The sequence below is a fragment of the Staurois parvus genome, unplaced genomic scaffold (genome assembly GCF_062004578.1).
Source record: "Staurois parvus isolate SC_StPar_1 unplaced genomic scaffold, SC_StPar_1.0 ptg000985l, whole genome shotgun sequence".
NCBI classification, from domain to species: Eukaryota; Metazoa; Chordata; class Amphibia; order Anura; family Ranidae; genus Staurois; species Staurois parvus.
Genome location: NW_028318781.1, coordinates 1,850,299 through 1,992,261, shown reverse-complemented (window position 1 = coordinate 1,992,261; position 141,963 = coordinate 1,850,299). Strand labels below are relative to the sequence as shown.

The 141,963-nt window shown below is 42.2% G+C and overlaps 1 protein-coding gene across 2 annotated transcripts; it reads left to right on the top strand.

The window, feature by feature from the left end:
• Nucleotides 1-27,059: 27,059 nt before the first annotated feature.
• Nucleotides 27,060-130,853, top strand: PUM2 (pumilio RNA binding family member 2). 2 transcript variants are annotated; one of them, XM_089657347.1, is made up of 22 exons: nt 27,060-27,205; nt 69,757-70,084; nt 75,987-76,055; nt 83,225-83,330; nt 89,811-89,998; nt 90,308-90,480; nt 91,374-91,644; nt 95,845-95,950; nt 97,127-97,252; nt 101,910-102,061; nt 104,390-104,519; nt 104,599-104,742; nt 107,918-108,202; nt 111,145-111,381; nt 113,884-114,151; nt 117,773-117,902; nt 118,371-118,499; nt 119,274-119,411; nt 121,496-121,621; nt 123,507-123,628; nt 123,974-124,166; nt 125,467-130,853. In XM_089657347.1, the coding sequence occupies exons 2-22, from the start codon at nt 69,770-69,772 to the stop codon at nt 125,596-125,598; spliced, it is 3,540 nt and encodes a 1,179-aa protein (XP_089513473.1). In that variant the 5' UTR covers nt 27,060-27,205; nt 69,757-69,769; the 3' UTR covers nt 125,599-130,853. The 2 variants fall into 2 exon arrangements, with proteins under 2 accessions (XP_089513473.1, XP_089513475.1); XM_089657349.1 differs by lacking the exon at nt 111,145-111,381.
• Nucleotides 130,854-141,963: the final 11,110 nt, after the last annotated feature.

The following is a 141,963-nucleotide window of genomic DNA, read 5'->3' as shown; positions in this document are numbered from 1 at the left end:
GCAGGACCTAAACTAAACTACACTACGCTAACCTACTGGATGCTAGTCATCGTATTTTATGTGTTAGATGCCTGTTTGTGCTAAGCCTCATCCTAGAACCTGCCTTCTTCCTTTCCAGACTTGTTTACCAAGATCTACATAAGAACAACCCTTTTCATTCACAAAACAGAGAACAGATTAAAAATGGCTGTTGTTCTTATTATATGGCGGGTGATGCAGTGGTCAGCAATGGTCACCTGTAATGTCCCTACACATTTCCCCTTCTTTGATCAATGCTGAGCTCTCTTCCACAAACATCCATCCACATTAGCCTGGAATAAGGCAGGTGAAGCGTACAAGATGGGAGGCTCCCCAATATGTGTCTATTACCCGATTATTATTATTATACAGTATTTATATAGCGCCAGAAGGTTTGCTCAGCACTGTACATTATAGTGGGGGACAGAACATGAGACAATACAGTAACAAAACAATACAATACACGAGGGGTTCAATTAGACCTGGAAAGACACTAGGAGTATTGTCCCCAATCTCCCACACATATTCTTATCTCTAGCATACTGAAATAGAATAAAACAAAGTGTCCACTCTTTCCTTCAATTCTTTTCCTCATGTTGTAATGTACACACTATTGTGTAATGAACCACACTTCACTCTCTGACCAAGTACCGAAAGCAGTTTCATTGTAGTGAAGTTTGTTCACAGAGAACTGCCTTTGTCGCCCTCCTCATCCTACCAGTCCTCAGTTTTACGGACATAGAAAAATGCTCACAATAGTGTATTACAATAAATAATTGTATGCTAAATTAAAGGAGAAAAAATTGTTTTTTATAATTAAAATTCCAAAACATCTGAATGGAGCCCATGGCAGCAACAGGGGGAATGACAACCCTCAGGGTACTGTGGTTACCCCCTGAAATAGGACACCCCACCCACATTCCACCTATCAGGCCATGCACAACACCCCAGTTATCCCACCAGACCACACCCAACTGGGAGGAGGTGCAATCAATACTGAACTTCGTGAATCCTACAGGAAGGCCGAGGCTTCCTGAGAGCTATGCGCCACCAACATTTTTGTCCTGGTACAGTTTCAGAACTCCCCCGAGAGGGAACATCACTCCAGGTGCAGAGAGTTTACTCTCCGCCTACAAAAACCTATACCAATACACTATTACGGAGCATTATTTCTATGTTGGCATAGAGGAGAAGAATTAGCAAGGCAATCCTATGAAAGCAGACCAAACAGCATGAGGTCTTAAAGAGAAAGGCACCACCCTACCTGCAGAGCTGATCAACAGCTGTGGGTCAGCAGAGAAATCTCCAGAGTCGTGTCATGGCCAGAGAGTTTCCCCCTGTAAACATTAGATCAGAGAAATGTTGCCGGCATGCAATAGAAGAAATAAACGTGTAACATTAAAAATGCTGACAACATACAAAGCTACTTTAAAATATTTTGTAGAGATTACGGTGTGTATCTTTTTTTTAATAAATATAGACATATAACTATTTTTTTTGTGGTCTGCCTATATGAAATCTAGGAGTCTTTTAGTTGAATCCAATGGTCAAAAATGAAACTGCCCAGAGACCATAGATTCTTTCTCCAGTTTTGACATTTTTAACCAAAAGATGACAAGCCTGCCCATCATGACAAGGTAGACTCTTTTAGGACAGGACCTACACTAAACTACACTACGCTAGCCTACTGGATGCTAGTCATCGTATTTTTTGTGTTAGATGCCTGTTTGTGATAAGTCTCATCCTAGAACCTGCCATCTTCCTTTCCAGACTTCTTTACCAAGATCTGCATAAGAGCAATGCTTTTCTAAAACAAAATGGAGAAGAGATTTCAAAGGCTGGATACTGTTACAAAATGGCAGGTGACGTGGTGGTCAGCAATGATCATCTGTAATTTCCCTACACACGTTCCTCTTCTTTGATCTTTGTTGAGCACCCTTCCATATACATCCATCCACATTCACCTGGAATAATGCAGGTGAAGTGTACAAGATGGGAGAGCCCCCAAGATGTGTCTATCACTTGATTAGATTTGAAGGGACACTAGGGGTATTGCCACCGATCTTCCACACATATTTTTACCTACTGATCCTCTAATGTACAGTCAGGTCCATAAATATTGGGACATCAACACAATTCTAACATTTTTGGCTCTATACACCACCACAATAAATTTGAAATGAAACAAACAAGATGTGTTTTAACTGCAGACTGTCAGCTTTAATTTGAGGGTATTTACATCCAAATCAGGTGAACGGTGTAGGAATTACAACAGTTTGCATATGTGCCTCCCACTTGTTAAGGGATCAAAAGTAATGGGACAGAATAATAATCATAAATCAAACTTTCACTTTTTAATACTTGGTTGCAAATCCTTTGCAGTCAATTACAGCCTGAAGTCTGGAATGCATAGACATCACCAGACGCTGGGTTTCATCCCTGGTGATGCTCTGCCAGGCCTCTACTGCAACTGTCTTCAGTTCCTGCTTGTTCTTGGGGCATTTTCCCTTCAGTTTTGTCTTCAGCAAGTGAAATGCATGCTCAATCGGATTCAGGTCAGGTGATTGACTTGGCCATTGCATAACATTTCACTTCCTTCTCTTAAAAAACTCTTTGGTTGCTTTTGCAGTATGCTTTGGGTCATTGTCCATCTGCACTGTGAAGAGGCGTCCAATGAGTTCTGAAGCATTTGGCTGAATATGAGCAGATAATATTGCCCGAAACACTTCAGAATTCATCCTGCTGCTTTTGTCAGCAGTCACATCATCAATAAATACAAGAGAACCAGTTCCATTGGCAGCCATACATGCCCACGCCATGACACTACCACCACCATTCACTGATGAGGTGGTATGCTTAGGATCATGAGCAGTTCCTTTCCTTCTCCATACTCTTCTCTTCCCATCACTCTGGTACAAGTTGATCTTGGTCTCATCTGTCCATAGGATGTTGTTCCAGAACCGTGAAGGCTTTTTAGATGTCGTTTGGCAAACTCTAATCTGGTCTTCCTGTTTTTGAGGCTCACCAATGGTTTACATCTTGTGGTGAACCCTCTGTATTCACTCCGGTGAAGTCTTCTCTTGATTGTTGACTTTGACACACATACACCTACCTCCTGGAGAGTGTTCCTGATCTGGCCAACTGTTGTGAAGGGTGTTTTCTTCACCAGGGAAAGAATTCTTCGGTCATCCACCACAGTTGTTTTCCGTGGTCTTCTGGGTCTTTTGGTGTTGCTGAGCTCACCCGTGCGTTCCTTCTTTTTAAGAATGTTTCAAAGAGTTGTTTTGGCCACGCCTAATGTTTTTGCTATCTCTCTGATAGGTTTGTTTTGTTTTTTCAGCCTAATGATGGCTTGCTTCACTGATAGTGACAGCTCTTTGGATCTCATCTTGAGAGTTGACAGCAACAGATTCCAAATGCATATAGCACACTTGAAATGAACTCTGGACCTTTTATCTGCTCATTGTACTTGGGATAATGAGGGAATAACATACACCTGGCCATGGAACAGCTGAGAAGCCAATTGTCCCATTACTTTTGGTCCCTTAACAAGTGGGAGGCACATATGCAAACTGGTGTAATTCCTACACTGTTCACCTGATTTGGATGTAAATACCCTCAAATTAAAGCTGACAGTCTGCAGTTAAAGCACATCTTGTTCCTTTCATTTCAAATCCATTGCGGTGATGTATAGAGCCAAAAATGTTAGAATTGTGTCGATGTCCCAATATTCATGGACCTGACTGTAAATGGAAACACATACAGTTTTTCTCTTACTAGCCCACCTACTAAAAAGGCACTGTCCTTTCCTGTCCTATTTTTTGCTTGTTATTACAGGTACTTATATAGCGCCATCAATTTAGGCAGTGCTTCTACACACACACACATTGTATATTCACATCAGTCCCTAACCCTTAAGGAGTGTACAATCTAAATCCCAAACCTATAGACAGATACGTTTACATAGAGATCGGAGACAGGTCCCCAAGCAGCAATTGAAAGGATTAGGACAAAGCCTATACAACAATAACTTACAAAAAACCCACAAGAAAGAAAGGATACAGCACCTCAATGGCTAATGAACAGGATATATTTATTGGACATAAAAAATGACAAATGCACATCCCATACATTCTCTTCCCCCACCGCCCACTCAAAAACCAGCCCCCACCCCCAAGGAAAACCCCTCCAGAAGGCACAGCTCCACCCCAGCAATAACCCCCTCCTCCACCCCCCAATACATTAATAGTCCAGCTTTACAAAAGCTCACACTCCAGCTAAATATGAAAGAAGATGAATTCAGCGCTTCTCATTCTGGTCCAGCTGGTGGTGTCCAGCTCTGGGCGGGTTCCAGGTGCTAACCAACATCCAGCTGCAAACTCCAGGTTTCTTTCACTATCCTGGTACTGAGATTTGAGCGGGTTAAGTTCACATTCCTCCTGAAGGTCCCTCTTTCAAGTAGCGGGAGGCCAATCCCCAACCCCCTCCAGCCGGAACAGCATGAGGACCCAAAAGATGAAGACGGTATCCTACCCGGAGACCTCGTCAACAGCTGTGGGTCAGCAGAGAAATCTTGAGACTCGTGGCCTGGCCAATCAAGTTGCCCCATTCACACAGTGGATAACATCATTCCAACATCACCCTGGACATCAGTCAGCCTTCTACCCTTCCAGATTTATTTACCAAGCTTTACAAAATATTACAATATTAAGAATGTTATGTATTTCTAAAGCAACGACAGTTTGTGCAGCACTTTAAAAGGAGACAGCACATTTACAATACAATTCAAAATCCCTCAATACAATTCACTGAACCTCCAGTGCAGATGGATGCAGATACATTGGCTACTGCTACTGCAGCCCTGCTCTCTGTCAGTGATTGCCGCTAATCGGCGGGACACAACCAGCCTCACGCGCGCCCCCTACTGTTTTGCAAACACACGTTTTAAAATGTGGTTTTGCCCAGCCGTGCCGCCCTGCCAACGTATTTCTACAGTGGCTAGGCGGCATGTGGTTAACAACTATGAGTCATATACTGTTAGTGGGATTCCCCGCTGTCAGCCGAATGTAAACAAACCAAGTGTCGGTTAAATTAAAAAAAAAATAAAACAGCGTGTGGGTCTTTCCCCCAATCCATAGCAGTATAGATTTTGAGAGGAACCTCACACCAAAATTAAAAGTTGCCCCCCCCCCCCCAAATCCATGCCAGACCCTTGTCCAAGCATGTGGGGGGGACCAGACTGCGGTGCCCCCCCCCCCCCCGAATCATACTAGGACACATTCCCTCATACACATTCCCCCTTTGGAGTAGTGGGGCTTCCCTTCCCCCAAAGCACCCTGTCACCATGTTGATGTCCCTAATTTACAAAAAAAAAAAGCGCAAAGTAAAAAAAGAAAACGCCACAAAGTCCTTTATTAAAAAATAAATAAATATGTATATAAATGTCTCTCGAAGTAGATCAAACATCAATCATGATGAACACCGACCCACGTGGAAAAAAAAAAAATTGAGCACGACATGTCCAGTCCAGGTACACATGCCAAACGACAGGTAAACCTAAAGGCGGGATCATGTGGCCTGGTATGGTTTGGGGAACGGGGTGCTTGCGTGTTTCTCCCTCCTTTCCTGGCCTGCCAGGCTGCATGCTTGGATAAAAGTCTGATATGAATTTTTTGCGGGAACCCACGCCCTTTTTCTTTTCCAGTTATGGAGTGGGGTTCCCCTCAAAATCCATACCAGATCCAAAGGGCCTAGTACGGATCGAGGTGAACCCCCATGTTATTTTTTTTAAATGTTTTTAACCACTTGCCTAGAGGGCACTTTTACCCTCTTCGTGCCCAGGCCACTTTTCAGCTTTCAGTGTTGTATGACAATTGTGTGGTCATGCAACTTTGTACCCATATGACATTTTTTATAATTTTCTTCACACAAATAGAGCATTCTTTTGGTGGAATTTAATCGCAACTGGGTATTTCATTTTTTGCACTATAAACCAAAAAATAGAAAAAAAATGGAAAAAAAATGTTTTTCTTTGTTTCTATTATAACATTTTGCAAACCAGTAGTTTTTTTCCACTGATGTGTGTTGATGAGGCTACACTGATAGGCAGCACTGATGGGCACTGATGAGGTGAAATGGATAGGTAGCACTGATGGGCACTGATAGGCTGCACTGATGAGGTAGCACTGATGAGGCGGCACTAGTGGGCATTGATGAGGAGGCACTGATGATGCTGCACTGATATGCAGCAATGATGGGCACTGATAGGTGGCACTGACTGACGCCACTGACTGGCAGCATTGCTGGGCACTGATGGGTGGCATTGCTGGGCAGCACTGATGGATGCCACTGCTGGGCAGCACTGATGGGTGGCACTGCTAGCCAGTGATGGATGACACTGCTCGACACTGATGGGAGGCACTGCTGGGTGGCACTGATCATCAGTGCAGATGTCCTCTGTGTCATTTGCTGGATTAAAAGAGAAGTGCAGGAATTAAAAAACAAACACACATACTTACATTTTAATTCTAGTTTGATTTTAAAAAAATGCCAGCTGCAGGAATATGGGGGTACCACTGAGGACATGCATGTGCACTAAACGCGTTGGATGGAGCCTTACATGCTGACGCCACACCACCGCGTCCACAACTTGGAGAGATGGCCATTTTGGTATTATGTGTTTTTACACGTTTGTATGCCTTTCCACGTGGATTGTTTTATACTTCTTTTTAATAAATACTACACTATACATCAAATCCCGGGCTCCTGTGGTGAGCTTTTTCCCTTAGGAGAATTCCCCTTTGTGATCTCAGCTTACCAGTATTCATTGGGGAAGTCTGTACATATGGATCCCTGAGTATTCACCTATGAGATCAGCATTAATGCTACTTTACCAGTAGCTTTCTGGTGAGTGCATAGCCATTAGCGGTGGTGGATTTCCTCACTGGATTAAGAGCACTGTTTTGGATATTCAGCGTTGGTATTGCTGTGCCTTGTAGTACCACGGGCACTTTTTTTTTTTCACTTTTTCATCACTACATTTTATTATTGGATGTACATATATGTATCATACCACATAATCACATCAGAATTGTTTATATACTTTACTGTTAATTTTTCACTTAATGTTGACATTTAATGTTTAGCGCTGCACTTTATTTTACATGTTCTGTGGGATTTATTATTCTTTGTGCTAGCGGCTTTTTTATATCAGCGCTCGCCATATATCTGAATTTACAGCTGCAGGAAATGTTTACATCAGTGAGAACAGCGAATGACTGGTCAGTTTTCATGCCGGTCAAAAGGGGTCTATTACAGCTTGATGAGAAAGCATGTGTCGCTGGTAATACTACCTGAAACATATTTTTTTTCAAAAACTGAAAAGATCAGATAGGGATGCTTCTGTATATTAGCCAAGCTTGCAAAAGAAAAATGTAATTCCACAGCCATATATGTGCTGACAGAAAACTCGTCACTGAGACTATCAACCTCTAAGGCATCCCCTATTAAAGAGTCAGCTGACACCTGAATCGTACAGAGATGTGGTCCACATTCCTGTGTGGTTCCTGTGCGATTCAATGAGGTATGTATTTCAGCCCATTCAAATGAATGGGCTGAAATCGCACTGGATTGCACAAAAAGTAGTGCATGCACTGCTTTTCAAAAACGCACTGCAGCAAATCAATGGCATTGTGGTACCATGTGATTTGGAGAAGGCAAATGCACTGAGACTGCGATCTGCATTTCGGTTGTCGTTAAGAATATATTGAAAGCCCCAGCAGATTGCACACCCAGTGTGCTTTGAATGCCGTACAGGAAACATGAAAAGAACGCGCCTCTGCACTGCATTTTGCTGTGAACCAGTCCTAAAAGATTTGTGTATTTTTAATATTGAAAAGATCTTCTCCTTACTGTATGATATTTATTTGCATTGTTATTTTTCTCTTATGGCACGGCCAAGCTCCCAGTGCCTATTTTTATAAAATACAATTCCTTGTTAGCCCTGCATATTGCCAGAATTTACTCACAGGACTGACCCTTCATAAACATCATATGGATTTGTCATTATATTCAGGTTATTAAATTCCCTGTGACCACGGTACAAAGGTGTTATATTATAAAGTGATACTTTAGCATTCCTTTATTCTAATCTGCTGTACTCTGTATTTTCTCATAACTGCCTTTTATTAATAAACTGTCTTTTTTTTCTATCCCCATAGTTCCTAAGCTTTCAGTGAGAACATTGTGCAATGGCGCCACCTTCTGCCGAAAATATCAGCTTAACTGAGACTGTAATGTTATTCGAAGGGAAATTCGATGAACATTTCTAAAAAAAAATCAAGTTATTTAAAATTCAAAGAATTTTGCACCTGAAGCCTCTCTACAAACAGCCTGCTGTGAAGGCAGAAACATCACAGTACTGGCAGATAATTAAAGTGGGACCTCAGAAAGTCAGAAAAAAATTATTAGCAACAAGGCAAAGGGGAACAAAGAAACATAAAGATTACTTTTTTAATCTTCTTGCTTCGGAGGTCCTCCTTAAGTACTATATAACTACAAAGGCTGATGTTGCTGGTTACCTTTAAATACGCAGCTCACTTGTCAGGGCCGCCCTTTAGAAATCATGGTTCCCCATAAGGTCTATCTAACAGGGCTCCATCCCCTGCTCAGAGTTACTGTCAGTTAGTTCTATGATGTGCAATGTGTGGCTGCAGCATGTAGTGTCAGAGTAGTACATGTGAGCAATGTGTGGTAGCAAAGAAGTCCCGTACCATGCACAGTACCTAGTGGCAGTCAAGAGCAGGGCATGAGCTGTATGTATTGACAGTGGAAAGGCAATAAATGAATAGTACGCAGTGGCAGGACAGTAGGTGAACAGTATGCGGTGGCAGGGCAATGAGCAGTATGGAATCGATGTGCTGTTCAGGGAGCAGTATGTAATGGCAATGCAGTGAGCTGTATGTATCGGCAGTACAGGGCAGTGAGCTGTATGTAGTGGTAATGCAGGGCAGTGAGCTGTATGTAGTGGCAGGGCAGTGAGCTGTATGTAGTGGCAGGGCAGGGCAGTGAGCTGTATGTAGGGGCAGGGCAGTGAGCTGTATGTAGGGGCAGGGCAGGGCAGTTAGCTGTATGTAGTGGCAGTGCAGGGCAGTGAGCTGTATGTAGTGGCAGTGCAGGGTAGTGAGCTGTATGTAGTGGCAGTGCAGGGCAGTGAGCTGTATGTAGTGGCAGTGGAGGGCAGTGAGCTGTATGTAGTGGCAGTGGAGGGCAGTGAGCTGTATGTAGTGGCAGGGCAGGGCAGGGCAGTGAGCTGTATGTAGTGGCAGGGCAGGGCAGTGAGCTGTATGTAGTGGCAGTGCAGGGCAGTGAGCTGTATGTAGTGGCAGTGCAGGGCAGTGAGCTGTATGTAGTGGCAGGGCAGGGCAGTGAGCTGTATGTAGTGGCAGGGCAGGGCAGTGAGCTGTATGTAGTGGCAGGGCAGGGCAGTGAGCTGTATGTAGTGGCAGTGCAGGGCAGTGAGCTGTATGTAGTGGCAGTGCAGGGCAGTGAACTGTATGTAGTGGCAGTGCAGGGCAGTGAACTGTATGTAGTGGCAGTGCAGGGCAGTGAACTGTATGTAGTGGCAGTGCAGTGAATTTTTTAAGTGTCAGTGAAGGAAGCTATATGAAATGTCAGTGCCTGGCGGTAGTGACAGTGAGCAGTATGTAGGTGGCAAGTCAGTGCGTGCTGTATAAAGGCAGGGCAGTATGTAGTGGCTCTAATAAAATATAAAAGAAAAAGGGGGTGATACAGAGGAAACCACTGTAATGCCACACAGGGGAATTAAATATTATTGTGTTAACTCACTAAAAATCAAGGTGCGGATCACAGTACTCAAAAGACATTAGATAAAAAGGTATATGGAGGAGAGCCCCCATAGAAAATCAGGTACTCTCACGTGACCCAGGTAGTTTTAACGATACAAAAAACCTCTATTGATTCACATATAACACATATGCCAAAGCATGTACAAAAATTAAAAATAGTCTCCACCCATCACCGTTAAAATAGGACAACGTTGTCACTTAAAACTAGGAAAGCCCTGGTAAGATGTCAAATTGTAAGATGTCAATCCCCAAAATGGTATATCACAAGGCTCACATTCACCACCACAAAGTCATCCAATATGACCTGGTAAAGGAGATGTGTGGGGGCAGAGCACAGACATAGCAAATAGGGGAATAACTAATCCTAAAGAGATGAAGTCATGCATGTAAATCAATATTAGTATCAATCGAGATTCTCTAATTCTCAGTCATGTATAGTATATAATTGCAGAAATTCACCACTTTAGTAAGGCTACGTTCACACTAGCGTTGTGTGCAGGCGGCAGAGAGGTGTTTGGGAAGCGTTTTTACTGCTTCCCAAACGCCTCTGACAATTCTGCACATTGCAGCACATGGTGCTGTTCTAACGGGAGCGTTAGCATCACGTCGCGGCAAAACGGACGCCTCTGGTCAAGTCAGGAGGCATTGAAGCCTCCTATTCTAGTCTATGATGCCGCTCCGCAAACGCCTGGCCTGCGTTTGCGATGCTGTTGAGGGGCGTTTGCGGAGCAGTAACACCATTCAAACTTCATTATAGGCGTTTGTGGGGCGTTTTTAACGCTCGGCAAATGCCTAGCAACCGCCGCTAAAGCGCTCATGCGGCATTTGCAGAGCGTTAAAAAACGCTCCGTAAACGCCGGACCAACGCTTGCCAAACGCTATCGGGGCGTTTGGCAAACATTGGTAAAACAGTCAAGTGTGAACAAGCCCTTAGGAACTCAAAAACCTAAAAGTCCTACCACCAAAAGTTGTGCTGTAAGTGATTTCAGAAGGACAAGATCCTGACTTGGAATCAATAGACTAATAGATGTTCCAGGCAAACCAATCAGTAAGGAAAACGCCCTCTGGCAGATAGCTGTAGTCAGTCATGAACTTATTTTGCAGGAGGTCTGTGTGAAAAACATAGATTTTAAAGCTGAACAGACTCAGCATGGATGTTCACTCAGATTGTCATTAATCAACTTGTCTCCAATTGACACCATCAATCCAGCACATAAGCGGATAGTTAGGCTGTATAGTGGGAAAGCAATCCATTCTCAGTGGCTCATCCAGCAGAGACTATCAGAGGGCTGTCACCCTCATAAAGTTGTTCTATAAGTAATTTCAGATGGACAAAGTCCTGATTTGGATTCAATAGACTGATAAGTGCTCCAGGAACCCAATCAATAGGGAAAATGCCCTCTGGCGGATAACTGTAGTCATTCATTAATTATTTTACAGAAGGAGGTCTGTGTGAGGAACATGGATTGTAAAGTTGAACAGACCAGCATGGATGTTCATTCAAGTTTGATCAAACAACTTGTCTCCAATTGACACCATCAATCCACCGCATCAGCGGATAGTTAGGCTGTATAGTGGGAGAGTAATCCACTCTCAGTGGCTCATCCAGTGGGGGATCATTACAGGGATCAGTTAGGTATAGAGTTCAAAGTAAATCCCACTTAAATTGCTGCTGTCACAACAGTCCCAGCATAGTATGCACTAGGTCTCCACACTTCAGCCAAGGGAGGATCAACACTTATCCCATATCAAGTGGCAGACATCCACTGGAGACCGGTGATCCCACATGGACAGTCCAACACTCCAAGTGCAAATGACCCTGGAGCACTCCTTCTGGGTCAAGGCAATATCACACCTCCATACAGACCTCTATGCATGCAGACTGACCGAATCCCATAGAGCAGTGGTTCTCAACCTTCCTAATGCCGCGGCCCTTTAATACAGTTCCTCATGTTGTGGTGACCCCCAACCATAAAATAATTTTTGTTGCTACTTCATAACTGTAATTTTGCAGTAAGAGGAGTAGTGCCACATCATTGGTGTCAGTGAGAGGAGTAGTGCCACATCACTGATGTCAGTGGAAGGAATAGTGTCCCATCGTTGGTATCAGTGGGAGGAATAGTGCCACATTGTTGGTGTCAGTGGGAGGAATAGTGCCCCATCATTGGTGTCAGTGTGGGAGGAATAGTGCCCCATCATTGGTGTCAGTGGGAGGAATAGTGTCCCATCGTTGGTATCAGTGGGAGGAATAGTGTCCCATCATTGGTATCAGTGGGAGGAATAGTGCCACATTGTTGGTGTCAGCGGGAGGAATAGTGCCCCATCATTGGTGTCAGTGTGGGAGGAATAGTACCCCATCATTGGTGTCAGTGGGAGGAATAGTGCCACATTGTTGGTGTCAGTGGGAGGAATAGTGCCCCATCATTGGTGTCAGTGTGGGAGGAATAGTACCCCTCCATTGGTGTCAGTGGGGGGGGGAATAGTGGCCCATCATTGATACTAGTGTGGGGGGGAATTGTGGGGAATTGTGCCCCATCATTGGTGTCAGTGGGGGGAGGAATAGTGCCCCATCGTTGGTGTCAGTGTGGAGGAATAGTGCCCCATCGTTGGTGTCAGTGTGAGGAGGAACAGTTCCCCATCATTGGTGTCAGTGAGGGGGGGAGAAAATAGTGCCCCATCATTGGTGTCAGTGGGAGGAATAGTGCCCCATCATTGGTATTAGTGACACCAATGATGGGGTACTATTCCTCCTACTGACACCAATGATACTTACCTTGCTGACTCCTGCTCCAGCCTGGGTTCGCTCCCTCCCTCTCCCATCTACAGCCAGCATACCTGGCTGCAGCAGCACCATCTGCACGCTACAGACACTTACCTGTCAGCTGTCTTCCTTCTCCGGCAGCTCCCTCGCTCGATCTTCTTTGATCTTCGCGCTGCTGCTCGGCTCCTCCTCCTCGCCGGTGATTGGCCACCTGTGTGCCTCTCCTGAGCTACAGTTCCGGCGGCCAATCACTGGCGAGGAGGCGGAGCTGTTGAGTGATCCCGGGGATGTGGCCAGGTGACAGGGGTGGCATGTCATCCCGCGCACACATCGCGGTCCAGGGAAATGTGGACGTATCTGCATGTGGGTGGACCCGCCTGGAGACTGATAGAGGAGCAGTGTCTCGGTTCCTATGACCATTGGAAATATGTGTTTTCCGATGGTCTAAGGAGACCCCTGTGAAAGGGTTTCCATTAACATGTTGGTTAAATGAAAGCTTGAGAAAAGCAACTCCTTTACTTCCTTGTTTAAGCCAGTGTCTAAGAAAGTATTGAAGCAACTGGATCAGCATGACAGTAGTAGAAGCCAGCAACGTCATTTCCTGTATTAAGCAGATATACACAGATGTAGAATGGGAGGACCACATTGTTGCACAAATCCTGCCCTGTACCCTGCATTTATCCTGACAGCAATGAAGGTCAAGTAAGATCATGAGTGGGGCTGAGAGAAATATGTATTAAAGCAATGAATGAGGTGTCTATGGTAGGGTCCGTGAAATATCCGTGCACATGACTCCGTGATAAGGGATTGCTGTATGAATGCACTCACCAGAAGCGCATTCGAATTGCGCATAGAACCATATCCAAGATCTCCGCAGTGAACGTGTGGACACACGAAAGGAACTCCACTGGCTTAATAACAGCACGCAGGAAAGAAAATAAAAACAGAAAAAAGGAATTCAAAAAGCACTCAAAATTAATGATACATTGTGTAAATCAATGTATGACAAACGAAAAGGGCCTAAAAACTTTGTTGAAAATTCTGTTAAAATGAGCCCTAAGCCTCACTAGGTGGGAAAATTTAATTTATAAAATCTGAATAACAAGCCAAAAGGGGGCAAAGAATATACAGTATATATGTTTGACAGTAGTATGTGAACCACAACAGAAAAAACGCATATAAACGCATATAAAAATCCTGTACAATCAGCTGTTTACACCACGTATCATTAATTTTGAGTATTTTTTGAATTCCGTCTCCGTTTTTATTATTACTTTTACTCGTTTTAGGTTTATGAGAATATTCGGTCAATGATATACATTTTATTAATAATACAATAGTTTCATATGGTTCCATACAACTGTTTTATAAATAGGTTTTAGTTAATTTTATATCTATAATTATATTTATTCCTCAATGGTTTATATTTATATAATCATATTGTACCTTTACTTGTATTGTTGGAATATTATGATCATTATTTAGTAATATACATGACCGTTGATCACTCAATGCTGCTGAGACCTTAATATTGTTTTAAATTATCAAAAAAATTTTTTAATACAGACTATTTTTATGATCATTCAATTTGCATATATACTAATACATATTTAGAGGTATTTTTCTTCTACTGTAGTAAAGTTTTGGGCTTCACTGGCACCTGTTGTTCCCCAGGACTATAAATGGGGACCGTGGTGTTTTCAGCCTTTTTATGTCCACATCCCAGTCATAAATAACCCCTTAATGGCTTTTTAGTCTTTTTATAATGTGACATATACTCTGATTTTATATTTAATTATAAATAGAATATAGTTTCCAATAAGAGTTGATCAATCTGGTCCTTGTAGATCCTTGTGTGATCTTCTGGTCTTCTTCAAAATGGCGTCCGACTGTGCACGCGCTTGGGGCTATATAAGGCCATGGTGTCGGCAGCAGGCAGATCCCTTTGACAACGTGCATGTCCACAAAACACGTCAGGAGGAGCCTTGCTGTACTGACGTCACGCCGCCGAGTCGGCATGGAGGGCTGGTGGCCATTTTTGTGAGTGTACAGCTGCCAATTTCTCATCTCTATCCACGTGGATGTTCTATTTCATTAATAAAATACTACACTATCAATACTCCCGTTGTGGCTTGTATATGCGAGCCATTTCCTTTAAGGTGGAATACATCCATTTTGACATCATTTATCCATGGTGGAGAGGTACCAGTGGAGCTATCCCTGTATGCTTTGAGGGGCCAGTGATTAATGCCTGGGGTCTTTCCTGCATGCTGTTATTAAGCCAGTGGAACTCCTTTCCTGTGTCCACACGTTCACTGGGGAGATCTTGGATATGGTCCTATGTGCAATTGTAATGCGCTTCTGGTGAGTGCATTCATACAGCAATCCCTTATCACGGAGTCACGTGTACGGATATTTCACGGAATATTTTGGACTTTGTTCATCAATATTTACAATGTATATCACCATATTTTTGTTGGACTATTCACTATTGTCACTATCTAATATTTCAAGTCGCAACCATCCTCGCTACTATTTGGCGAGACACCTTTTACTCAGTGGTCACCTTACCGCAAAATCATTTCGCGCTTCACCTTTGCATACAGTCACTTTTGTCATTTTCATTGATTTTGATCTCATCTTATAGTGCTGCATTATTTATTTGAGTCACATTTGAGGATACCGGGGTTCATCCTTTTATGCCAGCTGCTTTATTTGTATCATGCGCTCGCCTGCTACCTATTTGTATTACCCAGTTCTCATAAATGAAGTGACAGTGACCTCTGTTCTCGTGAGTGAAGATACATTGACCTCCAGCATTTCAGAAAAGTGGAGGATCTCCAGAAGTTCCCCTAAGTGAAGAGACAGTGACCTCCAACAGTTCTTATGAGTGAAAACAGTGAACTCCAACAATTCTCATAAGTTAAGTGAGTCAGTGACCTCCAAAATTTCTGATAAGTGAAGGAGCTCCCCTCTAGTAGTTCCATTAAGTGAAGAGACATAAACCATTCTTATGAGTTAAGGCACAGTGACCTCAAACAGTTCTTATGAATGAAGAGACAGTGACCTCAAACAATCCTTATGAGTGAAGAGACAGTGACCTCAAACAATCCTTATGAGTGAAGAGATTGACCTCAAACAATCCTTATGAGTGAAGAGACAGTGACCTCAAACAATCCTTATGAGTGAAGAGACAGTGACCTCCAACAGCTCTTATTAATCAAAAGACAGTGACCTCCAACCTCTCATGTGTTAAGAGACAGTGACCTCCAACAGTTTTGGTATGCAAAGGACCTTCAACAGTTCCTTTCTGTGAAGAGACAGTGACCTCCAACATTTCTGATAAGTGAAGAACCTCCAGTAGGTCCCTTAAGTGAAGAGACCATGACCTCCAACAGTTCTTATGAATGAAGAGACAGTGACCTCCAGCATTTCTGATAAGTGAAGAACCTCCAGTAGTTCCCTTAAGTGAAGAGACCGTGACCTCCAACAGTTCTTATGAGTGAAGAGACAGTGACCTCCAACAGTTCTCATGAGTGAAGAGACAGTGACCTCCAACAGTTCTCATGAGTGAAGAGACAGTGACCTCCAACCAGGGACGGACTGACCATTCCAGCACTCGGTCACTGCCCGAGGGCCCGGGGTCGGTAGGGGTCCCCATGAGATGCTCCTGGTATCTTTCATTGGCTTTTTCATAGGCTTTTTTGGGTGTGGGTGAGGACACAGGGGCCCCATGTTCCCCTATTGCCCGGGGGCCCAATGAGTTGTCAGTCTGCCCCTGCCTCCAACAGTTCTTATGAGTGAAGAGACAATGACCTGCAACAGTTCTCATGAGTGAAGAGACAGTGACCATGAACAGAGCTCATGAGTGAGGAGACAATGACTTCCAAAAGTTCTCTGAGTGAAGATAGAGTAGTTTCCAATAGCTTTTATTACTGAAAAGACAGTGACCTCCAACTGTTCTCATGAATGAGAAGATGATGACGTCCAACAGTTCTCTGAGTGAAGAAAGAGTACTTTACAATAGCTTTTAATAAGAAAAGACAGAGACTTACAACAGTACAAAAGTCTGTTATTTTTCAGCTTTAATGGACCAGGTTGCCCAGACAAAGTAGTAGTTAGTGGGTTGAGAAAAAACATATAACACTGACAAGGGTGCTTACAATGGTCAGCCTTTATTCATTTACTGTAGATAAAACCTTTATCCCAAAAGAAAACAAATGGTTTGCTGTAACTGCTTATAACGTTATCTGGAGTTCAGCTTCAATTTGTTGGTCAAGTCCACCTAAATCTGCTAGTCTAACATTACCCTCCTCCCAGACTGACAATGCTGCTGTCCAAATGTGTCTGCTTTACTACTTCATCCAGAATACAGACATCCTAAAGCAGCACATAGACTAAACAATATTTTTATTTTATTCAACCAGTGGGTTGAACGTAAAAAATGACTCGATTCCCCCATTCAAACATTCAAAGTGGATAGGGGAATCCTTCCACTGATCCTTTGATATTCTGACAGCTGGAAGACTTCCCTGCCACCAGAATACACTGATCGGTGCTGTAGCCTGCAGTGCTGATTGTGCAAAGAAAAACCAACAGGGTGGTTGTATAGACATTGATCGATAGATCAACTTCTGTACAACCAAAGTGCCCATACATGGATTGAAATTTATCCAGTCCCTGCTGAACCAGCCAAACTTTGATCCATGTACAGTATGGCTGACTTGAGATAGGAAGCGTGTTACCGGCCAGATCACCAGGTGAAATAAATGGAAAAAAGCCTAAAAAAAAGGAAACTAATGCAGCCATCACATCTAAGATTGGTGAACTGAAATATATTAAATTTGTTTTTGGGTTTAACCCTGTTTTAACCGATTACTTGACTGTAATGTATTCAGAACATGAAAACAGTTCCAGAAAACTATTTTGCTTAGCAAAATTGATTTAGCTGTGCAAAACAGCAACACCAGTACAAAACCCAATACTGGAAGAACTGGTTTGTCCAACCTTTTAAAGGCCTGAAACAATGTTATTCATTGCAATTAAAAGAAATGAGGTTTCACTTGCAATAATGGAATTGCTACCACATGCAGCTTTCGATCTTTTTAAAAGAGTACACCCAAAATGAGTTTCCTTAAAACTCCTCTTACACCCATCAAGAGCCAACTAAAGCACTTCCCTTATTAGTTGTAACCAATATCTTTGAAATGTAACGGAATTCAAAGGGAAACTTAAACATTTTATAACACAAGATAACATCCAGTATGCAACCCTATGAAAATAGCAGAATGCAAAGTTCAGCGGTAATAAAGTTAGTGAAAAAAAAAATCCCCTTACAAGGTAATGTTATAATGTACTAGTATGCATCACTTACTAGCACATTATGAAAGACTTACCTGAAAACAAAGCCCAGAATGGCTCCAATCATCTCTATGGTCTAAGAAACCAGAAGCTACGGGCATTTCATCATTTCCATTTTGCCGGATATAAACAGCACCAATTTACAACTGGGAAAGCATCTGATCACACCGATCTTGGTGTGATCAGATGCTTTAACCATTAGCCGCCCGTGCCTATAGCCGTTTGGCGGCCGCAAAAATGTTTCAGCTTTCCGGGTGCACGCCATTTGGCGTGCTCCCGCACATGCGCAGTTCGCGCGGTTGCAGAGCCACGCAGCGGCGCGATCTGTCACCGGCCGTGTACCTCTGGCACGGCCGATGACAGATCTGAGTACCGGTCCCCATTGCTGGTACCATGTGACCTGCTGTGACCAATCACAGCAGGTCACATGACAGTTGTATACAATGGATGGCTTCATTCATGCCATCCATTGTATACTAGTGCCTAGCTGTGAATGGTCACAGCAGGTCACATGCACATGTCATGTGATTAGCTGTGGCCAAATCACAGCTAAGCACAAAAAAAAAAAAAAAAAACCTGAATGAATCGATTTCATTCAGGTAAATGCTTGCTTATAGCAAAGTAATTCTTTGCTACAAGCAAGTTGTGTAAAAAAAAAAAAAAATACTGATCGCTACCCCCAAGTAGTACAATGTTACTATGGTAACATTGTACTACTTTGGTCATAGTAAAATATGAAAAAAAATCTTAAAAAAAATTTAAAAAATGTAATAAAAAAATATATATATATATTTTTTTTTTTCATATTGTCACCAGTCAGTGTCCCTGTTCACCGCCATGGAAGTTATATGATGATGCTGTACTGCACTGGTGACAGTATGTAAAAAAAATAGTGAAAATAATTTTTTTAATTTTTTCATTTTCTGAAAAATTATGACAAAAAAAATACAACTTCAAAAAACTCGCCATGCCTCTTATGAAGTACGTCCGACTGTCTACTCTGCAAAAAGGGGTAATTTGGGGATATCTGAACTATTCTGACATTCTTGGACCTCAAGAAATTAGATTGGCTGTCAGTACTTCAGGATTGATCAATTTTCAGATCTATACCATAGTTTGTGAACTCTATTACTTTCCTACAAACTAAATAATACATCCTAATTTGGGTTATTTTCACCAAAGACATGTAGCAGAATACATCTTGGCCTAAATTTATGAAGAACAATTATTTATTTGTAAACTTTTATAACAGAAACAAAGAAAAACGTGGGTTTTTTTTCACAATTTTTGGACTTTTTTGTTAATTTAGCAAAAAATAAACACCCCAGCGGTGATTAAATACCACCAAAAGAAAGCTCTAGTTGTGTGAAGAAAATGATAAAATTTTAGTTTGGGTACAATGTTGTATGACCGCGCAATTGTCAAAGTGTGAGAGCGCTGAAACGTGAAAAATGGCCTGGGCAGGAAGGTGTAAAATTGCCCGGTATGGAAATGGTTAAGGGCAGAGGAGAGGTCTATAGTATAATAGACCCCAGATTTCTCAGGAAAGTGTACCTGTCACTGCCTATTGCTATCACAGGGGATATTTACCATATTTTTCGCTCCATAAGACGCACCTGACCATAAGACGCACCTAGGTTTTAGAGGCAGAAAACAGGAAAAAAAAAATTCTGAACTAATGGAGTGCAGACACAGTACAGGAGATGACCAGAGACTGCGGACAGCACAGGGATGACCAGAGACTGCGGACAGCACAGGGATGACCAGAGACTGCGGACAGCACAGGGATGACCAGAGACTGCGGACAGCACAGGGATGACCAGAGACTGCGGACAGCACAGGGATGACCAGAGACTGCGGACAGCACAGGGATGACCAGAGACTGCGGACAGCACAGGGATCACCAGAGACTGCGGACAGCACAGGGATGACCAGAGACTGCGGACAGCACAGGGATGACCAGAGACTGCGGACAGTACAGATGACTGCTGACCTTTGGGGAGGTGGGGAGCGGGTACCTGAATTTGACAGGTACCCGCTTTTACTTCCGCAGAGTTTTTGTTTGATCTTACCTGTTCCTCGATCCAGCCGCGCGCTGTCTTCCCGGCTTCTGTAATGGCGCTCGGCATGACAGCCGGGTGCCCAGTGCGCATGAGCGAGAAGCACTTGCGCTTTGTGATTGGTCCGGCGGCTTCTGGGATCTGTCATGTGTCCCAGGTACCGCCTTACCATTCACAAAAAGCACCGCTTCTTGCGCATGTGCACTTGGCACCCAGCTGTCATGCCCAGTGCCCACACTACAGAAGCCGGAAGACAGCACGCCCCTGGATAGAGGAACAGGTAAGATAAAAGAACAAAGAAGTAAGAGCGGGTACCTGTCAAATTCAGGTACCCGCTCCCCACCTCCCCAAAGGTCAGCAGTCATCTCCATAAGGTCTCGCTGCAGAGCTGAGCGGCCGGCCGGTATTCTGACACGGCCGCGGTGGAAATACCGGACCGGCCGCTCCATATTCGCTCCATAAGACGCACTGACATTTTCCCCCCTTTTTTTGGGGGAAAAAAGTGCGTCTTATGGAGCGAAAAATACGGTACATTCCCTGTGATAACAATAAAAGTGATCCAAAAAGAAAGGAACAGTGTAAAAAGAAAAAAATCAAAATTAAAAAATTAAAAAAAGAAAAACACCCCAACCCCTCCCTTCCCGTGCTGTGATAGGTAGTGAGGAAGTGATATGAGGAAATGTCCTTTGAAAACCTGAAGGTGGTCATTGAATTTTGTGGGCCTGTATGTGGCTAGGCTGCCAAAAAGTGGATTCAGCATGCCTCTCAGCAAATTCCTTGGGGTGTCTACTTTCCAAAAAAGGGGTCATGTGGGGGGGTTTTTTCGTGCTGCCCTGGCATTTTAGCATCTCAAGAAATGTGATAGGCAGTCAGAAAGTAAAAGCTGCGTAAATTCCAATATACAGGCCTACCTCGGTTTAAGAATGCCTCGGTTTACGTAATTTTCGGTTTACGAATGAAAATCCATTGCAATAATGGCTTGGTTTACAAATGTTTTATTTTTTACAAATACGAACGGATTAATTGGTTTTTAATGCATTTACAAATTAATTTTTAAGCATGTCCCTGTACAGTACTATGCCTTTAAAGTGCACTTTATAAAGAGTTTTGAACAGATAAGACTTTTTTTTTACTTTTTTCTGACCTCCGGAACAGATTAATTGGTTTTCAATGCATTTACAATTTTTTTTCGCAATACAAATGAATTAATTGGTTTTCAATGCATTTACGAATTAATTTTTAATCATGTCCCTGTACAGTATTTATGCCTTTAAAGTGCGCTTTATAGAGAGTTTTGAACAGATAAAAGACATTTTTTTTACGTTTTTCTGATCTCCGGAACGGATTAATTGGTTTTCAATGCATTTACGATTTTTTTTTCGCAATACGAACGGATTAATTGGTTTTCAATGCATTTACGAATTAATTTTTAATCATGTCCCTGTACAGTATTTATGCCTTTAAAGTGTACTTTATAAAGAGTTTTGAACAGATAAAAGACTTTTCTTTTACTTTTTTCTGACCTTCGGATTAATTGGTTTTCAGTGCACTCCTATGGGAAACCGCATTTCGGTTTACGAATTTTTCGCAATACAAAAAGTCCTGCAGAACGCATTCAATTCGTAAACGGAGGTACGCCTGTATATACCATAGTTTGTAGACACAATAACTTTCACATAATCCTAATAATATACATGTATTGGGTTTTTTTTTTTACCAAAGACATGTAGCAGAACACATTTTGGCCTAAATTTATGACTAACTTTGAGTTTATTGGATATTTTTTTTTATAGCCAAAAGCGCTGCATGACCGCTCAATTACCAGTTGCAATAGTGAAGAGCTGAATAGCAAAAATTGGCCTGGTCATGAAGGTGGTTTATCTTCCGGAGCTGAAGTGGTTATTATAAGTTTACCTGTAGGTAAAAATGTCAGACACAAGTTTACTACCATTTTAAAGGAATGACCAAGGCTGTGGGACAATGCTAACACATTTTAACTGATATTTAATGCAGTAGTTATTATTATTATTATACAGGATTTATATGGCACCAACAGTTTGCTCAGCACTGTACATTATAATGGGAGACAGTACACGAGACAGTACAGTAACAATACGATTCCATACACGAGGGGTTCGAGGGCCCTGCTCCTTGGAGTTTACAATCTAGGAGGGAGGGGATAGTGGTACAGGAGGAAATAGCTGTGGCAGATGGAGTGGTAGGAAGAGTGGAGGAGTTCAGTAATTATCTGAGGGTGGGTTAGGCTTCCCTGAAGAGGTAGGTTTTCAGAGTGCGCCAAAAGGTGAGGAGAGTAGGTGATAGTCTGATGGATTGGGGTAGGGAGTTCCAGAGGGTGGGGGTAGCCCTGGAGAAGTCCTGGAGATGGGCATGGGAGGAGGAGACCAGGGAACTAGAGAGTAGGAGGTCTTGTGTGGAGCGGAGAATAGGTTTTGGGTGGTATTTGGATACCAGATTGGTGATGTCATTTGGGGCAGTATTATGAACAGCTTTATACATCAATGGTGGCGGGCTGGTAGTTAAGTAAAAAAGTTGACTTTATACTACAGGTAAGACCATAAAAGGTTTTACCTGTAGGTGCCTTTGAAATGGTTCGAGCTTGTGCCGTTTAGTGAATAGCCGCATCAGCTTAAGCCGACGATGTAATTTGTGCGCAGTACTCTCTGCATGTACGGACACTGAGTGTGCTGCGGATCCAGGGAGCTCCATGCCGCTATTGCGACTCCCATACACAGAAGGAAGACGGATCCGCCTACAACAGTGACAGCGCATTGCTGGAAGCGTCCCGTTTATAAGACAGGTCCATCATATTGTTCTAGTATGTGGTGCATAGTAGCACATTATGGCATTGTCCCTCAGGGTGACATTTATTATTTTTTTACATTTAAAGTGGAACAATACTCACCTAAGTTGCAGTGATGTGGCATCCTCAAGCTCCCCGTCTGGCTGCTGACATCTTCAGGTGGCCGGCTTCCAGCTCTCGTTCGCTGGCCGCTGTCATTGGCTGGGCGCGGATAATGTCACACCTGCGCATGCACGTGAGTGCACAGATAGATTAGGCATTTCCAAATTTGTACAGTGAGCTCACTGTACAAGGGCAGACAGGAGGGTAAGTAGTTTTACCCTAGGTTCACATCTAAGTGTTTTCCACAGCATTTTGCAGAAACGCACTACAGTCCATTTAACATGATTTCCTATGGGACACGTTCACATCTCATTTTTACCAGGTGCTTTTTTTTGGAAAGGATCAGGGATTTTTTTAAATGCAAAAAGTTGCATTTTTGGTTCTTTAGACTTCAATGGAAATGCTATAGAAAAGCATGTAGTGCGTTTTTGCTGTGTTTTTGATGCATTTTTATCTGCCTAGCAACAAGAAGTAAAAAATGCAAAATGCAGTAAAAACGCGGCAAAAAGGTGTCAAAACGCATGTGCAAAAACGCAAAACACACTGCAGAAACGGCTCAGACTGCAAACTGCATAGGTGTCAACCTAGCCTTAGCCTCCCTGGCGGTATGATTATTTCAGATTTTTGGTGCTGAAAGCAGTACCATTATTTTGCATGGAAATATGTAGTTTTTTTATTGTAGGCTGTAATTTTTAGGAATAACTCACTGAAATCTGTCCGAACAAGAGTCTAGTAAACATCCCGGGTATGATAAAATTTGAAACACAAAATCATAAATTATAATTTAATAAATAATCATACAAAATAATAATATAATAATAATACATTTAATTCAATAATATAATCAAACCAAAAACACTGAAATTTGAAATATAGCGCCAAGTTCGCACATCACTGAGCAAAGTCGCAAAACTGTTTTCAGTGTCTGATGACGAATTTCCCCACGAATCATTATCACTCAATTCTGCAAGTGGTTCTAATTTACTATCGCTGTTCTCTAGCCAGTCTAAAACCGATTTTGACCTAAAGGGACGCTTTTTGGACGCCATGGACTTTTCTAAGTTTCCAGGCAGAAAGAACAGTCAAAATGCAGGCAGGGCACAGGACAAAGCACTCGGGACAAAATGTATGTGAAATGCTTTGATACAGGAATGTATTACTATGTAAAATTCGTTTTGAAAAAAATGACTTTTTTTAAAATTTTCAAATTTCCCACCGCCGGTGGTGCCCGTACGTCCCGACGTCACAGGGACCAGAACACAGAAACCGGATGCCGGCATCAGCCGGAGGAGATGGCTGGGGACGCTGCAGGGGACACATCGCGGGAGCGAAGGACAAGGTAAGCCCTGCAGGGACTCCCTATGCAGCGCCGCATGGTAAACCCGAGTGTAGCTTGGGGATACCGCTTTTGGTACAGAAACTTTACCCCGAGCTACACTCGGGAATACCGCCAGGGAGGTTAATGTAGAAGAGACCAAGCATGTGACTTTTGCATTATAAATCCTGCCTGTCTGTTCAATTTAATGACTTAGCCTAAAGTTCCACTTTAAGTTTACTCCTGCTTTAATATTTTCCTTGTTGTGTAACTCCTTTTTTTTTTTTTTTTTTATATAAACACAAATGTTACATTGTAGCTTCAGACAAATTTACATTTCTTTCACATCAATGTAACCTGTTGATTCCCACAGATCTGTAATATCTACACTTCCTTTGAGTAACAATATTGTAACACAGCTGCTGATTTGCAGTGAGGTTTCAGGTTTGCAACTACCATTGATTCGAGATTGGCAATCCTGTAGAATTTTTGTCCAGATTTGCCCAGACCAATTTTTTTTAAAACCATAATGCGTTGCGTGACTTGGAACTATAACAAACAGGATTAGAGGGGCTAATAAGGGGGCTTTTAGATAAGCCCTCCCTCGCTTATAAAAGAGATGGCAGAGAGCAGATGTCAGTTTAATGGAAGCTGCTGTAGGGAAAGGAAAGCTGACAAAATGCAGAGGTAGAGATTAGGGTCAGTTAAGTAACTGTACTTTAATTCCGATTGCTAGCTCTTTGGACAATCAACCCCTGTGCTACTTTATTATTCTTAGTACTGGGGGCTTTTTTGTCTTCAATTTTATTTTGTGGTTGATTTTTGGTTGGTGGCCATTTTTAGCTTCTGTCCTGTCCACAGCCCTTACATTCATAGAAGCTGTAGTATATCCCGTATAAGGCTTGGTTCACATATGTACGGGTGTTGCCGCTGCGGATCCACACAAAAATCCGTGCAGCTGCACCACCCACACAGAAGAATGCAGACCCGCGGGCCACTCAGCAGTTTGTATGGCCTCCACTTGCTTGTATGCATGCTTGACAATGTCGGGGCATGCTCCTAATGAGATGATGGATGGTGTCCTGGGGTATTCCCTCCCAGATCTGAACCAGGGCATCACTGAGCTCCTGGATAGTCTGAGGTGCAACCTGGTGGCATTGAATGGGCCGAAACATGATATCCCAGAGGTGTTCTATTGGATTTAGGTCAGGCAAGTGTGGAGGCCATTCAACGGAATCAATTTCTTCATCCTCCAGGAACTGCCTGCATACTCCGGCCAGATGAGACCAGGCATTGTCGTGCTTCTGGAGGAACCCAGGACCCACTGCACCAGCGTAGGGTCTGAAAATGGGTCCAAGGATTTCATCCCGATACCTAATGGCAGTCAGGGTGCCATTGTCTAGCCTGTAGAGATCTGTGCGTCCCTCCATGGATATTCCTCCCCAGACCATCACTGACCCACCACCAAAACAGTCATGCTGAACGATGTTACAGACAGCATAATGTTCTCCATGGCTTCTCCACTTCTCCAGACCCTTTCACGTCTGTCACATGTGCTCAGGGTGAACCTGCTCCCATCTGTGAAAAGAACAGGATGCCAGTGGAGGACCTGCCAATTCTGGCGTTTAATGGCAAATGCCAATCGAGCTCTATGGTGCCAGGCAGTGAGCACAGGGCCCACTAGAGGATGTCGAGCCCTCAGGCCACCCTCATGAAGTCTGTTTCTGATTGTTTGGTCAGAGACATTCACACCAGTGGCCTGCTGGAGGTTATTTTGTAGGGCTCTGGCAGTGCTCATCCTGTTCCTCCTTGCACAAAGGAGCAGATACCGGTCCTGCTGATGGGTTATGGACCTTCTATGGCCCTGTCCAACTCCCCTAGAGTAACTGCCTGTCTCCTGGAATCTCCTCCATGCTCTTGAGACTGTGGTGGGAGACACAGCAAACCTTCTAGCAATGGCACGTATTGATGTGCCATCCTGGAGGAGTTGGACTGCCTGTGCAAGCTCTGTAGGGTCCAGGTATCGCCTCATGCTACCAGTAGTGACACTGACCCTAGCCAAATGCAAAACTAGCGAGAAACAGTCAGAAATGATGTGTAGAGAAAAAAATGTCAGTGGCCTCCACCTGTAAAACCATTCCTGTTTTGGGGGTTGTCTCATTGTTGCCCATCTAGTGCACCTGTTGTTAATTTCATTAACACCAAAGCAGCTGAAACTGATTAACATCCCCCTCTGCTACTTAACTGACCAGATCAATATCCCAGGAGTTTAATTGACTTGATGCTATACTCTCATTAAAAAGTGTTCCTTTCATTTTGAGCCGTGTAATAATAATAAGCCCCATCAGGACTGGTGAGAGCGAAACATTAATAACAAAATAATCATCATTATCATCAAGTGTGACATCAGCACTGGTGATAGTGAAGCATTATGAAGTGAGAGTGGCTCGTATTGCACATGAGGCAGCAGTGACACCGGCAGTGGCAGTTATGAGCGGGCTCGGTGCTTGTTGATCTATGACACACACACACGGTATATTTGATAATAATAGAGTCACGTGCGCCAGCGCGCTAGTGAAGAGGGACAGAGGATGGGGGCGGGCCGGTCAGGAGTAACAGTGAGCAGAGCAGAGGAAGTGCCAGACCGGAAGTGCCCTTGCTGGTTCACGGCGTCGTAGTAAGGGGAAAGGGGAGGCGTGTGGTGTCAGGTGGGGGCTGGCTCCACCTTCTCTCTTTCTCCCATGCTGCACTGCGCTCCAGGGGGAGGAGGTAGAGCGGTGGTAGTAGTGGTGCTTGTTGGGCCGCCGGTCCTCGCCATGTTGCAGTAAGTCGGGGCCTACAGCCTCCAGTCACCGTCTATGAGGCCCGAGCCTGACTCTGGAGCGGTCACCGATCCCGGCGGTGAGTAAGGACGGTTAGGCAATGTAGGCCCGAGGTTGGGAAGGGGGGTCAGTACAGGCCGCAGTGGGCCGGGGAAGGGGGCACACCGGCTATGGGGTGTATGTAGAGGGGTGATGTTTACATTGGTGTGTCTGTGTGTAGCACATGGAACAATGTGTATAGTGTTGGGGGATGGATGGGATCAGTGTGTATATATAGAGCCCTGGTACCCAACCTGTGCCCCGAGGGCCACATGCGGCCCTTTGATATATGATGTGCGGCCCGAGGATCTCAGCAGTTTGCAGTGTGAACATTGATTATGGTAATAGCAGGAATCTCCACTATCCTCATGTAACATGTTCCCAGTTTCATATTGTCTTCTGCAGGATATCCCCAGCCAAACATGTATCCTGTCCACACTCTCTGACCCTCATTTCCTCTATTATTTATTTCAGGTACTTATATAGCACTGCCAATGTACACAGCACTTTACATATATATATAGTATATTTACATCAGTCCCTAACCGTCAAGGGGTGTACAATCTAAGGTCCCTAACTTACATTCACATACCAGGGACAATTTAGACAGGAGCCAATTAACCTACCAGCATGTCTTTGGAGTGTGGGAGGTACCCGGAGGAAACCCACGCAGGCACAGGGAGAACATGCAAACTCCAGGCAGGTGGTGCTGTGGCTGGGATTTGAACCAACGACCCTAGTACTGCCAGGCGGAAGTGCTAACCATTTAGCCACTGTGCTGCCCCATTAGGTCTGCAGTCTTTGTCCTCTCCAGCATTACATGTATTGACCATTGTGTGCGGCCCTTCGGTGATGTCAGGGGCTGCGTTTGAGGCACCTGTAGCTCATAAGTTGACAACCACTGGTGTAGTGCGGAGAGGGATCCGGATGTGATAGGATAGCACGGAGAGGGATCTGTGTGCGGGCGCGTGTATGTAGTGGGGAGAGGGATCCGTATGTGATAGTATAGCGTGGAGAGGGATCTGTGTGCGGGAGCGTGTATGTAGTGAGGAGAGGGATCTGTGTGTAGCAAGGAGAGGGAGCGGCACACGTGTATGTAGCGAGGGCAGGAATCGGGATGTGATAGGATAGCGAGGAGAGAGGTTTATGTGTGTAGCAGTGAGAGGGATCACTGTGTGTATGTGTAGCGGGGAGGGGGATCGGCGTGCGCGTGTAGCAGGGAGGGGGATCGGCGTGCGCGTGTAGCGGGGAGGGGGATCGGCGTGTAGCGGGGAGGGGGATCGGCGTGCGCGTGTAGCGGGGGAGAGGGATTGGGGTGCATGTGGAGTGAGGAGAGGGATTGGTGTGTGCTTGAGGAGGGGGATCGGCTTGTGTGTGCGTGTAGCGAGACGAGGGATCGACGTGTGTATGTGTAGCGACAGGGATGTTTAACTTCTATCACCTGACTCCTGGGACATGTAGTTCTGGGCACCGGGCAAGAGGTTTCTTTTCCACATTTAGCCCTGCTGCGGGCAAGCAGTAGTCTAAAGCCGGTGGATGTCCCCCCTCCTGCCGCCGTCTGCATGCTGTCCCATCTAGGGACTGTGGCTCTAGGCTCCATCTGCTCGGCTGGGGGCCGGTGGAAGAACAGGACTAATGTTTGTCAGAGACAGCGGTCTAATCCTTCTGCAGCAGTCCTGATATTCACTTCTATAGCAATCCGCCGGGGTATGGAATTGCTGGGAACCGCAGCTCAAGGATTACTCCGCCGGGACTATTTTATGATTATCAGGTGCCGGCTGATTAATCCTTGTGCTGTAGTTGGTTCCCGACAATTCCATACCCTGGCAGAGTGGTATAGCAATGAACGGACGGTCAGGACTCTAATTAAATTGTCTGAATTGCTGCATAATGGTTAGTGGAGGTCAGGAACCGCTGCATAAACATGGAATATTGCAGATAAATACAAGCGGTAAGCACTTGAGCCCAGGGGTTATATAGTCCTGTTCCTTCCCCTGGCACCCAGCTGAGCAGAAGTTTTTTTGTAATTACAGCAGACAACAGGTTACTCAGCAGAAGTTCTGTTCCTGTCCCCAGTTCCTTGCTGATTGCACAGAAAATACTGGAATAGCTGAACAGCCTTAGGGCACATTTACACATAGTACCCTCTGAAGAGCAATCCACATTGATTGCTCTTCACAGGGCACTTGACAGGAAGTGAGGTGTTGTCACCTCATCACCTGTTTAATCCCCGCAGCAGCGCCCACAACTACATCTATTGCACATAAATGCAGGAAACCCCCATTCAATTGAGTGGGCTGCTTTAATGGTGCCGGCCACTGCCATACTGGCACCCCCTCCTTGGAGCATCCAAAAGCTGTCCCAGCTCTTTTACATCCCTAAAGTGTATACAAAAAAAATTGCCCTGTGCCACTAAAGTGTTTGAGTTTGGCTTGAAGAAAAGCTGACAACCCTAGTCCTGATTGACCAGTTGGCACTTTTGTGGTCTGATTGTAGAGGCAGACAAAGACCAGAACCGCTCTGTCCAACTCTAATATTGGAAACAGGAAATGATGGGCATACATCCCTTCCGGTTGCCCCGGATGTAAATGGCGGCATTTTTAAAAACAAAAAGCATTTGATCACACCAATTTTTTTGGGATCCAATGCTTTAAGGGCAGAGAAGGGATCTGGGGTCTTGCTGACCCCAGATCTTTCCATAAAGAGTACCTGTCACTGCCTATTTCTGTCACAAGGGATATTTACTTTCTGTGTGACAGCAATAAAAGTGAAAAAAATTAAAGCCACAGTAGAAAAATATTAAAAAAAAAACAAAAAGCATACGTCAGATCATGGGTAGTAATTCTAGTATCAGACCCCTTGTGTAAATCCAAAGTGGTTAACCTGTAAAGGCTTTTAAAGCTTTGCCTATGGATAGTAGAATTTACGTTGTTTGTTGCTGATGCACGGGCTTGTGCCATTTTAAAGCGTAACATGTTTGGTATCTATTTACATGGCGTAACATCTTCCGTATGTTACCAAAAAAAATTGGGTTGTGTATTTTTTTTGCATTAACCACTTTGCCAGAAAAACTGCTACAGGGCGGCAGGGGTGTGCAAAATCACGTATATTGCATTTCCATGTAGGGGGCGCGCGCGCGAGCGCCACCATTCGCGGCCTCGTCTGTCGATCACCAGGTCCCGGCTGGTGATTACTTGCCGACACCCGGTGATCGCTGAGTATCTCCAACAGGGGAGAGAACTGTATGTAAACAATACAGTTCTCTACCCTCTGTCAGCTCCTGCACACTGCTTTGTATGGCTCTGCACTGCACAGTTAACCCTTTGATCGCCCCAGATGTTAACCCCTTCCTGCCCACTGCCATTAGTACAGTGTCAGTGCTTTTTATTAGCACTGATCACTGGGTATGTCAGTGACACAGTCAGTTCCCCCCAGTGTCAGAATGCCCACCGCAGTCCTGCTATAAGTCGCTGATCGCCGCTATTACTAGTAAAATAAAAAAAATTAAAAATCCAGTGTATATATACCACCATTTTGTAAACGCTATAATTTTCTTGTAAACCACTTAATTTACATGTATTGGGATTTTTTTTAGCAAAGACTTGTAGCAGAATACATTTTGCCCTAAATTTATGATTAAATTAGATTTAAAAAAAAAAAAAAAAAAATTTTATTGGACATGTTTAATGGCAAAAAGTCAAATCTTATTTTTTCTCAAAATTGTCGGTCTTTTTTTGTTTATAGTGCAAAAAATAAAAAACGCAGAAGCGATCAAATAACACCGAAAAGGAAGTTCTATTTGTGGGAAAGAAAGGACTTAAATTTTATTTGGGTACAGTGTTGCATGACTGCGCAATTGTCAAAGTAACGCAGGGCTGTAAAGCAAAAAATGGCCTTAAAAAAAATTGCTTTGAAAAACTGCTGCGCAAATACCTAGTGAAATAAAAATTGCAACACTCACTAATGTATTCTCTAGGGCCTTCACTTTAAAAAAAAAAAAAAAAAAAAAAAAGTTTGTGGGTTCTAAGAAATTTTCCAGTAAAAGATATTAAAAGTTTAAGTTGCCATAAAACCCCAGACATCCCTAAAAGCACCTTTGCCTAATAAAAAAAAATCAACCCTTCATGTTTTCCATCCTGGCAATTTAAACATTTTTTTTTTTTATCAAGACAAGTAGATTGACATGAGGGACAAGTAGACTGGGATCCTTATTTAGTCCCTTGGACAAGTAGTTTTCTAGAAAAAATTTCCACACCCCTGAGCGAGAAGAGGGATCGTTGTGTGTGCGTGTAGGAGAGGGTTTAGCATGTTTTATGTGTGGCGAGGAGAGGGATCGGCGTGTGTGTAGCGAGGAGAGGGATCGGCGTGTGTGTAGCGAGGAGAGGGATCGGCGTGTGTGTAGCGAGGAGAGGGATCGGCGTGTGTGTAGCGAGGAGAGGGATCGGCGTGTGTGTAGCGAGGAGAGGGATCGGCGTGTGTGTAGCGAGGAGAGGCATCGGTGTGCTTGTGTGTGTAGCGAGGAGAGGGATCGGCGTGCTTGTGTGTATGTAGCGAGGAGAGGGATTGGCGTGCTTGCGTGCGTAGCGAGGAGAGGGATTGGCGTGTGTGTGGCGAGGGGAGGGATTGGCGTGTGTGTAGCGAGGAGAGGGATTGGCGTGTGTGTAGCGAGGGGAGGGATTGGCGTGTGTGTAGCGAGGGGAGGGATTGGCGTGTGTGTGGCGAGGGGAGGGATTGGCGTGTGTGTGTAGCGAGGGGAGGGATTGGCGTGTGTGTGTAGCGAGGGGAGGGATTGGCGTGTGTGTAGCGAGGGGAGGGATTGGCGTGCTTGTGTGTAGCGAGGAGAGGCATCGGCGTGCTTGTGTGTGTAGCGAGGAGAGGCATCGGCGTGCTTGTGTGTGTAGCGAGGAGAGGCATCGGCGTGCTTGTGTGTGTAGCGAGGAGAGGCATCGGCGTGCTTCTGTGTGTGTGTGTGTGTGTGTGTGTGTGTGTGTGTGTGGGGCGAGGAGAGGCATCGGTGTGCTTGTGTGTGTAGCGAGGAGAGGGATCGGCGTGCTTGTGTGTGTGTATGTAGCGAGGAGAGGGATTGGCGTGCTTGCGTGCGTAGCGAGGAGAGGGATTGGCGTGTGTGTGGCGAGGGGAGGGATTGGCGTGTGTGTGGCGAGGGGAGGGATTGGCGTGTGTGTGGCGAGGGGAGGGATTGGCGTGTGTGTGGCGAGGGGAGGGATTGGCGTGTGTGTGTAGCGAGGGGAGGGATTGGCGTGTGTGTGTAGCGAGGGGAGGGATTGGCGTGTGTGTGTAGCGAGGGGAGGGATTGGCGTGTGTGTAGCGAGGGGAGGGATCGGCGTGCTTGTGTGTGTAGCGAGGGGAGGCATCGGCGTGCTTGTGTGTGTAGCGAGGAGAGGCATCGGCGTGCTTGTGTGTGTGTAGCGAGGAGAGGCATCGGCGTGCTTCTGTGTGTGTGTGTGTGTGTGTAGCGAGGAGAGGCATCGGCGTATGTGCAGCGAGGCTGGACATATATTTTGTAGGGGTGTGGAAATTTTTAAAAATACTACTTTTTATAAGGGACTTAATGGAGGTCCCAATCTACTTGTCCTGATAAAAAAAAATCAACCCATTGCATTTTCCATTCTGAGAATTTTTTTTTTTTTTTTAAGAGTGCTTTTAGGAATGTTTAGGGCTTTTAAGTCCTCATGCACACTGGACGTTTTTACAGCTGCTGGTTTTGTCTTTTGAAGTTTTCTTCTACTGCTAGCATGTTATCCGATGTGTCCATGCACTAATAGACTGTAATCAACATTTTTTCGGTAGGGACGTTTTTGGCTGGAAAAAAACCCCAGGACTAGTGGGTTTCTAGAGGATTTTTTTTAGCTATAAAAATGCTCTAACGCTGAAAAACTTAATGCCTCAAACCGGTGTTCTTAGACTTTTTTTAACCAAAAAAAAAATTATTTTTCTAAAAACGCAAATGTTCTCAAAACACCCCATGTTGATGGAGTCTGAAAATGAAAGGAGCTGTATGGAGACTTAAACTTGTTTTTTATTTTTTCCTAGAAAATTTCTTAAAACTCCCAAACATTTTTATTTTTTTTTTTTCCTTAAAGCAGAGCCCCTAAAGATTTAATTGGTGGGTTTTGCAATTTTTTTGTCACATGGCATTTGCACAACAGTTTTTCAAACACAATTTAAAAAAAAAATACATTTTTGGAATTTTAATGAAAAAACAAACAATACATGACTAATTTTTTTTGGTAAAATATCAAAGATGTTACGCCAAGCAAACAGTTGCCAAACATGTTATGCTTTATAATTGCATAGCCCATGTAACGGCAACAAACAGCGTAAATGTTACTATTCATGGGTGATGCTTTAACCACCTCCCGCCTGCCATATTGTCCAATGATGGGCGCAAGGTGGTTCTCTCATTCTGGGAGGATGTCATATGACGTCCTCCCATTCTCACTGTGCATGTGCGGCTCAGGGAATGCGCAGCGCGACGATCAGCGGTGCGCTGTCCCTCGGACACAGCAGATTGCCAATCACAGAGCCGACGATGTCGGCTCGGTCATGAGATCAGCTGTGTCCAATCACATGTAAACAGGGAAATGCCGGTTATCGGCATTTCTCTCCTCTAGAGCTGTCACGCTGACAGCTCGAGAGGAGAGCCGGTAATCGGCTTACCGCGGAGGGGACATGTACACTGATGATCAGTGTGCCATGATGGTCAGGGTAGCCCCAGCAGTGCCAACTGTCAGTCCATCAGTGCCACATGTCAGTGCCACATCAATTCCACATCAGTGCCCATCTGAGCTGCCTTTCAGAGTCATCCATCAGTGCTAGTCAGTGCCGCCTATCAGTGCCGCCTGTCAAAGCCCATCAATGCCACCTACCAGTGCCTCCTCATCCGTGCCCATCAGTGCAGCCTATCAGTGCCCATCACTGCAGCCTCATTAGCGCACATCAGTGAAGGAGAAAAATCACTTATTTACAAAATTTTATAACAAAAACTTAGAAAAAATGTTTTTGTTTTTCAAAAGTTTCAGTGGTTTTTGGTTTAAGAAAAAAATAAAAAATCCCGAGGTGATTAAATTCCACCAAAAGAAAGCTCTATCTGTCACAAAAAAAGATATAAATTTCATATGGGTACAGTGTTGCATGACAGCGCAATTGTCATTCAAAGTGCGTCAGCACTAAAAGCTGGAAATTGGCCTGGGCAGGAAGGGGGTATAAGTGCCCTGTAGGCTAGTGGTTAAAAGCTTTTACAGGTTCCCACATTATACTTGCACAGGAGGTCTGGAGCTAGAATTACCGCCCTCAACCTGACGTGCACGTTGATACCTCACGTGTGTTTGCATGCATGCGGGACTGATGCATTCCTTAGTTTTTGTGCGTGAGCACGGGGGGGGTGACAGGGGTGCTTTAACATTTTTTTTTTTGACACTGTCGCTTTTAATTTATTTAAATTGCTTTTATTGCTGTCATGAGGAATGCCAACATCCCCTGTGACAAGACGCAGTGATGGGTACTCTTTATGGAGAGATCTGGGGTCAATGAGACCCCATATCCCTCCTCTGCCCTCAAAAGCATTTGATCACACCAAGATTGGTGTGATCAAATGCTTTCCATTTTTAAAAATGGCACAATTTCCATCCGGGAAAGTTTATGTATGCTTATCACTTCCTGTTTCCTATATCATAGATTTAAAATATATAATTTATTCTGCACAGAACTGTAATCAGATGACTATTACAATAAATGAAAATATAAATATTAAATATATATGTCCTGCTTCCCACTGGACCAGTCCCGCCCCCTGCTGCCTATTGGCGGAGAGCTCCACCGGTCAGAGCCAGGTGTTCTCTGTATGGCTGCCCAGCCCTGATTCCGTTCTTATGGAGAGCTGCTGGTCACGGAGAACACCTGGCTCTGATTGGTGGAACTCTGCGCCAATGGGTGGTGGGGGGCGGGTCTGAAATGGACTGTGCCTCTGCCAAGTGGGAGAGGGGTTCCACAGACGTCCAAACAGACTGCAGAAGGCAACGGAAGGGGACGCCCCCCACCTCTCTGGAGCTGCTTGGACCGGTTTTACGAAAGCCGACCGTGTATCAGAGATGAGGGGCCATTTCACGCAATGTTTAGGGGTCAGCACATGTATATATTTGTGTACCAAAATAAGGGGTTGGCACATGCAGGTGTTTGTGTAGAAAGGATAGTAGGTTCCAAGCATGCACATGTTTGTTTAGTAAACTGTGTGTGTGGGCACAGGGAGGATATGGGGTGCGTGTCTGTGTAGGGAGAATGAATTGTATGGCGTTGGAGACTCTGCCATTCACCTTTTGTGGTACCCAGAATACTGCGTGTTGTGGCAAACAATGGATGTTAGATAATAGAAAAATCCCAAAGGGGGTGCAGTGCTACGTCACCAACAATTTTAGACTGCAAACCAAACGATATATAAAATCAATTCACAATAGATAATAGTACATAAAAGTCTAATACAGTAATGTGCTCAGTGTTTGTATTCTCAAAATCTGTGACCTGTTCAAATTCATCTAGTTGCACCCCTACGTTTTCCCACACTTGCCAGACACTATTGATTCCTTGTTTTGTCTAGTGAGTCAAATCAAGCATTACGAACGCCCAGGGGTCTGCTTTTGCTTTGTCATGTATCGCGCATGAGGTAATGGGAAGTGTGGGTGGGAACTTCCTGTGATGTCATATCTGCTCTCTGAAGCACACACTTCCTGATGAAGTCTATATGTATATTGATACAAGTACATTGTTGGTTTTTTTTTTCAATAAACATGACTTCACTATAGCAAGCTCTCTTTCTTCTCTCCTTGACATTGATCATTTTACCTCATATACAGTACATATGAAACAACTCCTAAGCTGGATTCCTGGGTGTTTGAATGGCTGAGCCGCGGTGACGTCACTCCCGCGCATGCACACAAGGGTCACGGCTGTGGCACAGAGCTCTTCATTGACTGCACATTCACTGTGCCCTCAATTCGTAGCACAGTAATTTGATACACATTGAGAATGCTAATATCTCTGAACTCCAATGGGGAGAGTTCCATTTCATAGTAATTTAAAAGTCAGTTGACAGCGTAACATGATGGATTTTCTGTAATGGAGAATTCACACATTAATGGGGAGCCCAGGTGCCATAGAGACACCTTCATTATTGCTTTGATGTGGGCACAGTGACGCCAACTCATTTAGGTAGATCTCATCTTCTGGATTCTCAGTTAGAAGCTGGAGAAAGATTCTGTCTGCTTGTACCTACCCAAAATTAGAATCCGTTTTTAGTGGTGCACCGAAATGAAAATTCTGGAGCAAAATCGAAAATTCAGGATGTACTTGGCCTAAAACAGAAATGGACAGTTTTTGAAAATATATATATTTTTATATATAATTGTATCAACTTTTTGAATTAATTTAAATGCAATCCAGTAACAAACACGAAAATTGGACAGAAAATAAAAGGACATGTATAAATCAAATGAAAAAAATTAGAGGTGCTTTTGCATTGAAGTCCGTGGGAGGCGCTTTTGAATTGAAGTCAATGGGTATACAGTATATGGGTGCATCACTTATCAGTTTTGGCCAGAACTGACCTTTAGAATGACAAACATGCATTTCCATTTGCTCAGTGGTTGCCCTCATGCATTGATTGGGCACAACATACAAGTCACCTCATCTTGCATATTGAAAACCTCCAAGTAATGGTATAGTATGGGTCAAGTGGTTAATTCTGTTTTACTGCAACCCGCTATTTTTGTTAATATTGTTTCATTGATTCTCTCCTCTCCTGCAGGAACTGGAACTTTAAAGGCTAAATTCATCTTTGAGAAAAGAATATAAGCAGATTTTTTTTTGCAGGTAAAAAAGTGCACTTGTATTTTCCTAGAGAAAGGCAAAGCATTGCACCTGCGATAAGCTGATCACTGATCATCAGGCTTCTGCACACTCTACCGCTGGCTTTCTGCCCGTACCTCCATATGGGCTCTCAGAATGCTGATGGAAGAGTGAATAGACTACAAGCACACTGCTCAACGCGCTTGTAGTCCATTGAGAATTACTTAGGGGTCCGTCTGCCGTGGTGGTGGATGGAACTTGTAGTTTCTTCATTCTCAAATCATAATGAATGACACTGCTGTGTGGACCGAGCCTTGCGCAGCCGTGCCCATTTTAAATGTGACAGGGGCTGCGGGGGAAAGATCCCCCCCACTATCGCAGGAGAATTGTATTGGGGGCAGGAACTGGAACATGTTACACCCTAAATACGGGCATAACATGTTACTGAAGGTGAACTTCTCCTTTAACCTGGGTAAATTGAGTGGGTTTGTTGGATAGAATCATTATACATATAACAAAGTTGAAAAGTTTATACCATCCAAGTTATAAACCTGTTGGCACCTGTGTAAAATGCAGATTTTCATAAGATACCTTACATCTAACCACAGTCCTAAAGGAAACATACTGTGCTGGCCATGTGACTGACATCCTAGTTTTATGGAATCCCCCCTTGAAGGGTAGGATCAGGTTCTGCTGGTTCCTGTCTGCACGTCGGCACCTGCATTGGTATACCTTTTTGTCTGATGACTTTGTTATCACAACACAAGCTATACTTTGAAGCCGCATGCATATGGAGTGCTACTAATTACTGATCTATTACATTAAATACACAGATCTTGAGAGAAATATAGGGACAGCCATTGCTGGCCCTCCTTTAAATATTCTTTGGCTTCAGTAGTTCTCAGCCAGACCAGGAATAATCATACAGCAGATAAAAGTCAGAATTCCTTTTATATTTGTCCTGTGTCAATGAAAAACTAAAGCCAGACCATCAGCATGATGGCTAGGCAACCTTTTTCAGGAGAATTCAGCAGTGTCAGCTTACTTTTTTTTTTTTTTTTTTTTTCTTTAGATTCACTTCTACTTTAATATATTTTGGTGCTCTGAGATATATTTACATTGGTGTTGCCTTTGTAAATCTAGTTGCCTGGCTGTCTTAAATGATTTCTGGTTTCAATACATCAAGTATTTTCTGAAATCGTTTTGGGTAAGTGACTTAAAACGGAACTTTACTTAAAAGTGAAAGTTCTGCTCTTCCTCCTACTATTATTAGTCTTGTTTTCAAGGGCAGATATGGTTTTCTGACAGGTACCTGCTTCCACTTCTGCATTTCTATTTATTGAACCCTTTGGATTAGTACTCATGCAGGCTCCTGGCATTTTTAGGAGTGTTCACTAGTGGCAGCCTCCATGATTCCTATAATCAACACCTGGATCTTTGACTGCATTTACATTGTGCGAATGTGCACTTTTTCAGGCTTGTTTTGTGCATTTTCATGCCATATGCGTAGGGCAACCCATTCATTTTTGTGTGTTTTGCCGTGTGTGAAAACATGCATCTGCTGGCTGCATTTGAAGTTTTATTAAAGCTGATCTGAAGTTCTTCTGTAACAGACAGCAAGCAGGCAGGCTTTTATTGCAGAAGAGACATGCAATGTCTCTGTTGCAATAATTTGCCCTGACTTGCCTGCTGTCAATTTTGGTGCCGTAAACTGATCTGTGTAGCTCAGCTAGCACAGCTGGGTCAGTCTGACTGGCTCCTGCTCATGAACAATAGTGATGTCTTAATGCATCGGCCAATGAAGATGGCCAAAAAACTTTCACACAGGAAAAGATGTCAGCACTGGCAAGGAAGCATTGGAAATGTAAGCTTTAAACCCTTAAGTTCCTCTTTGATAATGATTAGCACTGCAAGCACAATGCACAATGCATAGGTGTGAATGGAGCCAAACAAAACGTAAGGAAGGCATTTAGTTGCAAAAGGGACATTTGTCAAAGCTGTAATAAATCGCCCAAAAAAACCCTGCAGGTTTAGGTCATAATGTACCAGTTAGGGGCAGACTGACAACTCATGGGGCCCCCGGGCAATAGGGGATCATGGGGCCCCTGTGTCCTTGCCCAAACTCAAAAAAGCCTATGAAAAAGGGGCATCTCATGGGGCCCCCTACTGACCCTGGGCCCTTGGGCAGTGCCCGAGATTCCAAATGGTCAGTCCGCCCCTGGTACCAATACCCACCACATACTAGTACATTGACACTTACCCATACACACAGCCCTCCAGCACCGCGCTGTCACTGCTTCCCGGCACTGCCATCTTAACCCAGTGTTCCGGGTTTGTGGGCTGCAGCAGAATGAATGGCTGAAGCCACGGTGACATCACTCCCACGTTTGTGTTCAGGAGCCCTCAGCTGCGGCACGGAGCCCTGAAAGTCTGACACGTTGTGCCATACCTTCAGTGCGCATGCGCCGGTGGCATACCTTGTGAATATCTCCTAAACAGTGCAAGTTTTAGAGATATCTACTGTACCTACAAGTAAGCTTTATTATAGGCCTACCTGTAGGTACAACTTACAAAGTGGACTATACACCCCGTTCCAAATTATGCAAATGTTTTTCTCATTTACCTAAATAATTGATGTAAATAACAGCATAATTCTCATGTTATCAACTATTAAGAGTACAATTCAAATTTTATTGTACAAACCTAATAACAGTATTTTTTTTTTTAAACTTACAATGTGCTGTTCCAAATTATTACGCACAGGAAGTTTCAAAACACTTTATAGGTTGTAAAGAACTGAAAATTGTCATTTGTTGTGTTTGCAGCATATTTACTGAAATCAAAAGCTATTTCAATCAAACTTTTAACAACATTTTAACTCTTTAAACATTTTAACGGGTCACGTTACATTTTAACATAGGACCCCTTATTTGATAGCAGCTTCACGAGTCTTGCATCCATTGAACTTGTGAGTTTTTGGACAGTTTCTGCTTGAATTTGTTTGCAAGATGTCGACCAGCTCTGTTCCCATGATTCCGGCCCAAAACATGACTCCACCACCGCCTTGCTGATGTCGCAGACTTGTTGGAACAGGGTGGCCGTCCACCAACCATCCACTACTCCATCCATCTGGACCATCCAGGGTTGCACGGCACTCATCAGTGAACAGGACTGTTTGAAAATTAGTCTTCATGTATTTTTCTGCCCAATGCAGCCGTTTCTGCTTGTGAGCATTGGTTAGTGGTGGCCGAATAGAAGGTTTATGCACAGTTGCAAGACTCTGGAGGACTCTACACCTTGATGTCTGTGGGACTCCAGAGGCACCAGCAGCTTCAAATATCTGTTTGCTGCTATGTAATGGTATTTTAGCAGCTGCTCTTTTGATCCGATACATGAATCTGGCAGAAATCTTCCTCAATGTGCCTTTATCTGCACGAACCCGTCTGTGCTCTGAATAAGCCACAAATCTCTTAATAGTGCGATGATCACGCTTACGTTTTTGTGAAATATCTAATGTTTTCATACCTCGTCCAAGGCATTGAACTATTTCACTCTTTTCGGCAGCAGAGAGATCCTTTTTCTTCCCCATACTGCTTGAAAATGGTGCTCTGCTTAATAATGTGGAACACCCTCCTTTTAGTAGTTTTTCCTTAAATTGGGCTCACCGGCCAATCTAATTATCACAGGTGTCCGAGATTGTTTTCAGTGATCAAAAGAGCCCTGACACACAATGCCATCCATGAGTTAAACTAAAAAACAAAATATTTCATCTTTGTGACACTTAAAAAGAATTTGCATAATAATTTGGAACAGGGTGTACTTCCACTTCAAGCAAATTAGGGCAAATGTAGATAGAAATCAGCAGAGTTGATGTAACATTTTTTTTTCTGTGTATTTGTGATTCTTGTGACTGGATAAGCGTTGCTCAGCCTGACTCCATTTCTGTTCTAACTGGGGGTGTATAGTACTGTGATGGTGGTATTCCCATCACTTATCTGCCAGCTTTGCCCCTCTGTGTGTCAGCTCTATCCCAACTGTTGGGTTGTATTACAGTGGCAGTGGTTCCTCCGGTCTCTTACTATCCTCCGCACATCCATACCAAGCCTAGGTATGCTGTGTAGAATTGTATAGATTATACCCAGCCTAGGTATGCTGTGTAGAATTGTATAGGTTATACCAAGCCTAGGTATGCTGTGTAGAATTGTATAGATTATACCCAGCCTAGGTATGCTGTGTAGAATTGTGTAGATTATACCCAGCCTAGGTATGCTGTGTAGAATTGTGTAGATTATACCCAGCCTAGGTATGCTGTGTAGAATTGTGTAGATTATACCCAGCCTAGGTATGCTGTGTAGAATTGTATAGATTATACCCAGCCTAGGTATGCTGTGTAGAATTGTGTAGATTATACCCAGCCTAGGTATGCTGTGTAGAATTGTATAGATTATACCCAGCCTAGGTATGCTGTGTAGAATTGTACAGATTATACCCAGCCTAGGTATGCTGTGTAGAATTGTGTAGATTATACCCAGCCTAGGTATGCTGTGTAGAATTGTACAGATTATACCCAGCCTAGGTATGCTGTGTAGAATTGTACAGATTATACCCAGCCTAGGTATGCTGTGTAGAATTGTGTAGATTATACCCAGCCTGGGTATGCTGTGTAGAATTGTACAGATTATACCCAGCCTAGGTATGCTGTGTAGAATTGTATAGATTATACCCAGCCTAGGTATGCTGTGTAGAATTGTACAGATTATACCCAGCCTAGGTATGCTGTGTAGAATTGTATAGATTATACCCAGCCTAGGTATGCTGTGTAGAATTGTACAGATTATACCCAGCCTAGGTATGCTGTGTAGAATTGTGTAGATTATACCCAGCCTAGGTATGCTGTGTAGAATTGTACAGATTATACCCAGCCTAGGTATGCTGTGTAGAATTGTACAGATTATACCCAGCCTAGGTATGCTGTGTAGAATTGTGTAGATTATACCCAGCCTGGGTATGCTGTGTAGAATTGTACAGATTATACCCAGCCTAGGTATGCTGTGTAGAATTGTATAGATTATACCCAGCCTAGGTATGCTGTGTAGAATTGTGTAGATTATACCCAGCCTAGGTATGCTGTGTAGAATTGTACAGATTATACCCAGCCTAGGTATGCTGTGTAGAATTGTACAGATTATACCCAGCCTAGGTATGCTGTGTAGAATTGTATAGATTATACCCAGCCTAGGTATGCTGTGTAGAATTGTATAGATTATACCCAGCCTAGGTATGCTGTGTAGAATTGTTTAGGCAGAAAAGAAAAGCCTGCAAGTGAAACTGGATTATGGATATGTGTTTAACTACTACAGAAAATGCAGGCAAATGTCGCATGCAGGTTTGTGGCAGAATAGTGCTTAGAACTCTATCATGGTCGCCTGGTTTTCCAGGAGTCTGTTATGCTAATTTCCTGGGTGAGAATCCCTTTAATGAAAGCAGGTATTGTGTGAAGGTGGCCATGCATGGATCGAAATTCGGCCAGTTCAGTAGACAATGGCTGAATTTTGATCCATGTATGGGCTAGCTGGTTGTAGGCAAGTTGATCTATTGTACAACCAGCTTGTCTGCGTTTTCCCAAACGATCAGTGCTGCTAGCTGTCGGAGGAATTGGTTCTTTGGTTTAGGAAAAAAAAAAAAAAATCATGCAAGGCCTGCCTGACACCCAGACTAGGGCAGTGAAGAACCTGTTCATCACTGCTGTAAACTAGCTGCCCTGATACTAATCTTTATCCCACCAATTGGACTGTATGGCAGCTTCCATCAAAGGCTTCTTGAACAAATATTTGTCTTTATTGTAGAGCCACTTTATCACTTTTTGGCCAGATCTGTGCAACTGTGACAATTTGCCACCACTGCCAAAGCTTTTGGAGGGCTAATGAAAACTCGTCCTGCAATCGCACATATGATTAGATATTTCTATTCTACCAGAATGATGTGGGAGCCGATGACAATGAACATTTCTTTGCAAGTTGTGTACTCACAGGCACTTTACACCAGGACTTGTAATTGTTAGTATGTAATTTGTTCTAGTGTGCTGTTGTCTGCCATTGCTGGGTGGGGGCCTGGTGGCTAATGCTGTATGTGATTTGGTGCATGGAGGGTGTTTGCTCTGTGGTTTTGTCTATTTACCATGTGTTAAGGGTAGAAGCTTTATGCTTTGCCAGTTTTTTTTGGTTGCATATTTGAATCTGCTGTAAACTTTTCAGTGTAAGTCACTTGCTTTAAAAGCCCTTATATGTTTCTTAGTTTGTCTAATGAAAGATATACACGATTACTTATTTTTTCCCAATATTTGCAAATTTTGCAACAAATGCATAGTCATGTTTAACGTAACATTAGAATTCACACTAAGTGTAGCTAAACCCAAGATCAAAAATGTTCTGCTTGCCAGACCTTGAGGCTCCATGCACACTAGTGGTTTTTAAGCTCCTTGAAGCTGTTAGCATTTTTTCTGCACCTGGAAAGCTAAATGGTGTTCTGTGTGTCCATGCAGACTACTTTTGGCTGTTAGCATTTTTTGACCTTCATAGTCTACAAACAGAACAAAATTGTACTTGTAGAGTTTTTTGGAGCATTTTTTCAGCAAACACTTCTAAACTACTAAAATACTCCTAACCTTTTTTTTTTTTTTTAATTTTTTTTAACTTTATTTTTTTTGCTCTTCATGTACTGTAAAAACGCTAATAAAAAAAAAAACTAACGCTTCTGAATGCTACTAAACCGCTATTACCAGCGATTGTCCCCCCCCCCCCCAGCGTTTGCATTTAAAAAAAAAAAAACTAGTCTGCATGGAGCCTCAGTATGTTGAGTTCATTTATTTATTTCTACCTAATGATCGACCAGTCAGAGTAAAGCAAGTCTTAGATGATTTGATTCTTTCCACCATAAGTGAAAGGAAAAATGTCTCAATTCCCCCATCAACACAGTCAGTGTTGATGGAAAGATCTCTCCCACACACTGTTGTGTTCTGCTGGCAGAGAACCTTCCTGGCCGGTAGAATACAATTATGCTAGCGGCTATAGTTGCTGGCAGTAGTCCTATCCTATGAAAAAAAATCTGGCAGTCTGGTTGTACCCAAGTCAATAGATGGATCGAATCTCGGCTGGTCCCTGCTGAACCAGCCAAGATTTGCTCCATTTATGGCCAGCTGTTGTTCAAGATGTTGAACTGGGGAGGGAATTACCAGCTCACTAGATTTCTGTCAGGATCAACGGGTATGTTTTTTGCACTTATGCAATATATATAGCTGTTCTTGGGGGTCCTATATATCAAGAACCACAGCATTAAGGGGAAGTGTAGGCATAATCCTAAATCATCTGAAATTAGTTGAGTGTTCTTGTTTATGCAAGATATGCCCCCTCAGCATAGCCAGAAGAAAGGGCCAAAAGGGGACGTTCTGCTTTCAGTACTGGTCCCCCGCTCCCTGTGAGGAATTGGTACCTTTTGGGGAGGGGGTAGTGGGTACCCGGTTTTCACAGGAACCTGCTCCCACTTCCACTGTGATTGGAAGCGGAAGTTGTCCTTCCTCCCCATAGTCATCTGGGACACATGACAGGTCCCAGAAGACTACAGGGCCATTCAGAAGGCACATCACTACCTGCACAGTGGGCACCTGGCTGTGTAGCCACAAGCTGTCACAGCCAGGTACCCACACTTAGGATGCTGGCGCTGGGAAGTGATGACAGCCGGTGAAAGGGACTGTGGTGAAAACACCGCTGGATAAAGGGACAGGTAAGTGGCTGTTTTTTTGTTTTTAAAGTCAGCAGCCACAGTTTTTGTAGCTGCTGACTTTTTTTTTTTTTTTTTTGCAGGTTTAACTGGAGCTCCGCTTAACTTTTCTGGCGGTCCATATCTTGAAACACTGCTGCTTCCCAGCCAGAGGGGGTCAAATACCTGTTTCACCCCTCCTACACCCCCCCCCCCCCAGTACTTGGTGGATCCTCCCTTTTGCTCATACTGTTGTAATGCACAGATCCAGAAATGTGAAATACTTGAAATGGCCTAAAGAAGTGTCGTTTCCAGACACAGGCCACCATAAAGGTTCGCTTTATCCCCTCTTTTAGCAGGTATGTTTTTAGAATTCATAAGAACTTGTGGAGAAGAACAAGGTGTTCTGTGGTCTAAAAACATGTCCTGTCGTAGGATGAAAATGTTGATCCTCCATCTATGCAGTGGAGGAGTGAATGTTGTCAACCCAGGACAGGAGAGGTGGCGGGATCACCAGGTGAAAATAGCGGTGCACGTTTAGTAGATCTTCCTTGTACCTACAAGTGAGCTTTGTTATAATCTTACCTGTAGGTATAAGTGTCCAAGCAGTGTTTCAGCGTATTACACATTGTAAGGCTGGCCATACATTATACAATTATCTTCCAATTTTCTGCCCAATTTCCTTTAGATTTACCTTCAACTGTGTAGTGCAAGGGCCCGCCTGATTGGATACAACTGAAAGTGTTGTTTAGGTTTGTCCTCCTAATTATATGGTTTTTGGTAAATCTAAACCAAAAATCTCCAGATAATTGTATAATGTATGGCCAGCCTTAGTTGGCCTTCTCTTCCACTTGAACTGTATTGGTCTTTTTCAGTACCTCAGTGTTGCATTTTAGCCAGTTGAGTAGCTAATGTCTGGATTTATTGGTGGTGGATGTCAATCTAGTGTCTTGTATCTTCCCATTCAGAGTAATTAGCTGTTAATAGAATTCCTGATACTGCAAGTGTTGTAAAGCTTTTGTCCTGAGCAGTTTCATTCACATTCGCTAAGTTCAAAATAACTGACAAAGGGATCTTGGGTGGGGGATTTTTAGTTTTTCCCAAAGACCAACAGGCTGATTTAATGTGGTCCTTTTCTATAAACCAAGTTGTACTCCCTTTTGCTTTCCAAAAGCTTATTTATTGTGGGTCATAGGGCAGACAAATGGCTTGCATTTTTTCGGTTGTACGCTTTTATTGAAACAGAATAAACCAACCTCAAGCCAGCACTGAAATATTCTTAGTGGTTGAAAAGACTTTTTTCCCCCATAAAATTAAAGTTTATACGTAGCTTCTCTGTGCGGTGGTATTACACATAACTGCCACTTACCTCCTCTTCCATGATACCTTGCCAGCACTGTCCGCTCCTCCCCTTCTGCCGCTTGCTATGGTTGAAGCGTGTGGGCGCGCTCCTGAGCTGGGCTTTGTGCATCCATAGACACGTTGCATGGTTCACCCCCCCCCCCCCCCCGGCACTTGCTGCTCTGTCCTGTGAGAAGAGGAAGAGACACCAGCACCACTGCAGAGATTGGCACGGCACTGGATGAGAGAGGGCTCATGTAAGTGGAAGTAAGGTGGGGGGGCAAGGAACAGGTATTGGGACATTTTTTTACGTTGATGCATTGAGGTAAAACATGATTTGACTTTATAACCACCTTAACTTTTTTTTTTTTTGTATGTGCAAGTTATTTAGAATATTGTCAGTTCTCTTCATAAGGCTTCAGGAGTAATGCGAAACACTAAACGTCCTGAAGAGACTTTTATTTGTGGGTGTAAACAAGCCCCCACCTTCCTTTTTAAAGGATAAACCCTTCAAGACTGTTCAGTTTTGGGAAGCCGTTATTAGGGCTTACCATCTGCTATATATGGCTTGATTGCGTAGACTGGATCAGAGATGATTGGTCAATATCCTCCATCCATAGCAACAGCCGGCTATTCTATACAGGTGGATGTGGCTGTGTGAATTCCTGGCAAGTGATTATATCTGATTTGGAGGATAATTCACCATACATGGCTTAAATTTTGGCCTGTTGAACCTGCTGATATTTAAATTGTGTGTGGCCCTGCGAGTATCACCCAGATCAACAAGACAATTTAAAATCAGCTGTGTTGGGTGGTGCTTGCAGGACCACCCACGGCTCCAGTTTCAGCCCATTCAGCAGGAATCGGTCAAAATTTGAGCTGTCGATGCCTAGCCTTAGTTTAAACCTTTGGTGCATTTTTGCTGATTGAGCGAAAACTCGAGCTGTGGGTGGTCCTGCAAGCACCATTCAATTCAGTTGATTTTAAATTGACTTTTTTTTTTTTCCTTGCCTTTTTGTATTTCTGTGATGTAGCACTGGAGAGTGCTTGCTTTTAACAGTGTATTACTTTGCGGCTTTATATCACAAATGCATTGTAAAGGGTTGTTTCTTGTTAGAATGTAGTAGCTGTCCTTATTGGACTACTAACTTCACTAAACAATCATGTGCCTTCACAGAAACTTTTACTACCTATTGTCTGTCCTCCAGGTCACATACGTCGCTTTGCTGTTTAACTCCCTTCAAAATTTGAACCCAAGACAGTGTTTGCATTCCACTAGCCATGCATGCTGTAGAAAGCAAACACATGCAAGAGGGCTAAAAATCCCAACTGTTATGCAAGGCTGGAACCAGCTGTTTGCCACTCATAAGCACCAATGTTGTTTGTAAGAGCCCTGTGGCTTTGTAGTTCTGATCTAGCTGTGCTCAGGATCATTCAACACCTTGGGGACAGCAGCGCTGTACATAGCTATGGAATGTTAGGTCTCCCTCTGTCAGCTGTTTTGCTGATGGTGTGATTGAGGCTGAATTTGCCGTCTGTAGAGTATCTGCATCCTTTCCTCCCCATCTGGCAGCGTGTGCAGGCGGAGATGTCATATCTGAGGGATCATGATTCTGGTGATTCAGCATACAAACTATTTTCACAAACATCTTTGTAACTGACCTGGTGGAAAGCACTGTACTTGGAATTCCTTTTTACTTTTTACCTGTAGTGTCCTAATGATCTACAATTGTGTATATCAACTTTGGTAACTTTTTAAGGCTCTCTACATGTAGGTACTGAAGGTAGATCTCCAGCAGCAAGTACCCAAACACGTACGTCCTGCACCATGTTATTTATTTTATTTTTTATTTCAGGTACTTCTATAGCGTTGTCAATTTACGCCACGCTATATATATATATTTATTGTACATTCACATCAGTCCCTAACCCTCAAGGAGCGTACAATCTAAGGTCCCTACCTTACATTCATACATACACATATTAGGGACAATTACCTACTAGCATGTCTTTTGGAGAGTGGGAGGAAACCGGAGTACCCAAAGGAACCCCACGCAGGCAGAGGGAGAACATGCAAACTCCAGGCAGGTGGTGCCGTGGCTGGGATTCGAACCAACGACCCTAGTACTGCCAGGCAGAAGTGCTAACTATTTAGCCACTGTGCATGTTATGAGTAACTACCAAATAAGAGCACCTGCATGTCTGCTTCTGATGACCGCCGCTTGAATATCGAATACAGTTATTTTTTTAAATGAGGGGTATTGGAATAAGGATATATACTTATCATTGGGATGTGGTTTATGTATAAAGGTTTGTATTTGGGTGCATCTCCAAAAATGGCACCTGGAAGGCCTAGGTACCAGGAAGTGCTGAGGATCCTCTCTTGCCATAGCACTTTGGCAGGTTCTTGGGCAACCTATGGGACCAAACATTTGTGCAGGTCTGTTTTAAGGTATCACCAGAAGTTCCTCCTTTTCCTCAGGGGTCAGATTGTATGTAGTGGTTTTTCCCATTTTTGATAGGTGCCTTAGGTGCTACGCTAACATGGTGGACTGCATGCCCCTTCCCCCCACTGCTATTCAGCCACACTGCTTACAAGGACATGAATACCTAATAATGAGGTGTGAGTGGCAGCAAGGAGAGGGTGCAGTGATATTTCTCGTCTTTGATAGCATTGTCATTTACTTCAGCTGGTATCTCTCACAGCCCCCCCCCCCTCGCCAACAGGCGGAGCGGATCCTTCACTCTGCCCCCTGTCCTCCTCGCTACTGCCGATCTGTCCCTCTCTGTCCTCTGCAGCTGTTCATCCGGGTCCAGTATCCCCAGGATCTTGCTGGCTTCTTCACTCTGTAGGAAGCTAAGATCCATACTGTCTGTGCCCAGGTTAGTCATATCTCTGGTGGTGGGGAAGAAGCTTCCTTTCTGGAGATCTCCGTAAAAATGGTGCCAGGAGACTTCTGCCTCAAAGTAAAGTCTGTCAGCATTGTTGGAATAGGATAAGAAGTAGTCTGTTGCTTCCTTGGGCCAGTGTGCAAGGGTCACAAAGATGTGGACACTTCAGATGCTTCAAGAGGAACTAACTTAAGTGGTTTATAGAATGCTGTCCATCCATCCATTATTTGAAATATGCCATCCCTAAGCAAATAAAAATAAACAAAACCACCCTTGTTTGTAAAATGTTATCTAGTGAAGTTACCTGAAATCTTAATTCTAGTTAAAAGGTAAAACCCTGTTTGCATCAGAAGTGCCTGATCTCTAAGGTGGTGGGTGGAAGATATGAATGTGGACTTGCAGCCTCTGGAAAAGAGGCAGATTTTTGTGTTTTGTCCATTGGCATTTAAAGATTGCAGTTTATGATGTATGATAGTGGTCCGCAGAGTAGGCAAGAAGGTAGGGTAATGGCACATTGTTTGCAGAACTAAAGGTTTTGAAGTGTATAAAATTATCCTATGCTGTGCAGACATATAGCCCTCCAGGTGGTAGATGTATCTGCATTTCTTTACAAATCTTTGGCCGGTAAAATTGTTCATATACTGTGCTTTCAGCCGACAATTACTGCATAGTGGGAAAATCTGCACCAAAATTAATCTTCGAAAAACAAGCAGCTCAGTATCTATAAACCTATATGCTGTGTATGTTATTTTCCTTCTGGCAGTATAACAGAGTGTATGTGACTGGCTTATCTTGTGTGATGTCAAGTCAATGTAACCTTCAGACAACCTTATTAGAAGCATTCTTGGCATAAACCACACTGACTCCTACACGAAAGAAGATAACCTGGAGATGTGTTCTAGATGCAAACCTTGATGTACACTGCATCCAGAAAGTATTCACAGCGCTTAACTTTTACCACATTTTATGTTACAGCCTTATTCCCAAATGGATTCAATTCATTTTTTGCCTCAATATTCTACAAACAATACCCCATAATGACTATGTGAAAGAAGTTTGTTTTTAAAGCTTTTCAGTTTATTAAAAATAAAAAACAAGCCACATGTACATAAGTATTCACAGCCTTTGCCATGACACTCAAAATTGAGCTCTGGTGCACCCTGTTCCCAATGTTCATCCTTGAGATGTTTCCACAACTTGATTGGAGTCCACCTGTGGGAAATTCAGTTGATTGGACATGATTAGGAAAGGCATAAACCTGTCTATATAAGGTCCCACAGTTACCAGTGTATGTCAGAGCACAAACCAAGCCATGAAGTCCAAGGAATTGTCCGTAGACCTCCGAGTCAGGATTTGTCTCAAGGCACAGATCTGGGGAAGGGTACAGAAAAATTTCTGCAGCATTGAAGGTCCCAATGAGCACAATGACCTCCATCTGTAAATGGAATAAGTTTGGAACCACCAGGAATCTTCCTAGAGCGGGCTGCCCAGCCAAAATGAGCGATCGAGAGAGAAGGGCCTTAACCAGGGAGGTAAACCAAGCACCACCCAATGGTCACTCTGAAAGAGCTCCAGTGTGTCTCTGTGGAAAGAGAACCTTCCAGAAGAACAACCATCTCTGCAGCACTCCACCAACCAGACCTGTATTGTAGAGTGGCCAGATGGATGCCACACCTCAGTAAAAAGCAAATGGCAGCCCACCTGGAGTTTGCCAAAAGGCACCTGAGGGATTCTCAGACCATGATAAACAAAACTCTCTGGTCTGATGAAACAAAGATTGAATTCTTTGGCCTGAATGCCAAGCGTCATGTCTTGAGGAAACCAGGCACCACTCACCACCTGGCCAATACCATCCCTACAGTGCATGGCGGTGGCAGCATCATGCTGTGGGGATGTTTTTCAGCAGCGGGAAGTGGGAGACTAGTCGGGATCGAAGGAAAGGTGAATGCTGCAATGTACAGAGACATCCTTGATGAAAACCTGTTTGAGTGCTCTGGGGCGACTGTTCATCTTCTAACAGGCCAAGGACCCTAAGCATACAGCCCACATAACAAAGGAGTGGCTATGGGCCAACTCTGTAAATGTCCTGGAGTGGCCCAGACTTGAACACGATTGAACCTCTCTGGAGAGATCTGAAAATGGCTGTGCACAGACGCTCCCCATCCAGCCTGATGGAGCTTGAGAGGTACTGCAAAGAAGAATGGGAGAAATTGCCCAAAAATGGGTGTCCCAAGCTTGTAGCATCATACTCAAAACGACTTGAGGCTGTAATTGGTGTTAAAGGGGCTTCAACAAACTATTGAGCAAAGGCTGTGAATACTTATGTACATGTAGTTTTTTTTATTTTATTTTAAATAAATTGCAAAGATTTCAAAACTAACTTCTTTCACATTGTCGTCATGGGGTATTGTTTGTAGAATATTGAGGCAAAAAATGAATTTAATCCATTTTGGAATAAGGCTGTAACATAAAATGTGACAAGTTAAGCGCTGTGAATACTTTCTGGATGCATTGTACAGTGTGGTATAAAGGAAGAAGTAGAACATTGTGTTTTTTTGTTTTTGTTTTTTTTTCACAGAAGTCCTCATGAACACAATGGATGTTTTGCCAATTCTCCTAGAAGCCTTTATTTCTGGTAGCACATTTGGCAGAAAAAAATGCTTTACTCTTGTGTAACACGTTTAGGCATGTCCAGCACCCGAATGTGAATACATTTCATTGGCTAGATTAAGAATTTATTCTGGCTCTTGAAATGAATTAACACTCAATCACTAAATGCACCTTCAGTTCAGGCGTGTTTACAGGCTTCAAGTGTTTGGGGTTTTTTTTGTTTTTTTTTTTGTTTTGTTTTTTTCTGCCAAATGCTGCTGCTGGACACACTGTCAGTGGGGTTTTCTGTCTCTAAACTCCCCTGCCTCTAAATGCCTATTAGTTATTTAGAGGCAGGTAAAAAAACGCCAGACGCCCCTAAGAAGCTGAAAAAACATCCAGTAAGCGTGAGGCCTAAAATGGGAACCGATTGTGCTAACACGTACAGATCCCTGATGTGGGACAGCTGGGTAGTCTGGATGTGAACTGGATGAGGTGGTTTCAGGTCTTGAGAGCATCAAGCACAGGTTGTCTTCCTCTCCTCTGTCTCTCCGTAGGCAAACATAGCTTATCATGGCACTTGTGTGTGTGCCCCTGCTAGCCAAGGATTTTGGCTTCTTGTATTTCTTGGAAACCTGTGTGCCTTGGTTTATTGCTTCTAATGCTACAACAAGGCCTTTCCCAATAAGGGGCCTATTCATAGCAGGAGTATTAGACTGCTTTGTCCAATGCAGTACCAGTGCAAGGCAATTTGCCTTCTGCCTATTGCTTTAGTTCAAACCAACATGCTATGAGCCGAAGCAATAGGACATAAGGCACCGAATGGAAAAAAGTAAATAGGACATGTTGCATTTTTTGCGTAGTATAAATCAACCTGCTGTAACGCATTACAGTGTGCTACAGAGCAGAATAATTACTTGGAAGTTTAAAAAAAAAGTAAAAATGTAACCCACTGCAACTCAATTAAAAATGTACACCTACATGTGTGCCCTATGCGTACAATAGCCCATTCGCTGTGTGTGACTGAGTCCTAATCTTGTTTCATTCAGTAGGCTTTAAAATGGATACAGTTGTAATTACTGGAACTGGTGCACAGACTTGGGAATCAGTCCCTGGGAGATGTTAAAAACAGGTGATTTTACTCTGCAGAATTACCTGAGAACTGAAATATTGACTTTTGGTAGATTGACTTTTTTAAAGAGACACTTCAACCCAAATACAAAGCAGGATGTTTTAAATAGAATGAGAAACAGATGCGTAAGCCCCTAAATATAGCCAACTAATAAATTCATCTTCCTTTCTTGTATGTCGCCTTACTATAGTCCGTGTGTCTGAATCTCCTCTGTCATTATGTTCTGTATTGTAGTTAATGAAAATGTGTTACTTTGGATTCCTCAACCTTGTTAGTATTAAGTAGAGTGGGGAAAGGTTCCAGCCTTCTGTTTAAGTCAACTCTGCTTAAGCCAGCCATAGATAAAGCGAGTTTCTTTCCTGCAACCATTGCTTTATTCCCCCATCAACAGTGTTGACACGGGAATCCCTCCCGCTATTGTGTTCTCCAGGAGGGGGGGGGGGCGTCCCCACCAGAAGAACATGGTGATTATTGCTAGTAGCTATAGCTGTTGGTGATAAGCACATGAAAAATCCGACTGGCTGGTTGTACCCAAGTTGATCGGTCAACTTGGGTATAATCAACCTGCCCATACATGGTTTGAATCCTGGCCAGTCCCTGCCCAACCAGCCAAGATTTGATTAGTCTATGGCTGGCTTTACTTGACATCCCCTGTTGCAGCTTGGTTCCCCCTCCCAGCAGTGACTCGGCAGTCTTCTAATCTGTAAGGTTCATTTCAACACAGATGTAATCCGTTTGTCATGTTTTTTTTCAAAGAAGAAACTGATTCAGTTTACATCAGTTTGCACATCTGTTTTCAGTTCAGTTTACATCAGTCAGCATCATTCTACATTCATTTTTGCATCAGTTTTTTCTTTGTTGCGGAGATCAATCAGTGGTGATAAACGTATAAACGAAAAAGTTTATCGCCTAAAAAGGAACATAAACTGATTCTATCCAACAAATCTGAACATACCCTAGTCTGTTTATTTAGAAAAAAAAAGTACCGGATCAGACGTGGATGTAAACGGATAAGAGATTCTTATCTGTTTACATCCATTCCATTGGAATTCCTGCAGCACTGCACTCATGCATTGCTTTTCTTCAAATTTATTAGCTTTTGTATGGTATCAGTATGTTAGCATTTGCAATAAACAAGTGGTATGAAACCTAAACAATAGGAAGGCATTGCAATTGCTAGTGACTCCATAATATACTAAATAAATGGTGGAGTAGAACCGCATTCTCTCGTGGGATCCTAGTTCAGCAGACATTGTATTTGTTGTAGGGATGCACTGAAATTCCGGTGGCCAAAACGTTTCAGCTGAAAACACCCCTTTCGACTGTCTGCCAAAATGAAAAAAAAGCACCGTTACAGGTGCCGAAAAAACCCCACCCCTCAAAGCCTGCCGGCCGCCGCTTGGTAGTTCAGTCTTACCTGAGAAACCATCAGTCCCGACGTTGGGCATAGCGATGAGAGAAGGAAAGATGGCTGCCACATATCTCTATGCCCTTGGTGGACTGGAGCGATCTCACTTCCAGGTCCGCCCTTTTTTTTTTTTTTTTTTTTTTAATTTTGATCTAATGCTTTACATTGCAGAGGAGAGATGTGGGGTCTTATTGACCTCATATCTCTCCATAAAGAGGACCTGTCACTAATTATTTCTATCACAAGGGATGCATGCATTTCTTGTGATAAGAATAAAAGTGATTACAATTTTTTTAAAAGGAACAGTGCAAAATAACTCAACCTCTAATCCATTTTATTTTTTTTAAGTTTAAAGTGCCCCCATCCCCCTGTGCTCGCACATAGTGGTGAACACGTACGTAGGCCATGCCCACATATGTAAATGGTGTTCAAACCGCACACGTGAGGTATCGCCACGAACGTCGGAGCAAGAGCAATAATTCTCGCACTAGATCTCCTCTGTAACTTTACACTAACCTGTAGAAATTTTTAAAGCATCTCCCATGGAGATTAAGTACCGCAGTTTCACGCCATTCTATGAGTGTGCACAATTTTAAAGCGTGACATGTTTGGTATCTATTTACTCGCTGTAACATCCTCTTACATATTTTGCAAAAAAATTGGGATATATATATATATATATATATATATATATATATTTTTTTTTTTTTAATCAGTATTTTTTTTTTTCCAAAAAATATATATTCATTTTTAAAAACTGCGCATTTTGATTTTCAGCCAAGTGCATTTTGAAGTTTTGGTTTCGGCACCCGAATTTTCATTTCGGTGCACCACTAATTTATTGCATGGTGGCGTAGGTTTGGGTACACTTGCAGGCGCTTACTTTAGTGGACATTGTGTTTGCTGTATTGTAGACTAGGACTTGTTCTCATGCGTGCTCCTAGCTCAGCGGACATTGTATTTGCTGTGCAGAGGATTAGTACTGGGCTTTCTTGCTGGCTCCTAGTTAATGAATATCGTATTTGCTGTATGGTGGAGTAGGACCGGGTTCCCTTGCAGGCCTCTAGTTCAGTGGGAAATGTGCTTGCTGTATGGTGGAGTAGGACTGGGCTCTCTTGTTGGCCTTTAGCTCATGGAAATTGTGTTTGCTGTATGGTGGAGTAGGACTGGGCTCTCTTGTTGGCCCTTAGCTCAGTGGGAATTGTGTTTGCTGTATGGTGGAGTAAGACTGGACTTTCTTGCTGGCTCCTAATTTAGCAGACCTTTTTTTCTGTTCTGTGGAGTAGGACTGGGCTTCCCATGCATTTTCTGGAATGGGTCAAAAAGGAGCCTGTTTTCCTGGCCTAATCATGCCATGTACAACCGGGAGGGAGCTGTCCTGTTCTTTGTCAGGTGTATGGAAATAAAATCTACAACATATATGCTGTATATTTTTATTTATGGGATGTAGTCACCCTTTGATCCTGGAATCTAGGCACCACCCAGTGTGTATTTTCACAGGAGGTGAATGAAAACAAATTAGAGCCTGTTTGTATTACCTTACTCCATGATCCTAGCACTTTTTTCCTTGCTATGATGTACAGTGATTACTCATCTACTACATGAACAGTTAGGCTTCTTGCACGCCGTTGCCTAAAACCTGTGTTTTTAGGCATACAGGCATTTTTGTTTTACTGCTCTAAATGTTTTCAATGTGCCTGCACACCTAAATGCGTAAAAATACGCTGCATATAGATGAGTAAAAAAGAATTGCAGAACTCTGAGTTGCCGATCAGTACTTTACGTGCATATGCACATAAAATGTTAATTTGAAGAGATTGAAATTCCATTCTGAGAGCTAGAATGAATTTTACTCACGTACATGTATATGTGCAAAATAAACGCAAGACAATTGGCCGGGAATACTGATCAAACATTGGTACCATGTGCAAGTACCCTTGGAGATCATGTCTTTACTCTACTGTCTGAAGAATAAACTGAACCTTCTTCATGTCCTCTGTGAAGTATGGAAAATGAGTGCTTCTTTCTTCAGACACTGGGGCTGAATTATTTTGTAGATTTGCTGACTGAACAAATGTCTTTTGAAATTACTGCACATTTGGGTTTTTAATTTTTTTTAACCATTTGCCCCCCTTCCTGATCAGGACATTTTTTTGCAATACAGCGTTGCGTTACTTTAACTACTTTTAATACAATGATCAGTGCTAATAGGCACTGACACTGGGCAGGAAGGGGTTAACATCTGGGGCAATCAAAGGGTTAATTGTGCTGTGTATGTTTTACATTATGTGCTGTCATTTTTACTATGGAGATATGCTGCTGTGTATTTCTCTGCTGTGCAGGGAAATGCAAAGCAGCATGTCCTTTCTGATAGTAGAGAGACCTGTGTTTGTGCACAGGTATTTTCCCTGTCGGCTTTCCCAGACGATCCCCGAGTGCAGGCCGGGACCCGGTGATTGACATCCCTAGCCACCAATAGCTGCGTGGGTAAGTTGGCGTGCATGCCCCCTACCCAGAAATGCAAATCACGTGTGTATACATGATTTTGCACAGCCCTTTTCTGCTATAGGGTGGCGGGCAAGCAGTTAACATTCAGTTTTGGAATTAATGTGTTTTTCCTGAACCAAAACCATTTTTTTTTTTTTTTTTTTTTTTTTTTTTTTTTTCTGTGATTGGTTGCTATGAACTCCAGCAGCTCCCATCTTCCTCCCAGCACTATGCTGTCTCCTGATTGCCGCTCTGCTGTACACATGCTGGCAGGTAGGAGGGTACCTACCGCAAGAGAACAATACAGGGGAGGGGGTGAAGGGGGCAGAGGGCACTACTTTGGGGGAGGGTGGCAGAAGACACTACAGTGGGAGAGGGGGTGATGTGAAGGGAACAGCATTGGGAAGTAGAGGACACTACATTGGGGGGAAGATGTGAAGGGGGCAGAGGACACTACTGCGCAGGGGGTGATGAGGGGGGTACAGGATACTACTTAGGGGGTAAGAGGAGACTGCTGTGACACACTGTGTTTTTTCATGCTGTCATTTTATTGTAGCTCTCAAACTCTGAAAGGTTGCCTACTCCTGCTTTTTAAAGGTTTTGTTCACCTTTACCAAAAACTGTTTATGCAGGTAAGGGGTGACTTTTTAAAGCGGAGTTCCCTCACTCTGTAAAAAAAAAAAAGTCAGCCGCTACAAAAACTGTAGCTGATAACTTTTAAAAAAACAGCCACTTACCTGTCCCACGATCCCGCGGTGCCCCCCGGCGAAACCTGTTTCACCGGTCGTCCTGTATACCAGGCGCCAGCATCTTCAGTGTGGGCACCCGGCTGTGATAGCTTGCGCATGCGCGAGTAGCTCTGCTCTTCCTGAATGGCACCGTTGTCTTCTGAGACCTGTCAATTTCCCACAAGAGTATGGGGAGGGAGAGGACGACAACTTCCACTTCCGATCGCCTAGGCCATCGCAGTGGAAGTGGGAGCAGGTGACTGTGCCTCAAAGGTGCCAATCCTTAATGGGGAGCGGGGGACCAATCTTTAAAGCGGAACTTTCCCTTTTGGGTGAAACGCCATTTTAAAGTAGAAACAAACTGCAGCTCAGTTGAAAAATTCCCTTGCTATAGGTGTAGACCATTTTTAAGTATCTCAAAGTTTGACTGGAATAATCCTAGGATGTTCCTAAGTGAGGACTAGTGGTTACTGTTCACCATCACAGGAGTGAGCTCTCAAATGTTCAGCTCAGAGCTCCTGCATCAAAGGAGAGACTCCACATATGAGGGGGGTTGCACCAGAGAGCTTGCTCCTGTGATGGTGGAAGTAAACCGAGCTAGGCCTCGCTTAGCAACGGCCTGGGAGTATTCCATTTGGGCTTTGCGAGGTGCATAAATGGCCCACATCTAATGCAAGGGCATTATTTTTTAGCTAGAGCCGCACAGCATGATTTTGTCTATAGACCCCCCTTACCTTCATCAGCAGTTTTGTAGCAATGGGGGGGGCTAACCCTTTAAAATGAATACTCCGGTTCTTGGCATGATCCCTCTTATGACTAGTTCCCCTTCCAGACTCTTTGTTGCAGGTAAGGGACAATGAGAGTGATCTGTGCTGCAGGAAAGGAAGTATGTCACTTGTAGCCATGTTTCAGCTTCCAGCTGTCATTTAGATCATGTTGAGAAAAAGAAGCATCTAAATGCTGCTTGTGGGCAGTGATCTATTCTTTTCTTTCCTGCTCAGTTTATAAATCTGCACTAATAAAGCCAGTGATAGTACCAGATGCCAATGATTGCATCAATAACAATCTACACAAGGAAACCATGTATTAGAAAGCTGTGCTGAGACTTTTGTTTGTTTCAGAGCACAGCTCAAAAATAGCTCCTGAATGATTGCCCTTGGGGCGCTCGTTATTAAAACCACAGGGCCTAACATGTTGTGTAGGTAAACCCTGCCTCTACCTTTTTCATGTGCAGATTAACCCTACATCTACCTTTCATGTGCAGGACAAGACACCAGTGGTTGGTGCAGCTGCATCTCACTGCTATGCACAAAAGTAATTGAATACATATTAGGCCTATTATTTAAAGTGTGTAAACCCTAACAATGACCTCTTTTATCTGTTCCCTTTTTCTCAGTTAAATATACCATTGAAAGTGTTTCATTATATCTGTTTGACAAATGCAAAAAAAACAAAGAACAAACCCGCTTTTATCCTGTGTAAAATCCACTGCAGCACTGTGCACTTTACTTATCACAAGGAGTCATAGCAGCCCTGCCCAGTTCACCTTTTCACTACAGCTCTGTAGTCCTAATATATTTTCTTTCCTGAAGTGACAACGCTGATCCTTTTATAGGTACAGCAAAAGCGAGTGTTGTCACTTAGGGACAGAAGGTGTTTTACTAGTGAGATCGCCAAGTGAAAGATGGAAGAAAAAAATCCTAAAAACAAATGCAGACATATCGAAGCAATAGTAAGCTGCAAGTGATTATATTTATGTTCCCAAGGTTTACAAGCACTTTGTTACTGTATCATTTGAGTGTCCACTACTTGTAGAAAAATTAAACTCCAGGCCCTTTAGGCCGTCCTCGGGGCTGTGCTGCTGTCTTCTGCATTCAAATCCACCTCGGAGCATCGTGCAGGCAGCCCATAGAAGTGTATACAGATGCAGCAGCTGCATGGACACAGTCATGTGACTGGAGAGGGTGCACAGATTCCAATGCAGACACGTGCAACTGGTCCAGCACACATTTTAGATTTTGGCATGTGACTGTGTCTTGGCAGTTGTTGCATCTGCATCGAGTTCTGTGGATTCACATGCAGCAGACAGCGGTCCTGCACAAAGGATGGGCCTCATCGCCCAGCTGAGCGAGCCTTTAATAAACAGTTGGTATGTACCTACATGGCCGTTATGGCTCTTGTACGTGAGAGTGCAATTTGCTGCGTTCAGACACTTAGTTTATTCAGATCTGAATAATGTGGTTATGTATGCTGTAGGCCCATGCACTCTTCTGAGCTTTGATCCATAGCATTTCACTGAGTAAGGGTCCATTTACATCAGCCACTGGTGTGCAGTGTGGTCTGGCTGGATAACTGCAGTGCCGATGTGCGATTTCGATGCCTCACGCTTTTTTTTTTTTTTTTCCCCTCTCTCAGGGCACACCATCCATTGACCACCGCAACACTTTGGTATGAACTGGGCACATAGGAGAAGGCAAGGAATTTTACCTTGTCTTGTAGTGGGACCTGGCTGAAATAGCTGCCCAATGCAGTCCCCGGTCCCACCGCACCTGGTGTGACTGCATCCTAAACCAAAACTAGGAAAACCTGCATTCTTGTTCCTGCTTGGTTTACATTTTACAAACTATGCACATCTAGCTTATGATGGGGTTATAACTGTCACTGTACTGTAACTATTTAGGAGCAGCGCTGTCACCCTTAGGCCAATTACAAATATAAAATACCTTCTGATGGTCTGGAATGATCGGGAGGTGTTTTATAGTCCTTGGATAATCCTGCTCTAGGATGGCAGCACTGCTCTTCCACTCTGTCCTGGAGGTGAACTAGGCAGCGCTCCTGAAAAATTGAGAGTTCAGTGGATTTTGGCAGGATCAACAGGATTTTATTTCTTGCATTTATTGAAGAGATCCAACAAAAAAACGTACAGTGGTATAATGGACTAAAAGGGAGCAAATAAGGCACCTGCACAGCCATCAAACTGCAAGCGCTGCAGACCTGAATGGGACTGCCTGCAGGTGGGTGCACAGAACTGTGCATCCATGCAGGCAGAGACAGCCCTTTGCACAGATGTATACGTAAGTACACTCGTGTGAATGAGGCCTAAGCCTTGGTTCATACTGAATGCAATTTCAAAGTTGTGCGATTTTGGTCTCCTTTAAAGCTCAATTTCAAAGTAACGCTGATATAAAACAGGTGTGATTTCAGTGCCATTTACCTCATCTGTTCGTTAAATTGCACTGATGTGTTGAAAAAGTAATGCAGGAACTATTTTTCAAATCGTGCTACTTGAAATTGCACCTATTAGGACTGTGCCATAGAAATACACTAGATGCGACTTGAGGGTCGATTTGTAAATCTCATGTTGCATCTGAAGTCGCAGCAGAACCAGGACCTTGAGGAGTTTATCAGAATATACATACTTTATTGCAGGGGTGCATTACTGTATTAAATCAGACCTTAATATCAGTTTGAGCTGTTTAAATTTTATTGTCAGGGTTTGGTGTTCGTATTTACAAAATTACTATTTAATATTTACTAAAATAACCAGTCAGCTGTTCAGGAACAAGCTTTGATTTATCCAGACTGTGGAACATGCTTCCTCTTCTTTTTGTAATGGATACATTTCCTTAACCTTTTCAGTGTCACTGACATAAGGCTTGCATTGGTGGCAACACTGACATGGAAACAGACTCCTGGCAGCTTTGACGCCAACTGTTTACCTTTTGACTGTAAATTATTGCCAATGTATTGTATCATGATGCTAAAATCCTAACACTGACCTACAAAGCTGTCCACCATACTGCCCCGTACTACATCACTGACCTAATATCCAAGTACCACTCAGCACGCACACTCCGCTCCTCACAAGACCTCCTTCTCTCTAGTTCCGTGGTCTCCTCCTCCCATGCCCGCCTCCAGGATTTCTCCAGGGTGTCACCCATCCTCTGGAACTCCCTGCCCCAACCCATCAGATTATCACCTACTCTCCTCTCCTTTAGGCGCACCCTGAAAACCCACCTCTTCAGGGAAGCCTACCCCACCCCCTGCTAACCTGCTGACCTCCTCCACTCTTCCTACCACTCCATCCCCCACAGCTATCTCCTCCTGTGCCACCATCCCCTCCCTCCTAGATTGTAAGCTCCAAGGAGCAGGGCCCTCGATCCCCTCATGTTTTGCATTGTATTGGTATTGTTCTATCACATGTTCTGTCCCCCTTTGTAATCTACAGCGCTGAGCGAACCATTGGCACTTTATAAATACTGTATAATAATGATGCCCGATCCATGCTTGATTGTCTTCAAAAGTGTACAGCGGTGACATTAGATGTCCTCTCAGGGTGGATTTGATTTTAATCACTAGTGATTTCAATCATGATTTAAATCAACTTGAACAGGCTCGATTTTAAATCATAATTTTTAAAGAGCAACTGTCATCTCTGTCCTGCAGCAGCTCCTCCTCTGACCCGCTGTTGACTCACCGACCGTCCCATTCACTTTAATGGGATTGCTGGTGGTGCGGCAGTGACACAACAAGGCGAGGGACGTGGCGGCAGCAGGTGAGTGGATGCCCGCTAAGAGGCGCTGCCATGATGGATCTAAAATTACAGGTGCTCTTTAAATGTAAGGCATCCGACTTGCTGGTAGTTAGAATCTTTAATATCTGCAAACCAAATGAAGGTTTCCTTGTTAGAACAATAAGCTGTCAGATTAGTAAAACAGCGATATCAGAACCAATTTTAGACTAATAGATTAATCACACATAGTTAAACTACTCAAATCCCTTTATTTCATGTTTTTTCTCCTGGTTACTGTGAAATTGTGTGAATTCATTAATGCAGTGCATGTCATCTCATCTTGCAGAGTTTGGGTTCATTGAATGAGTTGACCAAAAATGTAAATATTGCAGAATATACAGCCTCATGCTACATTACTAAGCTCCATTTCATGCTGAATAAACTAAATTATTAATGTATCTTAAATGGAAAACAATCTTTGGATAGATTTTACTCCAAAAGCATTTTATTAAAATAAATTTGATAATTTGAGGGGGGGTGGATGGGGTTTAACACAGTTTACATTTTGTGCCATGCCTTGGGAGATTATGCTTTTGAATGGGACTGTATAAAGGAATTCTTTCCTATATCAGACATTTTTAGCTGCCGATAGCATCTGGCTTGGATTGATGGCATGTAGAGAGTGGAATTCCAATATCCCATAACCGGGACATGTAATGACTCATGTAACCGGGTATCCACGCTGATATTCAGTGCCCTACTTCCCTCTGCATTGTTTTACTCTCCTGTGAACTAGTCTCTGCATGACTGGAACGGGGCTTTGTCTTTCACTTGGTTCCATTCCAGCCAGTCTGCAGCTTCACGCTTTACTTCCCCTTTCCAACATAATGGATGCTAAAGCCATGTTCTGCAGCACTGTTTTATGTCACCAAACTCCGTTCCAAAGTCTTTTACAATAAATCACTTTGAAATCTAGATAGATATTCCTCCTTTTTTTGTTTCCTGACAGTTGGATCTTCATTAATTCATCAGAATGTTTTATATAAGAGGCATGCTGTCTGCTTTGACTGTAACTGAGTGGACAATTTATGTTCTGAAACGCTATGTGTATACAGTGACCACAACCTACCCGCTTTGAGCATGTTTCTCTTTCTTTCATTGATGGGCATGGTTTATTCTATTAACATTTGGGTAATACTGCTACCTGCAGGAGTATAACCCAGTCATGAATAATACGGAGAGCCATGTTTGCTAATGACTTGGGAGAAAAGGATTCTTTTTAATTTATTGAAAGACACAGGTTGGTAAGGAATTTTGACCATGGGGTTTTATAGCACGACCTCCAGGAGTAGATGGTGCTATAAAACCCTCCCGGTTAAGATTCCTTACTGGGCTGTGTCCTTTAATGAGTTCGGAGAAAAGGAGTGCAAAATATCCACATTTATTGCAAATACAGATAAATAGATTCAATTTTTTTTAATGCTGGTATTGGGTGCAACTGCAATTATGTTTATTTAAAGTGATACTAAACCCACAACCATAAAATCAGTCTGTATATGCAGTAAAGGATGCTGGTTATACTCACTGTGGATCCTAAGGGGTTAGGGCTCATGTACACTGCTGCTGATAAACTCACGTTTAGGAGCTGTTCAGCGTTTTTTTTTTTCCCCCAGCAGCCCCTGAACTCACCCTAATGTTTTCCTATGTATCCATGTATACATCTTTGTTTACAGGCATTTGAGTTTAGTCTTCTTTTTTTTTTTTTTTTTGCATAAAACTTGCGTTCCGCAGTCAATTTTATCAGTGTTTCAAACGCTAAACATGGCAAACCGCGTTTATAAGCATTTGTGTTTTGGAATTTTTTTCACCTGTTCTAGTTCCCGATACTGTCAAGAACCTTTTTTCATCATAAAAAATGCATACAAAGCATTTTCAGGGTACTCAGATGGACAAAGCACTGACCACAGGATGTTCCTACCAAGCTTGTCACACATTCTAATGACCAATTCGCACCTCAGACCTCTCCCACCCTTGGAAACAAAAGATATGTATGTCTCCTAGCTTGTAAGCTTGAAAGAGCAGGGCCCTCGATCCCCTCATGTTTTGCATTGTATTGGTATTGTTCTGTCACATGTTCTGTCCCCCTTTGTAATGTACAGCGCTGAGCGAACTATTGGCGCTTTATAAATACTGTATAATAATATGTTAATGACTATTCAAACCTCAAATTCCTCATGAAGACCCCCTGCCAGGTGACCTGAATGACTCACTCCACCAGACACCTTTCCCACCCTTGGAAACAAAAGCTATGTTAATGAGCAACTCACACCTAATTATCTCAACACATACTGCTGTTTCTGCTTCTACTCTCTGTATTTCTCCGAAACAGTCTGAAATAGTTAACAATTTCCAACTTTTCAGTGCATTCTGGGCATTTGGGAGGTTCTCCTGTGCTTCTCTTTAAAAAACGCTTCTAAACGCAAACTCGCATAAATGCGGTATACAGATGTGGCTAAACAGATGTTTTTTAAACTGTTTTCCAGCAGTTTCCATCGTTCAGAAGTGTCCCGTGTACATGGGGCCTAAATCCTCTGCATTGTGTAAAAAGGATGTTTGATTCTCTCTTCCCTGATGCTCACCTTCTCCTACTGTTCCCAGTATAACTCCTGAACTTTCAAACTACATTCGTCCTTTCATCGAATGTACAAAGAATTTTTGTACGAATATTCTCGTCTGAAAATCAATACGTGTATGGCCAGCATAAGACAGTAGCAGCATCATGCAGGTGTTTTTTTTTTTTTTTTATAGTACACAAATATCAGATGATCACTACTATAAGATTACTTTGCAGCGATGTACACAAGAGCCTCGGCTCTCCCTCCTCTGACTGAGACAGCAGACAGTGCTAAAGGCTGAGATTATTTTTCATGGATGTTATGATTTTAAATATAATGCACTATATTTTCCGTTTGGAAACTTTTTAACTCTAAATGTCATTGTATTGCCTTTTATTACTTTGTCTATCAGCCTCCAGCTTCTCTGGGTTCAAATGCTGATCTTCTCTTCACAGAGACCTTAAAGTGATTGTAAACGTTGGATTTTTTTTTTTAAAATAACATGTTATACTTTCCTGCTTTATGTAATTGTTTTGCACAGATCAGCCCTGATTCTCCTCTTCTGGAGTCCCCCCCCCGCTGGTGCTTCTGGCTCCTCCTGCCTTCAGAGTGCCCCTATAGCAAGCCACAAAGTATAGTATAGAGTAGGAATGCAGCATAAATGCATCAGCCGAAAATAATTATTGGCATTTTGCTGATAAGAAAAATGCTGATAATGGCCGCCGAAAATGTATGATTTTGCCTTCCATTTTACCACATTTAGGGTGCTTTTTTCAAGGTCATGTGACAAAAAAAAACTCATGAAAACTCAAGTGTGTTTTTGATGGGTTTTCAATGCATTTCAGGCCTGGCTCACACCAGTCCAGTTTGTGTTTTGTCCATTTTGCAGTGTGTATTTGGATGCACTTTATTTTTATACGTTTTGCGTTTAATTTATTTTCTGGCAGACTTGTTGCTGGGCAGATTAAAAACGCAACATGGGTGTTATGCTGTATTTTCAATGCATTTCAGGCCTGTTTCACACCAATTCAGTTTTCACTTTGTCCGTTTTGCAGTGCAATATGCATTTTTGCACGCACATTTTTGATGCGTTTTTGTGCATAAGCGCAAATGGCATGCAGCCACGTGAAAACTCACTGCTTGCGGTTTCTGCAGTGCCTCCATTGAAAGCTCAACATTTTTTAGTTTAAAAAAAAAAAAAAAAAAAGGTCCCTGACCCTTTCCAAAAATGTAACAGCTCAAGAAACCATAGATATGAACGTGTGCCATAGGAAACGATGCTAAATGGACGGCAGTGCATTCCTGCAAAAAGCCTTAAAAACTCATTGGTGTGAACCAGGCCTTAATGGGGAGGTGCGTTTTTGGTGGCTTTTTTTTTTTTTCCCTTTTACTAGCCAAATATGCACCAAAAATGTGGCAAGCAGGATTTTTAACACCGCAGGGGAAGTGCAACAGACCAGTGGGAAGACATCATTGAATTTAAAGGGATGGATTCTTGTACTTTTTTAATTGTGAAAGAGCTGCAAAAACTGCTCAGTGTGAAAGCAGCCTATTGGCTGAAAGGTGCTGAAAATAAATTCATATTCATTTTATATTCATGATCTTAATTAAGTCAAATAGAATAGTTATATTTTTTTAAACTGTCCTTTTTTATTTTTCGGCCAAATGCATCCTGAATTTTCGGTTACGGTCCTAAAATTTTCATTTCGGCGCACAACTAGTATAGAGTACCCCTATAGCAAATTAAAAAAAACTTCTGCCTGCCTAGAATCATTCACTTTCTTCTCAGCTGTATGTGTGCTGCACTATTTTCTGATATGTAAAAAAAGAATTAATTCTGTATGCAGGTCAACCAATTAGTCGACCAACTATTCGATTATGAAAACTATTTTTATAATTTATTATCGATTATGTGCAGTGCGTGACAGACAGCACAGAAATCTCAAAGAACTGGAAGACTTTTGTAAGGAAGAATGGGCAAAGATACCTCAAACAAGAATTGAAAGACTCTTGGCTGGCTACAAAAAGCGTTTACAAGCTGTGATACTTGCCAAAGGGGGCAGTACAAGATATTAACTCTGCAGGGTGCCCAAACTTTTGCAGACGCCATTTTTTTGTTTTCTGTTACGTTGAAAGTGTAAATGATGGAAATTAAATCTAACTTTTGTTGACATATTATAAGAATGTCTAATCTGTAATTTGATGCCTTTTTGGAGATTTTTCCATCTTTCCTTGGCTTCTTTATGCACATTAATACAAATTTTTAGCTGGGGTGCCCAAACTTTCGATCCCCACTGTATGAATGTGAGAGATCTTAGATTGTAAGCTCCTTGAGGGAAGGGGCTGGTGTGAATCTGCAATACATATGTAAACTGTCAGTGCAATATAAATACCTGTAATACATAATCAAAAGGTGGGGGCCCATCTTCACCACCATTCTAGATGGAGTGTTTCAAATAAAGTACTTCTTTGTAATTTGTCCTAAAGAAGCAGGCTTGTTCTGCAACATGCACATTTAAGCATTGTGCCCCTTATCCAAGCAATGTGGGGCTTGGTGGTCTGATTATTGGCCTTGGGGTATATAACAATACATTTTTCAATTGTATATTAAAAAACAAAAAAGTAAAAACAGAAGAAGGTAATTTAAGTTTTACGTACACTTTGATGCAGGGTTGCATAATTCTGTATTTTACCAGACCTATGGCTAAATTTTGAGCAGTTCTAAAATATGAGGAAAACATTCATTTTACACGCCATTTACATACATGCATTTTTAAATCGTGGGTGGATCTGCCGTGATTTGAAAACGTGCTGTTAAAATGTGAAATTGTGCATCAGTGTGTTCATGTGCCATTCATTTCATGGGCACCTGAAACCGTGGGGCATTTTTGCCGTGATTTCCGCATGTTTTTTCACGCAAAGGAGGTTGAAGAACTACTTTTACACACTGCACGATTTTCTTTGCGTGATCCTGGCACGATTGTTGCATGAAAAAACTCTCTGCAAGAATGCCCCACTTTTTCAGGTGCCTTTTGAAATTAATGGTACATGAACATGCTGATGTGCAATTTCACATTTTTACAGCACTTTTTCAAATTGCGGGGAGAATCTCGGTGATTCCGCCTGCGATTTAAAATTCCTGTATGTGAACAGAGCCTTAGACCTTAAACACACAACGGTTACAAGGGTATTTGAGGATTGACATGCAGGCAGACACTTTGAACCTACTTTGTCAGAAAGCAGCTGGCCTGTGCCTTGGCAAACTGTCAACATTGTCTGCATTTTTTCCAGTAAAAGTTTTTTTGTTTTTGATAAAGGATAAGTTCACCTTTAAGAAAAAATACATATTTTTGCAGCGAAAAAAATAAATAAAATATATATATATATATATATATATATATATATATATATATATATAAAAAATTTATTTAGTTTTTTCCTGATGACCGTGCAGAGCATTGTACCCCTGATCAGTAGATTGCAAATCCAGTGTAAGGCTATTTGCAGACACTGCCTCCAGTTTGTCTGCCTGTACCGCCATACAGACAAACAGTTCCAATGCTATAGGAAGTTCCAGTGAACTACGAGGGGTGCTCTCTAGTTTTCTGAATGTGGTACAGAGTGACTTAAAAATCATAAACTATTTCTAGACGCAGGTGCACGTTAATGTAATAAACAATATCTGTGTCCTACATAGGCACTTATCTCTGTTATGATGAAGAGCTATATTTGAAGTAACCTTTATGTATCTGTCCAGCTATAAATAAGTATGAGGATCATATTAACTGGGGTGTTCAGATGTATAGATGGGAAGGTGGTGAGCAAACTTGCTCATGTGAGATTTTCATGCGAAGTTTAATACTGCTGCATTTCTTTCTCTTGAATCATTTTCAACTTTTTGTTTTTTTTTTTTCCATTTTCTAAATTAAAAAAAATGGACATGGCAGGAATAATGGTGGGATCATGTGGATATATTTACTGTTCTATGTGGATTATTGCTTTTGGTGTATTTGCCATGTAAGACACTGTTATAATGGTGGTATATTTCAGACTGGACAGTCAATGGATTCATATATAATAGGACTGCTGTGAGCCTCCTCCAAAAACATTTCCTGGCATTCACTGTACATCTTTTACTCAGGTTGAGTATTTAAATAGACTTCAGGGTTTTTTTTGTTTGTTTGTTTGTTAAGCAATAACATAAATGTGTAAAGGAAAAAAAAAAAAACTTTTTTTGCAAACCGGAATTTCTTCTTTCCACTGGTACATGCTCTCTGCTGAAAGGAAATATCAGCGTTCACACAAACTGCTGGTTGATCAGCACTGACTGGGCGTCACTGATCTGGTCCTGCTCATCTGTGATCATGTGACTATATGGTGGCATTTTCAGTGGCTTTTGGCCATGTGACTGGCATCAGCAAGGGGTATACATTCCCAACAAGGATACCTTTCACTGCATTATCTGATCAATAGACTAGACCGGACTTTCTCAACTGGGGTTCCTCCAAAAGTTTATAGGGCAGGGCTTGACAAGTTTTTTGAATCTAAGGGCAAAGTGGGGTGCAGCATGACAGGAGGCGGGGCAGCAGAGAGGATCTGGTGACAGAAGCCGAGCCTGTGTCTGCCTGGTTGTTGTGGTCGATGGCTGCATGTGTTGGTGGCCACTGCCATTAAAGGTGATATTAACCGGCTCCACGTGTGTCCTCTGCTCCATGGATTCTCGTGGGGGGGCTGCGGTGTCCTCCTGGGGGAGGCTTTCGGGCTGTGCGGGGGTAGTTTAGGGAGGGGGGGAGGTATGCACCGGGTGGCTCTGTCCGGGGTCCCAGGACAATGGGCTGGCCTCAGCCCTGTGGGGCAGGAGAGAGGGGCCAGCCAAGGATGTGGGGTAGGGAAGCACAGGGCAGTGTGGGCTGGAGGGGGCCCAGGCCCCAGGATGGGGTTTCTGATCACCATGGCGACCTGACACCTAAGATTTTGTCAAGCCCTGTTTTAGGGGTTCCTTGAGTAAATACTGACTCATCGTCTGCCTAAAATGGCTATCAATATCTGAAGAGAGACCTCTGCTTCCACACAGAGAAAAACTGGTCCTTTGCATCCTGGCGCAGGGCACAGGCTTGTGGGATTTTTTTTTTTTTTGCCAATTAGTAAGACTTTGCTCATCTTTTTTGTTTTGATGCTGGAATGTATTTAGCTTATATGACGGTTGCAATGAGCTTTAAGTCTTTTAATATGTTTACTTTTTTGATTCATTTTGGCTTTTGTGTCTTTTGCAGGTGCCTATGTGGAATGAACATTCCATGTGTCGTAGGCATGAATGAAGTGGCTTGGCAAGAGACCAGAGGAATAATGCATGCGAGCAATGGGCAGGATGCACTTGGGGTTGCAGTCGGGATGGTCCCCTCCGGAGGAACAGTGTCAGGACCCATTGGAAACCATCCACATGCCATTCCTCCCGGTGCTTCCAACGCACAGGTGCCTTTGAGCGGCCGCTCTCAGGATGATGCCACAGTGGGATATTTCTTCCAAAGACAAGCCGGAGAACAGGTGAACGGCTACAGCAACAAGCACCGATGGCCAACAGGAGATAGCGTGGAGGCTTCGGTATGTAGTCGGGTGTTCCCTTCTTGAAATAACAGGTTCTTATTAGCTCATTGCTATGTTTTGAATTCTCTTTCTAAAAGTTACCTGATTTACTCTCTGTAAAATATACCATTAGAAGCTTTTTGTTATATGATCCTTTCACACGGGTGTTCCCTATGTCCGCATCCATTAACATCCGTTTTTTTGAGTTGAAGAAAACCCTGTTTCTTCCATGGAAATAAACCGTAATGGACTAAAAACGGATGTAAACTGACAGTCCATTTTTGCATCTGTTTTTGCATTAGTAAAGGATGTTAAAAACAGATCAGTTTTTTGCTCTGAAAAAACATGACTGAACTGATAAAAAAAAAAACAAACGAATGCCCATGTTAAAGGACCCATATGGAGTTGCTGAAGAACAAACCACAACTATCAGGCCTTCAGCAGGACTGAAACCATATCCAAAATTCCTCAACGTTATCAATCTTGTCAAGATGTCAGTGCTGTCCTGTGGCCTGTACACATTTCCTGTGTTATCACAAGGAGTTCTCCCAGTGTTTATCTTGCACTACAGAACTAGTCCCTATGCTGTAGGGATGAGGGGAACGGGTGGAATCTATTAGATTAACAGTGGATAGATGGGCAGGATTGACAACAATTCTTGCAGTTTCAGTCCACTAAAAGGCATGTAGTTTTTTTTTTTTTTTTTTTTTTCTCACAAGTGAATTAAAAAGTATTCCGCATCTGACACACTTCTGGTTGTGACAGTGTGCCTGGTGCCCTGCTGTGTGCTATGCTTCATTGTACTGGCTCCTACAATGCTGTTTTTGTCCTGTGCTTAAGTAAAGGAAAACTGTTCCATCACTGGTTAAAAAAAAATTAAAGACAGATTAATAATTTAAGAAAAAAAAAAATTAGAGCCCCCACATACACACGTACATACAAAAAAAAACGTTTTGGAGCACCTATGTATGAAAACGGCAGTTGACTTACACGTTGCATATCACGGCACATGCTACAGGGAGATCAATAATTATAGCACCAGACCTCCCAATAACTCTAAAGTGATGACCTGTAGGGGCTTTTAAACATTTGATCTACAAAAAATATAGGGTACCAAAGGTTACCATTTCACAGGTGCTCTCAATTTAAGGCTTGACATGTTGGGTATCTATTTACTCGGCGTAACCTAAATTTTTATTTTAGCAAAAAAACTAGGTAAATTTTTGTTTTATATACCCCAGAAATCCCCTTTTAGTGTATGATTAACTTAAATTGTGTTTCCTAAAAGTTAAATCTACTAGTGTTTTATTCTCTAGGGCAGGGGTGTAAATCTCTTCATGGGCCACTTTGAAGGGCTGGCTACATCTGTAAGACTAGATGTCAAGCGCACACTCTACCCACTGCCTTACATCAGAACTAGAGTCCCCCACCCTCCCATACATCACGGTGTACCCTCACCTTCTGCTGCTACTGCCAGTAAGAAGCTGAGAGTGGAGCTAAGAAGTAGTGCAGGATCTGCAGAAGGACCAGAAGAAGGCTGCAGTCGGCTACCATAGTCTTCTGAATGCTGAGGCCAGGGGAGGCAGAGACAAGGGGATGCTGTTGCTGCACAGTGATGCACAGGATCTGGCTGAGGCCTGTCTTCCTCTCTGCTGCTGACAGACACGGGAGGGAGACAGAGACAAGCCTCTCAGCTGCTATACAGAGAATCACGGTATCTGGCAGAGGAGTGCTGTCATCCTCTTAGCTACTGACTGTAGGGACAAGGTGGGAGCGGAGACAAGGGGTGTGCCGCAGCTGCAGGAGATCTGGGAGGGTCCCATGAAATGACCTGGTGGACCAGATTCGGCCCTCATGCCTTGTGAGCACTTGTGCATTCCCATGCTGAAAAACATGGCCATGCATGGGTGTACGGTGTATGCCCTGTGTGAACGAGGCCACACAAATACTACATGCTGTATTTTCTGAGCTTCTCTGATCATAGAACAAAGCTTAAAGTGTTACTAAACCCAGGACTCTGAATCCACTATATCTGGTCTCCCACAGTACACAGAACATGGAATTGCAATTATTTTAGTAAATATAAACTGCTAAATACTTTCACATCAGCAGTATATAGGAGTCTTGTGACTTCTATCAGTGTCCAGCTGAGCACTGGTTAGAGCTTGTAGGAGGAGCTTTTATTCTGCTCTGACCTAATGAGGGTGCATAACCCCTGACCCTGTGTGGACAGCGCTGATTGGCCCTATGCTGATCACATGAACCCTCCCAAAGGAAAAAAAACTCTAGCCATGCACAATAAACTGAGCATGTGCAGACTGACTCCTAGAGCTCTGTACTATCAGCAGATGGATTGGGGACAGTAGTATGGGAGGATCAGAGAAGACAGGATCAACTGGCCTTTTTACACAATGCAGAGGATTAATCCCTTGGGTTTCACAGTGAGGATAACAAGCATGCTTTACTGCATATACAGACTGATTTTACTCAGGGATGTGTTGAATTTTAGGGCCAGTTCACATTTGACACATTTCTGGCGTGTTCCAGTGCATTTTTGATGCGTTCATTTTTTTTTTTTTTTTTTCCCCCTCTTCAATTTAATTAGGGACAAGTGCTTCAGTGCATTTTTGGTACACTTTTGATGCGTTTTACTGTGTTCCAGCACAGTTCTGTGCATGAAAAATGTAGCCTTTTCTTTTCTACAACCAGAATGTACAGAAACTACGAGCACTGATGTGAATTATGACATTGACAACCATGTAACCTACTTTCTATGCATATTTGGATGCAGAAAAAATCCCAATGAAATGCATATAGTGTGAACTGGCCCTTAATGCAATATTTGCACCATAGTATCTAAATTAGTCGTGATCTCCTACAGTAGCTGCAGAATGAGTACTAATTGATCCAAGGCTGTAGCATGTATGCTGCAGACTACATTTGTGTAGGCCCACTATAGGATTATATCATACACATATCAATAGACCACAGGTGAACAATCGGATAACTGCCTCCTATCCAGTTGCTTATTCCAAAAACAATCTACCACAAAACCAAGTCTTGAATGCCATAGAAACAAACATGAAAAATATCTGTCCAAAGCATTTCAAATTTTTATAGCCGTAAAATAAAATGCAATCATCTCATACCTGATATCATGATGGAGAGCTGAATCTCTAGGCTAGCATTGGCTGTATGGGCAGGAAGCACCATTGTCATGTGGTCCACCTGAAGACAGGTTTACTGCGTATGCTCAAGGCAGCATGGCTTTGTACAGCTGCCCTATGGAGGATTGGGGTTGCTGGGCATAAGGAAATGCTGACTAGTCCTGTGTGATTCCTATGTCCATGCTTCTGCTCTGTACTCCTTGTCTACATGCAGCTGCTCAGAGCGCACGTACAGCCAACACAAGCGGGAAACACGGAGGAAAAGCCACTCTCTACAGAACAGTGATTGATAGCAGCTCCTGCTGTAGAGAAGTGGCGTCCCTTTTCCTGTGTGTCCCTCTTGCACTGGCTGTGTGTTCTGGGAAACTACATGTAGACCCTGAGTACCAAGCGGAAGCAAAATGTGTACAGTTAGGTTGAAGAATACCCTTTTACAAAGGCTCTGTCGCTGTATCCAGAATGGGTAAGAGGACAGCTTCAGCTTCTCTTTTAAAAACCTAGCTGAGTACCTTGTTATATTTTGTGTAGTGCTATTGGCAAATTAAGTGCAGCTTTATGCACAAGATTATTGTATTAGCAGCATGCTGAAATATACCAATCAAAGGAAAGTGATTTAAAAAAAAAAAAAAAACTTTGGCTATTGAGCTCTGTAAAAGGTAAAACTGAAAAATGTAAACCAGAGTTTACCGCTCCACCTGCTGGCTGAATAGAAGAATTCTAAATCTGTATATGCAATTTCATATTTATCTTATTAAAAAAAGTTTTTTTAACCACTCGCCCTTTTGAGGATTTACCCCCCTTCATGACCAGGCCATTTTTTGCGTTACGGCGCTGGGTTACTGACAATTGCATGGTCATGCAACACTGCACCCAAATGAAATTTTACATCCCCCCACGTATTGCACTTTCTTTCAGTGGTATTTGATCTGTGCATTTTTTTGTTTTTGTTTTTTGTTTTTTTTTTTTTTGCACTAAAAGTAAAAAAAAAAAAAAAAAAACTGACAATTTTGAAAAACAATATTTTGTATTTTTTTTACTAATTAAACATGTCCAGTAAGAAAAATTTTAAACAAATTTTGTAATAAATTTAGGTCACAATGTATTCTGCTACATGTCTTTTGCTAAAAAAAAAAAATCCCAAAACGTGTAAATTGGTTTATGTGAATGTTATAGCGTTTACAAATGGTGGTATAGTGGTTTTTTTTTTTTTTTCTTCTACTAGTAATGGCGGTGATCAGCAACTTTTTGCGGGACTGTGGCAGACATTTTGACACTGGGGGGGAACTTACTTGACATCACTGACACCCCCAGTGACACCAATACAGTGATCAGTGCTAAAAAAAAAAAAAAAAAAAAAAGCACTGACACACTGTACTAATGGCACTGGGCAGGAAGGGGTCAATGTGAGGGGCGATCAAAGAGTTAACACTGTGTAGGGAGTGTTTACTAGGGGGTGGGGGGTGTGTTCTTCACTGTAAGCACACTGATCAGGATGGCTGTACTGTGCACAGCCATCCCGAGCGCTGTGCTCGAGCTGACAGGGAGGAAGATTGTTTGTAAATAAAACAATCTTCCACCCCGTCGGAGATGCTCGGTAATTACCGTCCGGGACCCAGTGATTGATATCCGCGGCCGCAAATGGTAGGGCTGGTATATATACGTGATTTTGCACATAGGTTCTGCCCTGTAGTAGTATATCTGCTTTAGGGCGGTCCTTAAGCGCTTAAGATAAAGTAGACACAAACCCTTTTGTTTCCTATTGGCAACAGAATGGAAGAAGAAATCTCTTGAGTGGGGTAATTCTATTGGACAGTTGCTACCAGGACACATGTCCTCATTGGAAGGTTTTCCTTCTATTTTTGTCCTGTGAAAACTCACAAGTTGTATTTCCTCTCCCTTTCTGTCCCAGTAATGGTGGTCACCCAGGGTGAATCTGTGCAAAACACACAGCAGGAAAAACCCCACTGGGGGTCTAACCTTTCTCCAGTCTATCCAAAAACAAATTATTATTTTTTTTTTTGTTAGATGCACTTTTTTTTTTTTTTTTTTTTTTTGTTCTTGACTTAACAAAGAGGCATTTTCATGATGCCGTACATTGAAAGTTGTGCTGTTATACCAGGGGTAGGTAACCTCTCTCCACTGTGATGAAACTATAAATCCCATCATACCTCTGGGAGTCATGCCTGTGGCTCTCAGACTTGCAGTGTCTTATGGGACTTGTAGTTCCATGGCAGCTGGAGTGCTAAGGTTGCCAACCTGTATTATACAGATAGTTGTGGGGATTTCTGTCAAATAGGGGACTCCCATCTTTATTGGGAATCCTCTTTCAGAAAGGCTGCTGGTAACACACTAGAATGCAGAAGTAGCATGTATGTAATGATTTACAATAAATGCTTACTGAAAAAAAGCACAAATTTTCCCTTTTATTTCTTCAAGGCTGTTTGCCTTGTCTCTGTAGTATTTGGACTTCTTTCTGAAATTCCCTGCTTTGTGTTAATTGGATAACACCACCCTAATCTTCCTGAAGTGACTAACTGCTACCATAGAGGTGAAATCATGCTGGATTGTCTTCAGTTTCACAAGCTGTCTCTGTCATCCCTTTTGAGTGGTGGGCCTCACACGTCTGTCACCTGCAGACCACCTCCTGCTCCTTTGTCATGTGTTTTTAATTGAGGGGCCAAGTGGGGACTTTTCTCTTGTGAGCATATGGAGATGGCCTGGATAGAATTACAGCCCTGTTTTCTGGTTTCTAGGTGAGGTCTGCAGATGACTTGAATCACGGTTTCCAGGCACTGGCATTAGAATCTCGAGGAATGGGAGAGGTGAGTGCTTTGCATGCTTCATGTATGGATGATTGTCAGCTGGAGCTGCAAATGGCGCTGCTGCCCTTTTTATATAAACAAAAAAGCAGCGCCAAAAATATGCAGAAATTATATAAATATTGTGACCTAAATATGGTACCCTGCTAATACTTTGTGCTATAGGCTGACACAGCCTTTTCCAGCCAGGGTGCCTTTTTTCAATTCATATTAACCTGTATTAGGAAAGAAAAAAATAATTTGCCTGAGTAAAGGAGAATCCTATCACCATCCTCCTTTTGTAAAGCCTACCAGTTTTATGATTTAGGGAAGAATTACAAACTCACACTACGTAGTCCATGCATTTGATTATTAAACTGTATCTAGACCAGCCTTTCTCAATCAGGGTGCCCAGGCACCCTGGGATACCTTGAAGTTTCTTCAGGGGTGCCTTGTCAAAATGCCCAAAAATTGTATACAAGCCAGAGGTGGGTCAAGCCTTCCTTTTAGTTACACAAAGCCACAGATTTTCATTAAGTACCATTACAGCCTTCTAGCCACCAGCATCCCAACAACCAATGACATCAGGTGATAAGGAGGATGTTGGTCATCTGCACAGCATCCTTGTTTGACCCTTCCCATGCTCTCTGTGCTTCGGTCACATTAGCTGAGTAATGGAGAAAACATTGAGAAGAGAAACACTGGAAAACTAGTCAGTACCAGTGTGCAGAAGTGTATTTGACTTGGAAGAATAAATCACCTATAATGTTGGGTGTCCTATATGTGTGGATGTTGATGATTTATGTAAAACACATTTTTTACATTTTTAGATTGGGGTGCCTTGAAACTGTCCATAATTTTAGATAGGGGTCCACCAAACGTTCGTTGGCCAAAACATTTCGGCCGAAAGCACCCCTATCGGCTGTTGGCCGATGTGAAAATAAGCACCGATATAGGTGCTGAAAATAACCCAGCCCTTCCTTTCGGTAGTTCTCAGCCTTATCTAAGAAACTACCGAATGTTCCCGGTGCTCGGCATAGAGATAAATGAAGGAAAGATGGCCTCCACTTATCTCTATGCCCCTGGAGGACCGGAGCGATGTCACTTCCGGTTCATGCATCTTGTAAACAAGGCCATTTTTTTTTTTTTTTTTTTCCCTTCCCATCTAATGCTTTATGTTGTAGAGGACAGATGTGGGATCCTATTGACCCCATAAAGAGGACCTGTCACTAATTGCATCACAAGGGATGCATGCATTCCATGTGATAGAAATAAGTGATTTTTTTTTTTTTAATTTTTCTTTAACCATTTCCATACCGGGCACATTTACCCCCTTCCTGCCCAGGCCATTTTTCAGGTTTCAGCGCTCACACTTTGAATGACAATTGCACGGTCATACAACATTGTACCCAAACTAAAATTTTATCATTTTCTTCACACAACTAGAGCTTTCTTTTGGTGGTATTTAATCACCGCGGGGTTTTTATTTTTTGCTAAACTTAACAAAAAAAGACCGAAAATTTTGAAAAAAAAAACGTTTTTCTTTGTTTCTGTTATAAAAGTTTGCAAATAAATAATTGTTCATAAATTTAGGCCTAGATGTATTCTGCTACATGTCTTTGGTGAAAATATCCCAAATTAGGATGTATTTTTTAGTTTGTAGTAAAGTTATAGAGTTCACAAACTATGGGATCAATCCTGAAGTACTGACAGCCAATCTAATTTCTTGAGGTCCAAGAATGTCAGAACAGTACAGATATCCCCCAAATGACCCTTTTTTGCAAAGTAGACAGTCCGACGTACGTCATAAGAGGCATGGTGAGTTTTTTGAAGTTGTGTTTTTTTTTTTTTTTTGTCAATTTTTCGGAAAATTAAAAAAAATTTCACTTTTTTTTTTAATATACTGTCAGCAGTGCAGTACAGCGTCATATAACTGGCATGGCGGTGATCAGGGACACTGACTGGTGACAGTATGAAAAAAAAAATATATATATCTATATCTCTTTATTTTTTTTTATTTTTTATTACTTTTGTTTACTTTTATTTTTTTCTTTTTCATATTTCACTATGTCCAAAGTAGTTACCATAGTAACATTGTACTACTTTGGGGAAGTGATCAGTATTTTTTTATTTTTATTTTTTTTTTACACAATTTGCTTATAGCAAAGAATTACTTTACTATAAGCAAGCATTTACCTGAATGACATCAATTCATTCAGGGGTTTTTTTTTGTTTGTTTTTTTTGTGCTTAGCTTTGATTTGGCCACAGCTAATCACATGACATGTGCATGTGATCGCTGTGACCATTCACAGCTAGACACTAGTATAAAATGGATGGCATGAATGAAGCCATCCATTGTATACAACTGTCATGTGACCTGCTGTGATTGGTCACAGCAGGTCACATAGTACTGGCAACGGGGGCCGGTACTCAGATCTGTGCGAGGTACACGGCCGGTGACAGATCGCGCGGCTCTGCAAGCATGTGCGGGAGGACGCCATGTGGCGTCCATCCGGAAATCTACAGCCTTTTCCCGACCGCCAAACGGCTATTGGCCAGGCGGCTATTGGTTAATGCTCAGTGTTTTGTGTTTTTTTTCTTTAAAACCAAATAAAAACCATGTAAACGGTTTAAACCACACATGTGAGGTATTGCAACAAACGTCAGAGCAATAATTCTAGCACTAGACCTCCTCTGTAACTTTACACTGCTAACCTGTAGAAATTTGTAAAGCATCACTCATGGAGATTAAGTACCGTAATTTGACGCCATTCCAGGAGTGTGCGCTTCGGTTTTTTGGCCAAGTGCAGCCTGAATTTTCATTTTGGTGCACAACTAATATTAGGAGAGAGAGAGATTGATTTTTGCCTTCTAGGGTTCATGCTTTAGCAGGCATTTGACGGTAAAATATCCCTGCGCCTTTCCGTGCCCGGGGAGCCACATGCACCACATACATCCAGCCATGCAAATAAATGGCTTTATGTGGCTCTGCTCTTGAATTGCATGTTTGGAAAATACATCAGATATGCATGCACTAGGAATAACTGATGCAGTGAAGCATTGACATTTACAAGAGCATGGCCACATACAGCTATTCATTTGTATGGCAGGCTCTATGTGGCACCGCAATTACACTAGGCTTATAAAATGCCTGCTAAAGTTTCATGTGCAGCGTGAACCCTAAATATTTAAAAAAAAAAAAAAAAAAAAGTGTAGCCAGTGAGTCAGGAAGTGCTGATTACCATACCGTTTGGTTTCTGATCATTAGTCTGCTGGGCAGCTGTTAGTAAACTTGCATGCATGGAATGAGCATTGGGCATAAGAATCCATGCTGTTTATTCAAAAACAGAATGTACAGATACAAATGGGTTGGCATGGAATTAAGCTGTCTTTCAAAACTCTACCTATAGCACCGCATTGGTAACAGGCTCCATTTCTGTCTCCGCACTGTCATCATTAGTGCAAGGCTTTCTAAAGTGCTGCAACCTCTACCTTACACGGCTGTCGGGAACAGATTTTGGAGAGATTTTAGAATTCATATGTGTGCGGTAATGGTCACAGTTCCTGGCAAAGAGAGAAAACGGAGGGAGACATACTTGCTCATAGCTGTAATGAGGGGTTTTTTTTTTTTTTTTTTTTTTTTTTTTTTGTTCTGCTGCACTAACCGCTTCTAACAGGGATAAATGGTACAAGTACTTTTTAATACTGCTAGTCTGCAAGCATGTCCTGTTCTCTGACTTTAGCGTTTCAGGGGCTAAAGACTTCCTTCATCAGGGCTTAAACACAAATCTACACATAACTATCTGTTCATATAGCATGCACGAATCATATAAGATGAAAACAGTTTTAACACTGGTCAAAATATACAAGGATAAATAGACTATATTTAATGAGTTAATAATTTTAAAAAATCAGCTGAATTTAAGTGTGTGTGTGTGTGTGTGTGTGTGTGTGTGTGTGTGTGTGTGTGTATACATGTTCAAAATAATAGCAGTCAGACATCACTAACCTGAATCACTGTTTTTGGTAGAAATGATATTTCTACATGGCAGATAATTTACTAGCAGGTGTAGTAGAGTAATAGAAATCCAACAGTCATGACATGCATGCTGCTGATTCTGTGTAATTGAATCACTAATTGAAAGGGGCATGTTCAAAATAATAGCAGTGTGGAGTTCTATTAGTGAGGTCAGCTCCAGGAAGATCAAAGAAGGTGTAAAGTTACCTGTGAGTACTGTTACAATTAGAAGACGCCTATGTGAAGCCAAGCTATCTGCAAGAAGCCCCCGCAAAGTCCCACTGTTGGAAAAAAGACGTGCTGAAGAGGTTACAATTTGCCAAAGAGCACATTGACTGGCCTAAAGAGAAATGGGGCAACATTTTGTGGACTGATGAAAGTAAGATTGTTCTTTTTGGGTCTAGTGGCCGGAGACAGTTTGTCAGACGACCCCCAAACACTGAATTCAAGCCACAGTGCACTGTGAAGACAGTGAAGCATGGTTGCGCAAGCATCATGATATGGGGATGTTTCTCATACTACGGTGTTGGGCCTATTTATTACATACAGGGATCATGGATCAGTTTGAATACATCAGAATACTTGAAGAGGTCATGCTGCCTTATGCTGAAGAGGAAATGCCCTTGAAATGGGTGTTCCAACAGGACAACGACCCCAAACACACCAGTAAACGTGCAACATTTTGGTTCCAGACAAACAAGATTGACGTTATGGAGTGGTCAGCCCAATCCCTGGATCTTAATCCAATAGAAAACTTGTGGGGTGACATCAAAAATGCAGTTTCTGAGGCAAAAGCAAGAAATAGAGAAGAACTGTGGAATGTAGTCCAATCATCCTGGGCTGGAATACCTGATCACAGGTGCCAGAAGTTGGTTGACTCCATGCAACACAGATGTACAGCAGTTCTCAGAAACAGTGCTTATACAACTAAATATTCATTAAGTGATTCAAAGGAAAGCAAAATCTTCAAACATTTTTCAGTTTATATAGTGAATGTTTGAGTTTGTAAAGAAGAATACAAACACTGCTATTTTTTTGAACAGTCTAATATTCACTTTTCTTCAATTTTTTTTAGAGGAACAACACAAATTTGATATATTTTTCTTCATATTTTGATTTGGAATAGAATGTGTAGTGTTCCCAATGCATTTGTGTGTATGGAAATGAAAGCTATTAGGATTTTGAGCTTTATTCACTTTTTTCAACACACTATTATTTTGAACACAACTGTGTGTAACACTTGCCACATGTTCTGTTACAGCCTTATTCCAAAATGGATTAAATTCATTTTTTTCTTCAACATTCTACAAACAATACCCCATAATGACAATGTGAAAGAAGTTCATTTTGAAATCTTTGCAGTTTATTAAAAATAAAAAAATGCAAAAAACCACATGTACATAAGTATTCACAGCCTTTGCTCAATACTTTGTTGAAGCACCTTTAGCACCAATTACAGCCTCAGGTTGTTTTGAGTATGATGCTACAAGCTTTGCACACCTATTTTTGGGCAATTCTCCCATTTTTCTTTGCAGATCCTCTGAAGCTCCTTCAGGTTGGATGGGAAGCGTCGGTGCACAGCCATTTTAAGATCTCTTTAGAGATGTTCTATTGGGTTCAAGTCTGGGCTCTGGCTGGGCCACTCCAGGACATTCTCAGAGTTGGCCCGTAGCCAATCCTTTTTGTTATGTGGGCTGTGTGCTTAGGGTTGTTTTCCTGTTGAAAGATTAACTGTCGCCCCAGTCTAAGGTCCAGAGTGCTCTGGAACAGGTTTTCATCAAGGATGTCTCTGTACATTGCTGCATTCATCTTTCCTTCGATCCTGACTAGTCTCCAAGTTCCTGCCGCTGAAAAACATAACCACAGCATGATGCTGCCACCACCATGCTTCACTGTAGGAATGGTATTGGCCAGGTGGTGAGCGGTGCCTGTTTCCTCAAGACATGACGCTTGACATTCAGGCCAAAGAGTTCAATCTGTTTAATCAGACCAGAGAGTTTTGTTTCTCATGGTCTGAGAATCCCTCAGGTGCCTTTTTGGCAAACTCCAGGTGGGCTGCCATTTTGCCTTTTACTGAGGAGTGGCTTCCATCTGGCCACTCTACCATGCAGGCCTGATTGGTGGAGTGCTGCAGAGATGGTTTTTCTGGCAGGTTCTCCTCTCTCCATACAAATGCTGGAGCTCTTTCAGAGTGACCATTGGGTGCTTGGTTGCCTCCCTGGCTAAGGCCCTTCCCCCTCAATCGCTCATTTTGCCCGGGCGGCACGCTCTAGGAAGATTCCTGGTGGTCCAAACTGCTTCCATTTACAGATGATGGAGGTCACTGTGCTCACTGGGACTTTTCTATACCCTTCCCCAGATCTGTGCCTTGATACAATCCTGTCTTGGAGGCCTACGGACAATTACTTGGACTTCATGGCTTGGTTTGTGCTCTGACATACACTGGTAACTGTAGGACCTTATATAGACAGGTTTATGCCTTTCCTAATCATGTCCAATCAACTGAATTCCCAACAGGTGGACCCCAATCAAGTTGTGGAAACATCTCAAGGATGATCAGTGGGAACAGAATGCACCACAGCTCAATTTTGAGTGTCATGGCAAAGGCTGTGAATACTTTTGTACATGTTTTGTTTTTTGTTTTCATTTTTAGTAAATTGCAAAGATTTAAAACTTAACTTCTTTCATGTTGTCATTATGGGGTATTGTTTGTAGAATGTTGAGGGAAAAAAAATGAATTTAATCCATTTTGGAATAAGGCTGCAACATAACAAAATGTGGCAAAAGTTAAACGCTGTGAATACTTTCTGGATGCAGTGTGTGTATGTATGTGTATATATATGTGTATGTATGTATGTATATATATATGTGTGTGTGTGTGTGTGTGTGTGTATATATATGTGTGTGTGTGTGTGTGTATGTATGTATATATATATATATATATATATATATATATATACCCTGATCAGCCAAAACTTCAAGACATCTGACAGGTTAAGTGAATAACATTGACTATCCCTTTACAATGCCGTCTGAAAGTCGGTAAGATTAGACTGTAAGTAAACATGTTGCCCAGAATAACTCTTCACTAATGTGTGTGGTTTTGTTTTTTGTTTTTTTTGTTTTGTTTTTTTATTTACACATTTGGTGTATCACTATATTTTGTTTTATTAGTTGTTACCAGCCAAAAAGTTTTGGGAGCCAGATGACCCCACTAAAGATGGCCAGAAAGGGATGTTCCTAGCAGATGAATGGCGGGAGAACGCATGGGGGCCATCTCGTAAGTTATCTTTAAATTATTTTACATCCAACTTTGTCAGTTCTTTCTGGTTTATAATTGAATTTGTATATTGTGCATTTGTAGCTTTCTAAATATGAATGCTTTATCCCATTTCCCTACCCTCTCCAAGTATTGTTAAAGCATTTTTCAAGGCAAAAAAAATATTAGCACATCTCTGTAATACATGTACATGCCCGTATTTTTTATCCTGTGAAAAGTGCTGCAAACAAATGGCAGGGCTGACACCAAGTGTTAAGGAATTCCTATTTTTTTTTAGATGGCAACACAGCTCTATATTCTTCATGGAGTCTGTTCTTTGTAACTCAGACATGAAGCAGGCAAGGCACATACCATCTCCTCTTCATAACCCCCTTTCCCTCCTCTTCATAACACCTTCAGTACAGGCAGAAAGCACCTAGTTATCAGCTCACAAGACTTCTGCCCAAATCTGATAAAAGAAAACCATTTTGTTCGTATGTTTTAGTAGGTTCATTATACATGTTACATTCAACTTTAGATTTACCAAAACCTTGTAATATGAGGACCTACATAATCTATCCAATCTGTATTCAATCAGACATGTTCTTGCACTACACATTTGTTTTTAGATCTAAAGGAGATTGTACAATCAGAGTGTAGTGTGTGTGGTGACCTTTTAGATTTACTCAAAATTCCTCTTTTGTGATCAAAAGTAGCTGTTTACCAGTCGAACATTTTCTGACAATTGACTTGATTAGTCGCAGTTGGATATAGCTTTTATGTGGTTCTTGGTTTGCTCTCTTCTACAATCCCCCTGTTTTATGAGTGTGGATATATTTAGAGTGCACCTGGCCCAGACTATTGACATTAAACTATCTTCATATTTAAAATAACCCATTTCTGGCCTCCAGCTGCTTTTTACTGTAGTTATTTGTTCTCAAAGATCACACCAGAGATTCTACAGCCAACTTCAGTCAGGTTTTAGCAGCTTAGAAACACCTGCCGGTTGTTCACATTAGTAGGTTGGTAAGCTGCTAAGATCTTCTGTCAATTTGCTGCCTGTGTTGTGAACTTTGAAGATTCATTTCTCCACAATGCTTATAGATACAGAGATGAATGAGGACTGGTTTTAAAGTGCTTGTTAAGAATATGTACCGTATATACTCGAGTATAAGCCGAGTTTTTCAGCACATTTTTTGTGCTGAAAAACGGCCCCCTCGGCTTATACTCGAGTCAACGTCTGCAGGGGGCTGCTGTCTCTTACCTGGCTCCGGTCCCACGACGATCCGGTCCAGGAAGCGCGGCTGCTCCTTCATTCGGTTCGTCCACTGGATGTTCACGCGGCTGCTCGGCTCCGCCTTCTCACCGGTGATTGGCCGCCAGAACTGTAGCCCAGGAAAGGCACACAGGCGGCCAATCACTGGCGAGGAGGCGGAGCTGAGCGGCCCCGTGAAAATCGAGTGAAGGAGATGCAGGTAAGTGTGCCGTGCTTAGGTGCTGCTGCAACCACATATGCTGGCTGCAGCAGCACCATACTGGAACAGGGGTCAGCAAGTGTCAGTGGGAGGAATAGTGCCCCATCATTGGTGTCACTGATACCAATGATGGGGCATTATTCCTCCCACTGACACAAACGATGGGGCACTTTTCCTCCCCCCCACTGACACCAACGATTGGGCGCTATTCCTACCCCCCCCCCCCCCTGCCCCCCTCCCCCCCCCCCCCACCAATGATGGGGAACTATTCCACCCCCCACTGACACCAATCATGGAGCACTATTCCACCCCCCACTGACACCAACGATGGGGCACTATTCCTCCACCCCCCCCACTGACACCAATGATGGGGCGCCATTCCTCCCACTGACACCAATGATGGGGCGCCATTCCTCCCACTGACACCAATGATGGGGCGCCATTCCTCCCACTGACACCAATGATGGGGCGCCATTCCTCCCACTGACACCAATGATGGGGCGCCATTCCTCCCACTGACACCAATGATGGGGCGCCATTCCTCCCACTGACACCAATGATGGGGCGCCATTCCTCCCACTGACACCAATGATGGGGCGCCATTCCTCCCACTGACACCAATGATGGGGCGCCATTCCTCCCACTGACACCAATGATGGGGCGCCATTCCTCCCACTGACACCAATGATGGGGCGCCATTCTTCCCACTGGTGTTCCCACCCTCGGCTTATACTCGAGTCAATAGTTTTTCCCAGTTTTTTGTGGTAAAATTAGGTACCTCGGCTTATATTCGGGTCGGCTTATACTCGAGTATATACGGTAAATACTTTAGTATGCATGATCTAATCAAAGGCTTCCTTTTAGTCCTTATTCACACTTTAGCATAGTGTATTTTAGGCAATTTGCAACTACTAAAAAAAAAGTTTCAAAAAGTCTCCAAAGTTCTGTACAGGAGCTTATTTGGGGCAGGATTACTTGTTTTTTTGTCCCCATAGACCTATTATGGGAGTGCCTGAAAAACACAATAGAAATGCACTGAATTTGCAGGAATGTTGGATAGCAACAGCCTGCAATATGTAATGGGTGAATGTGACTGGCACAGCCGTGGCACCAAGTATGCTTTCCAGCAGAAAACAGGATACAGTACGTGAAGGAAGCTTACAAAACTACATTATGACCTTTATTAGTTTGAAGGTGTAGGGAGTCAGAAAATGTTTTCTCGCTGGTGACTGGTTCTCTTTGAGTACTTGGTATTTAAGGAGTAACTTGGTTATCAATTATTAGCAAAACTTTGCATGTCTAGTGATCAGGTATAATCCAGTACAAACATCTTTGTGAGTCATCAGGGCCACAGAAGCTTCTCTTGCCGGTAGAAATTCCATAGGCTTTTTCTTCTGGTTATATGTTAACCATGTACAACGGGTATAAAAAGTCTACACACCCCTGTTAAAATGTCAGCTTTCTGTGATGGAAAAAAGACACATAATTTCAGAACTTTTCCCACCTTTTTAATGTGACATATAAACTGTGCAACTCAATTGAAAAACAAACTGAAATCTTTTTTTTTTTTGTGTGGGGGAGTAAACCTAAAATACTTAAATAATGAGTTTGCATAAGTGTGCACACCCTCTTATAACTAGGGATGTAGCTGTGTTCAGAGTTAAGCAATCACAAGTCTTGTTAAATAGCAGTCAGTACACACCTGCCATCATTTACAGTGCCTCTAATTAACCCCAAATAAAGTTCAGCTGTTCTAGTAGGTCTTTTCTGACATTTTATTAGTCACATCCTACAGCAAAAGCCATGGTCCACAGAGAGCTTCCAAAGCATCAGAGGGATCTCATTGTTAAAAGGTATCAGTCAGGAGAAGGGTACAAATTAATTTCCAAGGCATTAGATATACCATGGAACACAGTGAAGATGGTGGTAATCAAGTGGAAAAAATATGGTGCAACAGTGACATTACCAAGATTTGGACGTCCCTCCAAAATTGATGAAAAGACCAGAAGAAAACTGGTCTGGGAGGCCGCCAAGAGGCTTACAGCAACATTAAAGAAGCTACAGGAATATCTAGCAAGTACTGGCTGCGTGGTACATGTGACAATCTCCTGTGTTCTTCATATTTCTGGTCTATGGGGGTAGAGTGGTAAGACTGAAGCATTTTCTTATGAAGAAAAACATCCAAGCCCGGTTAAATTTTGCAAAAACACATCTGAAGTCTCCAAAAGCATGTGAAAAAATGTGTTCTGGTCTGATGAAACCAAGGTTGTGCTTTTTGGCCATAATTCCAAAAGATATGTTTGGCGCAAAAACATTGCACATCACCAAAAGAACACCATACCCACAGTGAAGCATGGTGGTGGCAGCATCATGCTTTGGGGCTGTTTTTCTTCAGCTAGAATTGGGCCTCAGCCAAGGTAGAGGGAATTATTTACCAAATACCAGTCAATATTGGCACAAAACCTTCAGGCTTCTGCTAAAAAGCTGAACATGAAGAGGAACTTCATCTTTCAGAATGACAACGTCTAAAGCATACATCCAAATCAACAAAGGAATGGCTTCACTAGAAGAAGATGAAAGTTTTGGAATGGCCCAGCCAGTGCCCAGACCTAAATCCGATCAAAAATCTGTGGAATAATCTGAAGAGGGCTCTGCACAGGAGATGCCCTCGCCATCTGACAGATTTGGAGTGTTTTTTTGCAAGGAAGAGTGGGCAAATATTACCAAGTCAAGATGTGCCATGCTGATACTTGTACCCAAAAAGGCTGAGTGCAGGAATCAAATCAAAAGGTGCTTCAACAAAGTATTTATTTAAGGGTGTGCACACTTATGCAACCTTATTTGTTTATTTTTACTTCCCTCCACTTAAAACATTTCAGTTTGTTGTTCAACAAGTTGTACAGTTTATAGGTCACATTAAAGGTGGAAAAAGTTCTGAAATGATTTCTTTGTGTCATTTTTTTACATCAAAGAAACCTGACATTTTAACAGGGGTGTGTAGACTCTCTATATCCACTATATATTGAACAAAGTAACCACAAAAAAAATGTACCCATCAACTTTTAAGCACTGATTAGACAGTGATTCATTTTTAATCAGTGTGAACACTGAGCCTTGTAGCTCCTGACACAAACCTTCACAGTGCTTTAGGTACAATATCTGCATAAGGCAGAGTCAAGCTTGTCTTGGTATGTAAGGGTCAAGAAGGAGCACAGCCTGTGACTGAAGTATTTAATACTGAAGTCTACTTTTCATACATTCGCTTGAAAAGGCTTTTATTAAAAATATTACAATTAAAGTGCAGAAATAGCAGCTATTTAATACTAGAATAATTCTTAGTATTGCTGATCGCGTTCTGAAATTTTGGGGTATCTTTGTACGCTCTGAGAATGAAGTGCGGCTTGGAGCACACCCCCTACCCCCCTAGCTTTCCAGAAAGCTACACATTACAGATTAGTCTGTGTGCATGGACACATAGGATAACATGCTGGGGAGTTTAATGGCTGTAGAAAAAAACGGCAAAAGCCAAAAACAGCCGCTGTAAAAACATCCAGTGTGCATGAGGGCTTATGATCCCTCCTAATCATCTTGCATTGTATTGTAAGCCGGCCATACATGGGTTGAAGTTCAGCAGGGAGCATGGGATCCCTGGTTGGATCTATCAATCGACTTGTGTACAACCACCTTGTTGGGTTTTTCCTGAACGATTAGCGTCGTCTGCTATATTTGGCATTGCTAATCATTGTGTTCTTCCTGCAGGGAAGCTGGTAGAACACAATAGCTCCGCAGGAAGGATTCTCCCATCAACACTGAATATGTTGTTGGGGAAATTGAGCAATTTTCTTTCCTTTCACCTGTAGTGGAAGAAAATAAAAAGAAAAAATTTCAGAGGCAGTTAGGCCTGCCTAACTATTCAGTCTCCATTGTAAATCACGGTGCAAACTGCTGATTCTGGATAAACCCAATCCGAGACCTGAACACTGCTGCCATCTTGTGGTAGGAGCAGATAAGTCATGTAATATTTTAAAGCGGTAGTAAACCGCAGACAAAAAGTGTCCCCTTGCAAGGTAATGTCATAATGTGCTAATATACATTGCATACTGGCACATTATGTAAAACTTGCCTTAAAACTAAGCCCTCCAGCGGTGCCCTGTCACTACTGTAAAGGCTTCGATCTTCACCCGTCTTCCTTCCGGGTTTGCGACTTCCGGCATTCTGACAAGCCGGGCTGCGATGACTGCACACGGCTTCGAAGGAACGGCACGGATATGTCATTCCTTCAGAGCACATGCACCAGATTAAATGAAGAGAGAACATCTCCTATAATGGTACATGTTTAGGAGATATTCATTTTACCTACAGGTAAGTTTTATTATAAGCTTGCTTGTAGGTAAAATTGAAAAACAGAGTTTACAACCACTTTAATAGACGCATTGAAACTCCCTGCATGTCAAGACGTGTTTTATCCTTGTATTATATTAAATTGGTACTCTGGACATTCTTATGGTTGCCATAGATGATTTTTGATTTTTCTTTGCTTCATTTGCCCCAGAGGTAGCTGGTGCTAAAATGTGTTCAGCTACTTGCTGTTCCCCACCTTTTATGGACTGGGTATACTTATTTGAATCCTTATGTTTTTATTGGGTTCCGCCACTCTTTGAATCCTTATGTTTTTATTGGGTTCCGCCACTCTTTCATTTTCAAATAGTTGTTGATCATTGTGTATGATTGAGTAGACATTTATTTTTGTATTAGTGGTAGATTTGGAGTCGTGTGTGTGTGTGTGTGTGTGTGTGTGTGTGTGTGTGTGTGTGTGTGTGTGTGTGCTCCCCTAATAAAACTAACTTTTATTATATGGTCATAAGTTTATGCCGTGTGGAATGGACAGGACGTTATGGGGAATGTTTTATGGGTTTTCTGTAATATGAGTTTTGGTTTATTTCCTAGATCTCAGAGCTTAAATTGAAAAATGCTAATCAGTCCAATGTGCCATCAAAAATTTAACACCAGTTTCTTGTGTTTTCAGACCATTCCATGTCCCAGCCAATCATGGTACAGCGAAGACCTGGACAAGGCTTCCAAGGGAACCACGATGTGAATTCGGTACTCTCACCTCGGTCAGAAAGTGGTGGTCTAGGAGTAAGCATGGTGGAGTATGTTCTAAGCTCCTCACCTGCTGATAAACATGACCCAAGATTTCGGAAAGGAGCATATGTAAGTGCCCGTTTCCTATTGCACATTAAGGTAGTAAATGTGCTGTTCTTAGTAGCCAATATGATTCCTGCTGTTTTTCACAGGTTAAAGTGAAGCTATTCACAAAATTTTGTTGTAGCCCTTTAAAAAAAGAATAAAAAAAAATATATATATTTATAAATTATATTTTATTTTTGTGTGTGCTGTATAACCATGTTTTAAATTGCCCTCTAAGGTTAGCTAATAGGGGGAATAAGTTTGGTTTATCCTTAATTGTAGTTTTCTAGGAAGCAAAAGCTGAAGTTTTTTTTTTTTTTTCCCCCTCTGTAGGGTGCCAGAGATTGTGATTTGGATGGACCAGAGAAAGGGGAACAGAAAGGAAAGGCATCTCCATTTGAAGAGGAAAAGAAGCGGGATCTGATATCTACTGATGGCGATGAAGTTTCAAAGCTGAATGGCCGAGGACTTCCAAATGGGATTGACGCTGACTGTAAAGACTTCAAGTAAGTGTGGAAAAGGTCAAAGAGGTTCTTCTCGCCTAATTAGGATTGTATTGTAGTAGAATAAAGGGGAAACTATTGACAGAGGCCACTTTGATCATCATGGGGGAAGCTGTAAAGAAGAGCTTGGCTCTTTGGTAATGTTGCCAAGGTTAAAATGTGTACAAGCCCATTATCAAAAATAAAATATGGTGGCTGCATTTTTTTTTTTTTTCATTTATATGAAGTCTCTAGAGTGTGAATAGCCATTTATGTCTGGAGCAGTGCAGAGCTGTGGTCAGGCAGCCTGTTAGTAAAGGGAGATGCAGCAACTGTGCAGATTCACCCGCAGATTTGATTTTACAGGTGCACAGGTGTGGACGCACACTGTCTGTGGTCAGAGCCTTGACCTTGTCTTGTGTACCTGTCAAACCGATGTGCAGGCGACTTTGTACATTTGTTGCATCTCCATTGACTAACCCAAGCTGCTTTTAACACAGCCCCATGTTTCTCCAGACACAAACAACTCTTCACATGGTACTGGCCTCTGCCCCTTGTTAAAGTAGGTCTTATTTTTTGTAACACCCTAAGGTCGTGAAGCCTGCATCCATTATTACGATGACTCCTTGCATAATTCCAAAGGGAGGATGCGAGAGTTTGACTCTTACCAGTTGAGCTGTGTTCTAGGAGAATGTACAGCTGTGGTCTCCCAGTCCATTCCTAGAGCATTTTAAAGCACCTGTTGTATCTCTTGCATTTAAAGTGCATCTCAAACCCAGAATATAAATGTAAATCAATTTAATCTTGACGCTGTATAGTTTCCTATATACTGTATACTTCCCTGTCATGAAAATGTTTATTGCACATCAAGAGATCGAGCCAGGTCTTTAAATTGTGCCTGTCTTGCTTCTGCACAGCCGAACTCCAGGAAGCCGCCAATCTTCCCCCACAGAGATTGCTGAGAGAATTGGCGTGAACCAGAATGTCACAGAAGGACTAGGACAGCTTTCCAACCCCATGGTCAACAAGCCCCTGACAGATGAGTTTGCAACCCCTGAAAGTCAGAACCTGGATGGGATGGAGCAAGTTGGTTTGGATTCTTTGCAGTTTGACTACCCTGGTAATCCCTTGCCTATGGACTCTGCCGGAGCTGGTGTTGGACTGTTTGATTATGGAACCCAGCAGCAGGTTAGCCCCTTTATTATTTATTGCAAGAAATTGGGCATTTAATTTTCCTAATACTAAATCTACTTTTACACTGCTCCGCCGCAAAAATGCATATGCACTTTTGCCCCGCTCTCTGAGGGTTTTTTTTTTTTTTTTTTAAAAGGACACGTGACTTAAAAACTGTACCAAAAACGTTTTTCAGAAGCATTTTTCAGGCGCTTTCCATTAATTTCAATAGGAAGAGTAATTTTTGTTGTTTGTTTTTTTTTTTACTAAACAAACATGCTTCAAAGATGCTGCAAACAGGAGTTTTTACACTGCAACGTAAGCACAATCACCGAGTGTGAAAACATACGTAGGGAAGCATTTTTCTTGAGATTTGCAGGTGCTTTTTTTTTCTTAATGCAAAAACACTTCAGAAACTCCTCAGTGTGAAAGTAGCCTAACAGATCTATCTTAAAGTGATTGCAAAGACTGAAGTTTTTCTACCTTCTTGCATGGTCTACATTAAGGTAAAAAATGTTCAACGCTCCTAAATACTTACCAGCTATTGATTCAGTATTGTGTCCGAGAGCAAGCAGTACTTCTCTCATTCTTCTTACTGGACATAGAGGCAGCAGTTGGGAGTCATTGGCTCCTGCTGCTATTAGTCAAATCCAGTGAGGAGGAAAAAATAGGGTGCTGGGCCGAGCCACAGTGACTGTGTGTATAGATGCACACAGCCTGGCTCGGAATCGAGCCCGCACATGTTCCACCATAGGAATCTGCTTCATGTGGTGGCACGCAGAGAAGAGAAGAGAAGAGAATGAGCTGAGAGCACTGGCGGGGGACCCATCAAGGATCAGGGCTGCTCTGTGCAAAATCATTGCACCGAGCAAGCAAGTATGACATATATTATGAAATATATAATAATAAAAAATATAAATGGAGGCATGGGCACTTTTATCCCCTTCCTGCCCAGGCCAATTTTCAGCTTTCAGCACTGTTGCACTTTGAATGACAATGGTGCGCTCTTGCAACACTGTACCCATATGAAGTTTTTAGCTTTTTTTTTTTTCCACACAATTTCTTTTGGTGGTATTTAATCGCCACTGGGTTTATTTTTTGTGCTATAACCAAAAAGACCGAAAATTTAAATAAGTTTTTGTTTTGTTTTTTTTGTTTGTTTTGTTTTTTCAGCTGTAAAATTTTGCAAATAAAAAAAATCTTCAAATATTTAGGCCAAAATGTATTCTGCTACATTTCATTGGTGAAAATAAACCAAATCAGTGTGTATTATTTTGTTGGTTATAGAGTCCACAAACTATGGTATATACAGCGGGTAAAATAAGTATTGAACAAGTCAGTGAATATTTCTAAAGGTGCTATTGACATGAAATTTTCACCACGTCAGTAACAGCCCATGCAATCCATACACACAAAGAAACCAAAACAAATAAGTTCAGAATAAAGTTGTGTAATAAAATGGAATGACACAGGGAAAAAGTATCGAACACATAAAGAAAGCGAGGTGCAAAAAGGCATGGAAAGCCCAGACGCCAGCTGAAATCTGTCAGTAATTAGAAGGCAATCTTGCCTCCTTGTCAATGCAAATCAATATCAGCTGGTTCATTCTCCTTGTAAACAAATAAAAATAAATAGGATTTTTCAGTGTTGTATTTTCCAGAAATGAGCATACATTTAGAAAAGTAAGCAACCATTTTTAAAGTAGAACTATAGGTAAAACTTTTTTTTTTTTTTTTTTATTTTGGGTAGAGCAAGAGACGGTTATAACCCCTGTCTGATTTTTTTTTTTTTATTCTTTTTTTTCTTGTCCCATTGCGGAGATTTCCCTTCACCTCCTGTGTACAGGAAACAAGAGCAAATCTGACACTGAATCTGATCAGTTTCCCAAAGTAGTACAGTGTTACTATGGTAACATTATACTACTTTGGTCATAGTGTAATATATGAAAAAAAATTATTATAAAATATTTTTCTTTAACCATTAGCCGCCCGGCCAATGGCCGTTTGGCAGCTTCAAAAGTGTTCCTGCATTCCGGGTGCACGCCATTTGGCGTGCTCCCGCACATGCGCAGTTTGCGCTAATGCAGAGCGGCGCAGCAGCGCGATCTGTCACCGGCCGTGCACCTCGGACACGGCCGATGACGGATCCGAGTACCGGCTCCCGTTGCTGGTACCATGTGACCTGCTGTGACCAATCACAGCAGGTCACATGCCAGTTGTATACAATGGATGGCTTCATTCATGCCATCCATTGTATACTAGTGCCTAGCTGTGAATGGTCACAGCTAATCACATGCACATGTCATGTGATTAGCTGTGACCAAATCACAGCTAAGCACAAAAAAAAAAAGCTGAATGAATCGATTTCATTCAGGTAAATGCTTGCTTATAGCAAAGTAATTCTTTGCTATAAGCAAATTGTGTAAAAAAAAAAAAAAAAATACTGATCACTTCCCCAAAGTAGAACAATGTTACTATGGTAACATTGTACTACTTTGGTCATAGTAAAATATGAAAAAAAAATCTTAAAAAAAATGTAATAAAAATTAAAAATAAAAAAAAAATAAAAAAAAATTATATATATATTTTTTTCATACTGTCACCAGTCAGTGTCCCTGTTCACCGCCATGCCAGTTATATGATGACGCTGTACTGCACTGGTGACAGTATGTAAAAAAAAAAAAAATAGTGAAAATAATTTTTTTCATTTTTTCATTTTCCAAAAAATTATGACCAAAAAATACAACTTCAAAAAACTCGCCATGCCTCTTATGAAGTACGTCGGACTGTCTACTCTGCAAAAAGGGGTCATTTGGGGATATCTGTACTATTCTGACATTCTTGGACCTCAAGAAATTAGATTGGCTGTCAGTACTTCAGGATTGATCAATATTCAGATCTATACCATAGTTTGTGAACTCTATAACTTTCCTACAAACTAAAAAATACATCCTAATTTGGGTTATTTTCACCAAAGACATGTAGTAGAATACATCTCGGCCTAAATCTATGAAGAACAATTATTTATTTGTAAACTTTTATAACAGAAACAAAGAAAAATGTGGGGTTTTTTTTCAAAATTTTTGGTCCTTTTTTGTTAATTTAGCAAAAAATAAAAACCCCAGCGGTGATTAAATACCACCAAAAGAAAGCTCTAGTTGTGGGAAGAAAATGATAAAATCTTAGTTTTGGGTACAATGTTGTATGACCGTGCAATTGTCATTCAAAGTGTGAGAGCGCTGAAACCTGAAAAATGGCCTGGGCAGGAAGGTGTAAAATTGCACGGTATTGAAATGGTTAAGATAATTTTAAAAAAAATTGAATTATCAATTTTTTTTGACTGTCACCAGTCAGTGTCCCTGATCACCGCCACACAAGTTATATAATGATGCTGTACTGCACTGGTGACCAGTATGTTAAAAAAAAGTGAACTTTTTTTAATTTCTTCATTTTCCGAAAAATTATGACAAAAAAATTACAACTTCAAAAAACTCGCCATGCCGCTTATTAAATATGTTGCACGGTCTACTTTGCGAAAAGGAGTAATTTGGGGGATATCTGTACTGTTCTGATATTTTGGGGGCCTCAAGAAATTAGATTGGCTGTCAGTACTTCACAAACTATGGGATATATCTGAAACTGTATCAATCCTGAACTCTATAACTTTCCTACAGACTAAATAATAAATACTAATTTGGGTTATTTTCACCAAAGACATGTAGCAGAATACATCTTGGACTAAATTTATGAAGAACAATTATTTATTTGCAAACTCTTATAACAGAAACAAAGAAACATGTTTTGTTTTTTCAAAATTTTAGCAAAAAATAAAAACCCCAGTGATGATTGAATACCACCAAAAGAACACTTTAGTTGCAGCTTTTGGAGGTGCAGTGCAAACAGTATTTTTTTTCTGTGGGGGTTTTTTTTTTTTTTTCTTTGGCAACTCCCCTTTTTGTGTGTTAAAAACTGTGGCTTTACTTAGATTATGCAGAAGCCTATGGAACAGAAATGTCTAGCAGGCTGAGAACCCCAAAAAGTATTCCAGACCCTTACGTCACTTTTGGTACTTTGTGTTTTAACATGGAATACACAGCCACCGCTAATGTCAAAGGCACTTACGACCTTTAGATACTGTAGATATGATCTTGAACTGCATTGTCCCTATTAAACTGACTTTTCTGTATTTAAGTATGTGTATTCTTTCTTCCCATAGCTCTTCCAGAGAACAAATGCTTTAACAGTGCAACAATTAAATGCAGCCCAGCAACAACAGCAGCAGCAGCAATACGCCCTGGCAGCAGCCCAACAGCCTCACATCGGTAGGCCAAGCATGTGCTGGGATTGTTTCGATTACCAACATATTGCCTCTTTTGCAGATTCAGTACCTTTTCTCTTTTCATTGTAAAGACGTGTTCTGATACTGGATATGTGTAACTGTAACATGGGGTGTAAACTGGCATTGTCTGTGAAGGATGTGAGGAAAATTCTGTGTACTAGGGGATGAATTCCCCCTTCTATGCCTCCCACCCCCTATTATTTTTATCATTGTTTGGGTGTAATCTGCTAAAGGGAGACCTAGTGTATTATGACAGTGTCCTCACATTTCAAACTGATCCTTCAGATAAAACAAGAGGCATCCCAGATAGCATGAAGAATTAAAGTATATGTCCAGTTTTATTTTGTTTTCTAGATTTGTTTTTTTTCTTTTGGATTGAGTGGAGAAGAATTAGAACCTGCCTGGTTGTTACTGCTAGGACTGCTGGGACTCTGGTGAAATTATCACTGTGACTAACGGAAAGGAAATTTCTAGAAAGGAAAATCAGGCAGTGAGGAGAATCTGAAACAGACATTGGACCTGTTTTTCTCCTGTTTCCGTGTTACAATTTTTTTTTCACTTCCTATCTGATTCCATTATCTTCACCAGGCCAGTAAGTGAGGAAAAATCTCTGTAATGGAGCGCCAGACACCAAGAATAATCTGACAGGGATTCTGACCTTCCTCATCCTATACCAAAAGTTTTGGTTAGTTAATGGGTGAATAGGAGTAAAATCCTGATTTATCAGTTGGCGTGTGGTGGAACATGTGCTTATGTTAATTCTCTATTTCAATACATAAGCATCTCAAAGGGAAGGAAGGGCATTTTGTCCATGACAGCTGCTTAAATATTTTTCATTGGCTACTATAGCTTGGAGCTGCTTGGGGTCTTATCCTCAAGTTATCTGTGGAAGTGGTCTTCGGGGAAGTCACTGCTGTGTCTTCCCTGAAAATTCCCAATAGCTCAGAGGAGCATTCAGCTGTCGTGTATTGGATGAAAAAAAAAAAGGTTTCTGTTAATCTTTCTACTTCTAATGGCAGTTCTAATGTGTGTGTGGTCTGGAGGTGAAGGCACATCTGATAAAGGAAAGTTTTTTTTGTTTTTTTTCTAGTTGAACAATCTGTGTGTGACTATCCTATATATGAATGTCCTATTTCATAATGGTTTCTCTTTATTCCAGCCAGTGTGTTTTCAGCAGGTCTAGCTCCAGCTGCCTTTGTGCCAAACCCTTATATCATCAGCACGGCTCACCCTGGCACGGATCCATACACCGCGGCCGGCCTCGCTGCTGCAGCAACATTGGCAGGTACGACTAGAGTTGCTGACTAGTTAGTTTTTGAAAGAGTACAGCTAATTTTTAAAAAGCTGCTCTTGCTTTCAATTGAAGAAATGTTGCAGAAGTGAATAGTGAGTTTTAGGTAACATTTTCACTTTGCTTACAGAAGTCGAGCAAGTAACATTTAGTCCACTACCTAATATCCCCAGATACTGTGTCCAACTTCTGCACTGTCATTCTGATTGATAGCTCAGCTCACATTATATTCAGAATAGAAGTGGTGGAGTGCTGGACCCCTAATCTGAAGTTCCAGTTATCTGGAGTGTTTGCAGTAATGTGGCAAATACCAAGCATCTGATAGGGTTTTTCCGATGGTTAAAGTTGAGTTTCACCCAAAAGGTGAAGTTTAGCTTTAAGGCCTCCACTACCCTGCCCCCCCATTTAGGGAATGGCACTTTTTTGGAGGAAGTGGGGGGGGGGGGGGGGGCGGTGGTGCATCACATAGAGGGTCTTTTGGGACACATCACGGAAGACTGTGGGACGATTCACAATGTGCAGCGCAGTGGGCACCCGGCTGTGAAGCTCCAAGCTGTCACAGCTGCGTGCAAAGTTAACTTGTTGGGGACAGAAGACCAATTGACAGAATGGCTCAGGTGAGCACATCACTGCATCCTGGAACAGGTGAGTGTCTGTTTATTAAAAGTCTGTGGATACAGTTTTAGTAGCTGCTGTCTTTTAATAAACACAAATATGACTCTTTAACCCACGTGGCGTGAAAGGACGAGAGCACCAAAACATGGAAATGGTTCCAGGAATATTTATTTTTTGACACAATAGAATCTCAAGAACTGCCTGCAGTAATTGGTTAGTAAATCGGTCATCAAAATGAGTGCAATAATTTAGTAGCATTGGTTATAGTTATCTATTATCCTGGACAGTTTCTGATATTTCAATGTAAATTAGTTGTGAAAATATTGATGAAAAGGATTGCTGTGACTCAACATGTGCCTTAGTCTGGGAAGTAGTATTGGAAGTAGGTTATGGATAGGTTTCTTAACCGCTTTCTCACCACCCTATAGAAAAAATACTGCTGTAGGGCTGCGCAAAAATATAATGTGTGTGTATAATGTGTGTGTGTGTGTGTATAATGTGTGTGTGTGTGTGTGTGTGTATAATGTGTGTGTGTGTGTGTGTGTGTGTGTGTGTATAATGTGTGTGTGTGTGTATAATGTGTGTGTGTGTGTGTGTGTGTATAATGTGTGTGTGTGTGTGTGTGTGTGTGTGTGTGTGTATAATGTGTGTGTGTGTGTGTGTGTGTATAATGTGTGTGTGTGTGTGTGTGTGTGTATAATGTGTGTGTGTGTGTGTGTGTATAATGTGTGTGTGTGTGTGTATAATGTGTGTGTGTGTGTGTGTGTATAATGTGTGTGTGTGTGTGTGTGTGTGTGTGTGTATGTATATATGTATATATGTGTGTGATTTTGCATTTTTGGGTAGGCTCGCACGCCGCCAGTGGCGGCCTCAGCTGTCGATCACCGGGTCCCGGACAGCAATTCCCCACCGGCACCCGGCGATCCCTGAGTATCACTGATGGGAGAGAGACCTCTATGTACATAGTGAAGCACACAGTTAACACTTTGATTGCCCCAGATATTATCCCCTTCCTGCCCAGTGCCATAAGTAGTGTCAGTGCTTTTTATTAGCACTGCTCACTATATTCGTGTCCCCGGGGATGTCCGTGACACTAATATAGCAAAGACATGTAGCAGAATACATTTTGGCCTAAAGGTTTTTTTGTTTGGTTTTTTTTTAACTGGACATGTTTAATAGCAAAAAGTCAAAAACATTGTTTTTCTAAAAATTGTTGTTTTTTTTTTTTTTTTTTTTTTTGTTTATAACGTAAAAAATAAAAACTGCACAAGCAATCAAATACAACCAAAAGAAAGCTCCATTTGTGGGGGGAAAAAAAGGACATCAGTTTAATTTGGATGCAGTGTTGCATGACCGCGCAAGTAACGCCGCACCGTAAAGCAAAAAAAATGGCCTGGCCAGGAAGGGGGGGGGGGGGGGGGGGAATCCTCTGGAGAGCAAGTGGTTAAAATAGGTGGACTAAGCGTGCATCTTTCATTGTGATATATAAACCTGCCCTTGTATGCTTGGCAAAAGTAGCACTGAGAGCTTATGTTGCATTGTAATCCTCCCAAAAAAAAAGGTGCTTCTTATTTTGACACGTTACTGCTATCTATTGCCTTCCTGAACACATTCTCTTCTGTGTCCTTAATTGACATCTGTAGAAGTGTACTACTCCTTTTACTTTTCTAAAGAGAACAGCATGTTTTCTTTTTGGGCTGACTGTCTCTAATTGAAACGGTTTACAGTGTTGTATAGTGTAGTGCTGGAGGAGGGGATAGGTCCTCTTCTGATCATTTGTATGTAATATGAGCTTCAAGTATTGAGCTCTGTAAACAGGCTTGTTTCACTTCCAATGGTGGCAGAGAGACGTTTATTGTTGGGGTTCAGAAACACTTTGATTAGCTTGGAAAGCAGAATTTATAAAAATGAGCATGTGCTTTTGCAGTGGTGAAATCTTCTAACCTAAAGTAGTATTAAACCGAAAAGCAAACATTATATTGCATCTTACCAATTCTTAGATGTGATGGCTGCATTTTTCCCTTTTTTAGGCTTTCATAGATTTTCATCTTTCATTCAGCTAGCAGCTCTGCTGTTTTTCAGAAGTTCAAACTCTCCAGTAAAATATCAGATGGATGAGACCATCCGTTTACTAGGGATGCACTGATATCCGTGGCGATGCCAAGTAATTTCACTAGTGCTTGTACTCCTAAAAATGCTCCTGACACTTGAAACCGGTACTTTGTGGTGAGATTTGTGTCCCCACAAAATGTATGGATGCAAATCGTGCCACAAAGAATAGTATGCGATTTGAACAGAAATGCGGTGCAATTACTGTCCAAATTACATGCATTTTCTACACTGCTCCTGTGTGGACCCAGGCTTGTCATAGCTGGCGTTCACACAGGAGTGATGTGGGAAATCTCTGCATCGATCTCATGCTGTCACACAAGGAAGTCATTTCACGGGTCTGCTTTCTCTCCTCTCCTTGCAGGAATGACAGTACGGGCTAGACCTCTTCTGATTGGTCAGCACTGTCATCTGCAAGGAGAGGAGAGAAAGCTATGGGAATTTCAAATCCCCAAACCTGTAAAGCGGCTTTTCTTTGTGTGATAGCATGGGTTCGGTGCAGGGAGAATTCCTGCACTACTCCTGCTGTCACAAGGATGCACACTGCATTCCTGTTCAAATCACATGCTATTCTTTGCGGACATACATTTTTGTATGGACGCAATTCGCACCACAAAGTATCGATACTCGGTAAAAAAAAAGGGAGGGGGGTGTATCGGTGCATCCCTACCATTTACCACTGACTGGTGCATATAAGGATCAGCTTTTACTCATGTAGAACCTTTATCCCAAAATGGGGAAAAAACAGCTCGAACTGATTATAAAGTGTGAGTTTGGCCTAAATTTATTGTCATCAAATCTGCTAATACATATAACCAGACCACTGCGCCCTGGACCACCCCCACCCCTTCAACATCTGCAGCAATGCTGGCAGCACTCATGTCTTTCTCATACAACCTCTGGATAGGACGCTGAGCACGTGCACTCAACTCCTTTGGTCAACCATGACGAGGCCTGTTCTGAGTGGAACCCGTCCTGTTAAACCACTGTATGGTCTTGGTCACCAAGCTACAGCTCAGTTTCAGGGTCTTGGCAATCTTCTTATAGCCTAGGCCATCATTATGTAGAGCAACAATTTTTGTTTTTCAGATCCTCAGAGAGTTCTTTGCCATGAGGTGCCATGTTGAATCACACCAAATTTAACACACCTGCTCCCCATTCACACCTGAGACCTTGTAACACTAACGAGTCACATGACACTGGGGAGGGAAAAAAGCTAATTGGGCCCAATTTGGACACTTTCACTTAGGGGTGTACTCACTTTTGTTTCCAGCTGTTTAGACATTAATGGCTGTGTGTTGTTATTTTGAGGGGACAGCAAATTGACACTGTTATACAAGCTGTACACTCACTACGCCACATTGTAGAAGTGTTATTTCTTCAGTGTTGTCACATGAAGTTATAATAAAAATATTTACAAAAATGTGAGGGGTGTACTCATTTCTGGGGGATACTGTACTTTCATATACCTACTAGGGCCAATTTATACAGGATCCAATTAACCTACCAGCATGTCTTTGGAGTGTGGGAGGAAACCAGAGTACCCAGAAGATACCCACGCAGGCACAGGGAAAACATGCAAACTCCAGGCTGGTGGTGCCGTGGTTGTGATTTGAACCAGTGACCCTAGTACTGCCAAGCGGAAGTGCTAACCATTTAGCCACTGTGCTGCCCTAATAACAAATATAACAAACTTTGCATGACTACATTTACGAAGCAAAAGGAAACTATTTACAAAACTTATGTGGGTTTACAGACAGTTAATGCAATTTTCTGCTAAAGAATCATCAGATTTAAAGGTCAAAAACCCCTGATGTCTGCACTGCTGTGTGATTGGCAATATGAATTTAAAATCGAGATCTCTGCAGTGTTTGCCACACGCTATGTTGATTTACTTGCACTAATGAACTTGTTTGGACCTTTCTAGGCCCTGCGGTCGTTCCTCCACAATATTACGGGGTACCGTGGGGAGTGTATCCAGCTGGATTATTTCAGCAACAAGCTGCAGCAGCAGCTGCCTCTGCTGCCAACAACAGCAACCAGCAGGCAGCAACACAGGCATCCCAGGGACAACAGCAGGTAAGTAAAATGAGCAGAATGGATTTAAATCCACCCAGAAATATTTTGGTTTGGGCTAGTCTGGCAGGCTGAATCACCTGTGGGCTGCTTAGAAATCTTAAACATCTCCTGCATTGATCAGGCTTTTTTCCTCCCTACTTTGGACTTGTACTCCTGCTACAAAAAGACTCTTCACAGGTGTTACCACTTCTCCAAAAAAATAAAAGTAATCCAAAAGGAGATTGAGACCCTGTAGTAATGACCAGTAGAACATTGTTTTTAATATAACTCCGTTGTTTGTTTCCCTTTTTGGTTTTCCCCTAACTGTTACATAAGTTTGTGTATTAAGATGATGAAGCTTGGACAGCATAGAGAAATGAAAGTGGTTGATTTTAAACCTTCACCTTGTAAAACAACCTACTTAGTTTAAAATAGAAATAAAATAAATAATTTTGTATAGATTTTAAAAAAAAAGTTATACAACACCCCCCCCCCCCCCCTATTTTATAAGCTATTACGTAGCCTTGGTTTTCATCTACCTAAGAGCTAGGGAAGGAAGCGGCAGCACGCTGATCTCCCCAGTGGAAGGTTGTGTAGTGGGGGTGTCAGGAAAAGTCTGATCATAGTTGGAGAACTGACCATGCTGTGTTTCCATGCTTAGTGTGGCCAGTTTTTAATAGGAAAGGAGAGGGAACACGAAGGAATTAATAATACAACAGAACAGAATACTTTGTATTAAAAAAAAAAAAATTACATAGTTCAGCAGGCACATTTCAGGAATATGTTGGGTTTACATATTCTTTAGATCCTCCCAGAAGAGAAGGTTACAACACGCAAGCAGGAAGAGAATCATGTTAGGAAATTGACTAGTTTGTTGTTTTTTAAGCAAGTTTAGAGGCACATTTCAACTTCATAAAACATTCCTAAACATAAAAAGCTCTGCAAGTAAACATTCTATAGAAGAATTCCATTTATGGATATTTTTATACATGAATATGTTGGTTCATCTTGTGCCAGTGTAACTATGCATGTACCGTACCTGGCCGAATCCCAATGACACCACCACGTCACCTCTACACCACAGATTCCCCAACGATAGCTGAGGAACACTAACGGGAGAGGCCTGTTTGTAAACAATACAGATCTCTCCCCTGTCAGCACCAGAATGCTTCTTTGTATTGCTTTGCTCAGCAGAGCAATACAAAGCCGCATGCTTACACAATAAAACACATAGCACAGTTTGTAAAACAGCACACAGTTAACCCTTTGATCGCTCCAGATGTTAATCTCTACCTGCCCATTGTCATTGGTAGTGTCAGTGCTTTTTATTAGCACTGATTACTATATTGGTGTCACTGGGGAGTGGCTGTTAGTTCCCTCCCCAGTGCCCCAGTGTCAGAATGCTTGCCGCAGTCTCGCTATAAGTCGCTGATCACTGCGATTACTTGTATTAAAAAAAAAAAAAAAAATCCAGTGTACATAGTGCCATTTTTAGCCGCTATAACTTTCACGCAAACCAATTTATTTACACGTATAGGGATTTTTTTTTCTTTTGGCAAATACATGTTGCAGAATACATTTTGGCCTACATTTATGACAAAATTTGATTTTTTTTGTAAATGTTTTTACCGGATATGCTTTATAGCAAAAGTTTTTTTTTTTTTTTTTTGTTTTTGTTTTTTCAAAATCGTTTTTTTGTTTATAGCGCAAAAAAAAAAAAAAACCGCAGAGGCTATCAAATGCCACGGAAAGAGAGCTCCATTTGTAGGAAAAAGACAAATTTAATTTGGGTGCAGCGCTGCATGACCGTGCAATTGTCAGTTACAGTAATGCAGCTCCATATCATAAAAAATGGCCTGATCAGGAAGGGGGTGTTAAATCCTCGGAGGGCAAGTGGTTACATTTGACTGCTCCATGAGCATATACAAGTGATACAGTCACAAGGTTTTTAAACCTTCACAGAAAACTTTCACTGGTAATAGGGGAAATATTTCAAAATGGTACATTCCATTCAAGCCCCAGATCTCTCCACTGGATAAAACAATGTAAGATGGTCAATCAAAAATCTAAAATGTTTCTAACGGTTATATTGATTAAATTGCAGTGCGCACTAGTTTTTCCCAGTCAGGAGTCTGTGGACACAAAGCAGATTGTCACGTTTAAAGCCCTGAGCATCTGTTTAAAAGCCTAGCATCTTTAGGACCTGCACCTTTTTTCCCAAGGTACCTCTAGGCTTCTGTGGGGTCAAAACCTAAGACAGTGACTAGGGATGGAGATATGATTTTGTTATATCTCTCGTTTGTGTTTCTACTCCAGTATCCAAAATTAAATCCTACATTTTTATTGCAGGTTATGCGCTCTGCCACAAACCAGCGACCACTAACACCAAACCAAGGACAGCAAGGACAACAGAACGACAGTCTAGCTGCTGCTAATTCTGCCCTGGCCTTTGGACAGGGCCTGGCCACCAGTATGTCAGGTACTTAGTGTTTAGTACAACACTTTTTTTTTTTTTTTTTTGTAGGTGTGCTGTGTGCTAATATGGTACATATTTTTAGGCTATCAAGTCCTTGCCCCTACTGCCTACTATGATCAGAGTGGTGCCTTGGTGGTTGGCCCAGGAGCAAGGGCTGGACTGGCAACCCAAGTGCGTTTGATGGCACCTACCCCAGTTCTCATCAGTCCTGCAGCAGCACAAGCTGGTATGTAACAAGTCGTCTTCTGGTAATGTCCTTTACAGCTTGTTTAGCTTTACTACTGTGATCCCAATTCCATTTACTGATAATTTTAGATTGTGTACGTTAAAGATGCAATTTTTTTTAAAGTCTCAACAGACTTTTTAATAATTTTCTAGTGGGTGTTATTCTAGTTTATTTTTTTAGATGAAGTATAACCAAGCTGATATTCTTAACCATTCACCTATAGTCCTTGTTGGCTGTGCCTGCCATGCTTTAAAGTGTAATATATTAGCAAATAAACTTATAAATTTGCAGTCTGCCACTAGCATGAACATGGCAGTGTTTTTCTCTGACAGCCTAGGAGCCAGGTTTATTTCAGCAATTTCTGGCCAAATGTTTTGAGAATTACTTAAATATTACTTTTCACATTGCTGCTTCAGTTTTTTTTTAGATTTTTTTTTTTTTTGTCAGATGTTACTATGGTATACTGAAGTATAATTACAAGCATTTCATAAGTGTTAAAGGCTTTTATTGACCGTTACATTAAGTTCATGCAAAGAGTCAGTATTTGCAGCATTGACCCTTCTTTTTCAAGTCCTCTGCAATTTCGCCCTGGCATGCTGTCAATCAACTTTGAGGCCACATCCTGACTGATGGCAGCCCATTCTTGCATAATCAATGCTTGGGGTTTGTCAGAATTTGTAGGGTTTTTTTTCACCTGCTTCTTGAGGATTGACCACAAGTTCTCAATGGGATTAAGTTCTGGTGAGTCTCCTGGCCATGGACCCAAAATTTCTATATTTTCCCCAAGCCACTTAGTTATCACTTCTGCCTTATGACAAGGTCCTGCAGCGTGCTGGAAAAGGCATTGTTCATCACCAAACTGTTCTTGGATGGTTGGGAGAAGTTGCTCTCGGAGGGTGTTTTTGCACCATTCTTTATTCATGGTTGTGTTTTTACGCAAAATTGTGAGTGAACCCACTCTGGCTGAGAAGTAGCACCACACATGAATGGTCTCAAGATCCTTTACTGTTGGCATGACACAAGACTGATGGCGTTCACCTTTTCTTCTCCAGACAAGGTGTTTTTTTTTTTTTTTTTTTTTTTGTTTTTTTTTTTACTGGATGCCCCAATTAATCAGAAAGGGGGTTCATCAGAGATAATGACTTTATCCCAGTCCTCAGCAGTACAATCCCTGTACCTTTTGCAGAATATCAGTCTGTCCCTAATGTTTTTCCTGGCGAGAAGAGGCTTCTTTGCCCGTCTTGACACCAGGCCATCCTCTAAAACTCTTCGCCTTACTGTGCCTGCAGATGCACTCATACCTGCCTGCTGCCATTCCTGAGCAATCGCTGTGCTAGTGATTCACCGATCCCGTAGCCGAATCCACTGTAGGAGACTGTCCTGGCACTTGCTGGACTTTCTTGGGTGCCCTGAATCCTTCTTCACAACAATTGATCCTCTCTACTTGAAGTTCTTGATCCAATAAATGGGTGATTTAGGTGCAATCTTAGTAGCAGCAATATCCTTGCCTGTGAATCTTTTTATGCAAAGCAATGATGACTTCACATGTTTCCTTACAGGTAAATTAATATTTGTGTCATTCTCAAAACTTTTGGCCAGGGCTGTGTACGCATTCCAACATGACCCATTTCCACACACGTTTACTCTAATTTATAGCATGGTCCTTGGTTTTCTCCATTTTTTTTAGCCACCATAGAAATACTGTTACAAATGTTCTTGACTCTCAACTTTCTGCTAGTATGTCATCCAGTGGCAAGCCTGAAATATGTGAAATCACAGGTTCAGTGGTGGGATTTGCATATTGAATGTCATGGATGCTTGGGTAATATTTTTACATGTGCAATCCACATTGTAGATACACTATATTGCCAAAAGTATTGGGACACCCCTCCAAATCAATGGTTTCAGGTGTTACAATCACCTCCATGGCCACAGGTGTATAAACTCAAGCACCTAGACATGCAGACTGCTTCTACAAACATTTGTTAAAGAATGGGTCGCTCTCAGGAGCTCAGTAAATTCAAGCGTGGTACCGTGATAGGTTGCCACCTGTGCAATAAAATAAGTTCATCTATGAAATTTCCTTTCTACTAAATATTCCACAGTCAACTGTTAGTGGTATTATAACAAAGTGGAAGCAACTGGGAACAGCAACTCAGCCACGAAGTGGTAGGCCACGTAAAATGATAGAGCAGGGTCAGCACATGCTGAAGCACGCAGAAGTCATCAACTGTCAATAGCTAAAGACCTCCAAACTTTGTGTGGCCTTCAAATTCGCACAGGAACAGTGCGTAGAGAGCTTCATGGAATGGGTTTCCATGGCCGAGCAGCTCCATCCAAGCCTTACATCACCAAGTGCAATGCAAAGCTTTGGATGCAGTGGTGTAAAGCACACCGCCACTGGACTCAAACAGTGGAGACGTGTTCTCTGGAGTGAGGAATCTCACTTCTCCGATGGATGTGTCTGGGTTTGGCGGTTGCCAGGAGAACGATACTTGATTGCATTGTGCCAAGTGTAAAGTTTGGTGGAGGGGGATTATGGTGTGGGGTTGTTTTTCGGGGGTTGGGCTTGGCCCCTTGGTTCCAGTGAAGAGAACTCTTAAGGTGTCGGCATACCAAGACATTTTGGCCAATTTCGTGCCCCTAACTTTGTGGGAACAGTTTGGGGATGGCCCCTTCCTGTTCCAACATGACTGCACACCAGTGCACAAAGCAAGGTCCATAAAGACATTGATGAGCGAGTTGGGGGTGGAAGAACTTGACTGGCCTGCACAGAGCCCTGACCTCAACCCGATTAGAACACCTTTGGGATGAATTAGAGCAGAGACTGCGAGCCAGGCCTTCTCATCCGACACCAGTGCCTGACCTCACAAATGTGCTTCTGGAAGAATGGTCAAACATTCCCATAGATACACTCCTAAACCTTGTGGACGGCCTTCCCAGAAGAGTTGAAGCTGTTATAGCTGCAAAGGGAGGGCCAACTCAATACTGAACCCTACAGACTACACGCACATGAACTTTAATGGCATCCCAGTCTTAAAGGCAGGTGTCCCAATACTTTTGGCGATATAGTGTACATTCTAAAACCAAAGTTTATTAGCTTTTTAAATTGTAGGAAGCAAAATTGACATGAAAAAAATAGCTTTTAAATTTTATTTATTTTTTTTTTCTCCAGCTGCAGCAGTATCAGCATCTGGAACCAACAGCCTTACAGCAGCCGCAAATGGTATCTTCCGCCCTCTGGCCTCTCAGCAGCAACAGCCACAGCAGCAGTCACAGCCAAATGCCAACCTCCATTCCAATTCATTTTATGGGAATAACTCTCTGACCAACAATTCCCAGAGCAGCTCTTTATTTTCACATGGCCCGGGGCAACCTGGAAACGCTTCGCTGGGGTTCGGCAGCAGTAGCTCTCTGGGAGCCGCCATCGGCTCAGCCTTTGGTGGTTTTGGTTCATCAGGTAGGTCTCACACACAGGAACACCTTTCATTCCCAAGCTCTCAAAAGAAAGGCGTGATGCAGAAAAGGAAGGCCAGACACCGCACCAATTCTTTGTAAACAATCTGCCTAAAACCTTTGTTTTACTGATTTGGTAACAGGCCATATAGGTGTTTATTTTGGGGCAATAATGAATGTATCTGACTTCAGAGGTTCTCTGTAGTGAATGCATTTTGTACAAAAAAAAAATCACGGCATTTGTATTGCGTTTACTCAGGCAGATCAGGAGAAGATTGCAGCCATTTTTTTTTCTTTAGAGTGCACTCACACTAGGCATGCTTGAACTGAACTGTGCACTCTCCCGCTGGTCTGTAGTGTCCCTGGGCTTCAAGCAAGTGTTTCTGAGCATACTTACATCATGACCACTGCCAACCAGACCACAGTGGTCCTGTCTCTTGTACTCAGTGGTCTATGGAGAGTACTGTGATCAGGCACAGTTTGCGCTCACGCTGAAATTAATCGAATTGGACCACAAGCCCTGACTGATGCTGTCTTGGCTTTTTCCATACTTTTCAGTGCTTTTTTTCACATACTTTTAATAGCTCCTCATTCTACATGATGCTGTTCAGAAATGCACTGAAACGAAGAGTGCACACCAAAATGTTCTCAAAGTGCCTTGTAATGTAGTCCCCAACCCACTGACATCCACCGGCTTAACCAGAACATATTGCAGCAAAAGCTGTCCTGCACCAAGGACTTCAAAAAGTGTAAAAATAGCTCTTTCATTTCTTTATAAAAATGACTGCATAAAATCTGAAGAAAAGTACGTACATTTTCAAGCTCAGTATGTACCATCCTTTTTGCTTTTTTTTTTTTTTTTTTGTGTTTTTTGTTTTGTTTTTTGTTTTTTTTTATTATAATGCGAGGCCAAGTACATCAACATTTTTCAGATCCTGTTGTGCTGCTGTCTTATTTTCTTATCAAAACCATAAAAAAATGAAGTTTTAAGCAGGACAACTTTTACAGCAATAGTTTATTCATAATTGTTCTCTAATCAATAATTTTGGCCTTATATGGGTTCAATTATTTTCACACAGGGGAACTCCATTTTAGTTGTATAACCTCAAGTGTTTGGTTGCAGTTGGAAAAGTATATATAAATACTTGTGCCAAAGTGACATTTGTTACATTCTTATGTAGGTATTTGACATATAATTCTAAATCTATTTTAATTGCAGGTTTTTAACTCTATGAAGTGTGCATGAGTCCCAAGTTTTAGACCTGTACAGGCTTTGTAATGAGCATCAACGCATGTGGACATACATTGTGCATGTGTTTTGGGGGTGCTCTTCCATTCCAAAGGGTCCCCATCTGTGTTTTACTACATCTATGCGGTAAACACGCAAGACCCTCAGTGAATCACAAAGGATACAATTTATCTGAAAAACGTGCACTCTGTTGCAGTGCATTGGAGTAAAGACATGTTTGTTTGAGGACCCATTAGAAATGAATAAACTCAGGTACCACATGTTAACGAATTAGGCAACATGCATGCATAGGTGTGAAGAGCCCCCTGTCCCAAGGTCCCTAAGTTTACAGGAGCTGCTTTGTTAAATGTCACTTATTGCAATTCTTGCTGGTACAGTTTGGTGTCACCACAGCACCCTACACAGTGGGTGTTCCTGCATCCAGATGTTCAGCCTTGATATCAGGCCAGGGAGGGACCCACTGAATGAAGTAATAGAAGGAAATGGAATCAAACGGGGAGTCCCATTTTAAATGAGTAATCCTACATATAGTTAGTGGTACTGCAGTTCCAAATGCACACCTGCCTGGTTTATTGAATTGTGTTGGATGACATCCATTCTGATTCTAAAGTCTGAGGAAGCCATGTGTTTTTGGGTGCTCTTACATCCATGATATTACAATTAAGTCACTTCTGAAGCTGCCATGTTAACTGTACCATGTATTCACTCTAATGGTGAATTGTAGTACTGCAATCCAATATTTTAAAGACACTCATTTCTATTATAGGTTAGTGATGTACATTTTGAATAGGTAGACTTGTTCAGACCGAATTCCAGGAGTTCAGCCGATTTGTAAACTATGCAGGCATACCATCAGTTAAGTCCAATGAGGCGCCTGCTACCTCTGACAGGTTTAAGGCACTCCTGGAGGAGACACTGGGGCTCTGAGAGGAGACCCTTCCCCCTGCTGCCTTCTCAGAGAAGCCTTTGTATTATGTGAACGCATTTGCAAAATGCAAAGGGTTCTGCACTTGAAGGATCTGAGACCAGAGCATCCAGCAATTGCAGCTATCTTGCTCATTGGAGCACATAAAACCTGTCACATGTAAATTTAAAAGAAGTCCAGGAGGTGGCATGCTTCTAATTGGACTTTGGAATTCAGCTTTGATATGCACTTTGACACCTCCTGATGATATTGAAATGTTCAGCGAAACCAACCATAAGGAAAATTCTTGTTAAAGTGAAAATTGCATAAGAGACTGCCCAGGTATACTCTTAATGGCATCTGGTCTGGTGCAGGCACAGCTGGGGAGGCAGATGCTTCACCCTTCAGCAGTCTGCTGTTGGGGGTGGAGGAGAGATAGTGAATGGTCTGTTTAGAAAACCTTGTCCAGTTATGTCTTTATCCAATGCCATAGGTGTTTGGGGTACTTAGCCTCTCACTTTTTCATAGGCTAAACCTAACACTCTGGTTTATAAATTGTTCCACAAGAGAAGTGGAAGTTAAATGTGTATCAGATCCTTAATTTATTAGGCTTTGATGCATTTTGAACTTATTGGTACATCTTGTTATATAATTACCTGTTTGTGTTCATATTCCTTTTTATTTCTGATTGCTTGTTTGTTCTCATAATGTGTTTCCCAGAAGTGAGATTGAGATGTCCTTTTTTTCGATCACTGTGTTTTAATTGGTTTTTGTTTGTCTTATTTTTATTCAGTTGGCAATTCCACGGGTAGTAGTGGCTCAAGGAGAGATTCCTTGTCTGCTAGCTCAGACTTGTACAAAAGGTCTAGCAGCAGCCTGGCACCCATAGGGCAGCCCTTTTACAATAGCCTGGGCTTCTCATCCTCTCCGAGTCCAATAGGCATGCCTCTTCCAAGCCAAACGCCAGGACATTCACTAACACCACCACCATCCCTCCCATCACACGGATCTTCATCCAGTTTGCATTTAGGTAAAGCAAAAAGTTTTTATTTGTGTAGTTTTGTGGCTGTGTGTGTTCTGATTTGAATGTAATTTTAATTGTCCTAGATTCATGTAAACTTTCCATTTGTCATGTGAACTTCTTTTGGATCAAATATTTTTGTATATGAGAAGGTACTGTAGTAGGTATGGGTGCTATTACATAGTACTGAGAGCAGGCAGAGGCCATGGGAAACTTGTCAGCTGGCTTCCCATTTATTTCACTGGATTTCAGTTTTGCAGGTGCCACCCACCTCTCTGCCTGTCCACATTCATCACCTTCCTCTGATAATCCATTACCTGGTTTTCACATGTACCTCTTACATCTACTCCTAGGATTTTGCTGTCTTGGCTTTCGTGAACATACCCACATGTCACTTGCCACTTGAGTTTCTGCACCCCTCTCTGTCCATGTTCTTTTCCACATTACCGCTTTGCTGATTACCTTTTCTTCTCTTCTACTCCCTGATTTGTTTCTTTCACACATGCCCCACTCTGATATTCCTCTCCTCTGTTGCTGTCACTCATGTTGGTAAGTAGTATGCCTGTCAACTGCCCTCCTATTCCCTTTTAAGTGGCTCATTTTCATGTGGACTGCGTAAGCGAGGTCAGCGGATATCCATGTCTCATGGATAGCGATGTCCCCTGCTTCTCTTCAGTGAGTGTACTTGATTTTTGTAAATGAGCCAAGCATGATGGGTATAGGTTAGCCACTGTTTTGCTCTTTAAAGCAATACTACATTCTTTCACAAGGTGGACCTCAGACTGCACAACAATCACTGCATGGCCAGGATAAAAACTAAAGGCAAAACACTTTGTATTCTATTATTAATAAAAAAAAAAGCGTTGTGCCCTTCTGTGTCCATTGCTTCACCATGTGTGCAGTGAACAGAAGCATACTTTTACTTGATTTATACTACTGCTGGTTATTCTTCAGCTGCCTCCCAGCCACATCCCACCCTTATGAAGAAGACACACCTGCCTACTACTGCCACAATGACCAGAGCTAATGACAGCAGCCGATGATACTTAAATACCACAACCAGCCTTCCCAAATCTTAAATACCTGCATTGCTGCTGTTTAGCATATGGGTACATCTTTGCTGGTGTTTCATAGTATATTTTGTTTGTGTTGCAGTATTCCTAATATTGCAATATATTTGCGACATCTTTATATTACACAGGGTTTTACATTAACCCATTCACCTCTGTCCCAGTACCAGAGATGCATGCAGTTTTTTTTCTCCCTACAACATACAAGAGCACTCTTATTCGGAGCAGAAATAATTTATTTAAGTTCCCATAGAGAAGTCTGAGACCGTGTCGATTTTCTCTAATCAAGCTGGAAGAAATGACCCCTGTAATACTTGTTTGACAGCAGTAATTGCCTCCTTCCAGCTCCAGATGTAACCGCTAAGGTGGTATATGTTGTCAGAGGCAGTTGATCAGCAGCATGGCCTATAAGTGGATCCTGTCCTGTAACAAAACTCACATAACGCAGACCTCATATTATGTGTTACAGTGGCAAAATTAGCGGATAGACTAGAATACAGGGGAAAGTGGAAAATAAGTGAGGCTTTGTGTAGAGCAGCAGTTCTTGGCCAGAATTCTGTGGGGTTCCATGAGCAATGTTTGCGCCTCAGAAATGTAACCACTGACACCAGTGATCCTTTTAGTTAACCCTAAGGGGGATTCTTCCTAATGACCACAAATGTAAGGAGAACTCTTCCTACTGGGCATCACATTTATTAACTTACTAGCAGCAGTTCTCTGAGACCAGAAAACTATATTTTAAGGGTTCCTTTTTATTGGTTGAGAGGCTGGTCTAGAGTGTAGTTCTACTTTAAGTACAATTGGTATATTTGCAGTACAGTCAGTGCTAGGTGGGATCATCTGCAGTACATCTATGGCGCTGGACAGTAACCATTCTCTGAACTTCATAGCTAAATATCAGCTATTCTGTCCTACGGTTGAAAAATGTAACAACCTGCATGGTTTTAGATCTTAAGCAAAGAATGAAGCCTGTCTCCAGAATCATACTGCTTTGGTGTGTGGCAGAAGAAGCTTTTTATATAGAATGCATTTCTAGTATGCAGAAACCCCTACTCTTAACTGCACGCATGTTGAAAACTGATTTATATGCTTTAGTATAGACACTCCCGTGGCTTGTGGGAAAAAAAAAAATGATCATACCCTGCAAATAGTAGCTTGGAGCGCAAGACAACATTGTGACACATCCCATTCAGAATCCTGCAGTGATACCAAGTGGCACATACATATCTCAGAAGAGGCATACATCAAGTTGTGTTCAGTTTGATACTGAAGATTCTTTATAAAGGCCTATATAGTACAGTATCAGCTACTCATTTTCAGAATGCCTAGAACATACAAAATGAATTTCTCTGGAAGAATACTTTCAACAAGTATTTTATCCTTTGCTATTGTGTCAGAATGTTATGCATGCAAACTAATAAAATAATGCTTACTCTTTCAGGCGGGCTGACCAATGGCAGTGGGCGCTATATATCGGCTGCCCCTGGAGCTGAGGCCAAGTACCGCAGTGCTGCTAGCACATCTAGCTTCTTCAGTTCCAGCAGCCAGCTTTTTCCACCCTCCCGTCTAAGATACAGCCGATCTGATATCATGCCCTCCGGGCGCAGCAGACTGCTGGAAGACTTCCGCAACAACCGCTTCCCCAACTTACAGCTCAGGGATCTGATTGGTCACATTGTTGAGTTTTCCCAAGACCAGCATGGCTCCAGGTGGGTTTATGTATCTGCTAGCAGCAGGTTTAAACAAGTACCTAGTGAAGAAATAAATATAAACCGAGACATGAGTTCATTTGTGCAGCTATTTATCAAATGCATGTATTTTCAAGAATAAATACACTAAAATGAGTTTTAGTGCAGACCAACACAATATTGTGTGTGTGTGTGTGTATATACACACACACACACACACACACACACACAGAGTTGTGTTCAAAATAATAGCAGTGTGTTTGGAAATAAAAGCTAACAGAAGGATTTTGAGCTTTATTCACTTTTTTCATACACACAAATGCATTGGGAACACTACACATTCTATTCCAAAACAAATCATGAAGAAAAATACATCAAATTTGTGGTGTTCCTCTAAAAAAAATTGAAGAAAAGTGAATATTAGACTGTTCAAAAAAATAGCAGTGTTGGTATTCTTCTTTACAAACTCAAACATTCACTATATAAACTGAAAAATGTTTGAAGATTTTGCTTTCCTTTGAATCACTTAATGAATATTTAGTTGTATAAGCACTGTTTCTGAGAACTGCTGTACATCTGTGTTGCATGGAGTCAACCAACTTCTGGCACCTGTGAACAGGTATTCCAGCCCAGGATGATTGACTACATTCCACAGTTCTTCTCTATTTCTTGGTTTTGCCTCAGAAACTGCATTTTTGATGTCACCCCACAAGTTTTCTATTGGATTAAGATCCGGGGATTGGGCTGACCACTCCATAATGTCAATCTTGTTGGTCTGGAACCAAGATGTTGCATGTTTACTGGTGTGTTTGGGGTCGTTGTCTTGTTGGAATACCCATTTCAAGGGCATTTCCTCTTCAGCATAAGGCAGCATGACCTCTTCAAGTATTCTGATGTATTCAAACTGATCCATGATCTCTGGTATGAGATAAATAGGCCCAACACCGTAGTATGAGAAACATCCCCATATCATGATGCTTGCACAACCATGCTTCCCTGTCTTCACAGTGTACTGTGGCCTGAATTCAGTGTTTGGGGGTCGTCTGACAAACTGTCTCCGGCCACTAGACCCAAAAAGAACAATCTTACTTTCATCAGTCCACAAAATGTTGCGCCATTTCTCTTTAGGCCAGTCAATGTGCTCTTTGGCAAATTGTACCCTCTTCAGCACGTCTTTTTTTCAACAGTGGGACTTTGCGGGGGCTTCTTGCAGATAGCTTGGCTTCACATAGGCGTCTTCTAATTGTAACAGTACTCACAAGTAACTTTAGACCTTCTTTCATCTTCCTGGAGCTGATTGTTGGCTGAGTCCTTGCCATTTTGGCTATTCTATCCATTCGAATGGTAGTTTTTTCCTCAATTTCAGAGAGAAATGCACTGTAACCAGCATGTACAACATTTGCTGCCTTCCTTCCTTAAGGGCAATAATTGCCACCTGTTTTTCAAAGAATGAATGACCTCACTAATAGAACTCCACACTGCTATTATTTTGAACATGCCCCTTTCAATTAGTGATTCAATTACACAATCAGCAGCATGCATGTCATGACTGTTGGGTCCGTTGGATTTCTATTACTCTACTATACCTGCTAGCAAATTATTTGCCATGTAGAAATATCATTTCTACCAAAAATAGTGATTGATCAGGTTAGTGATGTCTGACTGCTATTATTTTGAACACAACTGTGTGTATGTGTGTGTATATATAATATATATATATAATTTTTTTTTCATACGCCTGTAAATCGTAAAAAATAAGCCCTGGGGCAATGCTTTAAAACCTTTGCAAGTTATTGAGTTTTACAGGTAATTAATTTAGTTAACCATAAATCCTTCAGTACCCCGTAAAAGTAATCGGGCAACTCTAGAGACACCTGAAGTCCTTTTTATCTGGAGGCCATTTGCCAGTCTCTTGCAGCTGATAATCAGCTTCTCTGCCCAGTCCGCTCACCACTTCTGCTTCACTCGCAGCACCTCCATGGAGATGAGCGGTCTATGAGCACAGAGGTAGCACAAGTGGTTTACATATAGCACAACGTGACATTAGTTAGGTGTGGGTGGTCTATGATCATAAAAGAAGGCATCTTTCTCTGTCATAGGAACTTTTTGAAAGTTTAAGCCCCCAGTCACATGAGGTGCTGTAATAGCAACTTTGGGAATGCCAGGAAAATTCTGGACATGAACTTGAGGAAAACAAGCTTTTTATTTACCAGCTGGGACCTAGCCAGACTTGTGTCTGCAAGTGAAGTGCCTTGAAAAGCATCTTACATGGTGTATATATCAACAATTACGTCACAGTGCATATATTTCCTCTCTACTTTTTTTTGTACCTCTAAAATACATTCTTAGCTGTTCATGATATAGCCTTTGCGGTTTCACATTTAGATAAAATATTAACTGAAAGTTAGGGTGTCAGCTGCTAGATTGTTCCACAGGAAATGAGGGGGAAGAAGTGAGCTGATGACCTGGTTCTGCAAACAGATGCTTTTAGAAATGTTAAAGCTTAAAGGGGAACTCTGCAGTATTTGGGTGCTGCCACAGTGCGACTTGGAATGTGATTTGCATGCCATGCGACTTGCAAATCTTATGCGAAGTCGCACCCTATTGTCCGCTATTAGAGTGGGCATATCAACCACACTGATTTCTAAAGTAGTGCATGCACTACTTTTGGTGTGATTTCCTTGCAGGTAAATTAATATTTGTGTAATTCTCAAAAATTTTGGCCAGGGCTGTATATGCATTGCAGCATAACCCATTTCCACACACGTTTACTCCAATTTGTAGCATGGTCCTTGGTTTTCTCCATTTTTCATTTGCCACAGATACTGTTACAAATGTTATCTTGACTCTCAAATCAAATCTAAGAAACGTCCAATTTGGACGAAAAAACGAACAAGAGCGTTTGGGCACGGAGATTAATAGTTATGGCTTCCTCAAAGGGGCTTGGGTGTGTCTTTAATGTTTGCTTTAACATCCTTGGAGAGTAATATTCCTGGCTAGGTTAGGGCTTTTTTTTTTTTCTTGTGATCATGTAATACAGTGATATCAGAGAATGATGGCTCTGCATTGCAGATGTTGGGAAATTTGGAACAATGCATTTATTTATTTCAAGTAATTGTGTAGCATTGTTACTTTTACATATATTGTACATTCACATCAGTCCCTAACTCTCAAGGAGCGTACAGTCTTAGGTCCCTAAGTCACATTCATACATACACCTAGGGTCAACCGGTTAACCTACCAGCATGTCTTTGGATTGTGGGAGGAAACCGGAGTACCTGTAGGAAACCCACGCAGGCACAGAGGGAGAACATACAAACTCCAAGCAGGTAGTGCTGCGGTTGGGATTTGAACTGACTATCCTAGTGCTGCTAGGTGGAAGTTCTAACCACTTAGCCACTGTGCTGCCTATGCATTGATTCACCTTGCTGTTTCCACTACTTGACGCCTTCTCAAATATGAGATGTAATTTATTTTCGGCTGTTCTGCCTCTTTCTTGAATGATCATCGGGCTTCTATCTCAGTTGTTGGTGTCTGTGGTAGGGCAGTAAAAGCCATGAGCTGGAAGTAGAATCCAGATGAAGTAGAGATGTTGGTGCGTGAGCACACATACCATATTCTTAACATTTATTTGACCTCCAGGTTCATCCAGCAGAAGCTGGAACGTGCCACTCCAGCAGAACGCCAGGTAGTGTTTGGAGAAATCCTCCAGGCAGCCTATCAGCTGATGACTGACGTCTTTGGAAATTATGTGATTCAAAAGTTTTTTGAGGTGAGCCAGTTTTATTTATTTTTTGCATTAGGATGTGTTATTTTTGTAATCCTCCTAAGTAGTGTTCAGAACTGTTTTGGTATTGGTGCACATGTTTTCACAGTTCTCTATAGAAGGTTCTGGAAACCTTCTGGTACTGCTTCCTGTACCCTGTAGGCATCAAATTAAATTACATCCAGGCTTGGCAGAGAAGGTAGATGCTGGAGTATCATGGTTTTTGCTTTTTAAAATGGAATACCTTTTACTTCAATTGCTCTATTGTAATTCCAACCAGAGTTTTTTTACGTTTAGGATAGAGTGGGGGAAGGCCTAAAACCTCAAGGGGGAATTTGATTGCTGTTCTTGTACATAAAACATTCAGAAGTGAATATAATAATTTCTCTATAAACTTGCTGTCCTTTGCACATTGTTTGGAAATTTGGCATGCTCGAGTCAAATCCAGAATCAGCATCACAACTTCTCTTTCAGTTTGGCAGCATGGATCAGAAGTTGGCACTGGCAACACGAATTCGCGGACATGTACTTCCCCTGGCTTTACAGATGTACGGGTGTCGGGTTATTCAGAAAGCACTGGAATCCATATCTCCAGATCAGCAGGTATGTTTTTTACTCCTTTAAAGGCTACGTTCACCTTTTTTATTTTCTATTTTTTTAATTAAGTCTTTTTGCAGGTAAAAAATGTGTTTTTAGTATTTTTTTTATACATTTCATCTTGTAAAGCATTGCTCTCGCGATCAGTAGATCATGAGTGCAATGCCTGGATCATGCAGACTCTCTCAGTACAAGATCTGCCCTTATCTCCCGTATGGGCTTGGTTACTAAATGGCAGGAAGAATCGATGAACTAAGAACGCTCACCAGCAGCTTCGCAGTTCATTGAACTACAAGTTGTCAGCCAAAATGGCTGATGGTACTTGGAGTCTATTCATTCACAGGAAGCTGCAAATGAATGATGTGGCCATGTGGGAGGAGCCACAGTGTTTTCAAATTGCGACAACTGGCGGCAGGAGTTGGGTGCATAGTGTGCCTAAATATGGATGTAACATGCTTCTAAAGGTGAACTTATCCTTTATTTAGGAGTGGAATTGGGAACCTTTAATGAACACAGTTGTGTCTGAACAAACTTCAGAAATGTGGTTTTCATGCTGTACATTTTCCTCCTTGCATCAGCAAAAGAGCAGCACGTTTTTGCCTCTGGGTGAGGGAACACATGATTTACATGCTGTCCCGCAACAGTACAAACCTAGCATAAATTATACACCTAAAAGATGGTATCTGAAGTTGGGCAGTATGTGTAACATCATGGTACTAAAGGCTTGTGTGCGTAATTTATTTTTAGCAAATGGCTTATCAGGTTTTGTTTTTTTTGCAGAGCGAGATGGTGAAGGAGCTGGATGGACATGTTCTGAAGTGTGTAAAAGATCAGAATGGAAACCACGTGGTACAAAAATGTATCGAATGTGTCCAGCCACAGTCTCTCCAGTTCATCATTGATGCCTTCAAAGGACAGGTGGTGTATAAAATTCCAGTTGGATTGATAACAATCTCTCTTCAAAGTGTGGAGCAATACAGCTTTACCAGTTCTATGAATTCCCTGAATAAACTTACAAATGGCATGTTTCTAGCACAGAAGGCATCCTGTTCACATTAACATTCACATGTACTATTGTCCATAAACAGGGAGTAGTAAAATCGGATTATCCTTGCAGTGACAAACCCCTCTTCTGTGCTGCAGATGAAATGGCTCATCTAGAAAGGAAAGCTGATTTTTTTGTATGTTCTTGGTGAAGAAATCTTGTAGATGACTGAAAAAAATGTCAATCAGACTCGTGCAGACTCGCAGCTTAACTACTTGCCCTGTTGAGGATTTACCCCCCCCCCTTCCCTTCCTGACCAGGCTATTTTTTGCGTTCTGGTGCTGCATTACTTTGACAATTGAGCGGTCATGCAACGCTGCACCCAAATGAAATTTGTCTTTTTTTTTTTTCCACAAATTGAGCTTTCTTTCAATGGAATTTGATCGCCTGTGCGTTTTTTGGGGGGGTTTTTTGTTTTTTTGCGCTATAGGCAAAAAAAATACTGACAATTTTGGGGAAACAAAACTATATTTTGGACTTTTTGCTATTAAACATGTCCAGAAAAAATATTTAAATCAAATTTGTCGTAAATTTAGGCCAAAATGTTTTCTGCTACTTGTCTTGGTTTACGTGAAAGTTATAGCGTTTACAAATGGTGGAATAGATACTAGGATTTCTTTTCTTTTTTTTTTTTTTCTACTAGTAATGGCAGCGATCAGTGACTTTTAGCGGGACTGCTGCAGACATTCTGACACGAGGTTAGGGAACTAACTTGGTGTCACTGACATCCCCAGTGGCACCAATACAGTGATCAGAGCTAAAATAAAAAAAAAGCACTGACACTGTACTAATGGCACTGGGCAGGACTAGGTGAGGGGCAACCAAAGGGTTAGCTATGTGCTGGCAGTGTTTTACTAGGGGCGGTGCTTTACTGTAAGCACACTGATTGGGATGGCTGAGAAGTGTGCTCGAGCTGACGGGGGAAGACTGTAAACAAGTCTTCCTCCCCATCGGTGATTGTTGGTAATCACCGGGGCACCGGCGGGTAATTAGGGTAATTACAGGCTGGGACTCGGTGATTGACATCCGTGGCCACGAATGGCGGCGCAGGTAGGGCGCACGCCTCCTATCTGGAAATGCAAAAATCAAGTATGTGTATGTATATGTGATTTTGCACACAAGTGCTGCCCTGTAGCAGTATATCTACTATAGGGTGGTCCTTAAGCGCTTAATCCCCATTAGGTGGTAAATGCTGGCTTCTAACTGATTCTCTGCCCTTAGTACATTCTGGCACAAGACAGGACTAGTGAACAGTATTTGTATTGTGGTGTGCTGCCTTGGGGAAGAAAAAAGTTGTAAGGGCACTTTACCTGCATTGGATTTATAGACTGATTAAAATAAAAGGCTTGCTTTGTAGCTAAACTCTGGGGGGGGGGGGGGATGAAAACTACCCCTGCAGTGTATCTTCCCCTTCACTGAGAGCTTTATTTGTAATTGTTTGGAGTACCATTTTAGAACCAGTTTTACCTACATTAATCCTCGTTTCCCCAGCAGCTGGCGCTCTGCTTTTCACTGCATTGCTCTGGGTTGTGAGTGGGCCATCAGCATCCCCTACAGTGCAGGACTATTGGTCCTGCATTGTACGTGATGATATCGGAGTGCATGAAATGCATGGAGCATCAAAGAGAAGCCACTTCAGAGGAATAGTCACACAGAGAGGAGGAGTCTGCAGGAATGATGGATAAGAGGAAAAACTGAATGTAATGGGACCCTAAACTAAAACAAGCATTTAATGGGGGGGGGAGTCCCACTGCAAGGGAAGTTTTTTGGGGAAAAAAAAAGCTTTATGCAGCGCACATTAATGTACTGTATCTATGGGAGTGGGCCCTTCAAGTGTTTGAATCAGCACGGCTTAGAAAATAGTATTTTCAGTAGGCAGTCTTCAGTAAAAATTCCATTGTGATTTTATTGTGGCTTTGGACAGTTTCTGATTGTTGTTTTTTTTTGTGTCTATCAGGTGTATGTACTCTCCACCCACCCCTATGGCTGCAGAGTAATACAGCGCATACTGGAGCATTGCACTGTGGAACAGACTATGCCAATTCTGGAGGAGCTACATCAAAGCACAGAGCAGCTGGTGCAGGTAAAACTCCATTAACTTAAAGGAAGGATCCTCGTTCTTTCTGTTAATCAGCTGGGCATTATTTTTTTTTTTTTTTTTTTGAATTGGCATTTAGATGTGCCCTAGAAAGGCAAGCATAGAGCAAAGGACTTGTCACCAATGTTACTTATAGGTTCCCCTTCAGGTTTTTGTTTTTTCTCACTATTTATTTACCGTGTATTGGAGTCTGCCATATGATGGAAGAGTAGGGCTTTTCTTCCTTATGTCACAGTTGCCTCCCTGATGACTACTTTGGTAATGATCAAGAAGCAGCAGGAGTGCTGCCAGAAGCTCAGATCCGCTAAATGAATGAAGGAGGTAGATTCTTGCACTGTAATTACTCAGTGACAGCTTTAAGTTTTATAGCATTCAAAGACAGCTGTACCTTAATCCTCTGCCACTTGGCCTATAGTAAAATGACAGCCATGCAGGATTTTTGTTGCTTCGTATGGACATCATATGACGTCCTCGCGCTCACCCATGGGGCCACATAGCAGCGAGATCTGGCACCGGCTTTGTCCATTGGACAGTTGATGACTGATCTGTGCACTGGCCTGCTGCCGGTACCATGTGACTGCTGTGACCAATCACAGCAGGTCACATGACAATGGTAAACAATGATTAAACTTAGGAACAGCACAAGTGAGCCTATGCATAGTCACATGTCAGAAAGTGGCACTGCTATTTTTCAAGTGGAATTCAAGACAAAGGGTACATTTTTCAGTGGTGAATAGGATGCAGTAGTTGTGCCACTGAAGTGTTCTGTGGTCATGTGTGAATCTGTAGAATGTGCACTGAGAAACCGCTATGCTTTGGTTTGTTGGAATGGGAATATTCAGCCTTTTAAGTATAAAAATGTAAGCTTGTGAATGAAAGATTTATATTCATGTCCCTTATTATACTTATACATACCCTTTACAATTCTATTGGGTCACTGTCCCAAAATTGTTGGTGCTTGCACCCAATTCAGGTACCTGTTGAAGCCTGGCACTGAGGTTGGAGTGTCCATACTGGACTCCTTCCTCGGTGTGCTCCCTCGTCGATCACTGCGATCATTGCACTGACTGTGCTGGGCAGAGTCTGATGGGGAGCTTGAGAGACGAGTTCCCCATCCCATCTCTTGTTGCTGATTGAAAGCACACAGCAATGAGTGGATCCTTCATTCCAATAGTGGCTTTAAAATCCACCAAATCTCATCAGAAGGCAGATCTGAAGGGGAAATTATTCTTAGTAGTTCCCCATCAGGCTTTGGCCACACAGTTACTTGTCTTTTCCCAAATATAGACATTGCTATATTTGGGTAATGACATCGCTATATTTGGGTAATGACATCACCAGTATTCTCAGCCCCTTTGAATACTTTTCGCTTTTTGTCCTGGGAATCTCCCTGTCAGCAGCTGGATGGAGCCCAGTGAAGGAAGCTGTCACATTCATGCACAGACATGCACCACTCTGAGTACTGACGTGCCTCTGTGTGTGAGCTCAGATTTGGTCCCAATTACCACCAGTTCAATGATCCACAAACTGATGGTAATTTTTTTAAGAATCTCTCAATGCCATAGTCTTGGTGACTGTAGAAGGAACTTACTGAATTTGGCACAAAGCGGTAATGATAGCTTGCCTGAATTAGGAACAGGTAGCTCTAAAGGGACCTGCAACCAGTAAAGTTACATTAATTCTTTATTGTACTCCTCCGATTGTGTCTGAGTCATGCGTGGGTCAGAGGTCACCCGAAGCCGTGTTAACTGCGTGACATCACACTCCATCCCCTGGCTTTTTGAATGTGTCGTGAGTGTGAGGATATAATTCTTGGCGCACAACAGATGCAAAAAAAGTATGTGTTTTAATACTTGCTTCCTTCCTACAGGATCAGTATGGTAATTATGTAATTCAGCATGTATTGGAACATGGCCGCACTGAAGACAAGAGCAAGATTGTTTCTGAGATAAGAGGAAAGGTTTTAGCCCTCAGTCAGCACAAATTTGCAAGGTAAATGGTCTTAAAAAAAACTTCCCACCTGAAAGTACCCTCTATTGATTTTTCATCTTTTGATGTTCATGAACAGTTGCTTATTTAAATAACAGCCAAGCTGTCTCTGGAGCCTTTTCTGTTTTACAAATGAATGCACCTGTCTTTGTGCCAGAGCATTGCACTATACAAGCAACTGTGGTGGTCTGTTTGCCATATCAGTCTGATGTCTGCATTTAGCAATTTACTGTGACTGTTATAATGAAGCTGAACTCTGTTTCAAACACAACTGTGCACAACGGCTGTGTGCATCTGGTCACCAAATCTTCTTTCTCTTAAATGAATTTGTCTTCCCTTTCTACTTAGCAATGTTGTAGAGAAGTGTGTCACCCACTCTTCCCGTACGGAGAGAGCTCTACTCATCGATGAGATCTGCTGCCAGAATGACGGTCCTCACAGTGCCTTATACACCATGATGAAGGACCAGTATGCAAATTATGTGGTGCAAAAGATGATTGACATGGCCGAGCCTGCTCAGCGCAAAATCATCATGCATAAGGTAAAGAACACTTAATGATTGTAAAATTAAAAGTGCCCAACAACACAGAGACTGATGGCTGCATCACAAACCAGTACATTCAGCCCAGAGGAACATGTTTATGGCTATGGAGAGAAGAGCGCACAAGCTGTTCTAGCTTACTTTGGGAGGAAGAATAGCGCTTGGACCTGGCTTTCAAACTGGTCTTCTTTTCCCCCTTAAGATAGGTTGTCTAAGGCTGTCTACTGGTACCAAAAACTTGAGATTTTTATGTCATCTGACCAAAAACGGCCAGATTGGAAGACACTTCTTGTGTCTCTACCTGACTTTTCATATAAACCCAATGCACACAAACCTAAGTCAGGCAGTATGTTAATACAGGATTTATAGAGCACCAACTGTTTGCGCAGCACTTTACAAAATAAGGGAAATGTTAGTTTCAGTATAATTCAAGCGCCGTTTAGGAGGGCCTTGCTTGTGAGAGCTTACAGGGAGAGGCATGTGATACAAAATATAACTTTGATGAATGAATTGGAGAAAGTGAAAGTGGAGGTTGAATAGGCTTCCCTGAGAAGATGATTTTTCAGCTATCACCTAAAGGCAGGCAGAGTTGGAGATGGCTGGACAGATTGGGTTAGGGAGTTCAAAAGGATGAGACACACTGGCGAAATCCTGAAGATGAATATGGGAGGAGGTGATGAGGGTGCTAGGGAGACAGAGGTCCTGGGGGGTAGCTGAAAGGACAGTTTGGATAATATTTTGAGACAAGGCTGTTGGACAATTAGTATTTTGAATTTCATATTCTGGGCAAGTGGTGGTCAATATAAAGCAGGTCATAGACCAGTAAAAAAAATGAAAGTTCTGCTGATCGAAAAATGAAAATGGCTCATATGATTGTGCCATCAATTGTTTTGATTTACAAAAACAAAAAAAACACTGTGTTGGATAAGGCACTTTCGATTGCACTTTTTTTTTTTTTTTTTTTTTACACTGATGCGTAAAATGAATGATTTGATGATCAATACAAATTTTGTTAGTTTTTCGACTTGTCTATGGCCAGCCTAAAGATTAGCAGAGGGGGCCTGCGGGCACTAAGCTTGACAAAGTGGATAAATCTGACAATGACATTTATGATAGACTGAAGAGTAAATAGACTGCTGAGAGTTGTAATCGTCAAGGAGATCGATTTAACAAGTGAGTGATTTAGTAGCTTTATTCCTGAACATTACTTGTGATTATTATTGCGTTGGATTGCATGGTATTGCGATGTTTGCGTTTTACAAACTATTTTAAGTAATTTTTTTTTTTCTGTTCCTCTAAGATTCGACCACACATCACCACACTGCGTAAATATACCTATGGGAAACACATACTGGCCAAGCTGGAGAAGTATTACATGAAGACTAGCACTGACCTGGGGCCAATGGTAGGGCCCTCCAATGGAATGCTGTAGCAGAGGAGGAAGGAAGAATACAAGACCGATATTCATCACACCTCTCAACCTTTACAAGAAGCTATCAAACCCTTCCACTTCGCTTCCTACAAGAAGAGCTGATGTGTATCACACTATTTATTATTTTCCCACTTGAAATCTCACTGTCTCCGGGTGTACATTTTGGGCCTGCCTCCAGCTTCAGTGGAAGACTCACCCAACTGCCTGTTAGTTTAAAATAAAAAAACCAGGGCCTGTAAATGATGTAATTGTATCAAGCTGTCACATATTTTGTAAATTTTTACCTTGTAAAGTTCCTGTAAAAAGTGGTAGTTTTTAAAAGGGAAAAGTACAGTATTTTAATACGCTGGTTTGCCAGTTGGGTTAGTCTCCCATAAGCATGGAGTTCCTGCTTGTAAATAGAGTATGAGTCTTATTTTGTTGCATCTTATTTTATTTTGTTTTCTTAATGATAAAATTCTCTACTGGTGATCAAAATATATGGGCACATTTTATAGACTGTGTGCTAGTTTATTGGAGATAGCAGTCTAGTTTTGTGAGGTGATAGAGGCCTTTCAGTCCAGCAAGCTGTGAGGGACTGAACAGTAGCAGCTTAATTTTAATGCATGGGTGGACATGGCATTAGTTTGACTGAAGCCATGTTGTTTTATAATGTAATGCAGAAGGCTGTGAGAAGCTGGTCAGTAGGTGTTTTATGTTGATGCATGGATGAACATGCCACTAGTCTGACTGGACCCATGTAGCCTAAGTAATGTAGTACTGTGAGGCACTGGGCAGTATCTACTTCAGGTAGCCATGTCCTGTGGGCCGAACAAGAAAAATCGCTTCATTTTCCCCCATACGCGTTCGTATTCAGACAGCTGTGATTGCCTGAATACCCAAATAGTGAGTGCATGGTAGACTATTTTCCAACCATATCCTGTTTTTAAATCAACTTTGTCATACCGGGTGGTGCCAACAGGGCCACTCACAATTTAAGTTTCGGCCAATTTAGCCTGATCAGCAGAAACTCCATCTGTGTATGGCCAGCTTAAAGCTAACAAATGGTTTGGCGTGGTACTGGTTTGTCTGGAGCCATGTTATGACCTAAATTTGTATGGGACCGAGGCCTAACTCCAAATTTCACAAATGATATCTGCAAGACAGCCATTTTGTTACAGGGTGATTGACTGTGCCCAAATGTATGATACGGCTTTCCACTACGGTTACTGCTGTTCTCAAACCGTGTTAGTCCTTTTAGGCAACTGACAGGCAAAGCAATGGTTTGCTGTTTAGTGTGTCCAAGACAAAACAATAGGTATGTGTTAATCACGCCTCCATCCCAACACCTACTTTTCTTTTGCTCTCTAGCCACTCTGTTCAGTGCTGGGGACCAAAGGAAATTGCTATGGCTTTGGGTGTACAGGAACACGTGATAGCATTGTGCCAATAGCCCTCTGTAAGATACGACTTCAACTCGGCTCTAAGAATTGTAGCTTGGGGCTTTTGGCTTTTTCTTGCATCAGCTCAACAAAGCAGTGTGGGAGTGAAAGGGAAGGTACCTGTATACTGCCGGGGAGGGGGGCATTAGAGGGAACATATTTCTTTCCCCTGAATGTCAAAGTATAGGTTCGCTTTAGAATCAAATTTCTTGGGTCAAGATGAGTGGCTTTTCATTCACCTGATGCCCTTCTATATCAGATCAGCAGCATAGGATTTGAAGCCCAGGAAACATTACATGGATTTGTGTCTCAGGCACGCCGTAAAAGCTTTTCTCTTAGAGAGACTTGATCATTGATACACAAGACTCTCCCATACTATGTCCACATGAGTAAACTATTTTGTATTTTTTTTTCTGGCAGCTTTGTAAAGGTATGTACCCACAGATTTGTTATGCTGCATTCATGGTTTGAAAAACTCATTTGAAATCAAACAAGCAACACCTTTATCTGAAAGGACTGGTGAGAACATGCCCACAAGGTCATATTCATTATACAAAGATAAATTTGCTATGATTTTTTGTTTGCCGATTAGATTTCTTGCACTTCATGTGTATTGTTCCTACCTATCAGGAAAAGCAGACCTGACAGCAGGCTCTTGCTGAGATCAAGATCCTTGACCCTGTAGGAGTTATGGATCAGCCCCCTAAAAACCTTTTGTGAAGTGTGGAACGGCATGCTCTGCCAGCCAGTTAGCAGCAGGGGATTACATCAGTTGCAGAATTCCACAGGAGTTGATTCCTCCTACACAAGGGGAGGGGGCAGCTGCAAACATTTGTCTGTGAAGAAGACCGATACAGGGGTCCCTTGGTATTTTTGTCCCAAAACCCAATTGTGTTTTTTTTTTTTTTTTTGTCTATTTCATTTTCAACATCAGGCTGCATGAAACAAAGTGTGTGTGTCTGTGTGTCTCTTTTTCTGCTCTTGCCCTATTCCTATTTGAACCTTCAGTGCAGTATGCTTAGATCCGGACCACTGAGCTGTGTGAGAGCCGAAGGTCCAGATCTCCAATGGTCCCATGCACCCCTTGCACAATGTTCACACTGCCTGAGAAGATTGGACCACTGTGCAGGGAGCATGCGGACTATAGGTATTGATCATTGCTCCCACAGAGCACAGCCGTTTGCATAGGGATTGGGCTGAAACAGTAAAATAACTCTGGACAAGTTCTTTCATTTTGTGTTGCCTGATATTAAACCTAAAGTGTAAAGCTACAACTAGGCTTTACAATATTTAAGGAGAAATTTGGGACTTGCTATATATTCACATTTGAACAGAATAGAGGAGATTTATTAAAACTAACGTGCTCAAAATCTGGTGCAGCTGTGCATGGGAGCCAATCAGCTTCTAACTTCTGCTTGTTCAGTTAAGCTTTGACTATTAAATCTGGAAACTGGTTACTATGCAGAGCTGCACCAGATTCTGGGTGCTCCAGTTTTAGTAAATCCCTCCTAATGTGTGTAATTGGAGTACTTAATTGGAGCTTAGGAAGAAATGAGACAAGTGTTTTGGCTTTTGTTAGACTTTGCCCCTGTGGGTAAGGACATATGTTTCTTGTATGACCCAAGTAAACCTTGTTCATATAATGGCTTGGATGTACACATCTCAGACCCTTGGCACCATCAACTGTCCTCACTGTAGATATCAAGGGCTCATAAGCCATCTGTGGTGCAATTTTTTATTTTGCTGGTCTGCATTTCCAGATTTCTACAGCACCAGTGAATTTTGAAATGGTTTGTAAAGAATGAGGCGATCAGGTTAAATTTTTTTACACTCTTTAATCACCTTATAAACAAATGGGATTTAGTGTGCAAATCATGCTGGGGGTTTTTTTTTTCCATTTTTTGTATGCAACGGAGGCTTTGGTGAATTCCACTGGTGCGGTTCATTACGACCTCATCCTGCTATATTAATTCTCAAATTCGCAAATCATAAAAAGGAAAATGTAACCTCTCTGTAGACGACAGCTCCATTTTTGTTTCTCTAGCACATAGTTAAGCACTGACAATGAATGCTTTCCTCTGCAGTGGTAGTAAAGTCAATGTATTGTTTTTTTGTATTTTTATTTTCCCTCGCATATAACGGTGTGTGACCTTCTTTTTTTTTTTTTTTTTTTTTTTTATTAGTCGCTAAGATTTTTTTTGTTTTTTTTAATTTGCAGTCATTAGCCAAAACACGTAGTTTTTAGTTAGAAAAATGAAAATCCCTATGGTAGCTTGACATTTACGCATGACAAAACCGCTGATAAAAATATATATAAATATATAAATATATATATACATATAAATATATTCGAACTGCTTTACGTTTGTAATTTTCTCTGTTTATATAAGTATATGCTTTGTATTGTACAAGTGTAACTAATGAGTAGTTGACCGTTTACAGTTTCATTGTTTACTACAAGCCTTGCTCATTTTGTAGTTGATTGTACAGGTGTACATTTGTAAACCTTTTGGCTGTACATGTCACTGTCACCTCCCCACTGTCCGGGGAGGGACGAAAAAAATATTTCAGTGTACATTTGGGTCTCTTCTATATTGCCTTGGCAAATAGTGTTGTATAATGTAAATTTCTTTTCTCTGAATCAAGTTTGTTTTTTCTTTTTTTTTTTTTTTTTTTAACCGGTCTTTATACAGCTTCATAAAATATAAATATATAAATACCAGCTATCTATTTATCTACCGGTGGAAAATTTGTTCTTGTTTATACATCATGGCTCTAACGTGTTATTAGAATGCAGTACATTGTGCATAGTAACAATAAAACGATTTGACTGGGGAAAATACACGCACAGGGTGGCCATAATGAAATCGACCATATATAGCCAGTGTAGATCAAGGGGGCAGCACAGTGGAGTTTGCATGTTCTCCCTGTGCCTGTGTGGGTTTCCTCCGGGTACTGTGGTTTCCTCCCACACTCCAAAGACATGCTGGTAGGTTAACTGGATCCTGTATAAATTGGCCCTAGTATGTATGCATGGGAGTTAGGGACCTTAGATTGTAAGCTCCTTGAGAGCAGGGACTGATGTGCATGTACAATATATGTAAAGCGCTGTGTAAATTGATGGTGCTATACAAGTACCTGTAATAAAAATTTGTAAAAAATAACACCATAAATATGGTGTTATTTTTTACAATTTATTTTTATTACAGGTACTTGTATAGCACCATCAATTTACACAGCACTTTAAGGTGTTAGAAGTCAGATTTTTTTTAAAAAATTTGATTTCCCCATCCATGCAAGCAAGGTGGATAGAGGAGCCCTCTCCACGAAGATGCTGTATTCTGACAGCGGGACGACTTCCCTGTCAGAATACACTGATCAGTAGCTGTAGCCGATTGTGACCTCCAGTACATGCTGCAGAAGGCTGCCGCCTTGTACGAAGTAAATACAAATTGGATTTGTGAGATCTTTTTAAGCTATCCACCACTGTGACCTTTTTATAAAATGATCGTGACCTACATTGTCCCTGAATATTCCTATTTTAATTATGACCACCCTGTATGTGTATATACCCACATAGTAATGTCTTGTAAGTGAACAAGCCAGTGATTTGCGTTGTATAGGAAAGTACTGTAATTTTTTTTTTCTGAGTCTCCTGCTTGAAAAACCAAGAGACCGTGTAAATTATTGTCAATTTTGGTGAACATACAGCATTGTAACAATAACCTATAGATGATGTACATTTACAAGCGGCCTTATGTACATTTCCCAAGGATCTTTTTAAAGGCAGAATTGTGACCACATGTGTATAATTAAAACACTTTTTAATCCTTTCGTCTGTAGTAGCTTTTTTGGGTATGCCTTATATTAAAGCGGAACTATAATCCATCAGAGCACCACAAAGCAAAAATCCAATTGTATTCATTTTTAATATTCAAAGAAAACTCATCCATCCATAGCTTCATACGTTACTTGGCTGAGATTACTTTGAAAAGCATCCTCCCAGCATTTCTGGCTGTGGGCCATCTTGTGTAAGGGCAGATGATTCCCGTAGAATTGACTTCATAAAATCCATCTGCCCTTGGCGTGGGCGCCTCCCGGCCCTTTAAGGGTTTCAGAAGCAGGGAGGTGGGGTTTAAGGGTCATGTGACTGCTGTGATTTGCTGTCGCATGATCGGGAAAGGTCCCGATCGCAAGAGGAGATTGGCACCTTTCTGTGGGTACCGGTCAAGTGTGCTGGGAGCATGCAGGGCGTGTGCTTTCAGCACATATGTTTTTCTTAATTGCTCGCAAATGTGTGGCCGCTCAGCGTCAAGGCCAAGAGGCCGTACATTTGCGTGTGGCCGGTGCCAAGAGGTTAAGCATACACGCAAGAGGGCATGCTTGGCTGAGAGAACCCCTCCTCCATAAGACTCCTGGGATGTTTGACATAATTTGCCTAGGCAAAAAAAAAAAGCAGAAAGTAACTGAAGAAACATTAAAAAAAATTGGTTTAAAACACGTAAATCTACTTTTCCGATCTATATACTAATGCTGGTAGCATAACGATTAAAGATAGTCATTGTTGATTGAGAGTGAAGTACCAAATTAAGGAGCATCCAAGGTCACAGGAGTCAACTCCGTGTGGTGTGCAGGCTCAATAAGTGATAGAGCAAAAGCTCTCTTCTGTGCTCAAGTGTGACAAAGTGGAAGTAAAAGGCATTTTCTTCTGTTTTTTTGTTTTTTTTTTCTGATCCATGGGAATACCTCCAATCACTAAGTCTAGGTTCACACTAGGATGTGGTTTGGGAAAGCCACAATCTGTATGGGTTTCCAGCACCACATTCAAATTGCACTGCCCTTGCAATCTGCAACAGGTGTCAGTTCTATCTTTTCAACACCCCAAATACAGGTTGCAAACAGTTGTCTGCCTGCATCGGATCACATGGTACAAAAAAAATTGCGATCCAATTTCAGTGCAGTTCCAAAATTGGTGCATGTACAGTGCAGTTCATAGTGTGAACCGAGGCTAAGTTTCCACAATGCCTTGCAGCCCTCCTGCGACTGGAGTTTTCAAGAACACTTATACCCTAGGATTCATAAAGACTGGTGCATGCAGTGTTTGCGAATGTACCTCTCATGCATTCTAAAAGTGGTGTAGAAAGCGCCAAATTCGTGTACCTGTCTAGAACCTGTACTGGAATTTGGCTCATGTTGACTGTTTTTCCAAAATCTCCCTGAGCCAGTTTTTCCTCCCTGTATGTAAAAGGTGAGTTGGTCTTAATTAGCTCCACTTTTACATTTGCTGCATCCAATGTAAAAGTGGCACATTTTAGAACTATGAATTTGGTGCATGAGTTGCTGTCGGAACCAAAAGTGTTGCAAAGGCTTCAAGAATTTGGCACAATACAATAACAAGCAGGCCATAAAAGTGACAGAGTCCCTTTATTGAATCTCCCCTATACCCCCCCCCCCCCCATTGTGTTTCAGTAAGTGCTGGGCAGCTGTGGCCTGCTGGAGTCTATTATACACCAGCACACCGAAAAGCACATACCAGGCCAAGCATATATACACCAAACTGCAGCACACTCCAGGCCCAGTCTACACGCAGAACAGCAGCGCACTCGGAGCCCAGTGCACACGCAGAACAGCAGCGCACTCGGAGCCCAGTGCACACGCAGAACAGCAGCGCACTCGGAGCCCAGTGCACACGCAGAACAGCAGCGCACTCGGAGCCCAGTGCACACGCAGAACAGCAGCGCACTCGGAGCCCAGTGCACACGCAGAACAGCAGCGCACTCGGAGCCCAGCGCACTCCAAGCCAACCAGCAGCATGCTGTTACCATGTTAATTTAACCCTGTGCTATCTACTTGCTATGTAGAACCTATGATGCACTTTCACTTCACTGAACCTTTTTACTAAATGATTTCACAACACTGTATGAATAAATTCCTGGTATATCGCAATATACAGTCACAGTATCGGAGTAAGACAGTGAGCTCCAGGAGGATGACTTTGCCTAGGCCAGGGGTGTCCAACCTTTTGACTTTCCTGGGCCACATTAGAGGAATAGGGATTGTCTTGATCCACACATAAAATACACTAAGCAATAAGGATATCTGATGAGCAGAAAAAGCCGGGCAGATCACAAGTTAACGATCACTGATATAGGTAATGAACCTGTCTAAGTCAAACGGTTTTGAAATATTTTTTTATTATAAAAGTAAAGGAGGGCAAAATAAAACTAGTGCAATATTTGACACACATCAATATCTGGTTCGGTGGATGGAGTAGCAATTCTCAAGGTTCTCATTACATATTGTGGTTTTAATTTTGCCCTTGATGTGAGTCAGTCATCCTTGAAAATAGTTGCTCGCTAATATAGGTGCTGCTGAAGATTGACCTGCATAAGGGGTGAGACTCGGTTCAAACCAATGTGTTTATAGTGCTTTTTGCAGAAATGCACTATAGTTCATTTACCATGGTTTCCTATGGAACATGTTCACATCTATGCTTTTTTGAGCTGCTGCGTTTTTGGAAAGGGTCAGGGACACTTTTTTTTTTTAACCACTCGCCGACCACAGATAGCCGAGTGACTGCTTCACCGCGACTCGCCAGTTCTGGAAGGGCGTCATATGACTTCCTCCCAGAATGCATGCGCCCCCTGCGACCTCCGTGATAGCTTTGTCCTACGGACACATCTGATCACGTGACGTGGTAAAAGGCTAATCACCGCGGCTTTTTACCACGTGATCAGCCGTGTCCAATGACACAGCAGATCACCAGTAAATACAGTTGCTGGTTATCGGCTGCACTTTCTCCACGCTGTCACAGAAAGTACTGACGATAAATGGAAATTTTAAGGACGTACCGCCACTGAATCAGTGCCCATCATTGTTGCATATCAGTGCTGCCTCATCAACGCACATCAGTGATGGAGCAAAATTACCTCTTTCCAAAATTTTATAATAGAAACAGACTTTTTTTTCTAAATTTTTGCTCTTTGTTTATAGCACAAAAATTAAAACACCCAGTGGCGAGAACATACCACCAAAAGAAAGCTCTATTTGTGTGAAAAAAATTCTAAAAATTTCATATGGGTACAGTGTTGTATGACTGCGCAATTGTCACTCAAAGTGTGACAGCGCTGAAAGCTGAAAATTGGCCTGGGCACAAAGGGGGTAGAAGTGCCTGGTAGGCAAGTGGTTAAAAGCAAAATGCAGCATTTTTGCTGCACTAGAGTTCAATGAAGAAGCTACTGAAATGCATGGTAATGCCCTTTTGTGGCGTTTTACAGTTTGTTTTTATTCTGTCCAGCAACAAAAAAAACTGAACATAACGCATGTAGAAAACGCAAAATAAACAGCAAAAAGCACTGGAGAAAGCATCACACGCAAAATGCGTATATGTGAACCATGCCCGATAGTGAAGAGTGGGAGATTTTTCTTTGGGGACATAAAGCTTATAAAAATCCAATAAAAAGACACTATCAAATTATTCTACAGCAGCATGTGTTTGCTAAGTGTAAATGATTTTTTTTTTTTTTTTTTACAAGAAATTCAACATTTTTAAGTAAGTTTATGATTTTGTGTTGGGCCACAGGTTGGACACCCCTGGTATAGTCTGAGATGTCATCTCATTTGCTGCAAGGGGGAGTATGTCGGAAATAAGTGAGTGCAGACAAGAACTGCATTGTCACCAGGATTTCACATGATTGCGTCATCTCTGAGCTAGCAGCTCAGTTCACTAAATAGATGATGACCCCAGATGATGCTTAAACAAATATGGTGCTGTCCTTTTGGAAAGAAAATCAGATGAAGACATTGTAAGTTGGAGTACTGTGATCTCTGTAAGGTGTTCCAACTCCACATAACTGCATACATTTTAGCATGAAAATATGTGACGCTAGGTCTACTTCAACCCTTTGCTGTGCAGTTTATTTTATATGTAGGTTGTGGAGGCCTGCAGCTTTTACAGAAAACTCCAACTTCATTGTTGTCAATAGCGCAGCACTGGAAATACGTAGTTGCATAGTCTGGCTGAAAAAAAATACAAAAGTCCATCCATTCAACCTTTTAAAAAAAAAAAGTTTTAATCCTACACCCACAGTTGAACCAGAGGAAGGCAAAAAAAAAACCCCAGCAAAGCATAATCCAATTTGCTCCTGTAGGGGAAACAATTCCTTGCTGATCCCCCGAGAGGCAATCGGATATTCCCTGGATCAACTTTACCTATAAATGTTACTATCCAGTTATATTCTGTGTATCCAAGATAGAATCCATAGAGCCACAGAGGAAAGGGGCCATAAGTGGAGACAGCAACAGGCTCTTCATTTATACATTGAATGTGCTATGAAGGAAGCATCCTTTGATCAAGACTAAATGCCTGAATTTTCATGTGTCCTGTAGACAGAAACCATTTTGGACGCTCCGTGTTGGGTAAATCTGAATTCCAGGGCTGAAATTTTTTTGCATAGTTACATTGTTCCATCTTGGACACATGTCTGTTTACACCTGCCACTCCATAGAGGAGAATGGAGGCTCTGATCGGGTCCGCCTGAAAAACGGGCAGGCGGACCAGATTGGAACGTCCATGTGAAAGAGCCCAAATCCTGAAAGTTTTGTACTCCATGGAAGATAAAAAAAAACCTTCAGTGTGCTGTTACCCTCACCAGCGCCCACTTATACTTACCTGAGCCCAATCTTGATCCATTTATGTGCAGGAGAGCAACAACTTTCCCTCTCTGCTGGACAGACATTGGTTCCTGCTGCTGTCAGTCAATCACAGCCAGTGAGGAAGGGTGGAGCTGAGCTGTGCTCTGTGTGCCAATGGACACATAGAGCCGGCTCAGGAGCAAGCACGCATGAGTGCCCTCCACAGCAATTGGCTTGCAGGGGGGTGGAGCAAACAGCACCTATGGGGAACCCAAGAAGAAGAAGATTGGGGCCTGCTCTGTGTGAAACCATTGCACAGAGCAGGTAAGTTTATCATGTTTTTATTTAACCCCTTGGCACCGGCGCCTCCCGGCCCTTTAAGGGTTTCAGAAGCTGGGAGGTAGGGCGGGGGTTTAGGGTCATGTGACCACCGTGATTCGCGGTCACATGATTGGAAAAGGTCCCGATCGAAAGAGGAGATCGGGACCTTTCCATGACTATCGGCCATGTGTGCTGGGAGCGTGCAGTACATGCGCTCTCAGCACGTTTTTCTTAATTGCGCCCAAATGTGCGGCCGCTCGGCGTTAAAGCCCAGACGCTGGGAGGCTGCACATTTGCATGCGGCCGGCGCCAAGAGGTTAAAAAAATTAAATCTCAAGCTTTAATATCTCTCTAAAGGTCAATACAGTAACTAATCCTGAGGAAGGAAGAAAGTTATATCATATAAGAGGCAGGATACACACAAAAATGAGGAATTAAAACAATGAACACCCACAGCTCATTGGCCCAGTACTGACAGCCGACTTCTGGGTTTGTCCCTAATGTGGACAATAAATGAATTCTAGGACCAACATATCACACATTTAGATCTTGAATGGGGAGAAGAGAATCTCCCAGAATGCAACAAATGTTTTCCCTCTTGCTTACTGTAAGCTCTGCTGTCACTTTGTCAAAGTGGAGTCAAGTTCCCAGAATTGGGAGCAGCAGCAGCTGTTGCCATATTATTGAGGTAAGCTCAGTATACCTGCATGTTATGGCAGACTTGCCCATTGGCCTTCCTCCAACACAGACAGGTCTTCACTCCTCATTGTCACTGCTGCTCACTTTGCCACTTATTCTGCATCCCATGTCTTCATTCTTCGGCCATTGGGCAGCCTATGACAACGAAACTGTCCTACACACACTGGAGTTATATTATCTTGGCTCCACTTTTGGCATCTTACATATTCCAGTAAAGGACAAATATTGTTCTCGTGCATGTGTTATGGGCAGGGTTCACTAAAGTGTTACTAAACCCACAACAGTAAAATCAGTCTGTATATGCAGTAAAGCGTGCGTGTTATACTCACTGTGGAACCTAAGGGGTTAATCCTCTGCATTGTGTAAAAAGGTTGTTTGATCCTGTCTTCTCTGATCCTCCCCTACTGTCCCCAATTCATCTGCTGATAGTACAGAGCCCTGGGAGGCACTTTGCATATGATAAGTTTGGTGTGTATTGTTAGAGAGTTTTTTTTGTCTCTGAGAAGGTACATGTGATCAGCGCAGAGCCAATCAACACTGTCCAGACAGAGGGTCAGGGGTCATGCAGTCCTATAGGACAGTCCGAGGCGAATTAAAACTCCTCCTACAAGTTTAACCAGTGCTCAGCTGGACACTAATAGAAGTCACAAGACTGCTGATGAGAAAAGGTATTTAGCAGTTTATATTTACTAAAATAATTGCATTTCCATGTTCTGTGTACTGTGGGAGACCAGATAGAGGGAATGCAGGGTCCTGGGTTTAGTAACAGTTTAAAAAAAAATACCAGGAGAAAGATGAAGGAATTTTTCTTTAGATAAGAGACATACAAAACAATTCTGCCTTTATAGACTTTAGTTCCACGTTCTTAAGAAATGGGAGAGGCCTGTCGAAGGAGCTAGATGCTCCGAGCGCATAGCCTGTTGCTTCTGCTGTTCTCTGTGTAATCCGGACATCTGACCCTCGGAGACTTCCAGTGACGTCACACTTCTGCCGGTGCGTTCCACGCTGGTTGTGCGGCTATTTCCTGCTTCTTCCAGGGACGGATGGCTGTCCATTGGCTCCACCATCCTCCCACACATCCCAGGAAGACTGTACACTGCACCAAAGGCTTTTTCCATCCGGCTGTCACCCCATACACACTGGCAATATCCTACAGGACGGATTCCGAGTGGTCTTACATCCATAACACACATGAGCTTTATTTATTTCTTGCTCTTGTGAGTGTTTTTATTGCTTCTATTAAATGTTACTGTTACATACTGCACTTAGCTTGGCGCCTCCTGTTCCTCTCTTCTCTCCAGTTCCACTTTAATACAACCCCAATTCCAAAAAAGATGGGGCGCTGTGTAAAATCTGCATATAAAACAGAATGCAATGATTTGCACATCTCGTCAACCCATATTTTATTCACAATAGAATACTATATCAAAAGTTTAAACTGTACCATGTTAAGAAAAAAAATAAGTGAATTTTCAAATGGATGGAAGCAGGACGTGTCTAAAAAGTTGGGACAAGGCATCAAAAAGTTGTATTTCAATCATCACCTCTATACTTCCATGGCTCTTAATATTTTTTATTTTATTTCAGGTACTTATATAGCGCCATCAATTTATGCAGCACTTTACATATATATTGTACATTCACATCAGTCCCTAACCCTCAAGGGGTGTACAATCTAAGGTCCCTAACTTACATACACTAGGGCCAATTTAGACAGGATCCAGTTAACCTGCCAGCATGTCTTTGGAGTGTGGGAGGAAAACTGGAGTACCCGGAGGAAACCCACGCAGGCACAGAGAAAACACGCAAACTGCGGGCAGGAGGTGGTGTGGCTGGGATTTGAACCAGTGACCCTAGTACTGCCGGGTGGAAGAGCTAACTATTTAGCCACTGTGCTGCCCAATCTTAATAATCTTTGCACTGTCACAATTTGCTTCCACCTATTATAGAAAAATCCAGTTTTTATGGAACCACCAGAACTCCTGAATTGTAGGAGAATATGACAGACTTTTCCATGTGTGTGCTGGTCATCAGGGATTGTGATGAGTTCACGACACACACAGGGTGGGGAAGGGAGTTGGGGATGTCTAGACACAATCCTTCATATCCATGGAGATCCCACAGTCAGTGCCCATGGTGCCAGATTCATCATCCACAAGGACATAGGAATTCAAAATGCCTACCAGCATTCCTGACCAAAAAAATGCATATATATCAGACTTTTTAGGTGCCAGAAACTCAAGCAAAAATGTCATTAAAATTGTTTTTTAAGCATTATTAAACAATTCTTCAATTGAAGCTTACCAATTCTTAGATGTAATAGCTGCATTAGTTTCCTTTTTTGGCTTTCTTGCCTTTGTCACCTGGTGATCTGGCCAGTAAGTTTGTTGTTTTTCAACAGAACAAGCTCTCTTGTAGATGTTGCAGTTGAGACAATGGTTTAGACCAGCCTCTCTCAACCAGGGTGCCCAGGCATCCTGGGGTGCCTTCAGGCTTTTTTAGGGGTGCCTTGGCAAAATGCTTAAAAACTGCCTAAAAATTGTTTACAAGCCAGCGGATGGATCAAGGCCACCTTTTGGTTACACAAAGCCACAGGTTATCATTGCACACTTTTACAACCTGCCAGCTGCTGGCGTCCTAACAACCAATTACATCATTAGTTGATAAGGAGGATGTCAGTTGCCTGCACAGCATTCTTGTTTGCCCCTCCCCTGCCCCTCTTTATCAGCAGGGGGGGTCACATTAGCTGAGTGAGGGAGAGAACTGTGGGAGCCTGACCGTCCCTTCATTTATTGGATTTCAGTTCCTTCAATGATGGAAACTCAGCATCGCATGGGGTGTTACCTAGGGCAGGCTTGCCGATGTATACAAGAATGCCCACATCCACCCATCAAGGCATTCTGATAAATTCAAAATACTAACAATAACTTACAAAGTCATCCACAACTCAGCCCCCAGCTACATCACTAACCTGATCTCAAAATACCAACTTTATCATTCCCTTTGTTCCTCCAAAGATCTCTCTATGCATGCTTGTCATCTCTTCTCATGCTTCTTCCGAGCCTCTCCCATCCTCTGGAACTCCCTACCCCAATCTGCCCATCTGTTTCCTACTCTGTTCATCTTTAGACGATCCCTGAAAACTCATCTCTTCAGAGAGGCCTATCTTGCCCCCACCTAATAACTGTATTTCCACTTTCTCATCAGCTCATCCCCCCCAGTTATGGTGTTTTGTATCTCTTGGCCCTCCCTCTTAGATAGTAACCTCTCACAATCAGGGCCCTCTGATCCCTCCTGTATTAATTTGTATTGTAATTGTACAGTCTGCCCTCATGTTGTAAAGTGCTGCATAAACTATTGGCGCTATATAAATCCTGTATTATAATGATTTGCATCATTCCTCCTAAGTGCCAGCCCACTGCTTGCATCAGGGCTCATGAGAGGTGTACTGGGGCAGGGTGCTGTGATGTTTTCAGGAGGCCATGCACCGAACCCTGCCAGCCCTTCTCACCAGCCTTGATATGCATGCATACCATAGAGAAGCACAGAGACCTACTGATGATGTAAAAATGTCATTAGCATGTTGATTTCCAATAAAAATCCAGCAGAGCCCTGGTGGTGATTGAGACAGAGTGAAAGAAAAGCTCCCCAGTGGTGACACAGCAAAAGAAAAAAGAAACATAGTGGCTGGGGATCTACCTTAAAGTGGTTGTAAACTTTTGACGTATTTGAAATATATGAACAAAACATGTCCCTGTATATTATTATTATTATTATTATACAGTATTTATATAGCGCTGAAAGGTTTGCTCAGCGCTGTACATTATAGTGGGGGACAGTACATTAGACAATACAGTAACAAAACAAAACACGAGGGGGTCAAGGGCCCTGCTCTTTCGAGCTTACAATCTAGGAGTGGGTGTGGGGGATGGAGTGGTAGGAGGAGTGGAGGAGATCGGCTGTTAGGTGAGGGCGGGGTAGGCTTCCCTGAAGAGTTGGGTTTTCAGGGTGCGCCTAAAGGTGAGGGTAGGTGACAGTCTGATGGATTGGGGTAGTGAGTTCCAGAGGATGGGGGAAGTCCTGGAGAAGTCCTGCAGTTGGGCATGGGAGGTGAAGACCAGGGAGCTAGAAAGTAGGAGGTCTTGTGAGGAGTGAAGATTACGGGTTGGGTGGTATTTGGGTATCATGTCAGTGAGGTAGTTTGGGGCAATGTTATGAATGGCTTTGTATGTCAATGTTAGTAGTTTGAACTTAATGCGTTGGGCAATCGGAAGCCAGTAGAGGGAATGACAGAGGGGGGTGGCAGAAGCGGAGCGGTTGGTAAGGTGGATGAGTCTAGCCACTGAGTTCAGGACAGACTGAAGCGGGGATAGTCTGTGATGAGGTAGGTCGGTGAGAAGGGAGTTGCAGTAGTCCAGACGTGAGATAATAAGGGAGTGAACGAGTTGTTTAGTAGTGTCTGGGGTTAGGAACGGACGTATTTTGGAGATGTTGCGAAGGTGGAGCCTGCATGAGTTTGCCAACAATTGGACATGGGGTTGGAAGGACAGGTTTGAGTCTAGAGTGACACCTAGGACTTTGGCTTGCAGAGTGGGACTGATGGTTGCGTTTTTGGTCGTGATGGAGAGGGTGGGGGTATAGTGTGTGCTTGTCTCAATCCAGAGCACAAAGTGTCATTTCTCTCTGCTGCCTTCATGAGTCACGTCTTACAGGTTTTCCAGACACCAAGAGGTATAAAGGGTGACAGGGGAGAGAGCTTAAGAACACAGCCTGTGATTGACAGCCTCAGCTCTGTTCCTGTGTGTTGTGTGAAGGGGGAGAGTTCCTTCCCTCCAATCAGCTCTCACTGAGCTCTGCAGAGTGTAACTTCAGCTCCCCGCCCCCTGTTTTCTGAAAGCTCAGAAAAGTTGTACAAATTCTGCTTTTTGAAAAGCAGATAAATAGGTACAACTTATGTAGGAGGATTTGTTTCATCTCTGTGTATCAGTTGAGGCCAATCACCTCACCAGGTGTATGTAAGAGTTTACAACCACTTTAACCGCTTGTCAACCATGCTATAGCCGAAAGATAGCTACAGTGTGGTTGTCCAGTTCTGGGAGGGTGTCCATGGACGTCCCCCGCGGCATGCACCTGGTGCTGTCAGTGATCGCTGTGTCCTATGGACACAGCTGATCATATGACAAGATAAAAGGCCAATCACAGCGGCCTTTTACCATGTGATCAGCTGTCTCCAATGACACAGCTGATCACAAAGTCAATACAGTTGCTGGTTATTGGCAGCACTTTCCTC

Coding starts and splice junctions, on each gene's coding strand:
- PUM2 (XM_089657347.1), top strand. CDS start 69,770: ATGAACATTCCATGTGTCGTAGGCATGAATGAAGTGGCTTGGCAAGAG. Junction 111,382..113,883: donor TTCATCCAGTTTGCATTTAG/GTAAAGCAAAAA, acceptor TTACTCTTTCAG/GCGGGCTGACCAATGGCAGT. Junction 119,412..121,495: donor TTGATGCCTTCAAAGGACAG/GTGGTGTATAAA, acceptor TGTGTCTATCAG/GTGTATGTACTCTCCACCCA.